We start from the raw sequence: 144,179 nt of genomic DNA, 5'->3' as shown, positions 1-144,179 counted from the left end.
TGACTCTAGCCCTCAACATAACCTTAACCCTAGGTCAAATACTCACCCTAACCGTCTCTCTAACCCTAGCCCTAAACATAACCCTAACCCTAGGTCCAGTCCTAACCCTAACCGTCTTTGTGACCATAGCCCTCAACATAACCCTAACCCTAGGTCCAATCCTAACCCTAACCGTCTCTCTAACCCTAGCCCTCTACATAACCCTCACCCTAGGTCCAATCCTAACCCTAACCGTCTCTCTAACCCTAGCCCTCAACATAACCCTTACCCTAGGTCCAATCCTAACCCTAACCGTCTCTCTAACCCTAGCCCTCAACATAACCCTAACCCTCGGTCCAATCCTAACCCTAACCGTCTCTGGGACCCTAGCCCTCAACATTACCCTAACCCTAGTTCCAATCCTAACCCTAACCGTCGCTCTAACCCTAGCCCTCAACATAACCCTAACCCTAGGTCCAATCTTCACCCTAACCGTCTGTCTAACCCTAGCACTCAACCTAACCCTAACCCTAGGTCCAATCCTAGCCCTAACCGTCTCTCTAACCCTAGCCCTCAACATAACCTTAACCTTAGGTCCAATCCTAACCCTAACCGTCTCTCTAACCCTAGCCCTCAACATAACCCTAACCCTAGGTTCAATCCTCACCCTAACCGTCTCTCTAATCCTAGCCCTCAACATAACCCTAACCCTAGGTCCAATCCTAACCCTACCTGTCTCTCTAACCCTAGCCCTCAACATAACCCTAACCCTAGGTCCAATCCTAACCCTAACCGTCTCTGTGACCCTAGCCCACAACATAACCCTAACCCTAGGTCCAATCCTAACCCTAACCGTCTCTCTAACCCTAGCCCTCAACATAACCCTAACCCTTGGTCCAATATTCACCCTAAAAGTCTGTCTAACGCTAGCCCTCAACATAACCCTAACCCTAGGTCCAATCCTAACCCTAACCATCTCTCTAACCCTAGTACTCAACCTAACCATAAACCAAGGTCCAATCCTAACCCTAACCGTCTCTCTAACCCTAGCCCTCAACATAACCCTAACCCTAGGTCCAATCCTAACCCTAACCGTCTCTCTAACCCTAGCCCTCAACATAACCCTAACCCTAGGTGCAATCTTCACCCTAACAGTCTGTCTAAACCTAGCCCTCAACCTAACCCTAACCCTAGGTCCAAACCTAGCCCTAACCGTCTCTCTAACCCTAGCCCATAACATAACCTTAACCCTAGGTCCAATCCTAACCCTAACCGTCTCTCTAGCCCTAGCCCTCAAGATAACCCTAACCCTAGGTCCAATCCTGACCCTAACCGTCTCTGTGACCCTAGCCCTCAACATAACCCTAACCCTAGGTCCAATCCTAACCCTAACCGTCTCTCTAACCCTAACCCTCAACATAACCCTAACCCTAGGTCCAATCTTCACCCTAATCATCTGTCTAATCCTAGCCCTCAACATAACCTTAACCCTAGGTCCAATCCTAACCCTAACCGTCTCTCTAACCCTAGCCCTCAACATAACCCTAATCCTAGGTCCAATCCTAACCCTAACCGTCTCTTTGACCCTAGCCCTCAACATAACCCTAACCCTAGGTCCAATCCTAACCCTAACCGTCTCTCTAACCGTAGCCGTCAACATAACCCTAACCCTAGGTCCAATATTCACCCTAACCGTCTATCTAAACCTAGCCCTCAGCCTAACCCTAACCCTAGGTCCAAACCTAGCCCTAACCCTCTCTCTAACCCTAGCCCTCAACATAACCCTAATCCTAGGTCCAACCTAACCTTAACCGTCTCTCTAACCCTAGCCCTCAACATAACCTTAACCCTAGGTCCAATCCTAACCCTAGCCGTCTCTCTAACCCTAGCCCTCAACATAACCCTAACCCTAGGTCCAATCCTAACCCTAACCGTCTCTCTAACCCTAGCCCTCAACATAACCCTAACCCTAGGTCCAATCCTAACCCTAACCGCCTCTCTAACCCTAGCCCTCAACATAACCCTAACCCTAGGTGAAATCCTAACCCTAACCGTCTCTCTAACCCTGGCGCTCAACATAACCCTAACCCTAGGTCCAATCCTAACCCTAACCGTCTCTGTGACCCTAGCCCACAACATAACCCTAACCCTAGGTCCAATCCTAACCCTAACCGTCTGTCTAACCCTAGCCCTCAACATAACCCTAACCCTTGGTCCAATATTCACCCTAAAAGTCTGTCTAACGCTAGCCCTCAACCTAACCCTAACCCTAGGTCCAATCCTAACCCTAACCATCTCTCTAACCCTAGTACTCAACCTAACCATAAACCAAGGTCCAATCCTAACCCTAACCGTCTCTCTAATCCTAGCCCTCAACGTAACCCTAACCCTAGGTCCAATCCTAACCCTAACCGTCTCTCTAATCCTAGCCCTCAACATAACCCTAACCCTAGGTCCAATCCTAACCCTAACCGTCTCTCTAATCCTAGCCCTCAACGTAACCCTAACCCTAGGTCCAATCCTAACCCTAACCGTCTCTCTAACCCTAGCCCTCAACGTAACCCTAACCCTAGGTCCAATCCTAACCCTAACCGTCTCTCTAATCCTAGCCCTCAACGTAACCCTAACCCTAGGTCCAATCCTAACCCTAACCGTCTCTCTAACTCTAGCCCTCAAGGTAACCCTAACCCTAGGTCCAATCCTAACCCTAACCGTCTCTGTGACCATAGCCCTCAACATAACCCTAACCCTAGGTCCAATCCTAAACCTAACCGTCTCTCTAACCCTAGCCCAAAACATAACCCTAACCCTAGGTCCAATCTTCACCCTATCCGTCTGTCTAACCCTAGCCCTCAACCTAACCCTAACACTAGGTCCAATACTAGCCCTAACCATCTCTCTAACCCTAGCCCTCAACATAACCTTAACCCTAGGTCCAATCCTAATCCTAACCGTCTCTCTAACCCTAGCCCTCAACATAACCCTAACCCTAGGTCCAATCCTAACCCTAACCGTCTCTCTAACCCTAGCCCTCAATATAACCCTAACCCTAGGTCCAATCCTCACCCTAACCGTCTCTCTAACCCTAGCCCTCAACATAACACTTACCCTAGGTCCAATCTTAACCCTAACAGTCTCTCTAACCCTAGCCCTCAACATAACCCTAACCCTAGGTCCAATCCTAACCCTAACCGTCTCTCTAACCCTAGCCCTCAACATAACCCTAACCCTAGGTCCAATCCTAACCCTAACCTTCTCTGTGACCCTAGCACTCAACATAACCTTAACCCTAGGTCCAATCCTCACCCTAACCGACTCTCTAACCCTAGCCCTCAACGTAACCCTAACCCTAGGTCCAATCCTAACCCTAATCGTCTCTCTAACCCTAGCCCTCAACGTAACCCTAACCCTAGGTCCAATCCTAACCCTAACCGTCTCTGTGACCATAGCCCTCAACATAACCCTAACCCTAGGTCCAATCCTAAACCTAACCGTCTCTCTAACCCTAGCCCTCAACATAACCCTAACCCTAGGTCCAATCTTCACCCTAACCGTCTGTCTAACCCTAGCCCTCAACCTAACCATAACCCTAGGTCCAATCCTAGCCCTAACCGTCTCTCTAACCCTAACCCTCAACATAACCCTAACCCTAGGTCCAATCCTAACCCTAACCATCTCTCTAACCCTAGCCCTCAACATAAACCTAACCCTAGGTCCAATCCTAACCGTCTCTCTAACCCTAGCCCTCAATATAACCCTAACCCTAGGTCCATTCCTCACCCTAACCGTCTCTCTAACCCTAGCCCTCAACATAACACTAACCCTAGGTCCAATCCTAACCCTAACCGTCTCTCTAACCCTAGCCCTCAACATAACGCTAACCCTAGGTCCAATCCTAACCCTAACCGTCTCTCTAACCCTAGCCCTCAACATAACCCAAACCCTAGGTCCAATCCTAACCCTAACCGTCTCTCTAAAGGTAGCCCTCAACATAACCCTAACCCTAGGTCCAATCCTAACCCTAACCTTCTCTGTGACCCTGGCCCTCATCATAACCTTAACCCTAGGTCAAATCCTCACCCTAACCGTCTCTCTAACCCTAGCCCTCAACATAACCCTAACCCTAGGTCCAATCCTAACCCTAACCTTCTCTGTGACCCTGGCCCTCATCGTAACCTTAACCCTAGGTCAAATCCTCACCCTAACCGTCTCTCTAACCCTAGCCCTCAACATAACCCTAACCCTAGGTCCAATCCTAACCCTAACCTTCTCTGTGACCCTAGCCCTCAACATAACCTTAACCCTAGGTCCAATCCTCACCCTAACCGTCTCTCTAACCCTAGCCCTCAACATAGCCCTAACCCTAGGTCCAATCCTAACCCTAATCGTCTCTCTAACCCTAGCCCTCAACATAACCCTAACCCTAGGTCCAATCCTAACCCTAACCGTCTCTGTGACCATAGCCCTCTATATAACACTAACACTAGGTCCAATCCTAACCCTAACCGTCTCTCTAAACCTAGCCCTCAACATAACCCTAACCCTAGGTCCAATCCTAAACCTAACCGTCTCTCTAACCCTAGCCCTCAACATAACACTAACCCTAGGTCCAATCTTCACCCTAACCGTCTGTCTACCCTAGCCCTAACCTAACCCTAAACCTAGGTCCAATCCTAGCCCTAACCGTCTCTCTAACCCTAGCCCTCAACATAACCCTAACCCTAGTTCCAATCCTAACCCTAACCGTCTCTCTAACCCTAGCCCTCAACATAACCCTAACCCTAGGTCCAATCCTAACCCTAACCGTCTCTCTAACCCTAGCCCTCAATATAACCCTAACCCTAGGTCCAATCCTCACCCTAACCGTCTCTCTAACCCTAGCCCTCAACATAACACTAACCCTAGATCCAATCCTAACTCTAACCGTCTCTCTAACACTAGCCCTCAACATAACCCTAACCCTAGGTCCAATCCTAACCCTAACCGTCTCTCTAACCCTAGCCCTCAACATAACCCTAACCCTAGGTCCAATCCTAACCCTAACCTTCTCTGTGACTTTAGCCCTCAACATAACCTTAACCCTAGGTCAAATACTCACCCTAACCGTCTCTCTAACCCTAGCCCTAAACATAACCCTAACCCTAGGTCCAATCCTAACCCTAACCGTCTCTGTGACCATAGCCCTCAACATAACCCTAACCCTAGGTCCAATCCTAAACCTAACCGTCTCTCTAACCCTAGCCCTCAACATAACCCTAACCCTAGGTCCAATCTTCACCCTAACCGTCTGTCTAACCCTAGCCCTCAACCTAACCCTAACCCTAGGTCCAATCCTAGCCCTAACCGTCTCTCTAACCCTAGCCCTCAACATAACCCTCACCCTAGGTCCAATCCTAACCCTAACCGTCTCTCTAACCCTAGCCCTCAACATAACCCTAACCCTAGGTCCAATCCTAACCCTAACCGTCTCTCTAACCCTAGCCCTCAACATAACCCTAACCCTAGGTCCAATCCTAACCCTAACCGTCTCTGTGACCCTAGCCCTCAACATTACCCTAACCCTAGTTCCAATCCTAACCCTAACCGTCGCTCTAACCCTAGCCCTCAACATAACCCTAACCCTAGGTCCAATCTTCACCCTAACCGTCTGTCTAACCCTAGCACTCAACCTAACCCTAACCCTAGGTCCAATCCTAGCCCTAACCGTCTCTCTAACCCTAGCCCTCAACATAACCTTAACCTTAGGTCCAATCCTAACCCTAACCGTCTCTCTAACCCTAGCCCTCAACATAACCCTAACCCTAGGTCCAATCCTCACCCTAACCGTCTCTCTAATCCTAGCCCTCAACATAACCCTAACCCTAGGTCCAATCCTAACCCTACCCGTCTCTCTAACCCTAGCCCTCAACATAACCCTAACCCTAGGTCAAATCCTAACCCTAACCGTCTCTCTAACCCTGGCGCTCAACATAACCCTAACCCTAGGTCCAATCCTAACCCTAACCGTCTCTGTGACCCTAGCCCACAACATAACCCTAACCCTAGGTCCAATCCTAACCCTAACCGTCTCTCTAACCCTAGCCCTCAACATAACCCTAACCCTTGGTCCAATATTCACCCTAAAAGTCTGTCTAACGCTAGCCCTCAACCTAACCCTAACCCTAGGTCCAATCCTAACCCTAACCATCTCTCTAACCCTAGTACTCAACCTAACCATAAACCAAGGTCCAATCCTAACCCTAACCGTCTCTCTAACCCTAGCCCTCAACATAACCCTAACCCTAGGTCCAATCCTAACCCTAACCGTCTCTCTAACCCTAGCCCTCAACATAACCCTAACCCTAGGTGCAATCTTCACCCTAACAGTCTGTCTAACCCTAGACCTCAACCTAACCCTAACCCTAGGTCGAAACCTAGCCCTAACCGTCTCTCTAACCCTAGCCCATAACATAACCTTAACCCTAGGTCCAATCCTAACCCTAACCGTCTCTCTAGCCCTAGCCCTCAACATAACCCTAACCCTAGGTCCAATCCTAACCCTAACCGTCTCTGTTACCCTAGACCTCAACATAACCCTAACCCTAGGTCCAATCCTAACCCTAACCGTCTCTCTAACCCTAACCCTCAACATAACCCTAACCCTAGGTCCAATATTCACCCTAACCATCTGTCTAATCCTAGCCCTCAACATAACCTTAACCCTAGGTCCAATCCTAACCCTAACCGTCTCTTTGACCCTAGCCCTCAACATAACCCTAACCCTAGGTCCAATCCTAACCCTAACCGTCTCTCTAACCGTAGCCGTCAACATAACCCTAACCCTAGGTCCAATATTCACCCTAACCGTCTATCTAAACCTAGCCCTCAGCCTAACCCTAACCCTAGGTCCAAACCTAGCCCTAACCCTCTCTCTAACCCTAGCCCTCAACATAACCCTAATCCTAGGTCCAACCTAACCTTAACCGTCTCTCTAACCCTAGCCCTCAACATAACCTTAACCCTAGGTCCAATCCTAACCCTAACCGTCTCTCTAACCCTAGCCCTCAACATAACCCTAACCCTAGGTCCAATCCTAACCCTAACCGTCTCTCTAACCCTGGCGCTCAACATAACCCTAACCCTAGGTCCAATCCTAACCCTAACCGTCTCTGTGACCCTAGCCCACAACATAACCCTAACCCTAGGTCCAATCCTAACCCTAACTGTCTCTCTAACCCTAGCCCTCAACATAACCCTAACCCTTGGTCCAATATTCACCCTAAAAGTCTGTCTAACGCTAGCCCTCAACCTAACCCTAACCCTAGGTCCAATCCTAACCCTAACCATCTCTCTAACCCTAGTACTCAACCTAACCATAAACCAAGGTCCAATCCTAACCCTAACCGTCTCTCTAACCCTAGCCCTCAACATAACCGTAACCCTAGGTCCAATCCTAACCCTAACCGTCTCTCTAACCCTAGCCCTCAACATAACCCTAACCCTAGGTGCAATCTTCACCCTAACAGTCTGTCTAACCCTAGCCCTCAACCTAATCCTAACCCTAGGTCCAAACCTAGCCCTAACCGTCTCTCTAACCCTAGCCCATAACATAACCTTAACCCTAGGTCCAATCCTAACCCTAACTGTCTCTCTAAGCCTAGCTCTCAACATAACCCTAACCCTAGGTCCAATCCTCACCATAACCGTCTGTCTAACCCTAGCCCTCAACATAACCCTAACCCTAGGTCCAATCCTCACCCTAACCGTCTCTCTAAACCTAGCCCTCAACATAACCCTAACCCTAGGTCCAATCCTAACCCTAACCGTCTCTCTAATCTTAGCGCTCAACGTAACCCTAACCCTAGGTCCAATCCTAACCCTAACCGTCTCTCTAACCCCAGCCCTCAACGTAACCCTAACCCTAGGTCCAATCCTAACCCTAACCGTCTCTCTAAACCTAGCCCTCAACATAACCCAAACCCTAGGTCCAATCCTAACCCTAACCTTCTCTATGACCGTAGCCCTCAACATAACCTTAACCCTAGGTCCAATCCTCACCCTAACCGTCTCTCTAACCCTAGCCCTCAACATAACCCTAACCCTAGGTCCAATCTTAACCCTAATCTTCTCTCTAACCCTAGCCCTCAACATAACCCTAACCCTAGGTCCAATCCTAACCCTAACCGTCTCTGTGACCATAGCCCTCAACATAACCCTAACCCTAGGTCCAATCCTAAACCTAACCGTCTCTCTAACCCTAGCCCTCAACATAACCCTAACCCTAGGTCCAATCTTCACCCTATCCGTCTGTCTAACCCTAGCCCTCAACCTAACCCTAAGCCTAGGTCCAATACTAGCCCTAACCATCTCTCTAACCCTAGCCCTCAACATAACCTTAACCCTAGGTCCAATCCTAATCCTAACCGTCTCTCTAACCCTAGCCCTCAACATAACCCTAACCCTAGGTCCAATCCTAACCCTAACCGTCTCTCTAATCCTAGCCCTCAATATAACCCTAACCCTAGGTCCAATCCTCACCCTAACCGTCTCTCTAACCCTAGCCCTCAACATAACACTTACCCTAGGTCCAATCCTAACCCTAACAGTCTCTCTAACCCTAGCCCTCAACATAACCGTAACCCTAGGTCCAATCCTAACCCTAACCGTCTCTCTAACCCTAGCCCTCAACATAACCCTAACCCTAGGTCCAATCCTAACCCTAACCGTCTCTCTAAACCTAGCCCTCAACATAACCCTAACCCTAGGTCCAATCCTAACCCTAACCTTCTCTGTGACCCTAGCCATCAACATAACCTTAACCCTAGGTCCAATCCTCACCCTAACCGTCTCTCTAACCCTAGCCCACAACATAACCCTAACCCTAGGTCCAATCCTAACCCTAATCGTCTCTCTAACCCTAGCCCTCAACATAACCCTAACCCTAGGTCCAATCCTAACCCTAACCGTCTCTGTGACCATAGCCCTCAACATAACCCTAACCCTAGGTCCAATCCTAAACCTAACCGTCTCTCTAACCCTAGCCCTCAACATAACCCTAACCCTAGGTCCAATCCTAACCGTCTCTCTAACCCTAGCCCTCAATATAACCCTAACCCTAGGTCCATTCCTCACCCTAACCGTCTCTCTAACCCTAGCCCTCAACATAACACTAACCCTAGGTCCAATCCTAACCCTAACCGTCTCTCTAACCTAGCCCTCAACATAACCCTAACCCTAGGTCCAATCCTAACCCTAACCGTCTCTCTAACCCTAGCCCTCAAAATAACCCAAACCCTAGGTCCAATCCTAACCCTAACCGTCTCTCTAAACGTAGCCCTCAACATAACCCTAACCCTAGGTCCAATCCTAACCCTAACCTTCTCTGTGTCCCTGGCCCTCATCATAACCTTAACCCTAGGTCAAATCCTCACCCTAACCGTCTCTCTAACCCTAGCCCTCAACATAACCCTAACCCTAGGTCCAATCCTAACCCTAACCTTCTCTGTGACCCTGGCCCTCATCATAACCTTAACCCTAGGTCAAATCCTCACCCTAACCGTCTCTCTAACCCTAGCCCTCAACATAACCCTAACCCTAGGTCCAATCCTAACCCTAACCTCCTCTCTAACCCTAGCCCTCAACATAACCCTAACCCTAGGTCCAATCCTAACCCTAACCGTCTCTCTAACCCTAGCCCACAACATAACCCTAACCCTAGGTTCAATCCTAACCCTAACCTCCTCTCTAACCCTAGCCCTCAACATAACCGTAACCCTAGGTCCAATCCTAACCCTAACCTCCTCTCTAACCCTAGCCCTCAACATAACCCTAACCCTAGGTCCAATCCTAACCCTAACCGTCTCTCTAACCCTAGCCCACAACATAACCCTAACCCTAGGTTCAATCCTAACCCTAACCGTCTCTCTAACCCTAACCTTCAACATAACCTTAACCTTAGGTCCAATCCTAACCCTAACCGTCTCTCTAAACCTAGCCCTCAACATAACCCTAATCCTAGGTCCAATCCTAACCCTAACCGTCTCTCTAACCCTAGCCCTCAAAATAACCCTAACCCTAGGTCCAATCCTAACCCTAACCGCCTCTCTAACCCTACCCCTCAACAGAACCCTAACCCTAGGTCCAATCCTAACCCTAACCGTCTCTCTAACCCTAGCCCTCAACATAACCTTAACCTTATGTCCAATCCTAACCCTAACCGTCTCTCTAACCCTAGCCCTCAGCATAACCCTAACCCTAAGCCCAATCCTAACCCTAACCGTCTCTATAACCCTAGCCCTCAACATAACCCTAACCCTAGGTCCAATCCTAACCCTAACCGCCTCTCTAACCCTAGCCCTCAACATAACCCTAACCCTAGGTCCAATCCTAACCCTAACCGTCTCTCTAACCCTAGCCCACAACATAACCCTAACCCTAGGTTCAATCCTAACCCTAACCGTCTCTCTAACCCTAACCTTCAACATAACCTTAACCTTAGGTCCAATCCTAACCCTAACCGTCTCTCTAAACCTAGCCCTCAACATAACCCTAATCCTAGGTCCAATCCTAACCCTAACCGTCTCTCTAACCCTAGCCCTCAAAATAACCCTAACCCTAGGTCCAATCCTAACCCTAACCGCCTCTCTAACCCTAGCCCTCAACATAACCCTAACCCTAGGCCAATCCTAACCCTAACCGTCTCTCTAACCCTAGCCCTCAACATAACCCTAACCCTAGGTCCAATCCTAACCCTAACCTCCTCTCTAACCCTAGCCCTCAACATAACCCTAACCCTAGGTCCAATCCTAACCCTAACCGTCTCTCTAACCCTAGCCCACAACATAACCCTAACCCTAGGTTCAATCCTAACCCTAACCGTCTCTCTAACCCTAACCTTCAACATAACCTTAACCTTAGGTCCAATCCTAACCCTAACCGTTTCTCTAAACCTAGCCCTCAACATAACCCTAATCCTAGGTCCAATCCTAACCCTAACCGTCTCTCTAACCCTAGCCCTCAAAATAACCCTAACCCTAGGTCCAATCCTAACCCTAACCGCCTCTCTAACCCTAGCCCTCAACATAACCCTAACCCTAGATCCAATCCTAACCCTAACCGTCTCTCTAACCCTAGCCCTCAACAGAACCCTAACCCTAGGTCCAATCCTAACCCTAACCGTCTCTCTAACCCTAGCCCTCAACATAACCTTAACCTTAGGTCCAATCCTAACCCTAACCGTCTCTCTAACCCTAGCCCTCAGCATAACCCTAACCCTAAGTCCAATCCTAACCCTAACCGTCTCTCTAACCCTAGCCCTCAACATAACCCTAACCCTAGGTCCAATCCTAACCCTAACCGCCTCTCTAACCCTAGCCCTCAACATAACCCTAACCCTAGGTCCAATCCTAACCCTAACCGTCTCTCTAACCCTAGCCCACAACATAACCCTAACCCTAGGTTCAATCCTAACCCTAACCGTCTCTCTAACCCTAACCTTCAACATAACCTTAACCTTAGGTCCAATCCTAACCCTAACCGTCTCTCTAAACCTAGCCCTCAACATAACCCTAATCCTAGGTCCAATCCTAACCCTAACCGTCTCTCTAACCCTAGCCCTCAAAATAACCCTAACCCTAGGTCCAATCCTAACCCTAACCGCCTCTCTAACCCTAGCCCTCAAAATAACCCTAACCCTAGGTCCAATCCTAACCCTAACCGTCTCTCTAACCCTAGCCCTCAACATAACCCTAACCCTAGGTCCAATCCTCACCCTAACCGTCTCTCTAACCCTAGCCCTCAGCATAACCCTAACCCTAGGTCCAATCCTCACCCTAACCGTCTCTCTAACCCTAGCCCTCAACATAACCCTAACCCTAGGTCCAATCCTAATCCTAACTGTCTCTCTGACCCTAGCCCTCAACATAACCCTAACCCTAGGTCCAATCCTAACCCTAATCGTCTCTCTAACCCTAGCCCTCAACAAAACCCTAACCCTAGGTCCAAACCTCACCCTCACCGTCTCTCTAACATTAGTCCTCAACATAACCCTAACCCTAGGTCCAATCCTAACCCTAACCGTCTCTCTAAACGTAGCCCTCAACATAACCCTAACCCTAGGTCCAATCCTAACCCTAACCTTCTCTGTGACCCTGGCCCTCATCATAACCTTAACCCTAGGTCAAATCCTCACCCTAACCGTCTCTCTAACCCTAGCCCTCAACATAACCCTAACCCTAGGTCCAATCCTAACCCTAACCGTCTCTCTAACCCTAGCCCTCAACATAACCCTAACCCTAGGTCCAATCCTAAACCTAACCGTCTCTCTAACCCTAGCCCTCAACCTAACCCTAACCCTAGGTCCAATCCTAGCCCTAACCGTCTCTCTAACCCTAGCCCTCAACATAACCCTAACCCTAGGTCCAATCCTAACCCTAACCGTCTCTCTAACCCTAGCCCTCAACATAACCCTAACCCTAGGTCCAATCTTCACCCTAACCGTCTGTCTAACCCTAGCCCTCAACCTAACCCTAACCCTAGGGCCAATCCTAACCCTAACCGTCTCTCTAACCCTAGCCCTCAACATAACCCTAACCCTAGGTCCAATCCTAACCCTAACCGTCTCTCTAACCCTAGCCCTCAACATAACCCAAACCCTAGGTCCAATCCTAACCCTAACCGTCTCTCTAAACGTAGCCCTCAACATAACCCTAACCCTAGGTCCAATCCTAACCCTAACCTTCTCTGTGACCCTGGCCCTCATCATAACCTTAACCCTAGGTCAAATCCTCACCCTAACCGTCTCTCTAACCCTAGCCCTCAACATAACCCTAACCCTAGGTCCAATCCTAACCCTAACCGTCTCTCTAACCCTAGCCCTCAACATAACCCTAACCCTAGGTCCAATCCTAACCCTAACCGTCTCTCTAACCCGAGCCCTCAACATAACCTTAACCTTAGGTCCAATCCTAACCCTAACCGTCTCTCTAACCCTAGCCCTCAGCATAACCCTAACCCTAGGTCCAATCCTAACCCTAACCGTCTCTCTAAGCCTAGCCCTCAACATAACCCTAACCCTAGGTCCAATCCTCACCCTAACCGTTTCTCTAACCCTAGCCCTCAGCATAACCCTAACCCTAGGTCCAATCCTCACCCTAACCGTCTCCTTAACCCTAGCCCTCAAAATAACCCTAACCCTAGGTCCAATCCTAATCCTAACTGTCTCTCTGACCCTAGCCCTCAACATAACCCTAACCCTAGGTCCAATTATAACCCTAATCGTCTCTCTAACCCTAGCCCTCAACAAAACCTTAACCCTAGGTCCAAACCTCACCCTAATCGTCTCTCTAAAATTAGTCCTCAACATAACCCTAATCCTAGGTCCAACCTAACCCTAACCGTCTCTCTAACCCTAGCCCTCAACATAACTTTAACCCTAGGTCCAATCCTAACCCTAACCGTCTCTCTATTCCTAGCCCTCAACATAACCCTAACCCTAGGTCCAATCCTAACCCTAACCGTCTCTCTAACCCTAGCCCTCAACATAACCCTAACCCTAGGTCCAATCCTAACCCTAACCGTCTCTCTAACCCTAGCCCTCAACATAACCCTAACCCTAGGTCCAATCCTAACCCTAACCGCCTCTCTAACCCTAGCCCTCAACATAACCCTAACCCTAGGTCCAATCCTAACCCTAACCGTCTCTCTAACCCTAGCCCTCAACATTACCCTAACCCTAGGTCCAATCCTAACCCTAACCGCCTCTCTAACCCTAGCCTTCAACATAACCCTAACCCTAGGTCCAATCCTAACCCTAACCGTCTCTCTAATCCTAGCCCACAACATAACCCTAACCCTAGGTTCAATCCTAACCCTAACCGTCTCTCTAACCCTAACCTTCAACATAACCTTAACCTTAGGTCCAATCCTAACCCTAACCGTCTCTCTAACCCTAGCTCTCAACATAACCCAAACCCTAGGTCCAATCCTAACCCTAACCGTCTCTCTAAACGTAGCCCTCAACATAACCCTAACCCTAGGTCCAATCCTAAACCTAACCGTCTCTCTAACCCTAGCCCTCAACATAACCCTAACCCTAGGTCCAATCTTCACCCTATCCGTCTGTCTAACCCTAGCCCTCAACCTAACCCTAACCCTAGGTCCAATACTAGCCCTAACCATCTCTCTAACCCTAGCCCTCAACATAACCTTAACCCTAGGTCCAATCCTAATCCTAACCGTCTCTCTAACCCTAGCCCTCAAAATAACCCTAACCCTAGGTCCAATCCTAACCCTAACCGCCTCTCTAACCCTAGCCCTCAACATAACCCTAACCCTAGGCCAATCCTAACCCTAACCGTCTCTCTAACCCTAGCCCTCAACATAACCATAACCCTAGGTCCAATCCTAACCCTAACCTCCTCTCTAACCCTAGCCCTCAACATAACCCTAACCCTAGGTCCAATCCTAACCCTAACCGTCTCTCTAACCCTAGCCCACAACATAACCCTAACCCTAGGTTCAATCCTAACCCTAACCGTCTCTCTAACCCTAACCTTCAACATAACCTTAACCTTAGGTCCAATCCTAACCCTAACCGTCTCTCTAAACCTAGCCCTCAACATAACCCTAATCCTAGGTCCAATCCTAACCCTAACCGTCTCTCTAACCCTAGCCCTCAAAATAACCCTAACCCTAGGTCCAATCCTAACCCTAACCGCCTCTCTAACCCTAGCCCTCAACATAACCCTAACCCTAGATCCAATCCTAACCCTAACCGTCTCTCTAACCCTAGCCCTCAACAGAACCCTAACCCTAGGTCCAATCCTAACCCTAACCGTCTCTCTAACCCTAGCCCTCAACATAACCTTAACCTTAGGTCCAATCCTAACCCTAACCGTCTCTCTAACCCTAGCCCTCAGCATAACCCTAACCCTAAGTCCAATCCTAACCCTAACCGTCTCTCTAACCCTAGCCCTCAACATAACCCTAACCCTAGGTCCAATCCTAACCCTAACCGCCTCTCTAACCCTAGCCCTCAACATAACCCTAACCCTAGGTCCAATCCTAACCCTAACCGTCTCTCTAACCCTAGCCCACAACATAACCCTAACCCTAGGTTCAATCCTAACCCTAACCGTCTCTCTAACCCTAACCTTCAACATAACCTTAACCTTAGGTCCAATCCTAACCCTAACCGTCTCTCTAAACCTAGCCCTCAACATAACCCTAATCCTAGGTCCAATCCTAACCCTAACCGTCTCTCTAACCCTAGCCCTCAAAATAACCCTAACCCTAGGTCCAATCCTAACCCTAACCGCCTCTCTAACCCTAGCCCTCAAAATAACCCTAACCCTAGGTCCAATCCTAACCCTAACCGTCTCTCTAACCCTAGCCCTCAACATAACCCTAACCCTAGGTCCAATCCTCACCCTAACCGTCTCTCTAACCCTAGCCCTCAGCATAACCCTAACCCTAGGTCCAATCCTCACCCTAACCGTCTCTCTAACCCTAGCCCTCAACATAACCCTAACCCTAGGTCCAATCCTAATCCTAACTGTCTCTCTGACCCTAGCCCTCAACATAACCCTAACCCTAGGTCCAATCCTAACCCTAATCGTCTCTCTAACCCTAGCCCTCAACAAAACCCTAACCCTAGGTCCAAACCTCACCCTCACCGTCTCTCTAACATTAGTCCTCAACATAACCCTAACCCTAGGTCCAATCCTAACCCTAACCGTCTCTCTAAACGTAGCCCTCAACATAACCCTAACCCTAGGTCCAATCCTAACCCTAACCTTCTCTGTGACCCTGGCCCTCATCATAACCTTAACCCTAGGTCAAATCCTCACCCTAACCGTCTCTCTAACCCTAGCCCTCAACATAACCCTAACCCTAGGTCCAATCCTAACCCTAACCGTCTCTCTAACCCTAGCCCTCAACATAACCCTAACCCTAGGTCCAATCCTAAACCTAACCGTCTCTCTAACCCTAGCCCTCAACCTAACCCTAACCCTAGGTCCAATCCTAGCCCTAACCGTCTCTCTAACCCTAGCCCTCAACATAACCCTAACCCTAGGTCCAATCCTAACCCTAACCGTCTCTCTAACCCTAGCCCTCAACATAACCTTAACCCTAGGTCCAATCTTCACCCTAACCGTCTGTCTAACCCTAGCCCTCAACCTAACCCTAACCCTAGGGCCAATCCTAACCCTAACCGTCTCTCTAACCCTAGCCCTCAACATAACCCTAACCCTAGGTCCAATCCTAACCCTAACCGTCTCTCTAACCCTAGCCCTCAACATAACCCAAACCCTAGGTCCAATCCTAACCCTAACCGTCTCTCTAAACGTAGCCCTCAACATAACCCTAACCCTAGGTCCAATCCTAACCCTAACCTTCTCTGTGACCCTGGCCCTCATCATAACCTTAACCCTAGGTCAAATCCTCACCCTAACCGTCTCTCTAACCCTAGCCCTCAACATAACCCTAACCCTAGGTCCAATCCTAACCCTAACCGTCTCTCTAACCCTAGCCCTCAACATAACCCTAACCCTAGGTCCAATCCTAACCCTAACCGTCTCTCTAACCCGAGCCCTCAACATAACCTTAACCTTAGGTCCAATCCTAACCCTAACCGTCTCTCTAACCCTAGCCCTCAGCATAACCCTAACCCTAGGTCCAATCCTAACCCTAACCGTCTCTCTAAGCCTAGCCCTCAACATAACCCTAACCCTAGGTCCAATCCTCACCCTAACCGTTTCTCTAACCCTAGCCCTCAGCATAACCCTAACCCTAGGTCCAATCCTCACCCTAACCGTCTCCTTAACCCTAGCCCTCAAAATAACCCTAACCCTAGGTCCAATCCTAATCCTAACTGTCTCTCTGACCCTAGCCCTCAACATAACCCTAACCCTAGGTCCAATTATAACCCTAATCGTCTCTCTAACCCTAGCCCTCAACAAAACCTTAACCCTAGGTCCAAACCTCACCCTAATCGTCTCTCTAAAATTAGTCCTCAACGTAACCCTAATCCTAGGTCCAACCTAACCCTAACCGTCTCTCTAACCCTAGCCCTCAACATAACTTTAACCCTAGGTCCAATCCTAACCCTAACGGTCTCTCTATTCCTAGCCCTCAACATAACCCTAACCCTAGGTCCAATCCTAACCCTAACCGTCTCTCTAACCCTAGCCCTCAACATAACCCTAACCCTAGGTCCAATCCTAACCCTAACCGTCTCTCTAACCCTAGCCCTCAACATAACCCTAACCCTAGGTCCAATCCTAACCCTAACCGCCTCTCTAACCCTAGCCCTCAACATAACCCTAACCCTAGGTCCAATCCTAACCCTAACCGTCTCTCTAACCCTAGCCCTCAACATTACCCTAACCCTAGGTCCAATCCTAACCCTAACCGCCTCTCTAACCCTAGCCTTCAACATAACCCTAACCCTAGGTCCAATCCTAACCCTAACCGTCTCTCTAATCCTAGCCCACAACATAACCCTAACCCTAGGTTCAATCCTAACCCTAACCGTCTCTCTAACCCTAACCTTCAACATAACCTTAACCTTAGGTCCAATCCTAACCCTAACCGTCTCTCTAACCCTAGCTCTCAACATAACCCAAACCCTAGGTCCAATCCTAACCCTAACCGTCTCTCTAAACGTAGCCCTCAACATAACCCTAACCCTAGGTCCAATCCTAAACCTAACCGTCTCTCTAACCCTAGCCCTCAACATAACCCTAACCCTAGGTCCAATCTTCACCCTATCCGTCTGTCTAACCCTAGCCCTCAACCTAACCCTAACCCTAGGTCCAATACTAGCCCTAACCATCTCTCTAACCCTAGCCCTCAACATAACCTTAACCCTAGGTCCAATCCTAATCCTAACCGTCTCTCTAACCCTAGCCCTCAACATAACCCTAACCCTAGGTCCAATCCTAACCCTAACCGTCTCTCTAAACCTAGCCCTCAATATAACCCTAACCCTAGGTCCAATCCTCACCCTAACCGTCTCTCTAACCCTAGCCCTCAACATAACACTTACCCTAGGTCCAATCCTAACCCTAACAGTCTCTCTAACCCTAGCCCTCAACATAACCGTAACCCTAGGTCCAATCCTAACCCTAACCGTCTCTCTAACCCTAGCCCTCAACATAACCCTAACCCTAGGTCCAATCCTAACCCTAACCGTCTCTCTAAACCTAGCCCTCAACATAACCCTAACCCTAGGTCCAATCCTAACCCTAACCTTCTCTGTGACCCTAGCCATCAACATAACCTTAACCCTAGGTCCAATCCTCACCCTAACCGTCTCTCTAACCCTAGCCCACAACATAACCCTAACCCTAGGTCCAATCCTAACCCTAATCGTCTCTCTAACCCTAGCCCTCAACATAACCCTAACCCTAGGTCCAATCCTAACCCTAACCGTCTCTGTGACCATAGCCCTCAACATAACCCTAACCCTAGGTCCAATCCTAAACCTAACCGTCTCTCTAACCCTAGCCCTCAACATAACCCTAACCCTAGGTCCAATCCTAACCGTCTCTCTAACCCTAGCCCTCAATATAACCCTAACCCTAGGTCCATTCCTCACCCTAACCGTCTCTCTAACCCTAGCCCTCAACATAACACTAACCCTAGGTCCAATCCTAACCCTAACCGTCTCTCTAACCCTAGCCCTCAACATAACCCTAACCCTAGGTCCAATCCTAACCCTAACCGTCTCTCTAACCCTAGCCCTCAAAATAACCCAAACCCTAGGTCCAATCCTAACCCTAACCGTCTCTCTAAACGTAGCCCTCAACATAACCCTAACCCTAGGTCCAATCCTAACCCTAACCTTCTCTGTGTCCCTGGCCCTCATCATAACCTTAACCCTAGGTCAAATCCTCACCCTAACCGTCTCTCTAACCCTAGCACTCAACATAACCCTAACCCTAGGTCCAATCCTAACCCTAACCTTCTCTGTGACCCTGGCCCTCATCATAACCTTAACCCTAGGTCAAATCCTCACCCTAACCGTCTCTCTAACCCTAGCCCTCAACATAACCCTAACCCTAGGTCCAATCCTAACCCTAACCTCCTCTCTAACCCTAGCCCTCAACATAACCCTAACCCTAGGTCCAATCCTAACCCTAACCGTCTCTCTAACCCTAGCCCACAACATAACCCTAACCCTAGGTTCAATCCTAACCCTAACCTCCTCTCTAACCCTAGCCCTCAACATAACCCTAACCCTAGGTCCAATCCTAACCCTAACCTCCTCTCTAACCCTAGCCCTCAACATAACCCTAACCCTAGGTCCAATCCTAACCCTAACCGTCTCTCTAACCCTAGCCCACAACATAACCCTAACCCTAGGTTCAATCCTAACCCTAACCGTCTCTCTAACCCTAACCTTCAACATAACCTTAACCTTAGGTCCAATCCTAACCCTAACCGTCTCTCTAAACCTAGCCCTCAACATAACCCTAATCCTAGGTCCAATCCTAACCCTAACCGTCTCTCTAACCCTAGCCCTCAAAATAACCCTAACCCTAGGTCCAATCCTAACCCTAACCGCCTCTCTAACCCTAGCCCTCAACATAACCCTAACCCTAGGTCCAATCCTAACCCTAACCGTCTCTCTAACCCTAGCCCTCAACAGAACCCTAACCCTAGGTCCAATCCTAACCCTAACCGTCTCTCTAACCCTAGCCCTCAACATAACCTTAACCTTAGGTCCAATCCTAACCCTAACCGTCTCTCTAACCCTAGCCCTCAGAATAACCCTAACCCTAAGCCCAATCCTAACCCTAACCGTCTCTATAACCCTAGCCCTCAACATAACCCTAACCCTAGGTCCAATCCTAACCCTAACCGCCTCTCTAACCCTAGCCCTCAACATAACCCTAACCCTAGGTCCAATCCTAACCCTAACCGTCTCTCTAACCCTAGCCCACAACATAACCCTAACCCTAGGTTCAATCCTAACCCTAACCGTCTCTCTAACCCTAACCTTCAACATAACCTTAACCTTAGGTCCAATCCTAACACTAACCGTCTCTCTAAACCTAGCCCTCAACATAACCCTAATCCTAGGTCCAATCCTAACCCTAACCGTGTCTCTAACCCTAGCCCTCAAAATAACCCTAACCCTAGGTCCAATCCTAACCCTAACCGCCTCTCTAACCCTAGCCCTCAACATAACCCTAACCCTAGGTCCAATCCTAACCCTAACCGTCTCTCTAACCCTAGCCCTCAACATAACCCTAACCCTAGGTCCAATCCTAACCCTAACCTCCTCTCTAACCCTAGCCCTCAACATAACCCTAACCCTAGGTCCAATCCTAACTCTAACCGTCTCTCTAACCCTAGCCCACAACATAACCCTAACCCTAGGTTCAATCCTAACCCTAACCGTCTCTCTAACCCTAACCTTCAACATAACCTTAACCTTAGGTCCAATCCTAACCCTAACCGTCTCTCTAAACCTAGCCCTCAACATAACCCTAATCCTAGGTCCAATCCTAACCCTAACCGTCTCTCTAACCCTAGCCCTCAAAATAACCCTAACCCTAGGTCCAATCCTAACCCTAACAGCCTCTCTAACCCTAGCCCTCAACATAACCCTAACCCTAGGTCCAATCCTAACCCTAACCTTCTCTGTGACCCTAGCCATCAACATAACCTTAACCCTAGGTCCAATCCTCACCCTAACCGTCTCTCTAACCCTAGCCCACAACATAACCCTAACCCTAGGTCCAATCCTAACCCTAATCGTCTCTCTAACCCTAGCCCTCAACATAACCCTAACCCTAGGTACAATCCTAACCCTAACCGTCTCTGTGACCATAGCCCTCAACATAACCCTAACCCTAGGTCCAATCCTAAACCTAACCGTCTCTCTAACCCTAGCCCTCAACATAACCCTAACCCTAGGTCCAATCCTAACCGTCTCTCTAACCCTAGCCCTCAATATAACCCTAACCCTAGGTCCATTCCTCACCCTAACCGTCTCTCTAACCCTAGCCCTCAACATAACACTAACCCTAGGTCCAATCCTAACCCTAACCGTCTCTCTAACCCTAGCCCTCAACATAACCCTAACCCTAGGTCCAATCCTAACCCTAACCGTCTCTCTAACCCTAGCCCTCAAAATAACCCAAACCCTAGGTCCAATCCTAACCCTAACCGTCTCTCTAAACGTAGCCCTCAACATAACCCTAACCCTAGGTCCAATCCTAACCCTAACCTTCTCTGTGTCCCTGGCCCTCATCATAACCTTAACCCTAGGTCAAATCCTCACCCTAACCGTCTCTCTAACCCTAGCACTCAAGATAACCCTAACCCTAGGTCCAATCCTAACCCTAACCTTCTCTGTGACCCTGGCCCTCATCATAACCTTAACCCTAGGTCAAATCCTCACCCTAACCGTCTCTCTAACCCTAGCCCTCAATATAACCCTAACCCTAGGTCCAATCCTAACCCTAACCTCCTCTCTAACCCTAGCCCTCAACATAACCCTAACCCTAGGTCCAATCCTAACCCTAACCGTCTCTCTAACCCTAGCCCACAACATAACCCTAACCCTAGGTTCAATCCTAACCCTAACCTCCTCTCTAACCCTAGCCCTCAACATAACCCTAACCCTAGGTCCAATCCTAACCCTAACCTCCTCTCTAACCCTAGCCCTCAACATAACCCTAACCCTAGGTCCAATCCTAACCCTAACCGTCTCTCTAACCCTAGCCCACAACATAACCCTAACCCTAGGTTCAATCCTAACCCTAACCGTCTCTCTAACCCTAACCTTCAACATAACCTTAACCTTAGGTCCAATCCTAACCCTAACCGTCTCTCTAAACCTAGCCCTCAACATAACCCTAATCCTAGGTCCAATCCTAACCCTAACCGTCTCTCTAACCCTAGCCCTCAAAATAACCCTAACCCTAGGTCCAATCCTAACCCTAACCGCCTCTCTAACCCTAGCCCTCAACATAACCCTACCCTAGGTCCAATCCTAACCCTAACCGTCTCTCTAACCCTAGCCCTCAACAGAACCCTAACCCTAGGTCCAATCCTAACCCTAACCGTCTCTCTAACCCTAGCCCTCAACATAACCTTAACCTTAGGTCCAATCCTAACCCTAACCGTCTCTCTAACCCTAGCCCTCAGAATAACCCTAACCCTAAGCCCAATCCTAACCCTAACCGTCTCTATAACCCTAGCCCTCAACATAACCCTAACCCTAGGTCCAATCCTAACCCTAACCGCCTCTCTAACCCTAGCCCTCAACATAACCCTAACCCTAGGTCCAATCCTAACCCTAACCGTCTCTCTAACCCTAGCCCACAACATAACCCTAACCCTAGGTTCAATCCTAACCCTAACCGTCTCTCTAACCCTAACCTTCAACATAACCTTAACCTTAGGTCCAATCCTAACCCTAACCGTCTCTCTAAACCTAGCCCTCAACATAACCCTAATCCTAGGTCCAATCCTAACCCTAACCGTGTCTCTAACCCTAGCCCTCAAAATAACCCTAACCCTAGGTCCAATCCTAACCCTAACCGCCTCTCTAACCCTAGCCCTCAACATAACCCTAACCCTAGGTCCAATCCTAACCCTAACCGTCTCTCTAACCCTAGCCCTCAACATAACCCTAACCCTAGGTCCAATCCTAACCCTAACCTCCTCTCTAACCCTAGCCCTCAACATAACCCTAACCCTAGGTCCAATCCTAACTCTAACCGTCTCTCTAACCCTAGCCCACAACATAACCCTAACCCTAGGTTCAATCCTAACCCTAACCGTCTCTCTAACCCTAACCTTCAACATAACCTTAACCTTAGGTCCAATCCTAACCCTAACCGTCTCTCTAAACCTAGCCCTCAACATAACCCTAATCCTAGGTCCAATCCTACCCTAACCGTCTCTCTAACCCTAGCCCTCAAAATAACCCTAACCCTAGGTCCAATCCTAACCCTAACAGCCTCTCTAACCCTAGCCCTCAACATAACCCTAACCCTAGGTCCAATCCTAACCCTAACCGTCTCTCTAACCCTAGCCCTCAACAGAACCCTAACCCTAGGTCCAATCCTAACCCTAACCGTCTCTCTAACCCTAGCCCTCAACATAACCTTAACCTTAGGTCCAATCCTAACCCTAACCGTCTCTCTAACCCTAGCCCTCAGCATAACCCTAACCCTAAGTCCAATCCTAACCCTAACCGTCTCTCTAACCCTAGCCCTCAACATAACCCTAACCCTAGGTCCAATTATAACCCTAACCGCCTCTCTAACCCTAGCCCTCAACATAACCCTAACCCTAGGTCCAATCCTAACCCTAACCGTCTCTCTAACCCTAGCCCACAACATAACCCTAACCCTAGGTTCAATCCTAACCCTAACCGTCTCTCTAACCCTAACCTTCAACATAACCTTAACCTTAGGTCCAATCCTAACCCTAACCGTCTCTCTAAACCTAGCCCTCAACATAACCCTAATCCTAGGTCCAATCCTAACCCTAACCGTCTCTCTAACCCTAGCCCTCAAAATAACCCTAACCCTAGGTCCAATCCTAACCCTAACCGCCTCTCTAACCCTAGCCCTCAAAATAACCCTAACCCTAGGTCCAATCCTAACCCTAACCGTCTCTCTAACCCTAGCCCTCAACATAACCCTAACCCTAGGTCCAATCCTCACCCTAACCGTCTCTCTAACCCTAGCCCTCAGCATAACCCTAACCCTAGGTCCAATCCTCACCCTAACCGTCTCTCTAACCCTAGCCCTCAACATAACCCTAACCCTAGGTCCAATCCTAATCCTAACTGTCTCTCTGACCCTAGCCCTCAACATAACCCTAACCCTAGGTCCAATCCTAACCCTAATCGTCTCTCTAACCCTAGCCCTCAACAAAACCCTAACCCTAGGTCCAAACCTCACCCTCACCGTCTCTCTAACATTAGTCCTCAACATAACCCTAACCCTAGGTCCAAGCCTAACCCTAACCGTCTCTCTAAACGTAGCCCTCAACATAACCCTAACCCTAGGTCCAATCCTAACCCTAACCTTCTCTGTGACCCTGGCCCTCATCATAACCTTAACCCTAGGTCAAATCCTCACCCTAACCGTCTCTCTAACCCTAGCCCTCAACATAACCCTAACCCTAGGTCCAATCCTAACCCTAACCGTCTCTCTAACCCTAGCCCTCAACATAACCCTAACCCTAGGTCCAATCCTAAACCTAACCGTCTCTCTAACCCTAGCCCTCAACCTAACCCTAACCCTAGGTCCAATCCTAACCCTAACCGCCTCTCTAACCCTAGCCCTCAACATAACCCTAACCCTAGGTCCAATCCTAACCCTAACCGTCTCTCTAATCCTAGCCCACAACATAACCCTAACCCTAGGTTCAATCCTAACCCTAACCGTCTCTCTAACCCTAACCTTCAACATAACCTTAACCTTAGGTCCAATCCTAACCCTAACCGTCTCTCTAACCCTAGCTCTCAACATAACCCAAACCCTAGGTCCAATCCTAACCCTAACCGTCTCTCTAAACGTAGCCCTCAACATAACCCTAACCCTAGGTCCAATCCTAACCCTAACCTTCTCTGTGACCCTGGCCCTCATCATAACCTTAACCCTAGGTCAAATCCTCACCCTAACCGTCTCTCTAACCCTAGCCCTCAACATAACCCTAACCCTAGGTCCAATCCTAACCCTAACCGTCTCTCTAACCCTAGCCCTCAACATAACCGTAACCCTAGGTCCAATCCTAAACCTAACCGTCTCTCTAACCCTAGCCCTCAACATAACCCTAACCCTAGGTCCAATCCTAACCCTAACCGTCTCTCTAACCCTAGCCCTCAACATAACCCTAACCCTAGGTCCAATCCTCACCCTACCGTCTCTCTAACCCTAGCCCTCAACATAACCCTAACCCTAGGTCCAATCCTCACCCTAACCGTCTCTCTAATCCTAGCCCTCAACATAACCCTAACCCTAGGTGCAATCTTCACCCTAACCGTCTGTCTAACCCTTGCCCTCAACCTAACCCTAACCCTAGGTCCAAACCTAGCCATAACCGTCTCTCTAACCCTAGCCCTTAACATAACCTTAACCCTAGGTCCAATCCTAACCCTAACCGTCTCTCTAACCCTAGCCCTCAACATAAACCTAACCCTAGGTCCAATCTTAACCCTAACCGTCTCTCTAACCCTAGCCCTTCACATAACCTTAACCCTAGGTCCAATCCTAACCCTAACCGTCTCTCTAAGCCTAGCCCTCAACATAACCCTTACCCTAGGTCCAATCCTCACCCTAACCGTCTCTCTAACCCTAGCCCTCAACATAAACCTAACCCTAGGTCCAATCCTAACCCTAACCGTCTCTCTAACCCTAGCCCTCAACGTATCCCTAACCCTAGGTCCAACCCTCACCCTTACCGTCTCTCTAAACCTAGCCCTCAACATAACCCTAACCCTAGGTCCAATACTAACACTAACCGTCTCTCTAACCCTAGCCCTCAACATAACCCTAACCCTAGGTCCAATCCTAACCCTAACCGCCTCTCTAATCCTAGCCCTCCACATAATCCTAACCCTGGGTCCAATCCTAACCCTAACCGTCTCTCTAACCCTAGCCCTCAACATAACCCTAACCCTAGGTCCAATACTAACCCTAACCGTCTCTCTAACCGTAGCCCTCAACATAACCTTAACATTAGGTCCAATCCTAACCCTAACCGTCTCTCTAACCCTAGCCCTAAACATAACCCTAACCCTAGGTACAATCCTAAACCAAACCGTCTCTCTAACCCTAGCCCTCAACATAACCCTTACCCTAGGTCCAATCCTCACCCTAACCATCTCTCTAACCCTAGCCCTCAACATAACCCTAACCTTAGGACCAATCCTAACCCTAACCGTCTATCTAACCCTAGCCCTCAACATAACCCAAACCCTAGGTCCAATCCTAACCCTAACCGTCTCTCTAACCCTAGCCCTCAACATAACCCTAACCCTAGGTCCAATCCTAACCCTAACCGTGTCTCTAACCCTAGCCCTCAACATAACCCTAACCCTAGGTCCAATCCTAACCTTATCCGCCTCTCTAACCCTAGCCCTCAACATAACCCTAACCCTAGGTCCAATCCTAACCCTAACCGTCTCTCTAACCCTAGCCCTCAACATAACACTAACCCTAGGTCCAATCCTAACCCTAACCGTCTCTCTAACCCTAGCCCTCAACATAACCCTAACCCTAGGTGCAATCTTCACCCTAACCGTCTGTCTAACCCTTGCCCTCAACCTAACCCTAACCCTAGGTCCAAACCTAGCCATAACCGTCTCTCTAACCCTAGCCCTTAACATAACCTTAACCCTAGGTCCAATCCTAACCCTAACCGTCTCTCTAACCCTAGCCCTCAACATAAACCTAACCCTAGGTCCAATCCTAACCCTAACCGTCTCTCTAACCCTAGCCCTCAACATAACCCTAACCCTAGGTCCAATCCTCACCCTAACCGTCTCTCTAACCCTAGCCCTCAACATAACCCTAACCCTAGGTCCAATCCTAACCCTAACCGTCTCTCTAACCCTAGCCCTCAACATAACCCTAACCCTAGGTGCAATCTTCACCCAAACCGTCTGTCTAACCCTAGCCCTCAGCCTAACCCTAACCCTAGGTCCAAACCTAGCCCTAACCGTCTCTCTAACCCTAGCCCTTCACATAACCTTAACCCTAGGTCCAATCCTAACCCTAACCGTCTCTCTAAGCCTAGCCCTCAACATAACCCTTACCATAGGTCCAATCCTCACCCTAACCGTCTCTCTAACCCTAGCCCTCAACATAACCCTATCCCTAGGTACAATCTTCACCCTAACCGTCTCTCTAACCCTAGCCCTCAACATAACCCTAACCCTAGTTCCAATCCTAACCCTAACCGTCTCTCTAACCCTAGCCCTCAACATAAACCTAACCCTAGGTCCAATCCTAACCCTAACCGTCTCTCTAACCCTAGCCCTCAACGTAACCCTAACCCTAGGTCCAATCCTCACCCTTACCGTCTCTCTAAACCTAGCCCTCAACATAACCCTAACCCTAGGTCCAATACTAACACTAACCGTCTCTCTAACCCTAGCCCTCAACATAACACTAACCCTAGGTCCAATCCTAACCCTAACCGCCTCTCTAAACCTAGCCCTCCACATAATCCTAACCCTGGGTCCAATCCTAACCCTAACCGTCTCTCTAACCCTAGCCCTCAACATAACCCTAACCCTAGGTACAATACTAACCCTAACCGTCTCTCTAACCGTAGCCCTCAACATAACCTTAACATTAGGTCCAATCCTAACCCTAACCGTCTCTCTAACCCTAGCCCTAAACATAACCCTAACCCTAGGTCCAATCCTAAACCAAACCGTCTCTCTAACCCTAGCCCTCAACATAACCCTTACCCTAGGTCCAATCCTCACCCTAACCATCTCTCTAACCCTAGCCCTCAACCTAACCCTAACCCTAGGTCCAATCCTAACCCTAACCGTCTATCTAACCCTAGCCCTCAACATAACCCTAACCCTAGGTCCAATCCTAACCCTAACCGTCTCTCTAACCCTAGCCCTCAACATAACCCTAACCCTAGGTCCAATCCTAACCCTAACCGTCTCTCTAACCCTAACCTTCAACATAACCTTAACCTTAGGTCCAATCCTAACCCTAACCGTCTCTCTAACCCTAGCTCTCAACATAACCCTAACCCTAGGTCCAATCCTAACCCTAACCGTCTCTCTAACCCTAGCCCTCAACATAACCCTAACCCTAGGTCCAATCCTAACCCTAACCTTCTCTGTGACCCTGGCCCTCATCATAACCTTAACCCTAGGTCAAATCCTCACCCTAACCGTCTCTCTAACCCTAGCCCTCAACATAACCCTAACCCTAGGTCCAATCCTAACCCTAACCGTCTCTCTAACCCTAGCCCTCAACATAACCGTAACCCTAGGTCCAATCCTAAACCTAACCGTCTCTCTAACCCTAGCCCTCAACATAACCCTAACCCTAGGTCCAATCCTAACCCTAACCGTCTCTCTAACCCTAGCCCTCAACATAACCCTAACCCTAGGTCCAATCCTCACCCTACCGTCTCTCTAACCCTAGCCCTCAACATAACCCTAACCCTAGGTCCAATCCTCACCCTAACCGTCTCTCTAATCCTAGCCCTCAACATAACCCTAACCCTAGGTGCAATCTTCACCCTAACCGTCTGTCTAACCCTTGCCCTCAACCTAACCCTAACCCTAGGTCCAAACCTAGCCATAACCGTCTCTCTAACCCTAGCCCTTAACATAACCTTAACCCTAGGTCCAATCCTAACCCTAACCGTCTCTCTAACCCTAGCCCTCAACATAAACCTAACCCTAGGTCCAATCTTAACCCTAACCGTCTCTCTAACCCTAGCCCTTCACATAACCTTAACCCTAGGTCCAATCCTAACCCTAACCGTCTCTCTAAGCCTAGCCCTCAACATAACCCTTACCCTAGGTCCAATCCTCACCCTAACCGTCTCTCTAACCCTAGCCCTCAACATAAACCTAACCCTAGGTCCAATCCTAACCCTAACCGTCTCTCTAACCCTAGCCCTCAACGTATCCCTAACCCTAGGTCCAATCCTCACCCTTACCGTCTCTCTAAACCTAGCCCTCAACATAACCCTAACCCTAGGTCCAATACTAACACTAACCGTCTCTCTAACCCTAGCCCTCAACATAACCCTAACCCTAGGTCCAATCCTAACCCTAACCGCCTCTCTAATCCTAGCCCTCCACATAATCCTAACCCTGGGTCCAATCCTAACCCTAACCGTCTCTCTAACCCTAGCCCTCAACATAACCCTAACCCTAGGTCCAATACTAACCCTAACCGTCTCTCTAACCGTAGCCCTCAACATAACCTTAACATTAGGTCCAATCCTAACCCTAACCGTCTCTCTAACCCTAGCCCTAAACATAACCCTAACCCTAGGTACAATCCTAAACCAAACCGTCTCTCTAACCCTAGCCCTCAACATAACCCTTACCCTAGGTCCAATCCTCACCCTAACCATCTCTCTAACCCTAGCCCTCAACATAACCCTAACCTTAGGACCAATCCTAACCCTAACCGTCTATCTAACCCTAGCCCTCAACATAACCCAAACCCTAGGTCCAATCCTAACCCTAACCGTCTCTCTAACCCTAGCCCTCAACATAACCCTAACCCTAGGTCCAATCCTAACCCTAACCGTGTCTCTAACCCTAGCCCTCAACATAACCCTAACCCTAGGTCCAATCCTAACCTTATCCGCCTCTCTAACCCTAGCCCTCAACATAACCCTAACCCTAGGTCCAATCCTAACCCTAACCGTCTCTCTAACCCTAGCCCTCAACATAACACTAACCCTAGGTCCAATCCTAACCCTAACCGTCTCTCTAACCCTAGCCCTCAACATAACCCTAACCCTAGGTGCAATCTTCACCCTAACAGTCTGTCTAACCCTTGCCCTCAACCTAACCCTAACCCTAGGTCCAAACCTAGCCATAACCGTCTCTCTAACCCTAGCCCTTAACATAACCTTAACCCTAGGTCCAATCCTAACCCTAACCGTCTCTCTAACCCTAGCCCTCAACATAAACCTAACCCTAGGTCCAATCCTAACCCTAACCGTCTCTCTAACCCTAGCCCTCAACATAACCCTAACCCTAGGTCCAATCCTCACCCTAACCGTCTCTCTAACCCTAGCCCTCAACATAACCCTAACCCTAGGTCCAATCCTAACCCTAACCGTCTCTCTAACCCTAGCCCTCAACATAACCCTAACCCTAGGTGCAATCTTCACCCTAACCGTCTGTCTAACCCTAGCCCTCAGCCTAACCCTAACCCTAGGTCCAAACCTAGCCCTAACCGTCTCTCTAACCCTAGCCCTTCACATAACCTTAACCCTAGGTCCAATCCTAACCCTAACCGTCTCTCTAAGCCTAGCCCTCAACATAACCCTTACCATAGGTCCAATCCTCACCCTAACCGTCTCTCTAACCCTAGCCCTCAACATAACCCTATCCCTAGGTACAATCTTCACCCTAACCGTCTCTCTAACCCTAGCCCTCAACATAACCCTAACCCTAGTTCCAATCCTAACCCTAACCGTCTCTCTAACCCTAGCCCTCAACATAAACCTAACCCTAGGTCCAATCCTAACCCTAACCGTCTCTCTAACCCTAGCCCTCAACGTAACCCTAACCCTAGGTCCAATCCTCACCCTTACCGTCTCTCTAAACCTAGCCCTCAACATAACCCTAACCCTAGGTCCAATACTAACACTAACCGTCTCTCTAACCCTAGCCCTCAACATAACACTAACCCTAGGTCCAATCCTAACCCTAACCGCCTCTCTAAACCTAGCCCTCCACATAATCCTAACCCTGGGTCCAATCCTAACCCTAACCGTCTCTCTAACCCTAGCCCTCAACATAACCCTAACCCTAGGTACAATACTAACCCTAACCGTCTCTCTAACCGTAGCCCTCAACATAACCTTAACATTAGGTCCAATCCTAACCCTAACCGTCTCTCTAACCCTAGCCCTAAACATAACCCTAACCCTAGGTCCAATCCTAAACCAAACCGTCTCTCTAACCCTAGCCCTCAACATAACCCTTACCCTAGGTCCAATCCTCACCCTAACCATCTCTCTAACCCTAGCCCTCAACATAACCCTAACCTTAGGACCAATCCTAACCCTAACCGTCTATCTAACCCTAGCCCTCAACATAACCCTAACCCTAGGTCCAATCCTAACCCTAACCGTCTCTCTAACCCTAGCCCTCAACATAACCCTAACCCTAGGTCCAATCCTAACCCTAACCGTCTCTCTAACCCTAGCCCTCAACATAACCCTAACCCTAGGTCCAATCCTAACCCTATCCGCCTCTCTAACCCTAGCCCTCAACATAACCCTAACCCTAGGTCCAATCCTAACCCTAACCGTCTCTCTAACCCTAGCCCTCAACATAACCCTAACCCTAGGTCCAATCCTAACCCTAACCGTCTCTCTAACCCTAGCCCTCAACATAACCCTAACCCTAGGTGCAATCTTCACCCTAACCGTCTGTCTAACCCTAGCCCTCAGCCTAACACTAACCCTAGGTCAAAACCTAGCCCTAACCGTCTCTCTAACCCTAGCCCTTCACATAACCTTAACCCTAGGTCCAATCCTAACCCTAACCGTCTCTCTAACCCTAGCCCTCAACATAACCCTAACCCTAGGTCCAATCCTCACCCTAACCGTCTCTCTAACCCTAGCCATCAACATAACCCTAACCCTAGGTCCAATCCTCACCCTACCGTCTCTCTAACCCTAGCCCTCAACATAACCCTAACCCTAGGTCCAATCCTCACCCTAACCGTCTCTCTAAACCTAGCCCTCAACATAACCCTAACCCTAGGTCCAATCCTAATCCTAACCGTCTCTCTGACCCTAGCCCTCAACATAACCCTAACCCTAGGTCCAATCCTAACCCTAACCGTCTCTCTAACCCTAGCCCTCAACATAACCCTAACCCTAGGTCCAAACCTCACCCTAACCGTCTCTCTAACGCTAATCCTCAACATAACCCTAATCCTAGGTCCAACCTAACCCTAACCGTCTCTCTAACCCTAGCCCTCAACATAACCTTAACCCTAGGTCCAATCCTAAACCTAACCGTCTCTCTAACCCTAGCCCTCAACATAACCCTAACCCTAGGTCCAATCCTAACCCTAACCGTCTCTCTAACCCTAGCCATCAACATAACCCTAACCCTAGGTCCAATCCTAACCCTAACCGTCTCTCTAACCCTAGCCCTCAACATAACACTAACCCTAAGTCCAATCCTAACCCTAACCGTCTCTCTAACCCTAGCCCTCAACATAACCCTAACCCTAGGTGCAATCTTCACCCTAACCGTCTGTCTAACCCTTGCCCTCAACCTAACCCTAACCCTAGGTCCAAACCTAGCCATAACCGTCTCTCTAACCCTAGCCCTTAACATAACCTTAACCCTAGGTCCAATCCTAACCCTAACCGTCTCTCTAACCCTAGCCCTCAACATAACCTTAACCTTAGGTCCAATCCTAACCCTTACCGTCTCTCTAACCCTAGCCCTCAACATAACCTTAACCTTAGGTCCAATCCTAACCCTTACCGTCTCTCTAACCCTAGTCCTCAACATAACCCTAACCCTAGGTCCAATCCTAACCCTAACCGTCTCTCTAACCCTAGCCCTCAACATAACCCTAACCCTAGGTCCTATCCTAACCCTATCCGCCTCTCTAACCCTAGCCCTCAACATAACCCTAACCCTAGGTCCAATCCTAACCCTAACCGTCTCTCTAACCCTAGCCCTCAACATAACCCTAACCCTAGGTCCAATCCTAACCCTAACCGTCTCTCTAACCCTAGCCCTCAACATAACCCTAACCCTAGGTGCAATCTTCACCCTAACAGTCTGTCTAACCCTAGCCCTCAGCCTAACCCTAACCCTAGGTCCAAACCTAGCCCTAACCGTCTCTCTAACCCTAGCCCTTCACATAACCTTAACCCTAGGTCCAATCCTAACCCTAACCGTCTCTCTAACCCTAGCCCTCAACATAACCCTAACCCTAGGTCCAATCCTAACCCTAACCGTCTCTCTAACCCTAGCCCTCAACATAACCCTAACCCTAGGTCCAATCCTCACCCTACCGTCTCTCTAACCCTAGCCCTCAACATAACCCTAACCCTAGGTCCAATCCTCACCCTAACCGTCTCTCTAACCCTAGCCCTCAACATAACCCTAACCCTAGGTCCAATCCTAATCCTAACCGTCTCTCTGACCCTAGCCCTCAACATAACCCTAACCCTAGGTCCAATCCTAACCCTAACCGTCTCTCTAACCCTAGCCCTCAACATAACCCTAACCCTAGGTCCAAACCTCACCCTAACCGTCTCTCTAACGCTAATCCTCAACATAACCCTAATCCTAGGTCCAACCTAACCCTAACGGTCTCTCTAACCCTAGCCCTCAACATAACCTTAACCCTAGGTCCAATCCTAAACCTAACCGTCTCTCTAACCCTAGCCCTCAACATAACCCTAACCCTATGTCCAATCCTAGCCATAACCGTCTCTCTAACCCTAGCCCTTAACATAACCTTAACCCTAGGTCCAATCCTAACCCTAACGGTCTCTCTAACCCTAGCCCTCAACATAAACCTATCCCTAGGTCCAATCCTAACCCTAACCGTCTCTCTAACCCTAGCCCTCAACATAACCCTAACCCTAGGTCCAATCCTCACCCTAACCGTCTCTCTAACCCTAGCCCTCAACATAACCCTAACCCTAGGTCCAATCCTAACCCTAACCGTCTCTCTAACCCTAGCCCTCAACATAACCCTAACCCTAGGTGCAATCTTCACCCTAACCGTCTGTCTAACCCTAGCCCTCAGCCTAACCCTAACCCTAGGTCCAAACCTAGCCCTAACCGTCTCTCTAACCCTAGCCCTTCACATAACCTTAACCCTAGGTCCAATCCTAACCCTAACCTTCTCTCTAAGCCTAGCCCTCAACATAACCCTTACCCTAGGTCCAATCCTCACCCTAACCGTCTCTCTAACCCTAGCCCTCAACATAACCCTAACCCTAGGTACAATCTTCACCCTAACCGTCTCTCTAACCCTAGCCCTCAACATAACCCTAACCCTAGGTCCAATCCTAACCCTAACCGTCTCTCTAACCCTAGCCCTCAACATAAACCTAACCCTAGGTCCAATCCTAACCCTAACCGTCTCTCTAACCCTAGCCCTCAACGTAACCCTAAACCTAGGTCCAATCCTCACCCTTACCGTCTCTCTAAACCTAGCCCTCAACATAACCCTAACCCTAGGTCCAATACTAACACTAACCGTCTCTCTAACCCTAGCCCTCAACATAACCCTAACCCTAGGTCCAATCCTAACCCTAACCGTCTCTCTAACCCTAGCCCTCAACATAACCCTAACCCTAGGTCCAAACCTCACCCTAACCGTCTCTCTAACGCTAATCCTCAACATAACCCTAATCCTAGGTCCAACCTAACCCTAACCGTCTCTCTAACCCTAGCCCTCAACATAACCTTAACCCTAGGTCCAATCCTAAACCTAACCGTCTCTCTAACCCTAGCCCTCAACATAACCCTAACCCTAGGTCCAATCCTAACCCTAACCGTCTCTCTAACCCTAGCCATCAACATAACCCTAACCCTAGGTCCAATCCTAACCCTAACCGTCTCTCTAACCCTAGCCCTCAACATAACACTAACCCTAGGTCCAATCCTAACCCTAACCGTCTCTCTAACCCTAGCCCTCAACATAACCTTAACCTTAGGTCCAATCCTAACCCTAACCGTCTCTCTAACCCTAGCCCTCAAAATAACCCTAACCCTAGGTCCAATCCTAACCCTAACCGCCTCTCTAACCCTAGCCCTCAAAATAACCCTAACCCTAGGTCCAATCCTAACCCTAACCGCCTCTCTAACCCTAGCCCTCAACATAACCCTACCCTAGGTCCAATCCTAACCCTAACCGTCTCTCTAACCCTAGCCCTCAACAGAACCCTAACCCTAGGTCCAATCCTAACCCTAACCGTCTCTCTAACCCTAGCCCTCAACATAACCTTAACCTTAGGTCCAATCCTAACCCTAACCGTCTCTCTAACCCTAGCCCTCAGAATAACCCTAACCCTAAGCCCAATCCTAACCCTAACCGTCTCTATAACCCTAGCCCTCAACATAACCCTAACCCTAGGTCCAATCCTAACCCTAACCGCCTCTCTAACCCTAGCCCTCAACATAACCTTAACCTTAGGTCCAATCCTAACCCTAACCGTCTCTCTAAACCTAGCCCTCAACATAACCCTAATCCTAGGTCCAATCCTAACCCTAACCGTGTCTCTAACCCTAGCCCTCAAAATAACCCTAACCCTAGGTCCAATCCTAACCCTAACCGCCTCTCTAACCCTAGCCCTCAACATAACCCTAACCCTAGGTCCAATCCTAACCCTAACCGTCTCTCTAACCCTAGCCCTCAACATAACCCTAACCCTAGGTCCAATCCTAACCCTAACCTCCTCTCTAACCCTAGCCCTCAACATAACCCTAACCCTAGGTCCAATCCTAACTCTAACCGTCTCTCTAACCCTAGCCCACAACATAACCCTAACCCTAGGTTCAATCCTAACCCTAACCGTCTCTCTAACCCTAACCTTCAACATAACCTTAACCTTAGGTCCAATCCTAACCCTAACCGTCTCTCTAAACCTAGCCCTCAACATAACCCTAATCCTAGGTCCAATCCTACCCTAACCGTCTCTCTAACCCTAGCCCTCAAAATAACCCTAACCCTAGGTCCAATCCTAACCCTAACAGCCTCTCTAACCCTAGCCCTCAACATAACCCTAACCCTAGGTCCAATCCTAACCCTAACCGTCTCTCTAACCCTAGCCCTCAACAGAACCCTAACCCTAGGTCCAATCCTAACCCTAACCGTCTCTCTAACCCTAGCCCTCAACATAACCTTAACCTTAGGTCCAATCCTAACCCTAACCGTCTCTCTAACCCTAGCCCTCAGCATAACCCTAACCCTAAGTCCAATCCTAACCCTAACCGTCTCTCTAACCCTAGCCCTCAACATAACCCTAACCCTAGGTCCAATTATAACCCTAACCGCCTCTCTAACCCTAGCCCTCAACATAACCCTAACCCTAGGTCCAATCCTAACCCTAACCGTCTCTCTAACCCTAGCCCACAACATAACCCTAACCCTAGGTTCAATCCTAACCCTAACCGTCTCTCTAACCCTAACCTTCAACATAACCTTAACCTTAGGTCCAATCCTAACCCTAACCGTCTCTCTAAACCTAGCCCTCAACATAACCCTAATCCTAGGTCCAATCCTAACCCTAACCGTCTCTCTAACCCTAGCCCTCAAAATAACCCTAACCCTAGGTCCAATCCTAACCCTAACCGCCTCTCTAACCCTAGCCCTCAAAATAACCCTAACCCTAGGTCCAATCCTAACCCTAACCGTCTCTCTAACCCTAGCCCTCAACATAACCCTAACCCTAGGTCCAATCCTCACCCTAACCGTCTCTCTAACCCTAGCCCTCAGCATAACCCTAACCCTAGGTCCAATCCTCACCCTAACCGTCTCTCTAACCCTAGCCCTCAACATAACCCTAACCCTAGGTCCAATCCTAATCCTAACTGTCTCTCTGACCCTAGCCCTCAACATAACCCTAACCCTAGGTCCAATCCTAACCCTAATCGTCTCTCTAACCCTAGCCCTCAACAAAACCCTAACCCTAGGTCCAAACCTCACCCTCACCGTCTCTCTAACATTAGTCCTCAACATAACCCTAACCCTAGGTCCAATCCTAACCCTAACCGTCTCTCTAAACGTAGCCCTCAACATAACCCTAACCCTAGGTCCAATCCTAACCCTAACCTTCTCTGTGACCCTGGCCCTCATCATAACCTTAACCCTAGGTCAAATCCTCACCCTAACCGTCTCTCTAACCCTAGCCCTCAACATAACCCTAACCCTAGGTCCAATCCTAACCCTAACCGTCTCTCTAACCCTAGCCCTCAACATAACCCTAACCCTAGGTCCAATCCTAAACCTAACCGTCTCTCTAACCCTAGCCCTCAACCTAACCCTAACCCTAGGTCCAATCCTAACCCTAACCGCCTCTCTAACCCTAGCCCTCAACATAACCCTAACCCTAGGTCCAATCCTAACCCTAACCGTCTCTCTAATCCTAGCCCACAACATAACCCTAACCCTAGGTTCAATCCTAACCCTAACCGTCTCTCTAACCCTAACCTTCAACATAACCTTAACCTTAGGTCCAATCCTAACCCTAACCGTCTCTCTAACCCTAGCTCTCAACATAACCCAAACCCTAGGTCCAATCCTAACCCTAACCGTCTCTCTAAACGTAGCCCTCAACATAACCCTAACCCTAGGTCCAATCCTAACCCTAACCTTCTCTGTGACCCTGGCCCTCATCATAACCTTAACCCTAGGTCAAATCCTCACCCTAACCGTCTCTCTAACCCTAGCCCTCAACATAACCCTAACCCTAGGTCCAATCCTAACCCTAACCGTCTCTCTAACCCTAGCCCTCAACATAACCGTAACCCTAGGTCCAATCCTAAACCTAACCGTCTCTCTAACCCTAGCCCTCAACATAACCCTAACCCTAGGTCCAATCCTAACCCTAACCGTCTCTCTAACCCTAGCCCTCAACATAACCCTAACCCTAGGTCCAATCCTCACCCTACCGTCTCTCTAACCCTAGCCCTCAACATAACCCTAACCCTAGGTCCAATCCTCACCCTAACCGTCTCTCTAATCCTAGCCCTCAACATAACCCTAACCCTAGGTGCAATCTTCACCCTAACCGTCTGTCTAACCCTTGCCCTCAACCTAACCCTAACCCTAGGTCCAAACCTAGCCATAACCGTCTCTCTAACCCTAGCCCTTAACATAACCTTAACCCTAGGTCCAATCCTAACCCTAACCGTCTCTCTAACCCTAGCCCTCAACATAAACCTAACCCTAGGTCCAATCTTAACCCTAACCGTCTCTCTAACCCTAGCCCTTCACATAACCTTAACCCTAGGTTCAATCCTAACCCTAACCGTCTCTCTAAGCCTAGCCCTCAACATAACCCTTACCCTAGGTCCAATCCTCACCCTAACCGTCTCTCTAACCCTAGCCCTCAACATAAACCTAACCCTAGGTCCAATCCTAACCCTAACCGTCTCTCTAACCCTAGCCCTCAACGTATCCCTAACCCTAGGTCCAATCCTCACCCTTACCGTCTCTCTAAACCTAGCCCTCAACATAACCCTAACCCTAGGTCCAATACTAACACTAACCGTCTCTCTAACCCTAGCCCTCAACATAACCCTAACCCTAGGTCCAATCCTAACCCTAACCGCCTCTCTAATCCTAGCCCTCCACATAATCCTAACCCTGGGTCCAATCCTAACCCTAACCGTCTCTCTAACCCTAGCCCTCAACATAACCCTAACCCTAGGTCCAATACTAACCCTAACCGTCTCTCTAACCGTAGCCCTCAACATAACCTTAACATTAGGTCCAATCCTAACCCTAACCGTCTCTCTAACCCTAGCCCTAAACATAACCCTAACCCTAGGTACAATCCTAAACCAAACCGTCTCTCTAACCCTAGCCCTCAACATAACCCTTACCCTAGGTCCAATCCTCACCCTAACCATCTCTCTAACCCTAGCCCTCAACATAACCCTAACCTTAGGACCAATCCTAACCCTAACCGTCTATCTAACCCTAGCCCTCAACATAACCCAAACCCTAGGTCCAATCCTAACCCTAACCGTCTCTCTAACCCTAGCCCTCAACATAACCCTAACCCTAGGTCCAATCCTAACCCTAACCGTGTCTCTAACCCTAGCCCTCAACATAACCCTAACCCTAGGTCCAATCCTAACCTTATCCGCCTCTCTAACCCTAGCCCTCAACATAACCCTAACCCTAGGTCCAATCCTAACCCTAACCGTCTCTCTAACCCTAGCCCTCAACATAACACTAACCCTAGGTCCAATCCTAACCCTAACCGTCTCTCTAACCCTAGCCCTCAACATAACCCTAACCCTAGGTGCAATCTTCACCCTAACCGTCTGTCTAACCCTTGCCCTCAACCTAACCCTAACCCTAGGTCCAAACCTAGCCATAACCGTCTCTCTAACCCTATCCCTTAACATAACCTTAACCCTAGGTCCAATCCTAACCCTAACCGTCTCTCTAACCCTAGCCCTCAACATAAACCTAACCCTAGGTCCAATCCTAACCCTAACCGTCTCTCTAACCCTAGCCCTCAACATAACCCTAACCCTAGGTCCAATCCTCACCCTAACCGTCTCTCTAACCCTAGCCCTCAACATAACCCTAACCCTAGGTCCAATCCTAACCCTAACCGTCTCTCTAACCCTAGCCCTCAACATAACCCTAACCCTAGGTGCAATCTTCACCCTAACCGTCTGTCTAACCCTAGCCCTCAGCCTAACCCTAACCCTAGGTCCAAACCTAGCCCTAACCGTCTCTCTAACCCTAGCCCTTCACATAACCTTAACCCTAGGTCCAATCCTAACCCTAACCGTCTCTCTAAGCCTAGCCCTCAACATAACCCTTACCATAGGTCCAATCCTCACCCTAACCGTCTCTCTAACCCTAGCCCTCAACATAACCCTATCCCTAGGTACAATCTTCACCCTAACCGTCTCTCTAACCCTAGCCCTCAACATAACCCTAACCCTAGTTCCAATCCTAACCCTAACCGTCTCTCTAACCCTAGCCCTCAACATAAACCTAACCCTAGGTCCAATCCTAACCCTAACCGTCTCTCTAACCCTAGCCCTCAACGTAACCCTAACCCTAGGTCCAATCCTCACCCTTACCGTCTCTCTAAACCTAGCCCTCAACATAACCCTAACCCTAGGTCCAATACTAACACTAACCGTCTCTCTAACCCTAGCCCTCAACATAACACTAACCCTAGGTCCAATCCTAACCCTAACCGCCTCTCTAAACCTAGCCCTCCACATAATCCTAACCCTGGGTCCAATCCTAACCCTAACCGTCTCTCTAACCCTAGCCCTCAACATAACCCTAACCCTAGGTACAATACTAACCCTAACCGTCTCTCTAACCGTAGCCCTCAACATAACCTTAACATTAGGTCCAATCCTAACCCTAACCGTCTCTCTAACCCTAGCCCTAAACATAACCCTAACCCTAGGTCCAATCCTAAACCAAACCGTCTCTCTAACCCTAGCCCTCAACATAACCCTTACCCTAGGTCCAATCCTCACCCTAACCATCTCTCTAACCCTAGCCCTCAACATAACCCTAACCTTAGGACCAATCCTAACCCTAACCGTCTATCTAACCCTAGCCCTCAACATAACCCTAACCCTAGGTCCAATCCTAACCCTAACCGTCTCTCTAACCCTAGCCCTCAACATAACCCTAACCCTAGGTCCAATCCTAACCCTAACCGTCTCTCTAACCCTAGCCCTCAACATAACCCTAACCCTAGGTCCAATCCTAACCCTATCCGCCTCTCTAACCCTAGCCCTCAACATAACCCTAACCCTAGGTCCAATCCTAACCCTAACCGTCTCTCTAACCCTAGCCCTCAACATAACCCTAACCCTAGGTCCAATCCTAACCCTAACCGTCTCTCTAACCCTAGCCCTCAACATAACCCTAACCCTAGGTGCAATCTTCACCCTAACCGTCTGTCTAACCCTAGCCCTCAGCCTAACACTAACCCTAGGTCAAAACCTAGCCCTAACCGTCTCTCTAACCCTAGCCCTTCACATAACCTTAACCCTAGGTCCAATCCTAACCCTAACCGTCTCTCTAACCCTAGCCCTCAACATAACCCTAACCCTAGGTCCAATCCTCACCCTAACCGTCTCTCTAACCCTAGCCATCAACATAACCCTAACCCTAGGTCCAATCCTCACCCTACCGTCTCTCTAACCCTAGCCCTCAACATAACCCTAACCCTAGGTCCAATCCTCACCCTAACCGTCTCTCTAAACCTAGCCCTCAACATAACCCTAACCCTAGGTCCAATCCTAATCCTAACCGTCTCTCTGACCCTAGCCCTCAACATAACCCTAACCCTAGGTCCAATCCTAACCCTAACCGTCTCTCTAACCCTAGCCCTCAACATAACCCTAACCCTAGGTCCAAACCTCACCCTAACCGTCTCTCTAACGCTAATCCTCAACATAACCCTAATCCTAGGTCCAACCTAACCCTAACCGTCTCTCTAACCCTAGCCCTCAACATAACCTTAACCCTAGGTCCAATCCTAAACCTAACCGTCTCTCTAACCCTAGCCCTCAACATAACCCTAACCCTAGGTCCAATCCTAACCCTAACCGTCTCTCTAACCCTAGCCATCAACATAACCCTAACCCTAGGTCCAATCCTAACCCTAACCGTCTCTCTAACCCTAGCCCTCAACATAACACTAACCCTAAGTCCAATCCTAACCCTAACCGTCTCTCTAACCCTAGCCCTCAACATAACCCTAACCCTAGGTGCAATCTTCACCCTAACCGTCTGTCTAACCCTTGCCCTCAACCTAACCCTAACCCTAGGTCCAAACCTAGCCATAACCGTCTCTCTAACCCTAGCCCTTAACATAACCTTAACCCTAGGTCCAATCCTAACCCTAACCGTCTCTCTAACCCTAGCCCTCAACATAACCTTAACCTTAGGTCCAATCCTAACCCTTACCGTCTCTCTAACCCTAGCCCTCAACATAACCTTAACCTTAGGTCCAATCCTAACCCTTACCGTCTCTCTAACCCTAGTCCTCAACATAACCCTAACCCTAGGTCCAATCCTAACCCTAACCGTCTCTCTAACCCTAGCCCTCAACATAACCCTAACCCTAGGTCCTATCCTAACCCTATCCGCCTCTCTAACCCTAGCCCTCAACATAACCCTAACCCTAGGTCCAATCCTAACCCTAACCGTCTCTCTAACCCTAGCCCTCAACATAACCCTAACCCTAGGTCCAATCCTAACCCTAACCGTCTCTCTAACCCTAGCCCTCAACATAACCCTAACCCTAGGTGCAATCTTCACCCTAACAGTCTGTCTAACCCTAGCCCTCAGCCTAACCCTAACCCTAGGTCCAAACCTAGCCCTAACCGTCTCTCTAACCCTAGCCCTTCACATAACCTTAACCCTAGGTCCAATCCTAACCCTAACCGTCTCTCTAACCCTAGCCCTCAACATAACCCTAACCCTAGGTCCAATCCTAACCCTAACCGTCTCTCTAACCCTAGCCCTCAACATAACCCTAACCCTAGGTCCAATCCTCACCCTACCGTCTCTCTAACCCTAGCCCTCAACAGAACCCTAACCCTAGGTCCAATCCTCACCCTAACCGTCTCTCTAACCCTAGCCCTCAACATAACCCTAACCCTAGGTCCAATCCTAATCCTAACCGTCTCTCTGACCCTAGCCCTCAACATAACCCTAACCCTAGGTCCAATCCTAACCCTAACAGTCTCTCTAACCCTAGCCCTCAACATAACCCTAACCCTAGGTCCAAACCTCACCCTAACCGTCTCTCTAACGCTAATCCTCAACATAACCCTAATCCTAGGTCCAACCTAACCCTAACGGTCTCTCTAACCCTAGCCCTCAACATAACCTTAACCCTAGGTCCAATCCTAAACCTAACCGTCTCTCTAACCCTAGCCCTCAACATAACCCTAACCCTATGTCCAATCCTAGCCATAACCGTCTCTCTAACCCTAGCCCTTAACATAACCTTAACCCTAGGTCCAATCCTAACCCTAACGGTCTCTCTAACCCTAGCCCTCAACATAAACCTATCCCTAGGTCCAATCCTAACCCTAACCGTCTCTCTAACCCTAGCCCTCAACATAACCCTAACCCTAGGTCCAATCCTCACCCTAACCGTCTCTCTAACCCTAGCCCTCAACATAACCCTAACCCTAGGTCCAATCCTAACCCTAACCGTCTCTCTAACCCTAGCCCTCAACATAACCCTAACCCTAGGTGCAATCTTCACCCTAACCGTCTGTCTAACCCTAGCCCTCAGCCTAACCCTAACCCTAGGTCCAAACCTAGCCCTAACCGTCTCTCTAACCCTAGCCCTTCACATAACCTTAACCCTAGGTCCAATCCTAACCCTAACCTTCTCTCTAAGCCTAGCCCTCAACATAACCCTTACCCTAGGTCCAATCCTCACCCTAACCGTCTCTCTAACCCTAGCCCTCAACATAACCCTAACCCTAGGTACAATCTTCACCCTAACCGTCTCTCTAACCCTAGCCCTCAACATAACCCTAACCCTAGGTCCAATCCTAACCCTAACCGTCTCTCTAACCCTAGCCCTCAACATAAACCTAACCCTAGGTCCAATCCTAACCCTAACCGTCTCTCTAACCCTAGCCCTCAACGTAACCCTAAACCTAGGTCCAATCCTCACCCTTACCGTCTCTCTAAACCTAGCCCTCAACATAACCCTAACCCTAGGTCCAATACTAACACTAACCGTCTCTCTAACCCTAGCCCTCAACATAACCCTAACCCTAGGTCCAATCCTAACCCTAACCGTCTCTCTAACCCTAGCCCTCAACATAACCCTAACCCTAGGTCCAAACCTCACCCTAACCGTCTCTCTAACGCTAATCCTCAACATAACCCTAATCCTAGGTCCAACCTAACCCTAACCGTCTCTCTAACCCTAGCCCTCAACATAACCTTAACCCTAGGTCCAATCCTAAACCTAACCGTCTCTCTAACCCTAGCCCTCAACATAACCCTAACCCTAGGTCCAATCCTAACCCTAACCGTCTCTCTAACCCTAGCCATCAACATAACCCTAACCCTAGGTCCAATCCTAACCCTAACCGTCTCTCTAACCCTAGCCCTCAACATAACACTAACCCTAGGTCCAATCCTAACCCTAACCGTCTCTCTAACCCTAGCCCTCAACATAACCCTAACCCTAGGTGCAATCTTCACCCTAACCGTCTGTCTAACCCTTGCCCTCAACCTAACCCTAACCCTAGGTCCAAACCTAGCCATAACCGTCTCTCTAACCCTAGCCCTTAACATAACCTTAACCCTAGGTCCAATCCTAACCCTAACCGTCTCTCTAACCCTAGCCCTCAACATAACCTTAACCTTAGGTCCAATCCTAACCCTTACCGTCTCTCTAACCCTAGCCCTCAACATAACCTTAACCTTAGGTCCAATCCTAACCCTTACCGTCTCTCTAACCCTAGTCCTCAACATAACCCTAACCCTAGGTCCAATCCTAACCCTAACCGTCTCTCTAACCCTAGCCCTCAACATAACCCTAACCCTAGGTCCAATCCTAACCCTATCCGCCTCTCTAACCCTAGCCCTCAACATAACCCTAACCTTAGGTCCAATCCTAACCCTAACCGTCTCTCTAACCCTAGCCCTCAACATAACCCTAACCCTAGGTCCAATCCTAACCCTAACCGTCTCTCTAACCCTAGCCCTCAACATAACCCTAACCCTAGGTGCAATCTTCACCCTAACCGTGTGTCTAACCCTAGCCCTCAACCTAACCCTAACCCTAGGTACCAAACCTAGCCCTAACCGTCTCTCTAACCCTAGCCCTCAACATAACCCTAACCCTAGGTCCAATCCTAACCCTAACCGTCTCTCAAACCCTAGCCCTCAACATAACCCTAACCCTAGGTCCAATCCTCACCCTACCGTCTCTCTAACCCTAGCCCTCAACATAACCCTAACCCTAGGTCCAATCGTCACCCTAACCGTCTCTCTAACCCTAGCCCTCAACATAACCCTAACCCTAGGTCCAATCCTAATCCTAACCGTCTCTCTGACCCTAGCCCTCAACATAACCCTAACCCTAGGTCCAATCCTAACCCTAACCGTCTCTCTAACCCTAGCCCTCAACATAACCCTAACCCTAGGTCCAAACCTCACCCTAACCGTCTCTCTAACGCTAATCCTCAACATAACCCTAATCCTAGGTCCAACCTAACCCTAACCGTCTCTCTAACCCTAGCCCTCAACATAACCTTAACCCTAGGTCCAATCATAAACCTAACCGTCTCTCTAACCCTAGCCCTCAACATAACCCTAACCCTAGGTCCAATCCTAACCCTAACCGTCTCTCTAACCCTAGCCATCAACATAACCCTAACCCTAGGTCCAATCCTAACCCTAACCGTCTCTCTAACCCTAGCCCTCAACATAACACTAACCCTAGGTCCAATCCTAACCCTAACCGTCTCTCTAACCCTAGCCCTCAACATAACCCTAACCCTAGGTACAATCTTCACCCTAACCGTCTGTCTAACCCTTGCCCTCAACCTAACCCTAACCCTAGGTCCAAACCTAGCCATAACCGTCTCTCTAACCCTAGCCCTTAACATAACCTTAACCCTAGGTCCAATCCTAACCCTAACCGTCTCTCTAACCCTAGCCCTCAACATAAACCTAACCCTAGGTCCAATCCTAACCCTAACCGTCTCTCTAACCCTAGCCCTCAACATAACCCTAACCCTAGGTCCAATCCTCACCCTAACCGTCTCTCTAACCCTAGCCCTCAACATAACCCTAACCCTAGGTCCAATCCTAACCCTAACCGTCTCTCTAACCCTAGCCCTCAACATAACCCTAACCCTAGGTGCAATCTTCGCCCTAACCGTCTGTCTAACCCTAGCCCTCAGCCTAACCCTAACCCTAGGTCCAAACCTAGCCCTAACCGTCTCTCTAACCCAAGCCCTTCACATAACCTTAACCCTAGGTCCAATCCTAACCCTAACCTTCTCTCTAAGCCTAGCCCTCAACATAACCCTTACCCTAGGTCCAATCCTCACCCTAACCGTCTCTCTAACCCTAGCCCTCAACATAACCCTAACCCTAGGTACAATCTTCACCCTAACCGTCTCTCTAACCCTAGCCCTTCACATAACCTTAACTCTAGGTCCAATCCTAACCCTAACCGTCTCTCTAACCCTAGCCCTCAACATAACCCTAACCCTAGGTCCAATCCTAACCCTAACCGTCTCTCTAACCCTAGCCCTCAACATAACCCTAACCCTAGGTCCAATCCTCACCCTACCGTCTCTCTAACCCTAGCCCTCAACATAACCCTAACCCTAGGTCCAATCCTCACCCTAACCGTCTCTCTAACCCTAGCCCTCAACATAACCCTAACCCTAGGTCCAATCCTAACCCTAACCGTCTCTCTAACCCTAGCCCTCAACATAACCCTAACCCTAGGTGCAATCTTCACACTAACCGTCTGTCTAACCCTAGCCCTCAGCCTAACACTAACCCTAGGTCAAAACCTAGCCCTAACCGTCTCTCTTACCCTAGCCCTTCACATAACCTTAACCCTAGGTCCAATCCTAATCCTAACCGTCTCTCTAACCCTAGCCCTCAACATAACCCTAACCCTAGGTCCAATCCTAACCCTAACCGTCTCTCTAACCCTAGCCCTCAACATAACCCTAACCCTAGGTCCAATCCTCACCCTACCGTCTCTCTAACCCTAGCCCTCAACATAACCCTAACCCTAGGTCCAATCCTCACCCTAACCGTCTCTCTAACCCTAGCCCTCAACATAACCCTAACCCTAGGTCCAATCCTAACCCTAACCGTCTCTCTAACCCTAGCCCTCAACATAACCCTAACCCTAGGTGCAATCTTCACACTAACCGTCTGTCTAACCCTAGCCCTCAGCCTAACACTAACCCTAGGTCAAAACCTAGCCCTAACCGTCTCTCTTACCCTAGCCCTTCACATAACCTTAACCCTAGGTCCAATCCTAATCCTAACCGTCTCTCTAACCCTAGCCCTCAACATAACCCTAACCCTAGGTCCAATCCTAATCCTAACCGTCTCTCTAACCCTAGCCCTCAACATAACCCTAAACCTAGGTCCAAACCTCACCCTAACCGTCTCTCTAACGCTAATCCTCAACATAACCCTAACCCTAGATCCAATCCTCACCCTAACCGTCTCTCTAACCCTAGCCCTCAACATAACCCTAACCCTAGGTCCAATCCTAACCCTAACCGTCTCTCTAACCCTAGCCCTCAACATAACCCTAACCCTAGGTCCAATCCTAACCCTATCCGCCTCTCTAACCCTAGCCCTCAACATAACCCTAACCCTAGGTCCAATCCTAACCCTAACCGTCTCTCTAACCCTAGCCCTCAACATAAACCTAACCCTAGGTCCAATCCTAACCCTAACCGTCTCTCTAACCCTAGCCCTCAACATAACCCTAACCCTAGGTCCAATCCTAACCCTATCCGCCTCTCTAACCCTAGCCCTCAACATAACCCTAACCCTAGGTCCAATCCTAATCCTAACCGTCTCTCTAACCCCAGCCCTCAACATAACCCTAACCCTAGGTCCAATCCTAACCCTAACCGTCTCTCTAACCCTAGCCCTCAACATAACCCTAACCCTAGGTGCAATCTTCACCCTAACCGTCTGTCTAACCCTAGCCCTCAGCCTAACCCTAACCCTAGGTCAAAACCTAGCCCTAACCGTCTCTCTAACCCTAGCCCTTCACATAACCTTAACCCTAGGTCCAATCCTAACCCTAACCGTCTCTCTAACCCTAGCCCTCAACATAACCCTAACCCTAGGTCCAATCCTAACCCTAACCGTCTCTCTAACCCTAGCCCTCAACATAACCCTAACCCTAGGTCCAATCCTCACCCTACCGTCTCTCTAACCCTAGCCCTCAACATAACCCTAACCCTAGGTCCAATCCTCACCCTAACCGTCTCTCTAACCCTAGCCCTCAACATAACCCTAACCCTAGGTCCAATCCTAACCCTAACCGTCTCTCTAACCCTAGCCCTCAACATAACCCTAACCCTAGGTGCAATCTTCACCCTAACCGTCTGTCTAACCCTAGCCCTCAGCCTAACACTAACCCTAGGTCAAAACCTAGCCCTAACCGTCTCTCTAACCCTAGCCCTTCACATAACCTTAACCCTAGGTCCAATCCTAACCCTAACCGTCTCTCTAACCCTAGCCCTCAACATAACCCTAACCCTAGGTCCAATCCTCACCCTACCGTCTCTCTAACCCTAGCCCTCAACATAACCCTAACCCTAGGTCCAATCCTCACCCTAACCGTCTCTCTAACCCTAGCCCTCAACATAACCCTAACCCTAGGTCCAATCCTAACCCTAACCGTCTCTCTAACCCTAGCCCTCAACATAACCCTAACCCTAGGTCCAATCCTAACCCTATCCGCCTCTCTAACCCTAGCCCTCAACATAACCCTAACCCTAGGTCCAATCCTAACCCTAACCGTCTCTCTAACCCTAGCCCTCAACATAACCCTAACCCTAGGTCCAATCCTAACCCTATCCGCCTCTCTAACCCTAGCCCTCAACATAACCCTAACCCTAGGTCCAATCCTAACCCTAACCGTCTCTCTAACCCCAGCCCTCAACATAACCCTAACCCTAGGTCCAATCCTAACCCTAACCGTCTCTCTAACCCTAGCCCTCAACATAACCCTAACCCTAGGTGCAATCTTCACCCTAACCGTCTGTCTAACCCTAGCCCTCAGCCTAACCCTAACCCTAGGTCAAAACCTAGCCCTAACCGTCTCTCTAACCCTAGCCCTTCACATAACCTTAACCCTAGGTCCAATCCTAACCCTAACCGTCTCTCTAACCCTAGCCCTCAACATAACCCTAACCCTAGGTCCAATCCTAACCCTAACCGTCTCTCTAACCCTAGCCCTCAACATAACCCTAACCCTAGGTCCAATCCTCACCCTACCGTCTCTCTAACCCTAGCCCTCAACATAACCCTAACCCTAGGTCCAATCCTCACCCTAACCGTCTCTCTAACCCTAGCCCTCAACATAACCCTAACCCTAGGTCCAATCCTAACCCTAACCGTCTCTCTAACCCTAGCCCTCAACATAACCCTAACCCTAGGTGCAATCTTCACCCTAACCGTCTGTCTAACCCTAGCCCTCAGCCTAACACTAACCCTAGGTCAAAACCTAGCCCTAACCATCTCTCTAACCCTAGCCCTTCACATAACCTTAACCCTAGGTCCAATCCTAACCCTAACCGTCTCTCTAACCCTAGCCCTCAACATAACCCTAACCCTAGGTCCAATCCTCACCCTACCGTCTCTCTAACCCTAGCCCTCAACATAACCCTAACCCTAGGTCCAATCCTCACCCTAACCGTCTCTCTAACCCTAGCCCTCAACATAACCCTAACCCTAGGTCCAATCCTAACCCTAACCGTCTCTCTAACCCTAGCCCTCAACATAACCCTAACCCTAGGTCCAATCCTAACCCTATCCGCCTCTCTAACCCTAGCCCTCAACATAACCCTAACCCTAGGTCCAATCCTAACCCTAACCGTCTCTCTAACCCTAGCCCTCAACATAACCCTAACCCTAGGTCCAATCCTAACCCTAACCGTCTCTATAACCCTAGCCCTCAACATAACCCTAACCCTAGGTGCAATCTTCACCCTAACCGTCTGTCTAACCCTAGCCCTCAGCCTAACCCTAACCCTAGGTCAAAACCTAGCCCTAACCGTCTCTCTAACCCTAGCCCTTCACATAACCTTAACCCTAGGTCCAATCCTAACCCTGACCGTCTCTCTAACCCTAGCCCTCAACATAACCCTAACCCTAGGTCCAATCCTAACCCTAACCGTCTCTCTAACCCTAGCCCTCAACATAACCCTAACCCTAGGTCCAATCCTCACCCTACCGTCTCTCTAACCCTAGCCCTCAACATAACCCTAACCCTAGGTCCAATCCTCACCCTAACCGTCTCTCTAACCCTAGCCCTCAACATAACCCTAACCCTAGGTCCAATCCTAATCCTAACCGTCTCTCTAACCCTAGCCCTCAACATAACCCTAACCCTAGGTCCAAACCTCACCCTAACCGTCTCTCTAACGCTAATCCTCAACATAACCCTAATCCTAGGTCCAACCTAACCCTAACCGTCTCTCTAACCCTAGCCCTCAAAATAACCTTAACCCTAGGTCCAATCCTAAACCTAATCCTCTCTCTAACCCTAGCCTTCAACATAACCCTAACCCTAGGTCCAATCCTCACCCTAACCGTCTCTCTAACCCTAGCCCTCAACATAACCCTAACCCTAGGTCCAATCCTAGCCCTAACCGTCTCTCTAACCCTAGCCCTCAACATAACCCTAACCCTAGGTGCAATCTTCACCCTAACCGTCTCTCTAACCCTAGCCCTCAACATAAACCTAACCCTAGGTCCAATCCTAACCCTAACCGTCTCTCTAACCCTAGCCCTCAACTTAACCCTAACCCTAGGTCCAATCCTCACCCTTACCGTCTCTCTAAACCTAGCCCTCAACATAACCCTAACCCTAGGTCCAATACTAACACTAACCGTCTCTCTAACCCTAGCCCTCAACATAACCCTAACCCTAGGTCCAATCCTAACGCTAACCGCCTCTCTAATCCTAGCCCTCCACATAATCCTAACCCTGGGTCCAATCCAAACCCTAACCGTCTCTCTAACCCTAGCCCTCAACATAAACCTAACCCTAGGTCCAATCCTAACCCTAACCGTCTCTCTAACCCTAGCCCTCAACGTAACCTTAACCCTAGGTCCAGTCCTCACCCTTACCGTCTCTCTAAACCTAGCCCTCAACATAACCCTAACCCTAGGTCCAATACTAACATTAACCGTCTCTCTAACCCTAGCCCTCAACATAACCCTAACCCTAGGTCCAATCCTAACCCTAACCGCCTCTCTAATCCTAGCCCTCCACATAATCCTAACCCTAGGTCCAATCCTAACCCTAACCGTCTCTCTAACCCTAGCCCTCAACATAACCCTAACCCTAGGTCCAATACTAACCCTAACCGTCTCTCTAACCGTAGCCCTCAACATAACCTTAACATTAGGTCCAATCCTAACCCTAACCATGTCTCTAACCCTAGCCCTAAACATAACCCTAACCCTAGGTCCAATCCTAAACCAAACCGTCTCTCTAACCCTAGCCCTCAACATAACCCTTACCCTAGGTCCAATCCTCACCCTAACCATCTCTCTAACCCTAGCCCTCAACATAACCCTAACCTTAGGACCAATCCTAACCCTAACCGTCTATCTAACCCTAGCCCTCAACATAACCCTAACCCTAGGTCCAATCCTAACCCTAACCGTCTCTCTAACCCTAGCCCTCAACATAACCCTAACCCTAGGTCCAATCCTAACCCTATCCGCCTCTCTAACCCTAGCCCTCAACATAACCCTAACCCTAGGTCCAATCCTCACCCTAACCGTCTCTCTAACCCTAGCCCTCAACATAACCCTAACCCTAGGTCCAATCCTAACCCTAACCGTCTCTCTAACCCTAGCCCTCAACATAACCCTAACCCTAGGTCCAATCCTAACCCTATCCGCCTCTCTAACCCTAGCCCTCAACATAACCCTAACCCTAGGTCCAATCCTAACCCTAACCGTCTCTCTAACCCTAGCCCTCAACATAACCCTAACCCTAGGTCCAATCCTAACCCTAACCGTCTCTCTAACCCTAGCCCTCAACATAACCCTAACCCTAGGTGCAATCTTCACCCTAACCGTCTGTCTAACCCTAGCCCTCAGCCTAACCCTAACCCTAGGTCAAAACCTAGCCCTAACCGTCTCTCTAACCCTAGCCCTTCACATAACCTTAACCCTAGGTCCAATCCTAACCCTAACCGTCTCTCTAACCCTAGACCTCAACATAACCCTAACCCTAGGTCCAATCCTAACCCTAACCGTCTCTCTAACCCTAGCCCTCAACATAACCCTAACCCTAGGTCCAATCCTCACCCTACCGTCTCTCTAACCCTAGCCCTCAACATAACCCTAACCCTAGGTCCCATCCTCACCCTAACCGTCTCTCTAACCCTAGCCCTCAACATAACCCTAACCCTAGGTCCAATCCTAATCCTAACCGTCTCTCTAACCCTAGCCCTCAACATAACGCTAACCCTAGGTCCAAACCTCACCCTAACCGTCTCTCTAACGCTAATCCTCAACATAACCCTAATCCTAGGTCCAACCTAACCCTAACCGTCTCTGTAACCCTAGCCCTCAACATAACCTTAACCCTAGGTCCAATCCTAAACCTAATCGTCTCTCTAACCCTAGCCCTCAACATAACCCTAACCCTAGGTCCAATCCTAACCCTAACCGTCTCTCTAACCCTAGCCATCAACATAACCCTAACCCTAGGTCCAATCCTAACCCTAACCGTCTCTCTAACCCTAGCCCTCAACATAACACTAACCCTAGGTCCAATCCTAACCCTAACCGTCTCTCTAACCCTAGCCCTCAACATAACCCTAACCCTAGGTCCAATCCTAACCCTAACCGTCTCTCTAACCCTAGCCCTCAACATAACCTTAACCTTAGGTCCAATCCTAACCCTTACCGTCTCTCTAACCCTAGCCCTCAACATAACCTTAACCTTAGGTCCAATCCTAACCCTAACCGTCTCTCTAACCCTAGCCCTCAACATAACCCTAACCCTAGGTCCAATCCTAACCCTAACTGTCTCTCTAACCCTAGCCCTCAACATAACCCTAACCCTAGGTCCAATCCTAACCCTAACCGTCTCTCTAAACCTAGCCCTCAACATAACCCTAACCCTAGGTCCAATCCTCACCCTACCGTCTCTCTAACCCTAGCCCTCAACATAACCCTAACCCTAGGTCCAATCCTCACCCTAACCGTCTCTCTAACCCTAGCCCTCAACATAACCCTAACCCTAGGTCCAATCCTAATCCTAACCGTCTCTCTGACCCTAGCCCTCAACATAACCCTAACCCTAGGTCCAATCCTAACCCTAACCGTCTCTCTAACCCTAGCCCTCAACATAACCCTAACCCTAGGTCCAAACCTCACCCTAACCGTCTCTCTAACGCTAATCCTCAACATAACCCTAATCCTAGGTCCAACCTAACCCTAACCGTCTCTCTAACCCTAGCCCTCAACATAACCTTAACCCTAGGTCCAATCCTAAACCTAACCGTCTCTCTAACCCTAGCCCTCAACATAACCCTAACCCTAGGTCCAATCCTAACCCTAACCGTCTCTCTAACCCTAGCCATCAACATAACCCTAACCCTAGGTCCAATCCTAACCCTAACCGTCTTTCTAACCCTAGCCCTCAACATAACCCTAACCCTAGGTCCAATTCTCACCCTAACCGTCTCTCTAACCCTAGCCCTCAACATAACCCTAACCCTAGGTCCAATCCTAACCCTAACCGTCTCTCTAACCCTAGCCCTCAACATAACCCTAACCCTAGGTGCAATCTTCACCCTAACCGTCTGTCTAACCCTAGCCCTCAGCCTAACCCTAACCCTAGGTCCAAACCTAGCCCTAACCGTCTCTCTAACCCTAGCCCTTCACATAACCTTAACCCTAGGTCCAATCCTAACCCTAACCGTCTCTCTAAGCCTAGCCCTCAACATAACCCTTACCCTAGGTCCAATCCTCACCCTAACCGTCTCTCTAACCCTAGCCCTCAACATAACCCTAACCCTAGGTACAATCTTCACCCTAACCGTCTCTCTAACCCTAGCCCTCAACATAACCCTAAACCTAGGTCCAATCCTAACCCTAACCGTCTCTCTAACCCTAGCCCTCAACATAACCCTAACCCTAGGTCCAATCCTAACCCTAACCGTCTCTCTAACCCTAGCCCTCAACATAACCCTAACCCTAGGTGCAATCTTCACCCTAACCGTCTGTCTAACCCTAGCCCTCAGCCTAACTCTAACCCTAGGTCCAAACCTAGCCCTAACCGTCTCTCTAACCCTAGCCCTTCACATAACCTTAACCCTAGGTCCAATCCTAACCCTAACCGTCTCTCTAACCCTAGCCCTCAACATAACCCTAACCCTAGGTCCAATCCTAACCCTAACCGTCTCTCTAACCCTAGCCCTCAACATAACCCTAACCCTAGGTCCAATCCTCACCCTACCGTCTCTCTAACCCTAGCCATCAACATAACCCTAACCCTAGGTCCAATCCTAACCCTAACCGTCTCTCTAACCCTAGCCCTCAACATAACACTAACCCTAGGTCCAATCCTAACCCTAACCGTCTCTCTAACCCTAGCCCTCAACATAACCCTAACCCTAGGTGCAATTTTCACCCTAACCGTCTGTCTAACCCTTGCCCTCAACCTAACCCTAACCCTAGGTCCAAACCTAGCCATAACCGTCTCTCTAACCCTAGCCCTTAACATAACCTTAACCCTAGTTCCAATCCTAACCCTAACCGTCTCTCTAACCCTAGCCCTCAACATAAACCTAACCCTAGGTCCAATCCTAACCCTAACCGTCTCTCTAACCCTAGCCCTCAACATAACCCTAACCCTAGGTCCAATCCTCACCCTAACCGTCTCTCTAACCCTAGCCCTCAACATAACCCTAACCCTAGGTCCAATCCTAACCCTAACCGTCTCTCTAACCCTAGCCCTCAACATAACCCTAACCCTAGGTGCAATCTTCACCCTAACCGTCTGTCTAACCCTAGCCCTCAGCCTAACCCTAACCCTAGGTCCAAACCTAGCCCTAACCGTCTCTCTAACCCTAGCCCTTCACATAACCTTAACCCTAGGTCCAATCCTAACCCTAACCGTCTCTCTAAGCCTAGCCCTCAACATAACCCTTACCCTAGGTCCAATCCTCACCCTAACCGTCTCTCTAACCCTAGCCCTCAACATAACCCTAACCCTAGGTACAATCTTCACCCTAACCGTCTCTCTAACCCTAGCCCTCAACATAACCCTAACCCTAGGTCCAATCCTAACCCTAACCGTCTCTCTAACCCTAGCCCTCAACATAAACCTAACCCTAGGTCCAATCCTAACCCTAACCGTCTCTCTAACCCTAGCCCTCAACGTAACCCTAACCCTACGTCCAATCCTCACCCTTACCGTCTCTCTAAACCTAGCCCTCAACATAACCCTAACCCTAGGTCCAATACTAACACTAACCGTCTCTCTAACCCTAGCCCTCAACATAACCCTAACCCTAGGTCCAATCCTAACCCTAACCGCCTCTCTAATCCTAGCCCTCCACATAATCCTAACCCTGGGTCCAATCCTAACCCTAACCGTCTCTCTAACCCTAGCCCTCAACATAACCCTAACCCTAGGTCCAATACTAACCCTAACCGTCTCTCTAACCGTAGCCCTCAACATAACCTTAACATTAGGTCCAATCCTAACCCTAACCGTCTCTCTAACCCTATCCCTAAACATAACCCTAACCCTAGGTCCAATCCTAAACCAAAACGTCTCTCTAACCCTAGCCCTCAACATAACCCTTACCCTAGGTCCAATCCTCACCCTAACCATCTCTAACCCTAGCCCTCAACATAACCCTAACCTTAGGACCAATCCTAACCCTAACCGTCTATCTAACCCTAGCCCTCAACATAACCCTAACCCTAGGTCCAATCCTAACCCTAACCGTCTCTCTAACCCTAGCCCTCAACATAACCCTAACCCTAGGTCCAATCCTAACCCTAACCGTCTCTCTAACCCTAGCCCTCAACATAACCCTAACCCTAGGTCCAATCCTAACCCTAACCGTCTCTCTAACCCTAGCCCTCAACATAACCCTAACCCTAGGTCCAATCCTAACCCTAACCGTCTCTCTAACCCTAGCCCTCAACATAACCCTAACCCTAGGTCCAATCCTAACCCTATCCGCCTCTCTAACTCTAGCCCTCAACATAACCCTAACCCTAGGTCCAATCCTAACCCTAACCGTCTCTCTAACCCTAGCCCTCAACATAACCCTAACCCTAGTCCTATCCTAACCCTAACCGTCTCTTTGACCCTAGCCCCCACATAACCCTAACCCTAGGTCCAATCCTAACCCTAACCGTCTCTCTAACCGTAGCCCTCAACATAACCCTAACCCTAGGTCCAATATTCACCCTAACCGTCTGTCTAAACCTAGCCCTCAGCCTAACCCTAACCCTAGGTCCAAACCTAGCCCTAACCCTCTCTCTAACCCTAGCCCTCAACCTAACCCTAATCCTAGGTCCAACATAACCCTAACCGTCTCTCTAACCCTAGCCCTCAACATAACCTTAACCCTAGGTTCAATCCTAACCCTAACCGTCTCTCTAACCCTAACGCTCAACATAACCCTAACCCTAGGTCCAATCCTAACCCTAACCGTCTCTGTGACCCTAGCCCACAACATAGCCCTAACCCTAGGTCCAATCCTAACCCTAACCGTCTCTCTAACCCTAGCCCTCAACCTAACCCTAACCCTAGGTCCAATCCTAACCCTAACCATCTCTCTAACCCTAGAACTCAACCTAACCATAAACCAAGGTCCAATCCTAACCCTAACCGTCTCTCTAATCCTAGCCCTCAACATAACCCTAACCCTAGGTCCAATCCTAACCCTAACCGTCTCTCTAACCCTAGCCCTCAACATAACCCTAACCCAGGTCCAATTCTAACCCTAACCGTCTCTCTAACCCTAGCCCTCAACATAACCCTAACCCTAGGTCCAATCCTAACCCTAACCGTCTCTCTAACCCTAGCCATCAACATAACCCTAACCCTAGGTCCAATCCTAACCCTAACCGTCTCTCTAACCCTAGCCCTCAACATAACCCTAACCCTAGGTCCAATTCTCACCCTAACCGTCTCTCTAACCCTAGCCCTCAACATAACCCTAACCCTAGGTCCAATCCTAACCCTAACCGTCTCTCTAACCCTAGCCCTCAACATAACCCTAACCCTAGGTGCAATCTTCACCCTAACCGTCTGTCTAACCCTAGCCCTCAGCCTAACCCTAACCCTAGGTCCAAACCTAGCCCTAACCGTCTCTCTAACCCTAGCCCTTCACATAACCTTAACCCTAGGTCCAATCCTAACCCTAACCGTCTCTCTAAGCCTAGCCCTCAACATAACCCTTACCCTAGGTCCAATCCTCACCCTAACCGTCTCTCTAACCCTAGCCCTCAACATAACCCTAACCCTAGGTACAATCTTCACCCTAACCGTCTCTCTAACCCTAGCCCTCAACATAACCCTAACCCTAGGTCCAATCCTAACCCTAACCGTCTCTCTAACCCTAGCCCTCAACATAACCCTAACCCTAGGTCCAATCCTAACCCTAACCGTCTCTCTAACCCTAGCCCTCAACATAACCCTAACCCTAGGTGCAATCTTCACCCTAACCGTCTGTCTAACCCTAGCCCTCAGCCTAACTCTAACCCTAGGTCCAAACCTAGCCCTAACCGTCTCTCTAACCCTAGCCCTTCACATAACCTTAACCCTAGGTCCAATCCTAACCCTAACCGTCTCTCTAACCCTAGCCCTCAACATAACCCTAACCCTAGGTCCAATCCTAACCCTAACCGTCTCTCTAACCCTAGCCCTCAACATAACCCTAACCCTAGGTCCAATCCTCACCCTACCGTCTCTCTAACCCTAGCCATCAACATAACCCTAACCCTAGGTCCAATCCTAACCCTAACCGTCTCTCTAACCCTAGCCCTCAACATAACACTAACCCTAGGTCCAATCCTAACCCTAACCATCTCTCTAACCCTAGCCCTCAACATAACCCTAACCCTAGGTGCAATTTTCACCCTAACCGTCTGTCTAACCCTTGCCCTCAACCTAACCCTAACCCTAGGTCCAAACCCAGCCATAACCGTCTCTCTAACCCTAGCCCTTAACATAACCTTAACCCTAGTTCCAATCCTAACCCTAACCGTCTCTCTAACCCTAGCCCTCAACATAAACCTAACCCTAGGTCCAATCCTAACCCTAACCGTCTCTCTAACCCTAGCCCTCAACATAACCCTAACCCTAGGTCCAATCCTCACCCTAACCGTCTCTCTAACCCTAGCCCTCAACATAACCCTAACCCTAGGTCCAATCCTAACCCTAACCGTCTCTCTAACCCTAGCCCTCAACATAACCCTAACCCTAGGTGCAATCTTCACCCTAACCGTCTGTCTAACCCTAGCCCTCAGCCTAACCCTAACCCTAGGTCCAAACCTAGCCCTAACCGTCTCTCTAACCCTAGCCCTTCACATAACCTTAACCCTAGGTCCAATCCTAACCCTAACCGTCTCTCTAAGCCTAGCCCTCAACATAACCCTTACCCTAGGTCCAATCCTCACCCTAACCGTCTCTCTAACCCTAGCCCTCAACATAACCCTAACCCTAGGTACAATCTTCACCCTAACCGTCTCTCTAACCCTAGCCCTCAACATAACCCTAACCCTAGGTCCAATCCTAACCCTAACCGTCTCTCTAACCCTAGCCCTCAACATAAACCTAACCCTAGGTCCAATCCTAACCCTAACCGTCTCTCTAACCCTAGCCCTCAACGTAACCCTAACCCTACGTCCAATCCTCACCCTTACCGTCTCTCTAAACCTAGCCCTCAACATAACCCTAACCCTAGGTCCAATACTAACACTAACCGTCTCTCTAACCCTAGCCCTCAACATAACCCTAACCCTAGGTCCAATCCTAACCCTAACCGCCTCTCTAATCCTAGCCCTCCACATAATCCTAACCCTGGGTCCAATCCTAACCCTAACCGTCTCTCTAACCCTAGCCCTCAACATAACCCTAACCCTAGGTCCAATACTAACCCTAACCGTCTCTCTAACCGTAGCCCTCAACATAACCTTAACATTAGGTCCAATCCTAACCCTAACCGTCTCTCTAACCCTATCCCTAAACATAACCCTAACCCTAGGTCCAATCCTAAACCAAAACGTCTCTCTAACCCTAGCCCTCAACATAACCCTTACCCTAGGTCCAATCCTCACCCTAACCATCTCTAACCCTAGCCCTCAACATAACCCTAACCTTAGGACCAATCCTAACCCTAACCGTCTATCTAACCCTAGCCCTCAACATAACCCTAACCCTAGGTCCAATCCTAACCCTAACCGTCTCTCTAACCCTAGCCCTCAACATAACCCTAACCCTAGGTCCAATCCTAACCCTAACCGTCTCTCTAACCCTAGCCCTCAACATAACCCTAACCCTAGGTCCAATCCTAACCCTATCCGCCTCTCTAACTCTAGCCCTCAACATAACCCTAACCCTAGGTCCAATCCTAACCCTAACCGTCTCTCTAACCCTAGCCCTCAACATAACCCTAACCCTAGTCCTATCCTAACCCTAACCGTCTCTTTGACCCTAGCCCCCACATAACCCTAACCCTAGGTCCAATCCTAACCCTAACCGTCTCTCTAACCGTAGCCCTCAACATAACCCTAACCCTAGGTCCAATATTCACCCTAACCGTCTGTCTAAACCTAGCCCTCAGCCTAACCCTAACCCTAGGTCCAAACCTAGCCCTAACCCTCTCTCTAACCCTAGCCCTCAACCTAACCCTAATCCTAGGTCCAACCTAACCCTAACCGTCTCTCTAACCCTAGCCCTCAACATAACCTTAACCCTAGGTTCAATCCTAACCCTAACCGTCTCTCTAACCCTAACGCTCAACATAACCCTAACCCTAGGTCCAATCCTAACCCTAACCGTCTCTGTGACCCTAGCCCACAACATAGCCCTAACCCTAGGTCCAATCCTAACCCTAACCGTCTCTCTAACCCTAGCCCTCAACCTAACCCTAACCCTAGGTCCAATCCTAACCCTAACCATCTCTCTAACCCTAGAACTCAACCTAACCATAAACCAAGGTCCAATCCTAACCCTAACCGTCTCTCTAATCCTAGCCCTCAACATAACCCTAACCCTAGGTCCAATCCTAACCCTAACCGTCTCTCTAACCCTAGCCCTCAACATAACCCTAACCCAGGTCCAATTCTAACCCTAACCGTCTCTCTAACCCTAGCCCTCAACATAACCCTAACCCTAGGTGCAATCTTCACCCTAACCGTCTGTCTAACCCTAGCCCTCAACCTAACCCTAACCCTAGGTCCAAACCTAGCCCTAACTGTCTCTCTAACCCTAGCCCTCAACATAACCCTAACCCTAGGTCCAATCCTAACCCTAACCGTCTCTCTAACCGTAGCCCTCAACATAACCCTAACCCTAGGTCCAATATTCACCCTAACCTTCTGTCTAAACCTAGCCCTCAGCCTAACCCTAACCCTAGGTCCAAACCTAGCCCTAACCCTCTCTCTAACCTTAGCCCTCAACATAACCCTAATCCTAGGTCCAACCTAACCCTAACCCTCTCTCTAACCCTAGCCCTCAACATAACCTTAACCCTAGGTCCAATCCTAACCCTAACCATCTCTCTAACCCTAGCACTCAACATAACCCTAACCCTAGGTCCAATCCTAACCCTAACCGTCTCTCTAACCCTAGCCCTCAACATAACCCTAACCCTAGGTCCAATCCTAACCCTAACCGCCTCTCTAACCCTAGCCCTCAACATAACCCTAACCCTAGGTCCAATCCTAACCCTAACCGTCTCTCTAACCCTAACGCTCAACATAACCCTAACCCTAGGTCCAATCCTAACCCTAACCGTCTCTGTGACCCTAGCCCACAACATAACCCTAACCCTAGGTCCAATCCTAACCCTAACCGTCTCTCTAACCCTAGCCCTCAACATAACCCTAACCCTTGGTCCAATATTCACCCTAAAAGTCTGTCTAACCCTAGCCCTCAACCTAACCCTAACCCTAGGTACAATCCTAACCCTAACCATCTCTCTAACCCTAGTACTCAACCTAACCATAAACCAAGGTCCAATCCTAACCCTAACCGTCTCTCTAATCCTAGCCCTCAACATAACCCTAACCCTAGGTCCAATCCTAACCCTAACCGTCTCTCTAACCCTAGCCCTCAACATAACCCTAACCCTAGGTGCAATCTTCACCCTAACCGTCTGTCTAACCCTAGCCCTCAACCTAACCCTAACCCTAGGTCCAAACCTAGCCCTAACCGTCTCTCTAACCCTATCCCTTAACATAACCTTAACCCTAGGTCCAATCCTAACCCTAACCGTCTGTCTAACCGTAGCCCTCAACATAACCCTAACCCTAGGTCCAATCATCACCCTAACCGTCTGTCTAACCGTAGCCCTCAACATAACCCTAAACCTAGGTCCAATCCTCACCCTAACCGTCTCTCTAACCCTAGCCCTCAACATAACCCTAACCCTAGTTCCAATCCTAACCCTAATCGTCTCTCTAACCCTAGCCCTCAACGTAACCCTAACCCTAGGTCCAATCCTCACCCTTACCGTCTCTCTAAACCTAGCCCTCAACATAACCCTAACCCTAGGTCCAATACTAACCCTAACCGTCTCTCTAACCCTAGCCCTCAACATAACCCTAACCCTAGGTCCAATCCTAACCCTAACCGCCTCTCTAACCCTAGCCCTCAACATAACCCTAACCCTAGGTCTAATCCTAACCCTAACCGTCTCTGTAACCCTAGCCCTCAACATAACCCTAACCCTAGGTCCAATCCTAACCCTAACCGTCTCTCTAACCCTAACGCTCAACATAACCCTAACCCTAGGTCCAATCCTAACCCTAACCGTCTCTGTGACCCTAGCCCACAACATAACCCTAACCCTAGGTCCAATCCTAACCCTAACCGTCTCTCTAACCCTAGCCCTCAACATAACCCTAACCCTTGGTCCAATATTCACCCTAAAAGTCTGTCTAACCCTAGCCCTCAACCTAACCCTAACCCTAGGTACAATCCTAACCCTAACCATCTCTCTAACCCTAGTACTCAACCTAACCATAAACCAAGGTCCAATCCTAACCCTAACCGTCTCTCTAATCCTAGCCCTCAACATAACCCTAACCCTAGGTCCAATCCTAACCCTAACCGTCTCTCTAACCCTAGCCCTCAACATAACCCTAACCCTAGGTGCAATCTTCACCCTAACCGTCTGTCTAACCCTAGCCCTCAACCTAACCCTAACCCTAGGTCCAAACCTAGCCCTAACCGTCTCTCTAACCCTATCCCTTAACATAACCTTAACCCTAGGTCCAATCCTAACCCTAACCGTCTGTCTAACCGTAGCCCTCAACATAACCCTAACCCTAGGTCCAATCATCACCCTAACCGTCTGTCTAACCGTAGCCCTCAACATAACCCTAAACCTAGGTCCAATCCTCACCCTAACCGTCTCTCTAACCCTAGCCCTCAACATAACCCTAACCCTAGTTCCAATCCTAACCCTAATCGTCTCTCTAACCCTAGCCCTCAACGTAACCCTAACCCTAGGTCCAATCCTCACCCTTACCGTCTCTCTAAACCTAGCCCTCAACATAACCCTAACCCTAGGTCCAATACTAACCCTAACCGTCTCTCTAACCCTAGCCCTCAACATAACCCTAACCCTAGGTCCAATCCTAACCCTAACCGCCTCTCTAACCCTAGCCCTCAACATAACCCTAACCCTAGGTCTAATCCTAACCCTAACCGTCTCTGTAACCCTAGCCCTCAACATAACCCTAACCCTAGGTCCAATCCTAACCCTAACCGTCTCTCTAAACCTAGCACTCAACATAACCCTAACCCTAGGTCCAATCCTAACCCTAACCTTCTCTGTGACCCTAGCCCTCAACATAACCTTAACCCTAGGTCAAATCCTCACCCTAACCGTCTCTCTAACCCTAGCCCTCAACGTAACCCTAACCCTAGGTCCAATCCTAACCCTAATCGTCTCTCTAACCCTAGCCCTCAACATAACCCTAACCCTAGGTCCAATCCTAACCCTCACCGTCTCTGTGACCATAGCCCTCAACATAACCCTAACCTTAGGTCCATCCTAAACCTAACCGTCTCTCTAACCCTAGCCCTCAACATAACCCTTACCCTAGGTCCAATCCTCACCCTAACCATCTCTCTAACCCTAGCCCTCAACATAACCCTAACCTTAGGACCAATCCTAACCCTAACCGTCTATCTAACCCTAGCCCTAAACATAACCCTAACCCTAGGTCCAATCCTAACCCTAACCGTCTCTCTAACCCTAGCCCTCATCATAACCCTAACCCTAGGTCCAATCCTAACCCTAACCGTCTCTCTAACCCTAGCCCTCAACATAACCCTAACCCTAGGTCCAATCCTAACCCTATCCGCCTCTCTAACCCTAGCCCTCAACATAACCCTAACCCTAGGTCCAATCCTCACCCTAACCGTCTCTCTAACCCTAGCCCTCAACATAACCCTAACCCTAGGTCCAATCCTAACCCTAACCGTCTCTCTAACCCTAGCCCTCAACATAACCCTAACCCTAGGTCCAATCCTAACCCTATCCGCCTCTCTAACCCTAGCCCTCAACATAACCCTAACCCTAGGTCCAATCCTAACCCTAACCGTCTCTCTAACCCTAGCCCTCAACATAACCCTAACCCTAGGTCCAATCCTAACCCTAACCGTCTCTCTAACCCTAGCCCTCAACATAACCCTAAGCCTAGGTGCAATCTTCACCCTAACCGTCTGTCTAACCCTAGCCCTCAGCCTAACCCTAACCCTAGGTCAAAACCTAGCCCTAACCGTCTCTCTAACCCTAGCCCTTCACATAACCTTAACCCTAGGTCCAATCCTAACCCTAACCGTCTCTCTAACCCTAGCCCTCAACATAACCCTAACCCTAGGTCCAATCCTAACCCTAACCGTCTCTCTAACCCTAGCCCTCAACATAACCCTAACCCTAGGTCCAATCCTCACCCTACCGTCTCTCTAACCCTAGCCCTCAACATAACCCTAACCCTAGGTCCCATCCTCACCCTAACCGTCTCTCTAACCCTAGCCCTCAACATAACCATAACCCTAGGTCCAATCCTAATCCTAACCGTCTCTCTAACCCTAGCCCTCAACATAACCCTAACCCTAGGTCCAAACCTCACCCTAACCGTCTCTCTAACGCTAATCCTCAACATAACCCTAATCCTAGGTCCAACCTAACCCTAACCGTCTCTGTAACCCTAGCCCTCAACATAACCTTAACCCTAGGTCCAATTCTAAACCTAATCGTCTCTCTAACCCTAGCCCTCAACATAACCCTAACCCTAGGTCCAATCCTAACCCTAACCGTCTCTCTAACCCTAGCCATCAACATAACCCTAACCCTAGGTCCAATCCTAACCCTAACCGTCTCTCTAAACCTAGCCCTCAACATAACACTAACCCTAGGTCCAATCCTAACCCTAACCGTCTCTCTAACCCTAGCCCTCAACATAACCCTAACCCTAGGTGCAATCTTCACCCTAACCGTCTGTCTAACCCTTGCCCTCAACCTAACCCTAACCCTAGGTCCAATCCTAGCCATAACCGTCTCTCTAACCCTAGCCCTTAACATAACCTTAACCCTAGGTCCAATCCTAACCCTAACCGTCTCTCTAACCCTAGCCCTCAACATAACCTTAACCTTAGGTCCAATCCTAACCCTTACCGTCTCTCTAACCCTAGCCCTCAACATAACCTTAACCTTAGGTCCAATCCTAACCCTTACCGTCTCTCTAACCCTAGTCCTCAACATAACCCTAACCCTAGGTCCAATCCTAACCCTAACCGTCTCTCTAACCCTAGCCCTCAACATAACCCTAACCCTAGGTCCAATCCTAACCCTATCCGCCTCTCTAACCCTAGCCCTCAACATAACCCTAACCCTAGGTCCAATCCTAACCCTAACGGTCTCTCTAACCCTAGCCCTCAACATAACCCTAACCCTAGGTCCAATCCTAACCCTAACCGTCTCTCTAACCCTAGCCCTCAACATAACCCTAACCCTAGGTCCAATCCTCACCCTACCGTCTCTCTAACCCTAGCCCTCAACATAACCCTAACCCTAGGTCCAATCCTCACCCTAACCGTCTCTCTAACCCTAGCCCTCAACATAACCCTAACCCTAGGTCCAATCCTAATCCTAACCGTCTCTCTGACCCTAGCCCTCAACATAACCCTAACCCTAGGTCCAATCCTAACCCTAACCGTCTCTCTAACCCTAGCCCTCAACATAACCCTAACCCTAGGTCCAAACCTCACCCTAACCGTCTCTCTAACGCTAATCCTCAACATAACCCTAATCCTAGGTCCAACCTAACCCTAACCGTCTCTCTAACCCTAGCCCTCAACATAACCTTAACCCTAGGTCCAATCCTAAACCTAACCGTCTCTCTAACCCTAGCCCTCAACATAACCCTAACCCTAGGTCCAATCCTAACCCTAACCGTCTCTCTAACCCTAGCCATCAACATAACCCTAACCCTAGGTCCAATCCTAACCCTAACCGTCTCTCTAACCCTAGCCCTCAACATAACACTAACCCTAGGTCCAATCCTAACCCTAACCGTCTCTCTAACCCTAGCCCTCAACATAACCCTAACCCTAGGTGCAATCTTCACCCTAACCGTCTGTCTAACCCTAGCCCTCAGCCTAACCCTAACCCTAGGTCCAAACCTAGCCCTAACCGTCTCTCTAACCCTAGCCCTTCACATAACCTTAACCCTAGGTCCAATCCTAACCCTAACCGTCTCTCTAAGCCTAGCCCTCAACATAACCCTTACCCTAGGTCCAATCCTCACCCTAACCGTCTCTCTAACCCTAGCCCTCAACATAACCCTAACCCTAGGTACAATCTTCACCCTAACCGTCTCTCTAACCCTAGCCCTCAACATAACCCTAACCCTAGGTCCAATCCTAACCCTAACCGTCTCTCTAACCCTAGCCCTCAACATAACCCTAACCCTAGGTCCAATCCTAACCCTAACCGTCTCTCTAACCCTAGCCCTCAACATAACCCTAACCCTAGGTGCAATCTTCACCCTAACCGTCTGTCTAACCCTAGCCCTCAGCCTAACTCTAACCCTAGGTCCAAACCTAGCCCTAACCGTCTCTCTAACCCTAGCCCTTCACATAACCTTAACCCTAGGTCCAATCCTAACCCTAACCGTCTCTCTAACCCTAGCCCTCAACATAACCCTAACCCTAGGTCCAATCCTAACCCTAACCGTCTCTCTAACCCTAGCCCTCAACATAACCCTAACCCTAGGTCCAATCCTCACCCTACCGTCTCTCTAACCCTAGCCCTCAACATAACCCTAACCCTAGGTCCCATCCTCACCCTAACCGTCTCTCTAACCCTAGCCCTCAACATAACCATAACCCTAGGTCCAATCCTAATCCTAACCGTCTCTCTAACCCTAGCCCTCAACATAACCCTAACCCTAGGTCCAAACCTCACCCTAACCGTCTCTCTAACGCTAATCCTCAACATAACCCTAATCCTAGGTCCAACCTAACCCTAACCGTCTCTGTAACCCTAGCCCTCAACATAACCTTAACCCTAGGTCCAATTCTAAACCTAATCGTCTCTCTAACCCTAGCCCTCAACATAACCCTAACCCTAGGTCCAATCCTAACCCTAACCGTCTCTCTAACCCTAGCCATCAACATAACCCTAACCCTAGGTCCAATCCTAACCCTAACCGTCTCTCTAAACCTAGCCCTCAACATAACACTAACCCTAGGTCCAATCCTAACCCTAACCGTCTCTCTAACCCTAGCCCTCAACATAACCCTAACCCTAGGTGCAATCTTCACCCTAACCGTCTGTCTAACCCTTGCCCTCAACCTAACCCTAACCCTAGGTCCAATCCTAGCCATAACCGTCTCTCTAACCCTAGCCCTTAACATAACCTTAACCCTAGGTCCAATCCTAACCCTAACCGTCTCTCTAACCCTAGCCCTCAACATAACCTTAACCTTAGGTCCAATCCTAACCCTTACCGTCTCTCTAACCCTAGCCCTCAACATAACCTTAACCTTAGGTCCAATCCTAACCCTTACCGTCTCTCTAACCCTAGTCCTCAACATAACCCTAACCCTAGGTCCAATCCTAACCCTAACCGTCTCTCTAACCCTAGCCCTCAACATAACCCTAACCCTAGGTCCAATCCTAACCCTATCCGCCTCTCTAACCCTAGCCCTCAACATAACCCTAACCCTAGGTCCAATCCTAACCCTAACGGTCTCTCTAACCCTAGCCCTCAACATAACCCTAACCCTAGGTCCAATCCTAACCCTAACCGTCTCTCTAACCCTAGCCCTCAACATAACCCTAACCCTAGGTCCAATCCTCACCCTACCGTCTCTCTAACCCTAGCCCTCAACATAACCCTAACCCTAGGTCCAATCCTAATCCTAACCGTCTCTCTGACCCTAGCCCTCAACATAACCCTAACCCTAAGTCCAATCCTAACCCTAACCGTCTCTCTAACCCTAGCCCTCAACATAACCCTAACCCTAGGTCCAAACCTCACCCTAACCGTCTCTCTAACGCTAATCCTCAACATAACCCTAATCCTAGGTCCAACCTAACCCTAACCGTCTCTCTAACCCTAGCCCTCAACATAACCTTAACCCTAGGTCCAATCCTAAACCTAACCGTCTCTCTAACCCTAGCCCTTCACATAACCTTAACCCTAGGTCCAATCCTAACCCTAACCGTCTCTCTAAGCCTAGCGCTCAACATAACCCTTACCCTAGGTCCAATCCTCACCCTAACCGTCTCTCTAACCCTAGCCCTCAACATAACCCTAACCCTAGGTACAATCTTCACCCTAACCGTCTCTCTAACCCTAGCCCTCAACATAACCCTAACCCTAGGTCCAATCCTAACCCTAACCGTCTCTCTAACCCTAGCCCTCAACATAACCCTAACCCTAGGTCCAATCCTAACCCTAACCGTCTCTCTAACCCTAGCCCTCAACATAACCCTAACCCTAGGTGCAATCTTCACCCTAACCGTCTGTCTAACCCTAGCCCTCAGCCTAACTCTAACCCTAGGTCCAAACCTAGCCCTAACCGTCTCTCTAACCCTAGCCCTCAACATAACCCTAACCCTAGGTCCAATCCTAATCCTAACCGTCTCTCTGACCCTAGCCCTCAACATAACCCTAACCCTAGGTCCAATCCTAACCCTAACCGTCTCTCTAACCCTAGCCCTCAACATAACCCTAACCCTAGGTCCAAACCTCACCCTAACCGTCTCTCTAACGCTAATCCTCAACATAACCCTAATCCTAGGTCCAACCTAACCCTAACCGTCTCTCTAACCCTAGCCCTCAACATAACCTTAACCCTAGGTCCAATCCTAAACCTAACCGTCTCTCTAACCCTAGCCCTTCACATAACCTTAACCCTAGGTCCAATCCTAACCCTAACCGTCTCTCTAAGCCTAGCCCTCAACATAACCCTTACCCTAGGTCCAATCCTCACCCTAACCGTCTCTCTAACCCTAGCCCTCAACATAACCCTAACCCTAGGTACAATCTTCACCCTAACCGTCTCTCTAACCCTAGCCCTCAACATAACCCTAACCCTAGGTCCAATCCTAACCCTAACCGTCTCTCTAACCCTAGCCCTCAACATAACCCTAACCCTAGGTCCAATCCTAACCCTAACCGTCTCTCTAACCCTAGCCCTCAACATAACCCTAACCCTAGGTGCAATCTTCACCCTAACCGTCTGTCTAACCCTAGCCCTCAGCCTAACTCTAACCCTAGGTCCAAACCTAGCCCTAACCGTCTCTCTAACCCTAGCCCTTCACATAACCTTAACCCTAGGTCCAATCCTAACCCTAACCGTCTCTCTAACCCTAGCCCTCAACATATCCCTAACCCTAGGTCCAATCCTAACCCTAACCGTCTCTCTAACCCTAGCCCTCAACATAACCCTAACCCTAGGTCCAATCCTCACCCTACCGTCTCTCTAACCCTAGCCATCAACATAACCCTAACCCTAGGTCCAATCCTAACCCTAACCGTCTCTCTAACCCTAGCCCTCAACATAACCCTAACCCTAGGTCCAATCCTAACCCTAACCGTCTCTCTAACCCTAGCCCTCAACATAACCCTAACCCTAGGTGCAATCTTCACCCTAACCGTCTGTCTAACCCTAGCCCTCAGCCTAACCCTAACCCTAGGTCCAAACCTAGCCCTAACCGTCTCTCTAACCCTAGCCCTTCACATAACCTTAACCCTAGGTAAAATCCTAACCCTAACCGTCTCTCTAAGCCTAGCCCTCAACATAACCCTTACCCTAGGTCCAATCCTCACCCTAACCGTCTCTCTAACCCTAGCCCTCAACATAACCCTAACCCTAGGTACAATCTTCACCCTAACCGTCTCTCTAACCCTAGCCCTCAACATAACCCTAACCCTAGGTCCAATCCTAACCCTAACCGTCTCTCTAACCCTAGCCCTCAACATAAACCTAACCCTAGGTCCAATCCTAACCCTAACCGTCTCTCTAACCCTAGCCCTCAACGTAACCCTAACCCTAGGTCCAATCCTCACCCTTACCGTCTCTCTAAACCTAGCCCTCAACATAACCCTAACCCTAGGTCCAATACTAACACTAACCGTCTCTCTAACCCTAGCCCTCAACATAACCCTAACCCTAGGTCCAATCCTAACCCTAACCGCCTCTCTAATCCTAGCCCTCCACATAATCCTAACCCTGGGTCCAATCCTAACCCTAACCGTCTCTCTAACCCTAGCCCTCAACATAACCCTAACCCTAGGTCCAATACTAACCCTAACCGTCTCTCTAACCGTAGCCCTCAACATAACCTTAACATTAGGTCCAATCCTAACCCTAACCGTCTCTCTAACCCTATCCCTAAACATAACCCTAACCCTAGGTCCAATCCTAAACCAAAACGTCTCTCTAACCCTAGCCCTCAACATAACCCTTACCCTAGGTCCAATCCTCACCCTAACCATCTCTCTAACCCTAGCCCTCAACATAACCCTAACCTTAGGACCAATCCTAACCCTAACCGTCTATCTAACCCTAGCCCTCAACATAACCCTAACCCTAGGTCCAATCCTAACCCTAACCGTCTCTCTAACCCTAGCCCTCAACATAACCCTAACCTTAGGACCAATCCTAACCCTAACCGTCTATCTAACCCTAGCCCTCAACATAACCCTTACCCTAGGTCCAATCCTCACCCTAACCATCTCTCTAACCCTAGCCCTCAACATAACCCTAACCCTAGGTCCAATCCTAACCCTAACCGTCTCTCTAACCCTAGCCCTCAACATAACCCTAACCCTAGGTCCAATCCTAACCCTATCCGCCTCTCTAACCCTAGCCCTCAACATAACCCTAACCCTAGGTCCAATCCTAACCCTAACCGTCTCTCTAACCCTAGCCCTCAACATAACCCTAACCCTAGTCCTATCCTAACCCTAACCGTCTCTTTGACCCTAGCCCCCACATAACCCTAACCCTAGGTCCAATCCTAACCCTAACCGTCTTTCTAACCGTAGCCCTCAACATAACCCTAACCCTAGGTCCAATATTCACCCTAACCGTCTGTCTAAACCTAGCCCTCAGCCTAACCCTAACCCTAGGTCCAAACCTAGCCCTAACCCTCTCTCTAACCCTAGCCCTCAACCTAACCCTAATCCTAGGTCCAACCTAACCCTAACCGTCTTCCTAACCCTAGCCCTCAACATAACCTTAACCCTAGGTTCAATCCTAACCCTAACCGTCTCTCCAACCCTAGCACTCAACATAACCCTAACCCTAGGTCCAATCCTAACCCTAACAGTCTCTCTAACCCTAGCCCTCAACATAACCCTAACCCTAGGTCCAATCCTAACCCTAACCGCCTCTCTAACCGTAGCCCTCAATATAACCCTAACCCTAGGTCCAATCCTAACCCTAACCGTCTCTCTAACCCTAACGCTCAACATAACCCTAACCCTAGGTCCAATCCTAACCCTAACCGTCTCTGTGACCCTAGCCCACAACATAGCCCTAACCCTAGGTCCAATCCTAACCCTAACCGTCTCTCTAACCCTAGCCCTCAACATAACCCTAATCCTAGGTCCAATCCTAACCCTAACCGTCTCTCTAACCCTAGCCCTCAACATAACCCTAACCCTAGGTCCAATCCTCACCCTACCGTCTCTCTAACCCTAGCCATCAACATAACCCTAACCCTAGGTCCAATCCTAACCCTAACCGTCTCTCTAACCCTAGCCCTCAACATAACCCTAACCCTAGGTCCAATCCTAACCCTAACCGTCTCTCTAACCCTAGCCCTCAACATAACCCTAACCCTAGGTGCAATCTTCACCCTAACCGTCTGTCTAACCCTAGCCCTCAGCCTAACCCTAACCCTAGGTCCAAACCTAGCCCTAACCGTCTCTCTAACCCTAGCCCTTCACATAACCTTAACCCTAGGTCCAATCCTAACCCTAACCGTCTCTCTAAGCCTAGCCCTCAACATAACCCTTACCCTAGGTCCAATCCTCACCCTAACCGTCTCTCTAACCCTAGCCCTCAACATAACCCTAACCCTAGGTACAATCTTCACCCTAACCGTCTCTCTAACCCTAGCCCTCAACATAACCCTAACCCTAGGTCCAATCCTAACCCTAACCGTCTCTCTAACCCTAGCCCTCAACATAAACCTAACCCTAGGTCCAATCCTAACCCTAACCGTCTCTCTAACCCTAGCCCTCAACGTAACCCTAACCCTAGGTCCAATCCTCACCCTTACCGTCTCTCTAAACCTAGCCCTCAACATAACCCTAACCCTAGGTCCAATACTAACACTAACCGTCTCTCTAACCCTAGCCCTCAACATAACCCTAACCCTAGGTCCAATCCTAACCCTAACCGCCTCTCTAATCCTAGCCCTCCACATAATCCTAACCCTGGGTCCAATCCTAACCCTAACCGTCTCTCTAACCCTAGCCCTCAACATAACCCTAACCCTAGGTCCAATACTAACCCTAACCGTCTCTCTAACCGTAGCCCTCAACATAACCTTAACATTAGGTCCAATCCTAACCCTAACCGTCTCTCTAACCCTATCCCTAAACATAACCCTAACCCTAGGTCCAATCCTAACCCTAACCGTCTCTCTAACCCTAGCCCTCAACATAACCCTAACCTTAGGACCAATCCTAACCCTAACCGTCTATCTAACCCTAGCCCTCAACATAACCCTTACCCTAGGTCCAATCCTCACCCTAACCATCTCTCTAACCCTAGCCCTCAACATAACCCTAACCCTAGGTCCAATCCTAACCCTAACCGTCTCTCTAACCCTAGCCCTCAACATAACCCTAACCCTAGGTCCAATCCTAACCCTATCCGCCTCTCTAACCCTAGCCCTCAACATAACCCTAACCCTAGGTCCAATCCTAACCCTAACCGTCTCTCTAACCCTAGCCCTCAACATAACCCTAACCCTAGTCCTATCCTAACCCTAACCGTCTCTTTGACCCTAGCCCCCACATAACCCTAACCCTAGGTCCAATCCTAACCCTAACCGTCTCTCTAACCGTAGCCCTCAACATAACCCTAACCCTAGGTCCAATATTCACCCTAACCGTCTGTCTAAACCTAGCCCTCAGCCTAACCCTAACCCTAGGTCCAAACCTAGCCCTAACCCTCTCTCTAACCCTAGCCCTCAACCTAACCCTAATCCTAGGTCCAACCTAACCCTAACCGTCTTCCTAACCCTAGCCCTCAACATAACCTTAACCCTAGGTTCAATCCTAACCCTAACCGTCTCTCCAACCCTAGCACTCAACATAACCCTAACCCTAGGTCCAATCCTAACCCTAACAGTCTCTCTAACCCTAGCCCTCAACATAACCCTAACCCTAGGTCCAATCCTAACCCTAACCGCCTCTCTAACCGTAGCCCTCAATATAACCCTAACCCTAGGTCCAATCCTAACCCTAACCGTCTCTCTAACCCTAACGCTCAACATAACCCTAACCCTAGGTCCAATCCTAACCCTAACCGTCTCTGTGACCCTAGCCCACAACATAGCCCTAACCCTAGGTCCAATCCTAACCCTAACCGTCTCTCTAACCCTAGCCCTCAACCTAACCCTAACCCTAGGTCCAATCCTAACCCTAACCATCTCTCTAACCCTAGAACTCAACCTAACCATAAACCAAGGTCCAATCCTAACCCTAACCTTCTCTCTAATCCTAGCCCTCAACATAACCCTAACCCTAGGTCCAATCCTAACCCTAACCGTCTCTCTAACCCTAGCCCTCAACATAACCCTAATCCAGGTCCAATTCTAACCCTAACCGTCTCTCTAACCCTAGCCCTCAACATAACCCTAACCCTAGGTGCAATCTTCACCCTAACCGTCTGTCTAACCCTAGCCCTCAACCTAACCCTAACCCTAGGTCCAAACCTAGCCCTAACCGTCTCTCTAACCCTAGCCCTCAACATAACCCTAACCCTAGGTCCAATCCTAACCCTAACCGTCTCTCTAACCGTAGCCCTCAACATAACCCTAACCCTAGGTCCAATATTCACCCTAACCTTCTGTCTAAACCTAGCCCTCAGCCTAACCCTAACCCTAGGTCCAAACCTAGCCCTAACCCTCTCTCTAACCTTAGCCCTCAACATAACCCTAATCCTAGGTCCAACCTAACCCTAACCGTCTCTCTAACCCTAGCCCTCAACATAACCTTAACCCTAGGTCCAATCCTAACCCTAACCATCTCTCTAACCCTTGCACTCAACATAACCCTAACCCTAGGTCCAATCCTAACCCTAACCGTCTCTCTAACCCTAGCCCTCAACATAACCCTAACCCTAGGTCCAATCCTAACCCTAACCGCCTCTCTAACCCTAGCCCTCAACATAACCCTAACCCTAGGTCCAATCCTAACCCTAACCGTCTCTCTAACCCTAACGCTCAACATAACCCTAACCCTAGGTCCAATCCTAACCCTAACCGTCTCTGTGACCCTAGCCCACAACATAACCCTAACCCTAGGTCCAATCCTAACCCTAACCGTCTCTCTAACCCTAGCCCTCAACATAACCCTAACCCTTGGTCCAATATTCACCATAAAAGTCTGTCTAACCCTAGCCCTCAACCTAACCCTAACCCTAGGTCCAATCCTAACCCTAACCATCTCTCTAACCCTAGTACTCAACCTAACCATAAACCAAGGTCCAATCCTAACCCTAACCGTCTCTCTAATCCTAGCCCTCAACATAACCCTAACCCTAGGTCCAATCCTAACCCTAACCGTCTCTCTAACCCTAGCCCTCAACATAACCCTAACCCTAGGTGCAATCTTCACCCTAACCGTCTGTCTAACCCTAGCCCTCAACCTAACCCTAACCCTAGGTCCAAACCTAGCCCTAACCGTCTCTCTAACCCTATCCCTTAACATAACCTTAACCCTAGGTCCAATCCTAACCCTAACCGTCTGTCTAACCGTAGCCCTCAACATAACCCTAACCCTAGGTCCAATCCTCACCTAACCGTCTGTCTAACCGTAGCCCTCAACATAACCCTAAACCTAGGTCCAATCCTCACCCTAACCGTCTCTCTAACCCTAGCCCTCAACATAACCCTAACCCTAGTTCCAATCCTAACCCTAATCGTCTCTCTAACCCTAGCCCTCAACGTAACCCTAACCCTAGGTCCAATCCTCACCCTTACCGTCTCTCTAAACCTAGCCCTCAACATAACCCTAACCCTAGGTCCAATACTAACCCTAACCGTCTCTCTAACCCTAGCCCTCAACATAACCCTAACCCTAGGTCCAATCCTAACCCTAACCGCCTCTCTAACCCTAGCCCTCAACATAACCCTAACCCTAGGTCTAATCCTAACCCTAACCGTCTCTGTAACCCTAGCCCTCAACATAACCCTAACCCTAGGTCCAATCCTAACCCTAACCGTCTCTCTAAACCTAGCACTCAACATAACACTAACCCTAGGTCCAATCCTAACCCTAACCTTCTCTGTGACCCTAGCCCTCAACATAACCTTAACCCTAGGTCAAATCCTCACCCTAACCGTCTCTCTAACCCTAGCCCTCAACGTAACCCTAACCCTAGGTCCAATCCTAACCCTAATCGTCTCTCTAACCCTAGCCCTCAACATAACCCTAACCCTAGGTCCAATCCTAACCCTCACCGTCTCTGTGACCATAGCCCTCAACATAACCCTAACCTTAGGTCCATCCTAAACCTAACCGTCTCTCTAACCCTAGACCTCAACATAACCCTAACCCTAGGTCCAATCTTCACCCTAACCGTCTGCCTAACCCTAGACCTCAACCTAACCCTAACCCTAGGTCCAATCCTAGCCCTAACCGTCTCTCTAACCCTAGCCCTCAACATAACCCTAACCCTAGGTCCAATCCAAACCCTAACCGTCTCTGTGACCCTAGCCCACAACATAACCCTAACCCTAGGTCCGATCCTAACCCTAATCGTCTCTCTAACCCTAGCCCTCAACATAACCCTAACCCTAGGTCCAATATTCATCCTAAAATTCTGTCTAACCCTAGCCCTCAACCTAACCCTAACCCTAGGTCCAATCCTAACCCTAACCATCTCTCTAACCCTAGTACTCAACCTAACAATAAACCAAGGTCCAATGCTAACCCTAACCGTCTCTCCAACTCTAGCCCTCAACATAACCCTAACCCTAGGTCCAATCCTCACCCTAACCGTCTCTCTAACCCTAGCCCTCAACATAACCCTAACCCTAGGTTCAATCCTAATCCTAACCGTCTCTCTAACCCTAGCCCTCAACATAACCCTAACCCTAGGTCCAATCCTAACCCTAACCGTCTCTCTAACCATAGCCCTCAACATAACCCTAACCCTAGGGCCAATCCTAACCCTAACCGTCTCTCCAACCCTATCCCTCAACATAACCCTAACCCTAGGTGCAATCTTCACCCTAACCGTCTGTCTAAACCTAGCCCTCAACCTAACCCTAACCCTAGGTCCAAAACTAGCCCTAACCGTCTCTCTAACCCTAGCCCTTAACATAACATTAACCCTAGGTCCAATGCTAACCCTAACCGTCTCTCTAAGCCTAGCTCTCAACATAACCCTAACCCTAGGTCCAATCCTCACCCTTACCGTCTCTCTAAACCTAGCCCTCAACATAACAATAACCCTAGGTCCAATCCTAACCCTAACCGTCTCTCTAACCCTAGCCCTCAACATAACCCTAACCCTAGGTCCAATCCTAACCCTAACCGCCTCTCTAACCCTAGCCCTCAACATAACCCTAACCCTAGGTCCAAACCTAACCCTAACCGTCTCTCTAACGCTAGCCCTCAACATAATCCTAACCCTAGGACCAATCCTAACCCAAAATTCTCTCTAACCCTAGCCCTCAACATAACCCTAACCCTAGGTCCAATCTTCACCCTAACCATCTGTCAAACCCTAGCCCTCAACCTAACCCTAACCCTAGGTCCAATACTAGCCCTAACCGTCTCTATAACCCTAGCCCTCAACATAACCGTAACCCTAGGTCCAACCCTAACCCTAACCGTCTCTCTAACCCTAGCCCTCAACATAACCCTAACCCTAGGTCCAATCCTAACCCTAACCGTCTCTTTGACCCTAGCCCTCAACATAACCCTAACCCTAGGTCCAATCCTAACCCTAACCCTCTCTCTAACCGTAGCCCTCAATATAACCCTAACCCTAGGTCCAATATTCACCCTAACCGTCTGCCTAAACCTAGCCCTCAGCCTAACCCTAACCCTAGGTCGAAACCTAGCCCTAACCCTCTCTCTAACCCTAGCACTCAACATAACCCTAACCCTAGGTCCAATCCTAACCCTAACCGTCTCTCTAACCCTAGCCCTCTACCTAACCCTAACCCTAGGTCCAATCCTAACCCTAACCGTCTCTCTAACCCTAGCCCTCAACATAACCCTATCCCTAGGTCCAAACCTAACCCTAACCGTCTCTCTAACCCTAGCCCTCTACATAACCCTAACCCTAGGTCCAATCCTAACCCTAACCGTCTCTCTAACCCTAGCCCTCAACAAAAACCTAACCCTAGGTCCAATCCTCACCCTTACCGTCTCTCTAACACTAGCCCTCAACATAACCCTAACCCTTGGTCCAATATTCACCCTAAAAGTCTGTCTAACCCTAGCCCTCAATCTAACCCTAACCCTAGGTCCAATCATAACCCTAACCATCTCTCTAACCCTAGTACCCAACCTAACCATAAACCAAGGTCCAATCATAACCCTAACCGTCTCTCTAATCCTAGCCCTCAACATAACCCTAACCCTATGTCCAATCGTAACCCTAACCGTCTCTCTAACCCTAGCCCTCAACATAACCCTAACCCTAGGTCCAATCCTAACCCTAACCGTCTCTCTAACCCTAGCCCTTAACATAACCTTAACCCTAGGTCCAATCCTAACCCTAACCGTCTCTCTAAGCCTAGCCCTCAACATAACCCTAACCCTAGGTCCAATTCTCACCCTAACCGTCTGTCTAACCCTAGCCCTCAACATAACCCTAACCCTAGGTCCAATCCTCACCCTAACCGTCTCTGTAACCCTAGCCCTCAACATAACCCTTACCCTAGGTCCAATCCTAACCCTAACCGTCTCTCTAACCCTAGCCCTCAACATAACCCTAACCCTAGGTCCAATCCTAACCCTAACCGTCTCTCTAAACCTAGCCCTCAACGTAACCCTAACCCTAGGTCCAATCCTCACCCTTACCGTCTCTCTAAACCTAGCCCTCAACATAAACCTGACCCTAGGTCCAATACTAACCCTAACCGTCTCTCTAACCCTAGCCCTCAACATAACCTTAACCCCAGGTCCAATCCTAACCCTAACCGTCTCTCTAACCCTAGCCCTCAACATAACCCTAACCCTAGGTCCAATCCTAATCCTAACCGTCTCTCTGACCCTAGCCCTCAACATAACCCTAACCCTAGGTCCAATCCTCACCCTAACCGTCTCTCTAACCCTAGCCCTCAACATAACCCTAACCCTAGGTCCAATCCTAATCCTAACCGTCTCTCTGAACCTAGCCCTCAACATACCCCTAACCCTAGGTCCAATCCTAACCCTAACCGTCTCTCTAACCCTAGCCCTCAAAATAACCCTAACCCTAGGTCCAAACCTCACCCTAACCGTCTCCTTTACCCTAGTCCTCAACATAAACCTAATCCTAGGTCCAACCTAACCCTAACCGTCTCTCTAACCCTATCCCTCAACATAACCTTAACCCTAGGTCCAATCCTAACCCTAACCGTCTCTCTAACCCTAGCCCTCAACATAACCCTAACCCTAGGACCAATCCTAACCATAACCGTCTCTCTAACCATAGCCCTCAACATAACCGTAACCCTAGGACCAATCCTAACCATAACCGTCTCTCTAACCCTAGCCCTCAACATAACCCTAACCCTAGGTCCAATCCTAACCCTAACCGTCTCTCTAACCCTAGCCCTCAACATAACCCTAACCCTAGGTCCAATCCTAACCCTAACCGTCTCTCTAACCCTAGCCCTCAACATAACCCTAACCCTAGGTCCAAACCTCACCCTAACCGTCTCTCTAACCCTAGTCCTCAACATAACCCTAATCCTAGATCCAACCTAACCCTAACCGTCTCTCTAACCCTAGCCCTCAACATAACCTTAACCCTAGGTCCAATCCTAACCCTAACCGTCTCTCTAACCCTAGCCCTCAACATAACCCTAACCCTAGGTCCAATCCTAACCCTAACCGTCTCTCTAACCCTAGCCCTCAACATAACCCTAACCCTAGGTCCAATCCTAACACTAACCGTCTCTCTAACCGTAGCCCTCAACATAACCCTAACCCTAGGTCCAATCCTAACCCTAACCGTCTCTCTAACCCTAGCCCTCAACATAACCCTAACCCTAGGTCCAATCCTCACCCTTACCGTCTCTCTAACCCTAGCCCTCAACATAACCCTAACCCTTGGTCCAATATTCACCCTAAAAGTCTGTCTAACCCTAGCCCTCAACCTAACCCTAACCCTAGGTCCAATCCTAACCCTAACCATCTCTCTAACCCTAGTACTCAACCTAACCATAAACCAAGGTCCAATCCTAACCCTAACCGTCTCTCTAATCCTAGCCCTCAACATAACCCTAACCCTAGGTCCAATCGTAACCCTAACCGTCTCTCTAACCCTAGCCCTCAACATAACCCTAACCCTAGGTCCAATCCTAACCCTAACCGTCTCTCTAACCCTAGCCCTTAAAATAACCTTAACCCTAGGTCCAATCCTAACCCTAACCGTCTCTCTAACCCTAGCCCTCAACATAACCCTAACCCTAGGTCCAATACTAACCCTAACCGTCTCTCTAACCCTAGCCCTCAACATAACCTTAACCCTAGGTCCAATCCTAACCCTAACCGCCTCTCTAAACCTAGCCCTCAACATAACCCTAACCCTAGGTCCAATCCTAACCCTAACCGTCTCTGTAACCCTAGCCCTCAACATAACCCTAACCCTAGGTCCAATCCTAACCCTAACCGTCTCTCTAACCCTAGCCCTCAACATAACCTTAACCTTAGGTCCAATCCTAACCCTAACCGTCTCTCTAACCCTAGCCCTCAACATAACCCTAACCCTAGGTCCAATCCTAACCCTAACCGTCTCTCTAACCCTAGCCCTCAACGTAACCTTAACCTTAGGTCCAATCCTAACCCTAACCGTCTCTCTAACCCTAGCCCTCAACATAACCCTAACCCTAGGTCCTATTCTAACCCTAACCGTCTCTCTAACCCTAGCCCTCAACATAACCCTAACCCTAGGTCCAATCCTCACCCTAACCGTCTCTCTAAGCCTAGCCCTCAACATAATCCTAACCCTAGGTCCAATCCTCACCCTAACCGTCTCTTTAACCCTAGCCCTCAACATAACCCTAACCCTAGGTCCAATCCTAATCCTAACCGTCTCTCTGACCCTAGCCCTCAACATAACCCTAACCCTAGGTCCAATCCTCACCCTAACCGTCTCTCTAACCCTACCCTCAACATAACCCTAACCCTAGGTGGAATCCTAATCCTAACCGTCTCTCTGAACCTAGCCCTCAACATACCCCTAACCCTAGGTCCAATCCTAACCCTAACCGTCTCTCTAACCCTAGCCCTCAACATAACCCTAACCCTAGGTCCAATCCTAACCCTAACCGTCTCTCTAACCCTAGCCCTCAACATAACCCTAACCCTAGGTGCAATCTTCACCCTAACCGTCTGTCTAACCCTAGCCCTCAACCTAACCCTAACCCTAGGTCCAAACCTAGCCCTAACCGTCTCTCTAACCCTAGCCCTTAACATAACGTTAACCCTAGGTCCAATCCTAACCCTAACCGTCTCTCTAAGTCTAGCCCTCAACATAACCCTAACCCTAGGTCCAAACCTAGCCCTAACCGTCTCTCTAACCCTAGCCCTCAACATAACCCTAATTCTAAGTCCAACCATAACCCTAACCGTCACTCTAACCCAAGCCCTCAACATAACCCTAACCCTAGGTCCAATCCTAACCCTAACCGTCTCTCTAACCCTAGCCCTCAACATAACCCTAACCCTAGGTCGAATCCTAACCCTAACCGTCTCTCTAACCCTAGCCCTCAACATAACCCTAACCCTAGGTGCAATCTTCACCCTAACCGTCTGTCTAACCCTAGCCCTCAACATAACCCTAACCCTAGGTCCAAACCTCACCCTAACCGTCTCTCTAACCCTAGTCCTCAACATAAACCTAATCCTAGGTCCAACCTAACCCTAACCGTCTCTCTAACCCTATCCCTCAACATAACCTTAACCCTAGGTCCAATCCTAACCCTAACCGTCTCTCTAACCCTAGCCCTCAACATAACCCTAACCCTGGGTCCAATCCTAACCCTAACCGTCTCTCTAACCCTAGTCCTCAACATAACCCTAACCCTGGGTCCAATCCTAACCCTAACCGTCTCTCTAACCCTAGCCCTCAACATAACCCTAACAATAGGTCGAATCCTAACCCTAACCGTCTCTCTAACCCTAGCCCTCAACATAACCCTAACCCTAGGTGCAATCTTCACCCTAACCGTCTGTCTAACCCTAGCCCTCAACCTAACCCTAACCCTAGGTCCAAACCTAGCCCTAACCGTCTCTCTAAACCTAGCCCTTAACATAACGTTAACCCTAGGTCCAATCCTAACCCTAACCGTCTCTCTAAGTCTAGCCCTCAACATAACCCTAACCCTAGGTCCAATCCTCACCCTAACCATCTCTCTAACCCTAGCCCTCAACATAACCCTAACCCTAGGTCCAATCCTCACCCTAACCGTCTCTCTAACCCTAGCCCTGAACATAACCTTAACCCTAGGTCCAATCCTAACCCTAACCGTCTCTCTAACCCTAGCCCTCAACATAACCCTAACCCTAGGTCCAATCCTAACCCTAACCGTCACTCTAACCCAGCCCTCAACATAACCCTAACCCTAGGTCCAATCCTAACCCTAACCGTCTCTCTAACCCTAGCCCTCAACATAACCCTAACCCTAGGTCCAATCCTAACCCTAACCGTCTCTCTAACCCTAGCCCTCAACATAACCCTAACCCTAAGTCCAACCATAACCCTAACCGTCACTCTAACCCTAGCCCTCAACATAACCCTAACCCTAGGTCCAATCCTAACCCTAACCGTCTCTCTAACCCTAGCCCTCAACATAACCCTAACCCTAGGTCCAATCCTAACCCTAACCGTCTCTCTAACCCTAGCCCTCAACATAACCCTAACCCTAGGTGCAATCTTCACCCTAACCGTCTGTCTAACCCTAGCCCTCAACCTAACCCTAACCCAAGGTCCAAACCTAGCCCTAACCGTCTCTCTAACCCTAGCCCTTAACATAACCTTAACCCTAGGTCCAATTCTAACCCTAACCGGATCTCTAATCCTAGCCCTCAACCTAACCCTAACCCTAGGTCCAATCCTCACCCTAACCGTCTGTCTAACCCTAGCCCTCAACATAACCCTAACCCTAGGTCCAATCCTAACCCTAACCGTCTCTCTAAACCTAGCCCTCAACGTAACCCTAACCCTAGGTCCAATCCTCACCCTTACCGTCTCTCTAAACCTAGCCCTCAACATAACCCTAACCCTAGGTCCAATCCTAACCCTAACCGTCTCTCTAAACCTAGCCCTCAACGTAACCCTAACCCTAGGTCCAATCCTCACCCTTACCGTCTCTCTAAACCTAGCCCTCAACATAACCCTAACCCTAGGTCCAATATTAACCCAAACCGTCTCTCTAACCCTAGCCCTCAACATAACCCTAACCCTAGGTCCAATCCTAAACCTAACCGCCTCTCTAAACCTAGCCCTCAACATAACCCTAACCCTAGGTCCAATCCTAACCCTAACCGTCTCTGTAACCCTAGCCCTCAACATAACCCTAACCCTAGGTCCAATCCTAACCCTAACCGTCTCTCTAACCCTAGCCCGCAACATAACCTTAACCTTAGGTCCAATCCTAACCCTAACCGTCTCTCTAACCCTAGCCCTCAACATAACCCTAACCCTAAGTCCAACCATAACCCTAACCGTCACTCTAACCCTAGCCCTCAACATAACCCTAACCCTAGGTCCAATCCTAACCCTAACCGTCTCTCTAACCCTAGCCCTCAACATAACCCTAACCCTAGGTCCAATCCTAACCCTAACCGTCTCTCTAACCCTAGCCCTCAACATAACCCTAACCCTAGGTGCAATCTTCACCCTAACCGTCTGTCTAACCCTAGCCCTCAACCTAACCCTAACCCAAGGTCCAAACCTAGCCCTAACCGTCTCTCTAACCCTAGCCCGTAACATAACCTTAACCCTAGGTCCAATTCTAACCCTAACCGGATCTCTAATCCTAGCCCTCAACCTAACCCTAACCCTAGGTCCAATCCTCACCCTAACCGTCTGTCTAACCGTAGCCCTCAACATAACCCTAACCCTAGGTCCAATCCTAACCCTAACCGTCTCTCTAAACCTAGCCCTCAACGTAACCCTAACCCTAGGTCCAATCCTCACCCTTACCGTCTCTCTAAACCTAGCCCTCAACATAACCCTAACCCTAGGTCCAATCCTAACCCTAACCGTCTCTCTAAACCTAGCCCTCAACGTAACCCTAACCCTAGGTCCAATCCTCACCCTTACCGTCTCTCTAAACCTAGCCCTCAACATAACCCTAACCCTAGGTCCAATATTAACCCAAACCGTCTCTCTAACCCTAGCCCTCAACATAACCCTAACCCTAGGTCCAATCCTAAACCTAACCGCCTCTCTAAACCTAGCCCTCAACATAACCCTAACCCTAGGTCCAATCCTAACCCTAACCGTCTCTGTAACCCTAGCCCTCAACATAACCCTAACCCTAGGTCCAATCCTAACCCTAACCGTCTCTCTAACCCTAGCCCGCAACATAACCTTAACCTTAGGTCCAATCCTAACCCTAACCGTCTCTCTAACCCTAGCCCTCAACATAACCCTAACCCTAGGTCCAATCCTAACCCTAACCGTCTCTCTAACCCTAGCCCTCAACATAACCCTAACCCTAGGTCCAATCCTAACCCTAACCGTCTCTCTAACCCTAGCCCTCAACATAACCCTAATTCTAAGTCCAACCATAACCCTAACCGTCACTCTAACCCAAGCCCTCAACATAACCCTAACCCTAGGTCCAATCCTAACCCTAACCGTCTCTCTAACCCTAGCCCTCAACATAATCCTAACCGTAGGTCCAATCCTAACCCTAACCGTCTCTCTAAACCTAGCCCTCAACGTAACCCTAACCCTAGGTCCAATCCTCACCCTAACCGTTTCTCTAACCCTAGCCCTCAACATAACCCTAATCCTAGGTCCAATCCTAACCCTAACCGTCTCTCTAACCCTAGCCCTCAACATAACCCTAACCCTAGGTCCAATCCTAACACTAACCGTCTCTCTAACCGTAGCCCTCAACATAACCCTAACCCTAGGTCCAATCCTAACCCTAACCCTCTCTCTAACCCTAGCCCTCAACATAACCCTAACCCTAGGTGCAATCTTCACCCTAACCGTCTGTCTAACCCTAGCCCTCAACCTAACCCTAACCCTAGGTCCAAACCTAGCCCTAACCGTCTCTCTAACCCTAGCCCTTAACATAACCTTAAACCTAGGTCCAATTCTAACCCTAACCGGATCTCTAATCCTAGCCCTCAACCTAACCCTAACCCTAGGTCCAATCCTCACCCTAACCGTCTGTCTAACCCTAGCCCTCAACATAACCCTAACCCTAGGTCCAATCCTCACCCTAACCGTCTCTCTAACCGTAGCCCTCAACATAACCCTAACCCTAGGTCCAATCCTAACCCTAACCGTCTCTCTAACCCTAGCCCTCAACATAACCCTAACCCTAGGTCCAATCCTAACCCTAACCGTTTCTCTAAACCTAGCCCTCAACGTAACCCTAACCCTAGGTCCAATCCTCACCCTTACCGTCTCTCTAAACCTAGCCCTCAACATCACCCTAACCCTAGGTCCAATATTAACCCTAACCGTCTCTCTAACCCTAGCCCTCAACATAACCCTAACCCTAGGTCCAATCCTAAACCTAACCGCCTCCCTAACCCTAGCCCTCAACATAACCCTAACCCTAGGTCCAATCCTAACCCTAACCGTCTCTGTAACCCTAGCCCTCAACATAACCCTAACCCTAGGTCCAATCCTAACCCTAACCGTCTCTCTAACCCTAGCCCGCAACATAACCTTAACCTTAGGTCCAATCCTAACCCTAACCGTCTCTCTAACCCTAGCCCTCAACATAACCCTAACCCTAGGTCCAATCCTAACCCTAACCGTCTCTCTAACCCTAGCCCTCAACATAACCCTAACCCTAGGTGCAATCTTCACCCTAACCGTCTGTCTAACCCTAGCCCTCAACCTAACCCTAACCCTAGGTCCAAACCTAACCCTAACCGTCTCTCTAACTCTAGCCCTTCACATAACCCTAACCCTAGGTCCAATCCTCACCCTTACCGTCTCTCTAAACCTAGCCCTCAACATAACCCTAACCCTAGGTCCAAACCTAGCCCTAACCGTCTCTCTAACCCTAGCCCTCAACATAACCCTAATTCTAAGTCCAACCATAACCCTAACCGTCACTCTAACCCAAGCCCTCAACATAACCCTAACCCTAGGTCCAATCCTAACCCTAACCGTCTCTCTAACCCTAGCCCTCAACATAACCCTAACCCTAGGTCGAATCCTAACCCTAACCGTCTCTCTAACCCTAGCCCTCAACATAACCCTAACCCTAGGTGCAATCTTCACCCTAACCGTCTGTCTAACCCTAGCCCTCAACATAACCCTAACCCTAGGTCCAAACCTCACCCTAACCGTCTCTCTAACCCTAGTCCTCAACATAAACCTAATCCTAGGTCCAACCTAACCCTAACCGTCTCTCTAACCCTATCCCTCAACATAACCTTAACCCTAGGTCCAATCCTAACCCTAACCGTCTCTCTAACCCTAGCCCTCAACATAACCCTAACCCTGGGTCCAATCCTAACCCTAACCGTCTCTCTAACCCTAGTCCTCAACATAACCCTAACCCTGGGTCCAATCCTAACTCTAACCGTCTCTCTAACCCTAGCCCTCAACATAACCCTAACAATAGGTCGAATCCTAACCCTAACCGTCTCTCTAACCCTAGCCCTCAACATAACCCTAACCCTAGGTGCAATCTTCACCCTAACCGTCTGTCTAACCCTAGCCCTCAACCTAACCCTAACCCTAGGTCCAAACCTAGCCCTAACCGTCTCTCTAAACCTAGCCCTTAACATAACGTTAACCCTAGGTCCAATCCTAACCCTAACCGTCTCTCTAAGTCTAGCCCTCAACATAACCCTAACCCTAGGTCCAATCCTCACCCTAACCATCTCTCTAACCCTAGCCCTCAACATAACCCTAACCCTAGGTCCAATCCTCACCCTAACCGTCTCTCTAACCCTAGCCCTGAACATAACCTTAACCCTAGGTCCAATCCTAACCCTAACCGTCTCTCTAACCCTAGCCCTCAACATAACCCTAACCCTAGGTCCAATCCTAACCCTAACCGTCACTCTAACCCAGCCCTCAACATAACCCTAACCCTAGGTCCAATCCTAACCCTAACCGTCTCTCTAACCCTAGCCCTCAACATAACCCTAACCCTAGGTCCAATCCTAACCCTAACCGTCTCTCTAACCCTAGCCCTCAACATAACCCTAACCCTAAGTCCAACCATAACCCTAACCGTCACTCTAACCCTAGCCCTCAACATAATCCTAACCCTAGGTCCAATCCTAACCCTAACCGTCTCTCTAACCCTAGCCCTCAACATAACCCTAACCCTAGGTCCAATCCTAACCCTAACCGTCTCTCTAACCCTAGCCCTCAACATAACCCTAACCCTAGGTGCAATCTTCACCCTAACCGTCTGTCTAACCCTAGCCCTCAACCTAACCCTAACCCAAGGTCCAAACCTAGCCCTAACCGTCTCTCTAACCCTAGCCCTTAACATAACCTTAACCCTAGGTCCAATTCTAACCCTAACCGGATCTCTAATCCTAGCCCTCAACCTAACCCTAACCCTAGGTCCAATCCTCACCCTAACCGTCTGTCTAACCCTAGCCCTCAACATAACCCTAACCCTAGGTCCAATCCTCACCCTAACCGTCTCTCTAACCGTAGCCCTCAACATAACCCTAACCCTAGGTCCAATCCTAACCCTAACCGTCTCTCTAACCCTAGCCCTCAACATAACCCTAACCCTAGGTCCAATCCTAACCCTAACCGTCTCTCTAAACCTAGCCCTCAACGTAACCCTAACCCTAGGTCCAATCCTCACCCTTACCGTCTCTCTAAACCTAGCCCTCAACATAACCCTAACCCTAGGTCCAATATTAACCCAAACCGTCTCTCTAACCCTAGCCCTCAACATAACCCTAACCCTAGGTCCAATCCTAAACCTAACCGCCTCTCTAAACCTAGCCCTCAACATAACCCTAACCCTAGGTCCAATCCTAACCCTAACCGTCTCTGTAACCCTAGCCCTCAACATAACCCTAACCCTAGGTCCAATCCTAACCCTAACCGTCTCTCTAACCCTAGCCCGCAACATAACCTTAACCTTAGGTCCAATCCTAACCCTAACCGTCTCTCTAACCCTAGCCCTCAACATAACCCTAACCCTAGGTCCAATCCTAACCCTAACCGTCTCTCTAACCCTAGCCCTCAACATAACCCTAACCCTAGGTCCAATCCTAACCCTAACCGTCTCTCTAACCCTAGCCCTCAACATAACCCTAATTCTAAGTCCAACCATAACCCTAACCGTCACTCTAACCCAAGCCCTCAACATAACCCTAACCCTAGGTCCAATCCTAACCCTAACCGTCTCTCTAACCCTAGCCCTCAACATAATCCTAACCGTAGGTCCAATCCTAACCCTAACCGTCTCTCTAAACCTAGCCCTCAACGTAACCCTAACCCTAGGTCCAATCCTCACCCTAACCGTTTCTCTAACCCTAGCCCTCAACATAACCCTAATCCTAGGTCCAATCCTAACCCTAACCGTCTCTCTAACCCTAGCCCTCAACATAACCCTAACCCTAGGTCCAATCCTAACACTAACCGTCTCTCTAACCGTAGCCCTCAACATAACCCTAACCCTAGGTCCAATCCTAACCCTAACCCTCTCTCTAACCCTAGCCCTCAACATAACCCTAACCCTAGGTGCAATCTTCACCCTAACCGTCTGTCTAACCCTAGCCCTCAACCTAACCCTAACCCTAGGTCCAAACCTAGCCCTAACCGTCTCTCTAACCCTAGCCCTTAACATAACCTTAACCCTCGGTCCAATCCTAACCCTAACCGTCTCTCTAAGCCTAGCCCTCAACATAACACTAAACCTAGGTCCAATCCTCACCCGAACCGTCTCTCTAACCCTAGTCCTCAACATAACCCTAACCCTAGGTCCAATCCTAACCCTAACCGTCTCTCTAACCCTAGCCCTCAACATAACCCTAACCCTAGGTCCAAACCTAACCCTAACCGTCTCTCTAACCCTAGCCCTCTACATAACCCTAACCCTAAGTCCAATCCTAACCCTAACCGTCTCTCTAATCCTAGCCCTCACATAACCCTAACCCTAGGTCCAATCCTCACCCTTACCGTCTCTCTAAACCTAGCCCTCAACATAACCCTAACCCTAGGTCCAATACTAACCCTAACCGTCTCTCTAACCCTAGCCCTCAACATAACCCTAACCCTAGGTCCAATCCTAACCCTAACGGCCTCTCTAACCCTAGCCCTCAACATAACCCTAACCCTAGGTCCAATCCTAACCCTAACCGTCTCTCTAACCGTAGCCCTCAACATAACCCTAACCCTGGTCCAATCCTAACCCTCACCTTCTCTCTAACCCTAGCCCTCAACATAACCCTAACCCTAGGTCCATTCCTAACCCTAACCGTCTCTCTAACCCTAGCCCTCAACATAACCCTAACCCTAGGTGCAATCTTCACCCTAATCGTCTCTCTAACCCTAGCCTTCAACATAACCTTAACCCTAGGTCCAATCCTAACCCTAACCGTCTCTCTAACCGTAGCCCTCAACATAACCCTAACCCTAGGTCCATTCCTAACCCTAACCGTCACTCTAACCCTAGGCCTCAACATAACCCTAACCCTAGGTCCAATCCTAACCCTAACCGTCTCTCTAACCCTAGCCCTCAACATAACCCTAACCCTAAGTCCAACCATTACCCTAACCATCACTCTAATCCTAGCCCTAAACATAACCCTAACCCTAGGTCCAATCCTAACCCTAACCGTCTCTCTAGCCCTAGCCCTCAACATAAGCCTAACCCTAGGTCGAATCCTAACCCTAACCGTCTCTGTGACCCTAGCCCTCAACATAACCCTAACTCTAGGTCCCATCCTAACCCTAACCGTCTCTCTAACCCAAACCCTCAACATAACCCTAACCCTAGGTCCAATATTCACCCTAACCGTCTGTCTAAACCTAGCCCTCAGCCTAACCCTAACCCTAGGTCCAAAACTAGCCCTAACCCTCTCTCTAACCCTAGCCCTCAACATAACCCTAATCGTAGGTCCAAACTAACCCTAACCGTCTCTCTAACCCTAGCCCTCAACATAACCTTAACGCTAGGTTCAATCCTAACCCTAACCGTCTCTCTAACCCTAGCACTCAACATAACCCTAACCGTAGGTCCAATCCTAACCCTAACCGTCTCTCTAACCCTAGCCCTCTACATAACCCTAACCCTAGGTCCAATCCTAACCCTAACCGTCTCTCTAACCCTAGCCCTCAACATAACCCTAACCCTAGGTCCAAACCTAACCCTAACCGTCTCTCTAACCCTAGCCCTCTACATAACCCTAACCCTAGGTCCAATCCTAACCCTAACCGTCTCTCTAACCCTAGCCCTCAACATAACCCTAACCCTAGGTGCAATCTTCACCCTAACCGTCTGTCTAACCCTAGCCCTCAACCTAACCCTAACCCTAGGTCCAAACCTAGCCCTAACCGTCTCTCTAAACCTAGCCCTTAACATAACGTTAACCCTAGGTCCAATCCTAACCCTAACCGTCTCTCTAAGTCTAGCCCTCAACATAACCCTAACCCTAGGTCCAATCCTCACCCTAACCATCTCTCTAAACCTAGCCCTCAACATAACCCTAACCCTAGGTCCAATCCTCACCCTAACCGTCTCTCTAACCCTAGCCCTGAACATAACCTTAACCCTAGGTCCAATCCTAACCCTAACCGTCTCTCTAACCCTAGCCCTCAACATAACCCTAACCCTAGGTCCAATCCTAACCCTAACCGTCACTCTAACCCAGCCCTCAACATAACCCTAACCCTAGGTCCAATCCTAACCCTAACCGTCTCTCTAACCCTAGCCCTCAACATAACCCTAACCCTAGGTCCAATCCTAACCCTAACCGTCTCTCTAACCCTAGCCCTCAACATAACCCTAACCCTAAGTCCAACCATAACCCTAACCGTCACTCTAACCCTAGCCCTCAACATAACCCTAACCCTAGGTCCAATCCTAACCCTAACCGTCTCTCTAACCCTAGCCCTCAACATAACCCTAACCCTAGGTCCAATCCTAACCCTAACCGTCTCTCTAACCCTAGCCCTCAACATAACCCTAACCCTAGGTGCAATCTTCACCCTAACCGTCTGTCTAACCCTAGCCCTCAACCTAACCCTAACCCAAGGTCCAAACCTAGCCCTAACCGTCTCTCTAACCCTAGCCCTTAACATAACCTTAACCCTAGGTCCAATTCTAACCCTAACCGGATCTCTAATCCTAGCCCTCAACCTAACCCTAACCCTAGGTCCAATCCTCACCCTAACCGTCTGTCTAACCCTAGCCCTCAACATAACCCTAACCCTAGGTCCAATCCTCACCCTAACCGTCTCTCTAACCGTAGCCCTCAACATAACCCTAACCCTAGGTCCAATCCTAACCCTAACCGTCTCTCTAACCCTAGCCCTCAACATAACCCTAACCCTAGGTCCAATCCTAACCCTAACCGTCTCTCTAAACCTAGCCCTCAACGTAACCCTAACCCTAGGTCCAATCCTCACCCTTACCGTCTCTCTAAACCTAGCCCTCAACATAACCCTAACCCTAGGTCCAATATTAACCCAAACCGTCTCTCTAATCCTAGCCCTCAACATAACCCTAACCCTAGGTCCAATCCTAAACCTAACCGCCTCTCTAAACCTAGCCCTCAACATAACCCTAACCCTAGGTCCAATCCTAACCCTAACCGTCTCTGTAACCCTAGCCCTCAACATAACCCTAACCCTAGGTCCAATCCTAACCCTAACCGTCTCTCTAACCCTAGCCCGCAACATAACCTTAACCTTAGGTCCAATCCTAACCCTAACCGTCTCTCTAACCCTAGCCCTCAACATAACCCTAACCCTAGGTCCAATCCTAACCCTAACCGTCTCTCTAACCCTAGCCCTCAACATAACCCTAACCCTAGGTCCAATCCTAACCCTAACCGTCTCTCTAACCCTAGCCCTCAACATAACCCTAATTCTAAGTCCAACCATAACCCTAACCGTCACTCTAACCCAAGCCCTCAACATAACCCTAACCCTAGGTCCAATCCTAACCCTAACCGTCTCTCTAACCCTAGCCCTCAACATAATCCTAACCGTAGGTCCAATCCTAACCCTAACCGTCTCTCTAAACCTAGCCCTCAACGTAACCCTAACCCTAGGTCCAATCCTCACCCTAACCGTTTCTCTAACCCTAGCCCTCAACATAACCCTAATCCTAGGTCCAATCCTAACCCTAACCGTCTCTCTAACCCTAGCCCTCAACATAACCCTAACCCTAGGTCCAATCCTAACACTAACCGTCTCTCTAACCGTAGCCCTCAACATAACCCTAACCCTAGGTCCAATCCTAACCCTAACCCTCTCTCTAACCCTAGCCCTCAACATAACCCTAACCCTAGGTGCAATCTTCACCCTAACCGTCTGTCTAACCCTAGCCCTCAACCTAACCCTAACCCTAGGTCCAAACCTAGCCCTAACCGTCTCTCTAACCCTAGCCCTTAACATAACCTTAACCCTCGGTCCAATCCTAACCCTAACCGTCTCTCTAAGCCTAGCCCTCAACATAACACTAAACCTAGGTCCAATCCTCACCCGAACCGTCTCTCTAACCCTAGTCCTCAACATAACCCTAACCCTAGGTCCAATCCTAACCCTAACCGTCTCTCTAACCCTAGCCCTCAACATAACCCTAACCCTAGGTCCAAACCTAACCCTAACCGTCTCTCTAACCCTAGCCCTCTACATAACCCTAACCCTAAGTCCAATCCTAACCCTAACCGTCTCTCTAACCCTAGCCCTCACATAACCCTAACCCTAGGTCCAATCCTCACCCTTACCGTCTCTCTAAACCTAGCCCTCAACATAACCCTAACCCTAGGTCCAATACTAACCCTAACCGTCTCTCTAACCCTAGCCCTCAACATAACCCTAACCCTAGGTCCAATCCTAACCCTAACGGCCTCTCTAACCCTAGCCCTCAACATAACCCTAACCCTAGGTCCAATCCTAACCCTAACCGTCTCTCTAACCGTAGCCCTCAACATAACCCTAACCCTGGTCCAATCCTAACCCTCACCTTCTCTCTAACCCTAGCCCTCAACATAACCCTAACCCTAGGTCCATTCCTAACCCTAACCGTCTCTCTAACCCTAGCCCTCAACATAACCCTAACCCTAGGTGCAATCTTCACCCTAATCGTCTCTCTAACCCTAGCCTTCAACATAACCTTAACCCTAGGTCCAATCCTAACCCTAACCGTCTCTCTAACCGTAGCCCTCAACATAACCCTAACCCTAGGTCCATTCCTAACCCTAACCGTCACTCTAACCCTAGGCCTCAACATAACCCTAACCCTAGGTCCAATCCTAACCCTAACCGTCTCTCTAACCCTAGCCCTCAACATAACCCTAACCCTAAGTCCAACCATTACCCTAACCATCACTCTAATCCTAGCCCTAAACATAACCCTAACCCTAGGTCCAATCCTAACCCTAACCGTCTCTCTAGCCCTAGCCCTCAACATAAGCCTAACCCTAGGTCGAATCCTAACCCTAACCGTCTCTGTGACCCTAGCCCTCAACATAACCCTAACTCTAGGTCCCATCCTAACCCTAACCGTCTCTCTAACCCAAACCCTCAACATAACCCTAACCCTAGGTCCAATATTCACCCTAACCGTCTGTCTAAACCTAGCCCTCAGCCTAACCCTAACCCTAGGTCCAAAACTAGCCCTAACCCTCTCTCTAACCCTAGCCCTCAACATAACCCTAATCGTAGGTCCAAACTAACCCTAACCGTCTCTCTAACCCTAGCCCTCAACATAACCTTAACGCTAGGTTCAATCCTAACCCTAACCGTCTCTCTAACCCTAGCACTCAACATAACCCTAACCGTAGGTCCAATCCTAACCCTAACCGTCTCTCTAACCCTAGCCCTCTACATAACCATAACCCTAGGTCCAATCCTAACCCTAACCGTCTCTCTAACCCTAGCCCTCAACATAACCCTAACCCTAGGTCCAAACCTAACCCTAACCGTCTCTCTAACCCTAGCCCTCTACATAACCCTAACCCTAGGTCCAATCCTAACCCTAACCGTCTCTCTAACCCTAGCCCTCAACATAACCCTAACCCTAGGTCCAATCCTCACCCTTACCGTCTCTCTAACCCTAGCCCTCAACATAACCCTAACCCTTGGTCCAATATTCACCCTAAAAGTCTGTCTAACCCTAGCCCTCAACCTAACCCTAACCCTAGGTCCAATCCTAACCCTAACCATCTCTCTAACCCTAGTACTCAACCTAACCATAAATCAAGGTCCAATCCTAACCCTAACCGTCTCTCTAATCCTAGCCCTCAACATAACCCTAACCCTAGGTCCAATCGTAACCCTAACCGTCTCTCTAACCCTAGCCCTCAACATAACCCTAACCCTAGGTCCAATCCTAACCCTAACCGTCTCTCTAACCCTAGCCCTTAAAATAACCCTAACCCTAGGTCCAATTCTCACCCTAACCGTCTGTCTAACCTTGGCCCTCAACATAACCCTAACCCTAGGTCCAATCCTCACCCTAACCGTCTCTCTAACCCTAGTCCTCAACATAACCCTAACCCTAGGTCCAATCCTAACCCTAACCGTCTCTCTAACCCTAGCCCTCAACATAACCCTAACCCTAGGTCCAATCCTAACCCTAACCGTCTCTCTAAACCTAGCCCTCAACGTAACCCTAACCCTAGGTCCAATCCTCACCCTTACCGTCTCTCTAAACCTAGCCCTCAACATAACCCTAACCCTAGGTCCAATACTAACCCTAACCGTCTCTCTAACCCTAGCCCTCAACATAACCCTAACCCTAGGTCCAATCCTAACCCTAACCGCCTCTCTAACCCTAGCCCTCAACATAACCCTAACCCTAGGTCCAATCCTAACCCTAACCGTCTCTGTAACCCTAGCCCTCAACATAACCCTAACCCTAGGTCCAATCCTAACCCTAACCATCTCTCTAACCCTAGCCCTCAACATAACCTTAACCTTAGGTCCAATCCTAACCCTAACCGTCTCTCTAACCCTAGCCCTCAACATAACCCTAACCCTAGGTCCAATCCTAACCCTAACCGTCTCTCTAAACCTAGCCCTCAACATAACCCTAACCCTAGGTCCAATCCTAACCCTAACCGTCTCTCTAACCCTAGCCCTCAACGTAACCTTAACCTTAGGTCCAATCCTAACCCTAACCGTCTCTCTAACCCTAGCCCTCAACGTAACCTTAACCTTAGGTCCAATCCTAACCCTAACCGTCTCTCTAACCCTAGCCCTCAACACAACCTTAACCCTAGGTCCAATCCTAACCCTAACCGTCTCTCTAACCCTAGCCCTCAACATAACCCTAACCCTAGGTCCAATCCTAACCCTAACCGTCTCTCTAACCCTAGCCCTCAACATAACCCTAACCCTAGGTCCAATCCTAACCCTAACCGTCTCTCTAACCCTAGCCCTCAACATAACCCTAACAATAGGACCAATGCTAACCCTAACCGTCTCTCTAACCCTAGCCCTCAACATAACCCTAACCCTAGGTGCAATCTTCACCCTAACCGTCTGTCTAACCCTAGTCCTCAACCTAACCCTAACCTTAGGTCCAAACCTAGCCCTAACTGTCTCTCTAACCCTAGCCCTTAACATAACCTTAACCCTAGGTCCAATCCTAACCCTAAACGCCTCTCTAACCCTAGCCCTCAACATAACCCTAACCCTAGGTCCAATCCTAACCCTAACCGTCTCTGTAACCCTAGCCCTCAACATAACCCTAACCCTAGGTCCAATCCTAACCCTAACCGTCTCTCTAACCCTAGCCCTCAACATAACCCTAACCCTAGGTGCAATCTTCACCCTAACCGTCTGTCGAACCCTAGCCCTCAACCTAACCCTAACCCTAGGTCCAAACCTACCCCTAACCGTCTCTCTAACCCTAGCCCTTAACATAACCTTAACCCTAGGTCCAATCCTAACCCTAACCGTCTCTCTAAGCCTATCCCTCAACATAACCCTAACCCTAGGTCCAATCCTAACCCTAACCGTCTCTCTAACCCTAGCCCTCAACATAACCCTAACCCTAGGTGCAATCTTCACCCTAACCGTCTGTCTAACCCTAGCTCTCAACCTAACCCTAACCCTAGGTCCAAACCTAGCCCTAACCGTCTCTCTAACCCTAGCCCTTAACATAACCTTAACCCTCGGTCCAATCCTAACCCTAACCGTCTCTCTAAACCTAGCCCTCAACGTAACCCTAACCCTAGGTCCAATCCTCACCCTTACCGTCTCTCTAAACCTAGCCCTCAACATAACCCTAACCCTAGGTCCAATATTAACCCTAACCGTCTCTCTAACCCTAGCCCTCAACATAACCCTAACCCTAGGTCCAATCCTAAACCTAACCGCCTCTCTAACCCTAGCCCTCAACATAACCCTAACCCTAGGTCCAATCCTAACCCTAACCGTCTCTGTAACCCTAGCCCTCAACATAACCCTAACCCTAGGTCCAATCCTAACCCTAACCGTCTCTCTAACCCTAGCCCGCAACATAACCTTAACCTTAGGTCCAATACTAACCCTAACCGTCTCTCTAACCCTAGCCCTGAACATAACCCTAACCCTAGGTCCAATCCTAACCCTAACCGTCTCTCTAACCCTAGCCCTCAACATAACCCTAACCCTAGGTTCAAGCCTAAGCCTAACCGTCTCTCTAACCCTAGCCCTCAACATAACCCTAATTCTAAGTCCAACCATAACCCTAACCGTCACTCTAACCCAAGCCCTCAACATAACCCTAACCCTAGGTCCAATCCTAACCCTAACCGTCTCTCTAACCCTAGCCCTCAACATAACCCTAACCCTAGGTCCAATCCTAACCCTAACCGTCTCTCTAACCCTAGCCCTCAACATAACCCTAACCCTAGGTGCAATCTTCACCCTAACCGTCTGTCTAACCCTAGCCTTCAACCTAACCCTAACCCTAGGTCCAAACCTAGCCCTAACCGTCTCTCTAACCCTAGCCCTTAACATAACCTTAACCCTAGGTCCAATCCTAACCCTAACCGTCTCTCTAAGCCAGCCCTCAACATAACCCTAACCCTAGGTCCAATCCTCACCCTAACCGTCTGTCTAACCCTAGCCCTCAACATAACACTAACCCTAGGTCCAATCCTAACCCTAACCGTCTCTCTAACCCTAGCCCTCAACATAACCCTAACCCTAGGTCCAATCCTAACCCTAACCGTCTCTCTAACCCTAGCCCTCAACATAACCCTAACCCTAGGTCCAATCCTAACACTAAACGTCTCTCTAACCGTAGCCCTCAACATAACCCTAACCCTAGGTTCAATCCTAACCCTAACCCTCTCTCTAACCCTAGCCCTCAACATAACCCTAACCCTAGGTTCAATCTTCACCCTAACCGTCTGTCTAACCCTAGCCCTCAACCTAACCCTAACCCTAGGTCCAAACCTAGCCCTAACCGTCTCTCTAACCCTAGCCCTTAACATAACCTTAACCCTCGGTCCAATCCTAACCCTAACCGTCTCTCTAAGCCTAGCCCTCAACATAACCCTAAACCTAGGTCCAATCCTCACCCTAACCGTCTCTCTAACCCTAGGCCTCAACATAACCCTAACCCTAGGTCCAATCATAACCCTAACCGTCTCTCTAACCCTAGCCCTCAACATAACCCTAACCGTAGGTCCAAACCTAACCCTAACCGTCTCTCTAACCCTAGCCTTCTACATAACCCTAACCCTAGGTCCAATCCTAACCCTAACCGTCTCTCTAACCCTAGCCCTCACATAACCCTAACCCTAGGTCCAATCCTCACCCTTACCGTCTCTCTAAACCTAGCCCTCAACATAACCCTAACCCTAGGTCCAATACTAACCCTAACCGTCTCTCTAACCCTAGCCCTCAACATAACCCTAACCCTAGGTCCAATCCTAACACTAACGGCCTCTCTAACCCTAGCCCTCAACATAACCCTAACCCTAGGTCCAATCCTAACCCTAACCGTCTCTCTAACCGTAGCCCTCAACTGAACCCTAACCCTGGTCCAATCCTAACCCTCACCTTCTCTCTAACCCTAGCCCTCAACATAACCCTAACCCTAGGTCCATTCCTAACCCTAACCGTCTCTCTAACCCTAGCCCTCAACATAACCCTAACCCTAGGTGCAATCTTCACCCTAATCGTCTCTCTAATCCTAGCCTTCAACATAACCTTAACCCTAGGTCCAATCCTAACCCTAACCGTCTCTCTAACCCTAGCCCTCAACATAACCCTAACCCTAGGTCCAATCCTAACCCTAACCGTCACTCTAACCCTAGCCCTCAACATAACCCTAACCCTAGGTCCAATCCTAACCCTAACCGTCTCTCTAACACTAGCCCTCAACATAACCCTAACCCTAAGTCCAACCATTACCCTAACCATCACTCTAATCCTAGCCCTAAACATAACCCTAACCCTAGGTCCAATCCTAACCCTAACCGTCTCTCTAGCCCTAGCCCTCAACATAAGCCTAACCCTAGGTCCAATCCTAACCCTAACCGTCTCTGTGACCCTAGCCCTCAACATAACCCTAACTCTAGGTCCCATCCTAACCCTAACCGTCTCTCTAACCCAAACCCTCAACATAACCCTAACCCTAGGTCCAATATTCACCATAACCGTCTGTCTAAACCTAGCCCTCAGCCTAACCCTAACCCTAGGTCCAAACCTAGCCCTAACCCTCTCTCTAACCCTAGCCCTCAACATAACCCTAATCGTAGGGCCAAACTAACCCTAACCGTCTCTCTAACCCTAGCCCTCAACATAACCTTAACCCTAGGTTTAATCCTAACCCTAACCGTCTCTCTAACCCTAGCACTGAACATAACCCTAACCCTAGGTCCAATCCTAACCCTAACCATCTCTCTAATCCTAGCCCTCTACATAACCCTAACCCTAGGTCCAATCCTAACCCTAACCGTCTCTCTAACCCTAGCCCTCAACATAACCCTAACCCTAGGTCCAAACCTCACCCTAACAGTCTCTCTATCCCTAGTCCTCAACATAACCCTAATCCTAGGTCCAACCTAACCCTAACCGTCTCTCTAACCCTACCCCTCAACATAACCGTAACCCTAGGTCCAATCCTAACCCTAACCGTCTCTCTAACCCTAGCCCTCAAGATAATCCTAACCCTAGGTCCAATCCTAACCCTAACCGTCTCTCTAACCCTAGCCCTCAACATAACCCTAACAATAGGACCAATCCTAACCCTAACCGTCTCTCTAACCCTAGCCCTCAACATAACCCTAACCCTAGGTGCAATATTCACCCTAACCGTCTGTCTAACCCTAGTCCTCAACCTAACCCTAACCCTAGGTCCAAACCTACCCTTAACCGTCTCTCTAACCCCTGCCCTTAACATAACCTTAACCCTAGGTCCAATCCTAACTCTAAACGCCTCTCTAACCCTAGCCCTCAACATAACCCTAACCCTAGGTCCAATCCTAACCCTAACCGTCTCTCTAACCCTAGCCCTCAACATAACCCTTACCCTAGGTCCAATCCTCACCCTAACCGTCTCTCTAACCCTAGCCCTCAACATAACCCTAAACTTAGGACCAATCCTAACCCTAACCGTCTATCTAACCCTATCCCTCAACATAACCCTAACCCTAGGTCCAATCCTAACCCTAACCGTCTCTCTAACCCTAGCCCTCAACATAACCCTAACCCTAGGTCCAATCCTAACCCTAACCGTATCTCTAACCCTAGCCCTCAACATAACCCTAACCCTAGGTCCAATCCTAACCCTAACCGCCTCTCTAACCCTAGCCCTCAACATAACCCTAACCCTAGGTCCAATCCTAACCCTAACCGTCTCTCTAACCCTAGCCCTCAACATAACCCTAACCCAAGGTCCAATCCTAACCCTAACCGTCTCTCTAATCCTAGCCCTCAACATAACCTTAACCTTAGGTCCAATCCTAACCCTAACCGTCTCTCTAACCCTAGCCCTCAACATAACCCTAACCCTAGGTCCAATCCTAACCCTAACCGTCTCTCTAACCCTAGCCCTCAACATAACCCTAACCCTAGGTCCAATCCTCACCCTAACCGTCTCTCTAAACCTAGCCCTCAACATAACCCTAACCCTAGGTCCAATCCTAACCCTAACCGTCTCTCTAACCCTAGCCCTCAACATAACCCTAACCCTAGGTGCAATCTTCACCCTAACCGTCTGTCTAACCCTAGCCCTCAACCTAACCCTAACCCTAGGTCCAAACCTAGCCCTAACCGTCTCTCTAACCCGAGCCCTTAACAAAACCTTAACCCTAGGTCCAATCCTAACCCTAACCGTCTCTCTAACCCTAGCCCTCAACATAACCCTAACCCTAGGTCCAATCCTCACCCTAACCGTCTCTCTAACCCTAGCCCTCAACATAACCCTAACCCTAGGTCCAATCCTAACCCTAACCGTCTCTCTAACCCTAGCCCTCAACGTAACCCTAACCCTAGGTCCAAACCACACCCTTACCGTCTCTCTAAACCTAGCCCTCAACATAACCCTAACCCTAGGTCCAATAATAACCCTAACCGTCTCTCTAACCCTAGCCCTCAACATAACCCTAACCCTAGGTCCAATACTAACCCTAACCGTCTCTCTAACCCTAGCCCTCAACATAACCCTAACCCTAGGTCCAATCCTAACCCTAACCGTCTCTCTAACCCTAGCCCTCAACATAACCCTAACCTTAGGACCAATCCTAACCCTAAACGTCTATCTAACCCTAGCCCTCAACATAACCCTGACCCTAGGTCCAATCCTAACCCTAACCGTCTCTCTAACCCTAGCCCTCAACCTAACCCTAACCCTAGGTCCAAACCTACCCCTAACCGTCTCTGTAACCCTAGCCCTTAACATAACCTTAACCCTAGGTCCAATCCTAACCCTAACCGTCTCTCTAAGCCTAGCCCTCAACATAACCCTAAGCCTAGGTCCAATCCTAACCCTAACCGTCTCTCTAACCCTAGCCCTCAACATAACCCTAACCCTAGGTGCAATCTTCACCCTAACCGTCTGTCTAACCCTAGCCCTCAACCTAACCCTAACCCTAGGTCCAAACCTAGCCCTAACCGTCTCTCTAACCCTAGCCCTTAACAAAACCTTAACCCTAGGTCCAATCCTAACCCTAACCGTCTCTCTAACCCTAGCCCTCAACATAACCCTAACCCTAGGTCCAATCCTAACCCTAACCGTCTCTCTAACCCTAGCCCTCAACGTAACCCTAACCCTAGGTCCAAACCACACCCTTACCGTCTCTCTAAACCTAGCCCTCAACATAACCCTAACCCTAGGTCCAATAATAACCCTAACCGTCTCTCTAACCCTAGCCCTCAACATAACCCTAACCCTAGGTCCAATACTAACCCTAACCGTCTCTCTAACCCTAGCCCTCAACATAACCCTAACCCTAGGTCCAATCCTAACCCTAACCGTCTCTCTAACCCTAGCCCTCAACATAACCCTAACCTTAGGACCAATCCTAACCCTAACCGTCCATCTAACCCTAGCCCTCAACATAACCCTGACCCTAGGTCCAATCCTAACCCTAACCGTCTCTCTAACCCTAGCCCTCAACATAACCCTAACCCTAGGTCCAATCCTAACCCTAAACGCCTCTCTAACCCTAGCCCTCAACATAACCCTAACCCTAGGTCCAATCCTAACCCTAACCGTCTCTCTAACCCTAGCCCTCAACATAACCCTTTCCCTAGGTCCAAACCTCACCCTAACCGTCTCTCTAACCGTAGCCCTCAACATAATCCTAATCCTAGGTCCAACCTAACCCTAACCGTCTCTCTAACCCTAGCCCTCAACATAACCTTAACCCTAGGTCCAATCCTAACCCTAACCGTCTCTCTAACCCGAGCCCTCAACATAACCCTAACCCTAGGTCCCATCCTACCCCTAACCGTCTCTCTAACCCTAGCCCTCAACATAACCCTAACCCTAGGTCCAATCCTAACCCTAACCGTCTCTCTAACCCTAGCCGTCAACATAACCCTAACCCTAGGTCCAATCCTAACCCTAACCGTCTCTCTAACCCTGCCCTCAACATAACCCTAACCCTAGGTGCAATCTTCACCCTAACCGTCTGTCTAACCCTAGCCCTCAACCTAACCCTAACCCTAGGCCCAACCTACCCCTAACCGCCTCTCTAACCCTAGCCCTTAACAAAACCTTAACCCTAGGTCCAATCCTAACCCTAACCGTCTCTCTAACCCTAGCCCTCAACATAACCCTAACCCTAGGTCCAATCCTCACCCTAACGGTCTCTCTAACCCTAGCTCTCAACATAACCCTAACCCTAGGTCCAATCCTAACCCTAACCGTCTCTCTAACCCTAGCCCTCAACGTAACCCTAACCCTAGGTCCAAACCACACCCTTACCGTCTCTCTAAACCTAGCCCTCAACATAACCCTAACCCTAGGTCCAATCCTAACCCTAACCGTCTCTCTAACCCTAGCCCTCAACATAACCCTTTCCCTAGGTCCAAACCTCACCCTAACCGTCTCTCTAACCCTAGCCCGCAACATAATCCTAATCCTAGGTCCAACCTAACCCTAACCGTCTCTCTAACCCTAGCCCTCAACATAACCTTAACCCTAGGTCCAATCCTAACCCTAACCGTCTCTCTAACCCGAGCCCTCAACATAACCCTAACCCTAGGTCCCATCCTACCCCTAACCGTCTCTCTAACCCTAGCCCTCAACATAACCCTAACCCTAGGTCCAATCGTAACCCTAACCGTCTCTCTAACCCTAGCCCTCAACATAACCCTAACCCTAGGTGCAATCTTCACCCTAACGGTCTGTCTAACCCTATCCCTCAACCTAACCCTAACCCTAGGCCCAAACCTACCCCTAACCGTCTCTCTAACCCTAGCCCTTAACATAACCTTAAACCTAGGTCCAATCCTAACCCTAACCGTCTCTCTAAGCCTAGCCCTCAACATAACCTTAACCCTAGGTCCAATCCTAACCCTAACCGTCTCTCTAACCCTAGCCCTCAACCTAACCCTAACCCTAGGTCCAATCCTCACCCTAACCGTCTCTCTAACCCTAGCCCTCAACGTAACCCTAACCCTAGGTCCAAACCACACCCTAACCGTCTCTCTAAACCTAGCCCTCAACATAACCCTATCCCTAGGTCCAAACCTAACCCTAACCGTCTCTCTAACCCTAGCCCTCAACATAACCCTAACCCTAGGTCCAATCCTAACCCTAACCGCCTCTCTAACCCTAGCCCTCAACATAACCCTAACCCTAGGTCCAATCCTAACCCTAACCGTCTCTCTAACCCTAGCCCTCAACATAACCCTAATCCTAGGTCCAATCCTAACCCTAACCGTCTCTCTAACCCTAGCCCTCAACATAACCCTAACCCTAGGTGCAATCTTCACCCTAACCGTCTGTCTAACCCTAGCCCTCAACCTAACCCTAACCCTAGGTCCAAACCTAGCCCTAACCGTCTCTCTAACCCTAGCCCTTAACAAAACCTTAACCCTAGGTCCAATCCTAACCCTAACCGTCTCTCTAACCCTAGCCCTCAACATAACCCTAACCCTAGGTCCAATCCTCACCCTAACCGTCTCTCTAACCCTAGCCCTCAACATAACCCTAACCCTAGGTCCAATCCTAACCCTAACCGTCTCTCTAACCCTAGCCCTCAACGTAACCCTAACCCTAGGTCCAAACCACACCCTTACCGTCTCTCTAAACCTAGCCCTCAGCATAACCCTAACCCTAGGTCCAATAATAACCCTAACCGTCTCTCTAACCCTAGCCCTCAACATAACCCTAACCCTAGGTCCAATACTAACCCTAACCGTCTCTCTAACCCTAGCCCTCAACATAACCCTAACCCTAGGTCCAATCCTAACCCTAACCGTCTCTCTAACCCTAGCCCTCAACATAACCCTTTCCCTAGATCCAAACCTCACCCTAACCGTCTCTCTAACCCTAGCCCTCAACATAATCCTAATCCTAGGTCCAACCTAACCCTAACCGTCTCTCTAACCCTAGCCCTCAACATAACCTTAACCCTAGGTCCAATCCTAACCCTAACCGTCTCTCTAACCCGAGCCCTCAACATAACCCTAACCCTAGGTCCCATCCTACCCCTAACCGTGTCTCTAACCCTAGCCCTCAACATAACCCTAACCCTAGGTCCAATCCTAACCCTAACCGTCTCTCTAACCCTGGCCCTCAACATAACCCTAACCCTACGTGCAATCTTCACCCTAACCGTCTGTCGAACCCTAGCCCTCAACCTAACCCTAACCCTAGGTCCAAACCTACCCCTAACCGTCTCTGTAACCCTAGCCCTTAACATAACCTTAACCCTAGGTCCAATCCTAACCCTAACCGTCTCTCTAAGCCTAGCCCTCAACATAACCCTAAGCCTAGGTCCAATCCTAACCCTAACCGTCTCTCTAACCCTAGCCCTCAACATAACCCTAACCCTAGGTGCAATCTTCACCCTAACCGTCTGTCTAACCCTAGCCCTCAACCTAACCCTAACCCTAGGTCCAAACCTAGCCCTAACCGTCTCTCTAACCCTAGCCCTTAACAAAACCTTAACCCTAGGTCCAATCCTAACCCTAACCGTCTCTCTAACTCTAGCCCTCAACATAACCCTAACCCTAGGTCCAATCCTAACCCTAACCGTCTCTCTAACCCTAGCCCTCAACGTAACCCTAACCCTAGGTCCAAACCACACCCTTACCGTCTCTCTAAACCTAGCCCTCAACATAACCCTAACCCTAGGTCCAATAATAACCCTAACCGTCTCTCTAACCCTAGCCCTCAACATAACCCTAACCCTAGGTCCAATACTAACCCTAACCGTCTCTCTAACCCTAGCCCTCAACATAACCCTAACCCTAGGTCCAATCCTAACCCTAACCGTCTCTCTAACCCTAGCCCTCAACATAACCCTAACCTTAGGACCAATCCTAACCCTAACCGTCCATCTAACCCTAGCCCTCAACATAACCCTGACCCTAGGTCCAATCCTAACCCTAACCGTCTCTCTAACCCTAGCCCTCAACATAACCCTAACCCTAGGTCCAATCCTAACCCTAAACGCCTCTCTAACCCTAGCCCTCAACATAACCCTAACCCTAGGTCCAATCCTAACCCTAACCGTCTCTCTAACCCTAGCCCTCAACATAACCCTTTCCCTAGGTCCAAACCTCACCCTAACCGTCTCTCTAACCGTAGCCCTCAACATAATCCTAATCCTAGGTCCAACCTAACCCTAACCGTCTCTCTAACCCTAGCCCTCAACATAACCTTAACCCTAGGTCCAATCCTAACCCTAACCGTCTCTCTAACCCGAGCCCTCAACATAACCCTAACCCTAGGTCCCATCCTACCCCTAACCGTCTCTCTAACCCTAGCCCTCAACATAACCCTAACCCTAGGTCCAATCCTAACCCTAACCGTCTCTCTAACCCTAGCCGTCAACATAACCCTAACCCTAGGTCCAATCCTAACCCTAACCGTCTCTCTAACCCTGCCCTCAACATAACCCTAACCCTAGGTGCAATCTTCACCCTAACCGTCTGTCTAACCCTAGCCCTCAACCTAACCCTAACCCTAGGCCCAACCTACCCCTAACCGCCTCTCTAACCCTAGCCCTTAACAAAACCTTAACCCTAGGTCCAATCCTAACCCTAACCGTCTCTCTAACCCTAGCCCTCAACATAACCCTAACCCTAGGTCCAATCCTCACCCTAACGGTCTCTCTAACCCTAGCTCTCAACATAACCCTAACCCTAGGTCCAATCCTAACCCTAACCGTCTCTCTAACCCTAGCCCTCAACGTAACCCTAACCCTAGGTCCAAACCACACCCTTACCGTCTCTCTAAACCTAGCCCTCAACATAACCCTAACCCTAGGTCCAATCCTAACCCTAACCGTCTCTCTAACCCTAGCCCTCAACATAACCCTTTCCCTAGGTCCAAACCTCACCCTAACCGTCTCTCTAACCCTAGCCCGCAACATAATCCTAATCCTAGGTCCAACCTAACCCTAACCGTCTCTCTAACCCTAGCCCTCAACATAACCTTAACCCTAGGTCCAATCCTAACCCTAACCGTCTCTCTAACCCGAGCCCTCAACATAACCCTAACCCTAGGTCCCATCCTACCCCTAACCGTCTCTCTAACCCTAGCCCTCAACATAACCCTAACCCTAGGTCCAATCCTAACCCTAACCGTCTCTCTAACCCTAGCCCTCAACATAACCCTAACCCTAGGTGCAATCTTCACCCTAACGGTCTGTCTAACCCTATCCCTCAACCTAACCCTAACCCTAGGCCCAAACCTACCCCTAACCGTCTCTCTAACCCTAGCCCTTAACATAACCTTAAACCTAGGTCCAATCCTAACCCTAACCGTCTCTCTAAGCCTAGCCCTCAACATAACCTTAACCCTAGGTCCAATCCTAACCCTAACCGTCTCTCTAACCCTAGCCCTCAACCTAACCCTAACCCTAGGTCCAATCCTCACCCTAACCGTCTCTCTAACCCTAGCCCTCAACGTAACCCTAACCCTAGGTCCAAACCACACCCTAACCGTCTCTCTAAACCTAGCCCTCAACATAACCCTATCCCTAGGTCCAAACCTAACCCTAACCGTCTCTCTAACCCTAGCCCTCAACATAACCCTAACCCTAGGTCCAATCCTAACCCTAACCGCCTCTCTAACCCTAGCCCTCAACATAACCCTAACCCTAGGTCCAATCCTAACCCTAACCGTCTCTCTAACCCTAGCCCTCAACATAACCCTAATCCTAGGTCCAATCCTAACCCTAACCGTCTCTCTAACCCTAGCCCTCAACATAACCCTAACCCTAGGTGCAATCTTCACCCTAACCGTCTGTCTAACCCTAGCCCTCAACCTAACCCTAACCCTAGGTCCAAACCTAGCCCTAACCGTCTCTCTAACCCTAGCCCTTAACAAAACCTTAACCCTAGGTCCAATCCTAACCCTAACCGTCTCTCTAACCCTAGCCCTCAACATAACCCTAACCCTAGGTCCAATCCTCACCCTAACCGTCTCTCTAACCCTAGCCCTCAACATAACCCTAACCCTAGGTCCAATCCTAACCCTAACCGTCTCTCTAACCCTAGCCCTCAACGTAACCCTAACCCTAGGTCCAAACCACACCCTTACCGTCTCTCTAAACCTAGCCCTCAGCATAACCCTAACCCTAGGTCCAATAATAACCCTAACCGTCTCTCTAACCCTAGCCCTCAACATAACCCTAACCCTAGGTCCAATACTAACCCTAACCGTCTCTCTAACCCTAGCCCTCAACATAACCCTAACCCTAGGTCCAATCCTAACCCTAACCGTCTCTCTAACCCTAGCCCTCAACATAACCCTAACCTTAGGACCAATCCTAACCCTAACCGTCTATCTAACCCTAGCCCTCAACATAACCCTGACCCTAGGTCCAATCCTAACCCTAACCGTCTCTCTAACCCTAGCCCTCAACATAACCCTAACCCTAGGTCCAATCCTAACCCTAAACGCCTCTCTAACCCTAGCCCTCAACATAACCCTAACCCTAGGTCCAATCCTAACCCTAACCGTCTCTCTAACCCTAGCCCTCAACATAACCCTTTCCCTAGGTCCAAACCTCACCCTAACCGTCTCTCTAACCGTAGCCCTCAACATAATCCTAATCCTAGGTCCAACCTAACCCTAACCGTCTCTCTAACCCTAGCCCTCAACATAACCTTAACCCTAGGTCCAATCCTAACCCTAACCGTCTCTCTAACCCGAGCCCTCAACATAACCCTAACCCTAGGTCCCATCCTACCCCTAACCGTCTCTCTAACCCTAGCCCTCAACATAACCCTAACCCTAGGTCCAATCCTAACCCTAACCGTCTCTCTAACCCTAGCCCTCAACATAACCCTAACCCTAGGTCCAATCCTAACCCTAACCGTCTCTCTAACCCTGCCCTCAACATAACCCTAACCCTAGGTGCAATCTTCACCCTAATGGTCTGTCTAACCCTATCCCTCAACCTAACCCTAACCCTAGGCCCAAACCTACCCCTAACCGCCTCTCTAACCCTAGCCCTTAACAAAACCTTAACCCTAGGTCCAATCCTAACCCTAACCGTCTCTCTAACCCTAGCCCTCAACATAACCCTAACCCTAGGTCCAATCCTCACCCTAACGGTCTCTCTAACCCTAGCTCTCAACATAACCCTAACCCTAGGTCCAATCCTAACCCTAACCGTCTCTCTAACCCTAGCCCTCAACGTAACCCTAACCCTAGGTCCAAACCACACCCTTACCGTCTCTCTAAACCTAGCCCTCAACATAACCCTATCCCTAGGTCCAAACCTAACCCTAACCGTCTCTCTAACCCTAGCCCTCAACATAACCCTAACCCTAGGTCCAATCCTAACCCTAACCGCCTCTCTAACCCTAGCCCTCAACATAACCCTAACCCTAGGTCCAATCCTAACCCTAACCGTCTCTCTAACCCTAGCCCTCAACATAACCCTAATCCTAGGTCCAATCCTAACCCTAACCGTCTCTCTAACCCTAGCCCTCAACATAACCCTAACCCTAGGTGCAATCTTCACCCTGACCGTCTGTCTAACCCTAGCCCTCAACCTAACCCTAACCCTAGGTCCAAACCTAGCCCTAACCGTCTCTCTAACCCTAGCCCTTAACAAAACCTTAACCCTAGGTCCAATCCTAACCCTAACCGTCTCTCTAACCCTAGCCCTCAACATAACCCTAACCCTAGGTCCAATCCTCACCCTAACCGTCTCTCTAACCCTAGCCCTCAACATAACCCTAACCCTAGGTCCAATCCTAACCCTAACCGTCTCTCTAACCCTAGCCCTCAACGTAACCCTAACCCTAGGTCCAAACCACACCCTTACCGTCTCTCTAAACCTAGCCCTCAACATAACCCTAACCCTAGGTCCAATAATAACCCTAACCGTCTCTCTAACCCTAGCCCTCAACATAACCCTAACCCTAGGTCCAATACTAACCCTAACCGTCTCTCTAACCCTAGCCCTCAACATAACCCTAACCCTAGGTCCAATCCTAACCCTAACCGTCTCTCTAACCCTAGCCCTCAACATAACCCTAACCTTAGGACCAATCCTAACCCTAACCGTCTATCTAACCCTAGCCCTCAACATAACCCTGACCCTAGGTCCAATCCTAACCCTAACCGTCTCTCTAACCCTAGCCCTCAACATAACCCTAACCCTAGGTCCAATCCTAACCCTAAACGCCTCTCTAACCCTAGCCCTCAACATAACCCTAACCCTAGGTCCAATCCTAACCCTAACCGTCTCTCTAACCCTAGCCCTCAACATAACCCTTTCCCTAGGTCCAAACCTCACCCTAACCGTCTCTCTAACCGTAGCCCTCAACATAATCCTAATCCTAGGTCCAACCTAACCCTAACCGTCTCTCTAACCCTAGCCCTCAACATAACCTTAACCCTAGGTCCAATCCTAACCCTAACCGTCTCTCTAACCCGAGCCCTCAACATAACCCTAACCCTAGGTCCCATCCTACCCCTAACCGTCTCTCTAACCCTAGCCCTCAACATAACCCTAACCCTAGGTCCAATCCTAACCCTAACAGTCTCTCTAACCCTAGCCCTCAACATAACCCTAACCCTAGGTCCAATCCTAACCCTAACCGTCTCTCTAACCCTGCCCTCAACATAACCCTAACCCTAGGTGCAATCTTCACCCTAATGGTCTGTCTAACCCTATCCCTCAACCTAACCCTAACCCTAGGCCCAAACCTACCCCTAACCGCCTCTCTAACCCTAGCCCTTAACAAAACCTTAACCCTAGGTCCAATCCTAACCCTAACCGTCTCTCTAACCCTAGCCCTCAACATAACCCTAACCCTAGGTCCAATCCTCACCCTAACGGTCTCTCTAACCCTAGCTCTCAACATAACCCTAACCCTAGGTCCAATCCTAACCCTAACCGTCTCTCTAACCCTAGCCCTCAACGTAACCCTAACCCTAGGTCCAAACCACACCCTTACCGTCTCTCTAAACCTAGCCCTCAACATAACCCTAACCCTAGGTCCAATACTAACCCTAACCGTCTCTCTAACCGTAGCCCTCAACATAACCCTAACCCTAGGTCCAATACTAACCCTAACCGTCTCTCTAACCCTAGCCCTCAACATAACCCTAACCCTAGGTCCAATCCTAACCCTAACCGTCTCTCTAACCCTAGCCCTCAACATAACCCTAACCTTAGGACCAATCCTAACCCTAACCGTCTATCTAACCCTAGCCCTCAACATAACCCTGACCCTAGGTCCAATCCTAACCCTAACCGTCTCTCTAACCCTAGCCCTCAACATAACCCTAACCCTAGGTCCAATCCTAACCCTAAACGCCTCTCTAACCCTAGCCCTCAACATAACCCTAACCCTAGGTCCAATCCTAACCCTAACCGTCTCTCTAACCCTAGCCCTCAACATAACCCTTTCCCTAGGTCCAAACCTCACCCTAACCGTCTCTCTAACCCTAGCCCGCAACATAATCCTAATCCTAGGTCAAACCTAACCCTAACCGTCTCTCTAACCCTAGCCCTCAACATAACCTTAACCCTAGGTCCAATCCTAACCCTAACCGTCTCTCTAACCCGAGCCCTCAACATAACCCTAACCCTAGGTCCCATCCTACCCCTAACCGTCTCTCTAACCCTAGCCCTCAACATAACCCTAACCCTAGGTCCAATCCTAACCCTAACCGTCTCTCTAACCCTAGCCCTCAACATAACCCTAACCCTAGGTGCAATCTTCACCCTAACGGTCTGTCTAACCCTATCCCTCAACCTAACCCTAACCCTAGGCCCAAACCTACCCCTAACCGTCTCTCTAACCCTAGCCCTTAACATAACCTTAAACCTAGGTCCAATCCTAACCCTAACCGTCTCTCTAAGCCTAGCCCTCAACATAACCTTAACCCTAGGTCCAATCCTAACCCTAACCGTCTCTCTAACCCTAGCCCTCAACCTAACCCTAACCCTAGGTCCAATCCTCACCCTAACCGTCTCTCTAACCCTAGCCCTCAACGTAACCCTAACCCTAGGTCCAAACCACACCCTAACCGTCTCTCTAAACCTAGCCCTCAACATAACCCTATCCCTAGTTCCAAACCTAACCCTAACCGTCTCTCTAAACCTAGCCCTCAACATAACCCTAACCCTAGGTCCAATCCTAACCCTAACCGCCTCTCTAACCCTAGCCCTCAACATAACCCTAACCCTAGGTCCAATCCTAACCCTAACCGTCTCTCTAACCCTAGCCCTCAACATAACCCTAATCCTAGGTCCAATACTAACCCTAACCGTCTCGCTAACCCTAGCCCTCAACATAACCCTAACCCTAGGTCCAATCCTAACCCTAACCGTCTCTCTAACCCTAGCCCTCAACATAACCCTAACCTTAGGACCAATCCTAACCCTAACCGTCTATCTAACCCTAGCCCTCAACATAACCCTGACCCTAGGTCCAATCCTAACCCTAACCGTCTCTCTAACCCTAGCCCTCAACATAACCCTAACCCTAGGTCCAATCCTAACCCTAAACGCCTCTCTAACCCTAGCCCTCAACATAACCCTAACCATAGGTCCAATCCTAACCCTAACCGTCTCTCTAACCCTAACCCTCAACATAACCCTAACCCTAGGTCCCATCCTAACCCTAAACGCCTCTCTAACCCTAGCCCTCAACATAACCCTAACCCTAGGTCCAATCCTAACCCTAACCGTCTCTCTAACCGTAGCCCTCAACATAACCGTAACCCTAGGTCCAATCCTAACCCTAACCGTCTCTCTAACCCTAGCCCTCAACATAACCCTAACCCTAGGTGCAATCTTCACCAAAAGGTCTGTCTAACCCTAGCCCTCAACCTAACCCTAACCCTAGGCCCAAACCTACCCCTAACCGTCTCTCTAACCCTAGCCCTTAACATAACCTTAACCCTAGGTCCAATCCTAACCCTAACCGTCTCTCTAAGCCTAGCCCTCAACATAACCCTAACCCTAGGTCCAATCCTAACCCTAACCGTCGCTCTAACCCTAGCCCTCAACATAACCCTAACCCTAGGTGCAATCTTCACCCTAACCGTCTGTCTAACCCTAGCCCTCAACCTAACCCTAATCCTAGGTCCAACCTAACCCTAACCGTCTCTCTAACCCTAGCCCTCAACATAACCTTAACCCTAGGTCCAATCCTAACCCTAACCGTCTCTCTAACCCGAGCCCTCAACATAACCCTAACCCTAGGTCCCATCCTACCCCTAACCGTCTCTCTAACCCTAGCCCTCAACATAACCCTAACCCTAGGTCCAATCCTAACCCTAACCGTCTCTCTAACCCTGGCCCTCAACATAACCCTAACCCTACGTGCAATCTTCACCCTAACCGTCTGTCGAACCCTAGCCCTCAACCTAACCCTAACCCTAGGTCCAAACCTACCCCTAACCGTCTCTCTAACCCTAGCCCTTAACATAACATTAACCCTAGGTCCAATCCTAACCCTAACCGTCTCTCTAAGCCTAGCCCTCAACATAACCCTAAGCCTAGGTCCAATCCTAACCCTAACCGTCTCTCTAACCCTAACCCTCAACATAACCCTAACCCTAGGTGCAATCTTCACCCTAACCGTCTGTCTAACCCTAGCCCTCAACCTAACCCTAACCCTAGGTCCAAACCTAGCCCTTACCGTCTCTCTAACCCTAGCCCTTAACAAAACCTTAACCCTAGGTCCAATCCTAACCCTAACCGTCTCTCTAACCCTAGCCCTCAACATAACCCTAACCCTAGGTCCAATCCTCACCCTAACCGTCTCTCTAACCCTAGCCCTCAACATAACCCTAACCCTAGGTCCAATCCTAACCCTAACCGTCTCTCTAACCCTAGCCCTCAACGTAACCCTAACCCTAGGTCCAAACCACACCCTTACCGTCTCTCTAAACCTAGCCCTCAACATAACCCTAACCCTAGGTCCAATAATAACCCTAACCGTCTCTCTAACCCTAGCCCTCAACATAACCCTAACCCTAGGTCCAATACTAACCCTAACCGTCTCTCTAACCCTAGCCCTCAACATAACCCTAACCCTAGGTCCAATCCTAACCCTAACCGTCTCTAACCCTAGCCCTCAACATAACCCTAACCTTAGGACCAATCCTAACCCTAACCGTCTATCTAACCCTAGCCCTCAACATAACCCTGACCCTAGGTCCAATCCTAACCCTAACCGTCTCTCTAACCCTAGCCCTCAACATAACCCTAACCCTAGGTCCAATCCTAACCCTAAACGCCTCTCTAACCCTAGCCCTCAACAAAACCCTAACCCTAGGTCCAATCCTAACCCTAACCGTCTCTCTAACCCTAGCCCTCAACATAACCCTTTCCCTAGGTCCAAACCTCACCCTAACCGTCTCTCTAACCCTAGCCCTCAACATAATCCTAATCCTAGGTCCAACCTAACCCTAACCGTCTCTCTAACCCTAGCCCTCAACATAACCTTAACCCTAGGTCCAATCCTAACCCTAACCGTCTCTCTAACCATAGCCCTCAACATAACCCTAACCCTAGGTCCCATCCTACCCCTAACCGTCTCTCTAACCCTAGCCCTCAACATAACCCTAACCCTAGGTCCAATCCTAACCCTAACCGTCTCTCTAACCCTAGCCCTCAACATAACCCTAACCCTAGGTCCAATCCTAACCCTAACCGTCTCTCTAACCCTGCCCTCAACATAACCCTAACCCTAGGTGCAATCTTCACACTAATGGTCTGTCTAACCCTATCCCTCAACCTAACCCTAACCCTAAATCCAATCCTAACCCTAACCGTCTCTCTAACCCTAGCCCTCAACATAACCCTAACCCTAGGTCCAAACCTCACCCTAACCGTCTCTCTAAACCTAGTCCTCAACATAACCCTAATCGTAGGTCCAACCTAACCCTAACCGTCTCTCTCACCCTAGCCCTCAACATAACCTTAACCCTAGGTCCAATCCTAACCCTAACCGTCTCTCTAACCCTAGCCCTCAACATAACCCTAACCCTAGGTGCAATCTTCACTCTAACCGTCTGTCTAACCCTAGCCCTCAACCTAACCCTAACCCTAGGTCCAAAACTAGCCCTAACCGTCTGTCTAACCCTAGCCCTCAACCTAACCCTAACCCTAGGTCCAAACCTAGCCCTAACCGTCTCTCTAACCCTAGCCCTTAACATAACATTAACCCTAGGTCCAATCCTAACCCTAACCGTCTCTCTAAGCCTAGCCCTCAACATAACCCTAACCCTAGGTCCAATCCTCACCCTAACCGTCTCTCTAACCCTAACCCTCAACATAACCCTAACCCTAGGTCCAAACCTAACCCTAACCGTCTCTCTAACCCTAGCCCTCAACATAACCCTAACCCTAGGTCCAATCCTAACCCTAACCGTCTCTCTAACCCTAGCCCTCAACATAACCCTAACCCTAGGTCCAATCCTCACCCTTACCGTCTCTCTAAACCTAGCCCTAAACATAACCCTAACCCTAGGTCCAATACTAACCCTAACCGTCTCTCTAACCCTAGCCCTCAACATAACCCTAACCCTAGGTCCAATCCTAATCCTAACCATCTCTCTGAACCTAGCCCTCAACATACCCCTAACCCTAGGTCCAATCCTAACCCTAACCGTCTCTCTAACCCTAGCCCTCAACATAACCCTAACCCTAGGTCCAATCCTAATCCTAACCGTCTCTCTATCCCTAGCCCTCAACATAACCCTAACCCTAGGTCCAATCCTAACCCTAACCGTCTCTCTAACCCTAGCCCTCAACATAACCCTAACCCTAGGTCCAAACCTCACCCTAACCGTCTCTCTAACCCTAGTCCTCAACATAACCCTAATCCTAGATCCAACCTAACCCTAACCGTCTCTCTAACCCTAGGCCTCAACATAACCTTAACCCTAGGTCCAATCCTAACCCTAACGGTCTCTCTAACCCTAGCCCTCAACATAACCCTAACCCTAGGTCCAATCCTAACCCTAACCGTCTCTCTACCCCTAGCCCTCAACATAACCCTAACCCTAGGTCCAATCCTAACACTAACCGTCTCTCTAACCATAGCCCTCAACATAACCCTAACCCTAGGTCCAATCCTAACCCTAACCGTCTCTCTAACCCTAGCCCTCAACATAACCCTAACCCTAGGTGCAATCTTCACCCTAACCGTCTGTCTAACCCTAGCCCTCAACCTAACCCTAACCCTAGGTCCAAACCTAGCCCTAACCGTCTCTCTAACCCTAGCCCTCAACATAACCCTAACCCTAGGTCCAATCCTAACCCTAACCGTCTCTCTAACCCTAGCCCTGAACGTAACCCTAACCCTAGGTCCAATCCTCACCCTAACCGTCTCTCTAACCCTAGCCCTCAACATAACCCTAACCCTAGGTCCAATCCTAACCCTAACCGTCTCTCTAACCCTAGCCCTCAACATAACCCTATCCCTAGGTCCAAACCTAACCCTAACCGTCTCTCTAACCCTAGCCCTCTACATAACCCTAACCCTAGGTCCAATCCTAACCCTAACCGTCTCTCTAACCCTAGCCCTCAACATAAAACTAACCCTAGGTCCAATCCTCACCCTTACCGTCTCTCTAACCCTAGCCCTCAACATAACCCTAACCCTTGGTCCAATATTCACCCTAAAAGTCTGTCTAACCCTAGCCCTCAACCTAACCCTAACCCTAGGTCCAATCCTAACCCTAACCATCTCTCTAACCCTAGTACTCAACCTAACCATAAACCAAGGTCCAATCCTAACCCTAACCGTCTCTCTAATCCTAGCCCTCAACATAACCCTAACCCTATGTCCAATCGTAACCCTAACCGTCTCTATAACCCTAGCCGTCAACATAACCCTAACCCTAGGTCCAATCCTAACCCTAACCGTCTCTCTAACCCTAGCCCTTAACATAACCTTAACCCTAGGTCCAATCCTAACCCTAATCGTCTATCTAAGCCTAGCCCTCAACATAACCCTAACCCTAGGTCCAATTCTCACCCTAACCGTCTGTCTAACCCTAGCCCTCAACATAACCCTAACCCTAGGTCCAATCCTCACCCTAACCGTCTCTGTAACACCAGCCCTCAACATAACCCTTACCCTAGGTCCAATCCTAACCCTAACCGTCTCTCTAACCCTAGCCCTCAACATAACCCTAACCCTAGGTCCAATCCTAACCCTAACCGTCTCTCTAAACCTAGCCCTCAACGTAACCCTAACCCTAGGTCCAATACTCACCCTTACCGTCACTCTAAACCTAGCCCTCAACATAACCCTAACCCTAGGTCCAATACTAACCCTAACCGTCTCTCTAACCCTAGCCCTCAACATAACCCTAACCCTAGGTGCAATCTTCACCCTAACCGTCTGTCTAATCCTAGCCCTCAACCTAACCCTAACGCTAGGTCCAAACCTAGCCCTAACCGTTTCTCTAACCCTAGCCCTTAACATAACTTTAACCCTAGGTCCAATCCTAACCCTAACCGTCTCTCTAAGCCTAGCCCTCAACATAACCCTAACCCTAGGTTCAATCCTCACCCTAACCGTCTCTCTAACCATAGCCCTCAACATAACCCTAACCCTAGGTCCAATCCTAACCCTAAACCTCTCTCTAACCCTAGCCCTCAACATAACCCTAACCCTAGGTCCAATCCTAACCCTAACCGTCTCTCTAACCCTAGCCCTCAACATAACCCTAACCCTAGGTGCAATCTTCACCCTAACCGTCTGTCTAATCCTAGCCCTCAACCTAACCCTAACGCTAGGTCCAAACCTAGCCCTAACCGTTTCTCTACCCCTAGCCCTTAACATAACTTTAACCCTAGGTCCAATCCTAACCCTAACCGTCTCTCTAAGCCTAGCCCTCAACATAACCCTAACCCTAGGTTCAATCCTCACCCTAACCGTCTCTCTAACCATAGCCCTCAACATAACCCTAACCCTAGGTCCAATCCTAACCCTAACCGTCTCTCTAACCCTAGCCCTCAACATAACCCTAACCCTAGGTCCAATCCTAACCCTAACCGCCTCTCTAACCCTAGTCCTCAACATAATCCTAACCCTAGGTCCAATCCTAACCCTAACCGTCTCTGTAACCCTAGCCCTCAACATAACCCTAACCCTAGGTCCAATCCTAACCCTAACCGTCTCTCTAAACCTAGCCCTCAACATAACCCTAACCCTAGGTCCAATTCTAACCCTAACCTTCTCTGTGACCCTAGCCCTCAACATAACCTTAACCTAGGTCAAATCCTCACCCTAACCGTCTCTCTAACCCTAGCCCTCAACATAACCCTAACCCTAGGTCCAATCCTAACCCTAATCGTCTCTCTAACCCTAGCCCTCAACATAACCCTAACCCTAGGTCCAATCCTAACCCTAACCGTCTCTGTGACCATAGCCCTCAACATAAACCTAACCCTTGGTCCAATCCTAAACCTAACCGTCTCTCTAACCCTAGCCCTCAACATAACCCTAACCCTAGGTCCAATCTTCACCCTAACCGTCTGTCTAACCCTAGCCCTCAACCTAACCCTAACCCTAGGTCCAATCCTAGCCCTAACCGTCTCTCTAACCCTAGCCCTCAACATAACCCTAACCCTAGGTCCAATCCTAACCCTAACCGTCTCTTTAACCCTATCCCTCAACATAACCCTAACCCTAGGTCCAATCCTAACCCTAACCGTCTCTCTAACCCTAGCCCTCAAAATAACCCTAACCCTAGGTCCAATCCTAACCCTAACCGTCTCTGTGACCCTAGCCCTCAAGATAACCCTAACCCTAGTTCCAATCCTAACCCTAACCGACTCTCTAACCCTAGCCCTCAACATAACCCTAACCCTAGGTCCAATCTTCACCCTCACCGTCTGTCTAACCCTAGCCCTAAACCTAACCCTAACCCTAGGTCCAATCCTAGCCCTTACCGTCTCTCTAACCCTAGCCCTCAACATAACCTTAACCTTAGGTCCAATCCTAACCCTAACCGTCTCTCTAACCCTAGCCCTCAACATAACCCTAACCCTAGGTCCAATCCTCACCCTAACCGTCTCTCTAACCCTAGCCCTCAACATAACCCTAACCCTAGGTCCAATCCTAACCCTAATCGTCTCTCTAAACCTAGCCCTCAACGTAACCCTAACCCTAGTTCCAATCCTAACCCTAACCGTCTCTCTAACCCTAGCCCTCAACATAACCCTAACCCTAGGTCCAATCCTAACCCTAACCGTCTCTCTAACCCTAGCCCTCAACATAACCCTAACCCTAGGTCCAATCCTAATCCTAACCGTCTCTCTAACCCTAGCCCTCAACATAACCCTAACCCTAGGTCCAATCCTAACCCTAACCGTCTCTCTAACCCTAGCCCTCAACATAACCCTAACCCTAGGTCCAAACCTCACCCTAACCGTCTCTCTTACCCTAGTCCTCAACATAACCCTAATCCTAGGTCCAACCTAACCCTAACCGTCTCTCTAACCGTAGACCTCAACATAACCTTAACCCTAGGTCCAATCCTAACCCTAACCGTCTCTCTAACCCTAGCCCTCAACATAACCCTATCCCTAGGTCCAATACTAACCCTAACCGTCTCTCTAACCCTAGCCCTCAACATAACCCTAACCCTAGGTCCAATCCTAACCCTAACCGCCTCTCTAACCCCAGCCCTCAACATAACCCAAACCCTAGGTCCAATCCTAACCCTAACCGTCACTCTAACCCTAGCCCTCAACATAACCCCAACCCTAGGTCCAATCCTAACCCTAACCATCTCTCTAACCCTAGCCCTCAACAAAACCCTAACCCTAAGTCCAACCATAACCCTAACCGTCACTCTAATCCTAGCCCTAAACATAACCCTAATCCTAGGTCCAATCCTAACCCTAACCGTCTCTCTAGCCCTAGCCCTCAACATAAGCCTAACCCTAGGTCCAATCTTAACCCTAACCGTCTCTGTGACCCTAGGCCTCAACATAACCCTAACTCTAGGTCCAATCCTAACCCTAACCGTCTCTCTAACCCAAACCCTCAACATAACCCTAACCCTAGGTCCAATCTTGACCCTAACCATCTGTCAAACCCTAGCCCTCAACCTAACCCTAACCCTAGGTCCAATACTAGCCCTAACCGTCTCTCTAACCCTAGCCCTCAACATAACCCTAACCCTAGGTCCAACCCTAACCCTAACCGTCTCTCTAATCCTAGCCCTCAACATAACCCTAACCCTAGGTCCAATCCTAACCCTAACCGTCTCTTTGACCCTAGCCCTCAACATAACCCTAACCCTAGGTCCAATCCTAACCCTAACCCTCTCTCTAACCGTAGCCCTCAATATAACCCTAACCCTAGGTCCAATATTCACCCTAACCGTCTGCCTATACCTAGTCCTCAGCCTAACCCTAACCCTAGGTCGAAACCTAGCCCTAACCCTCTCTCTAACCCTAGCCCTCAACATAACCCTAATCCTAGGTCCAACCTAACACTAACCATCTCTCTAACCCTAGCCCTCAACATAACCTTAACCGTAGGTTCAATCCTAACCTTAACCGTCTCTCTAACCCTAGCACTCAACATAACCCTAACCCTAGGTCCAATCCTAACCCTAACCGTCTCTCTAACCCTAGCCCTCTACCTAACCCTAACCCTAGGTCCAATCCTAACCCTAACCGTCTCTCTAACCCTAGTCCTCAACATAACCCTATCCCTAGGTCCAAACCTAACCCTAACCGTCTCTCTAACCCTAGCCCTCTACATAACCCTAACCCTAGGTCCAATCCTAACCCTAACCGTCTCTCTAACCCTAGCCCTCAACAAAAACCTAACCCTAGGTCCAATCCTCACCCTTACCGTCTCTCTAACCCTAGCCCTCAACATAACCCTAACCCTTGGTCCAATATTCACCCTAAAAGTCTGTCTAACCCTAGCCCTCAATCTAACCCTAACCCTAGGTCCAATCCTAACCCTAACCATCTCTCTAACCCTAGTACCCAACCTAACCATAAACCAAGGTCCAATCATAACCCTAACCGTCTCTCTAATCCTAGCCCTCAACATAACCCTAACCCTATGTCCAATCGTAACCCTAACCGTCTCTCTAACCCTAGCCCTCAACATAACCCTAACCCTAGGTCCAATCCTAACCCTAACCGTCTCTCTAACCCTAGCCCTTAACATAACCTTAACCCTAGGTCCAATCCTAACCCTAACCGTCTCTCTAAGCCTAGCCCTCAACATAACCCTAACCCTAGGTCCAATTCTCACCCTAACCGTCTGTCTAACCCTAGCCCTCAACATAACCCTAACCCTAGGTCCAATCCTCACCCTAACCGTCTCTGTAACCCTAGCCCTCAACATAACCCTTACCCTAGGTCCAATCCTAACCCTAACCGTCTCTCTAACCCTAGCCCTCAACATAACCCTAACCCTAGGTCCAATCCTAACCCTAACCGTCTCTCTAAACCTAGCCCTGAACGTAACCCTAACCCTAGGTCCAATCCTCACCCTTACCGTCTCTCTAAACCTAGCCCTCAACATAACCCTGACCCTAGGTCCAATACTAACCCTAACCGTCTCTCTAACCCTAGCCCTCAACATAACCCTAACCCCAGGTCCAATCCTAACCCTAACCGTCTCTCTAACCCTAGCCCTCAACATAACCCTAACCCTAGGTCCAATCCTAATCCTAACCGTCTCTCTGACCCTAGCCCTCAACATAACCCTAACCCTAGGTCCAATCCTCACCCTAACCGTCTCTCTAACCCTAGCCCTCAACATAACCCTAACCCTAGGTCCAATCCTAATCCTAACCGTCTCTCTGAACCTAGCCCTCAACATACCCCTAACCCTAGGTCCAATCCTAACCCTAACCGTCTCTCTAACCCTAGCCCTCAACATAACCCTAACCCTAGGTCCAAACCTCACCCTAACCGTCTCTCTTACCCTAGTCCTCAACATAAACCTAATCCTAGGTCCAACCTAACCCTAACCGTCTCTCTAACCCTATCCCTCAACATAACCTTAACCCTAGGTCCAATCCTAACCCTAACCGTCTCTCTAACCCTAGCCCTCAACATAACCCTAACCCTAGGACCAATCCTAACCATAACCGTCTCTCTAACCATAGCCCTCAACATAACCCTAACCCTAGGACCAATCCTAACCATAACCGTCTCTCTAACCCTAGCCCTCAACATAACCCTAACCCTAGGTCCAATCCTAACCCTAACCGTCTCTCTAACCCTAGCCCTCAACATAACCCTAACCCTAGGTCCAATCCTAACCCTAACCGTCTCTCTAACCCTAGCCCTCAACATAACCCTAACCCTAGGTCCAAACCTCACCCTAACCGTCTCTCTAACCCTAGTCCTCAACATAACCCTAATCCTAGATCCAACCTAACCCTAACCGTCTCTCTAACCCTAGCCCTCAACATAACCTTAACCCTAGGTCCAATCCTAACCCTAACCGTCTCTCTAACCCTAGCCCTCAACATAACCCTAACCCTAGGTCCAATCCTAACCCTAACCGTCTCTCTAACCCTAGCCCTCAACATAACCCTAACCCTAGGTCCAATCCTAACACTAACCGTCTCTCTAACCGTAGCCCTCAACATAACCCTAACCCTAGGTCCAATCCTAACCCTAACCGTCTCTCTAACCCTAGCCCTCAACATAACCCTAACCCTAGGTCCAATCCTCACCCTTACCGTCTCTCTAACCCTAGCCCTCAACATAACCCTAACCCTTGGTCCAATATTCACCCTAAAAGTCTGTCTAACCCTAGCCCTCAACCTAACCCCAACCCTAGGTCCAATCCTAACCCTAACCGTCTCTCTAATCCTAGCCCTCAACATAACCCTAACCCTAGTTCCAATCGTAACCCTAACCGTCTCTCTAACCCTAGCCCTCAACATAACCCTAACCCTAGGTCCAATCCTAACCCTAACCGTCTCTCTAACCCTAGCCCTTAAAATAACCTTAACCCTAGGTCCAATCCTAACCCTAACCGTCTCTCTAACCCTAGCCCTCAACATAACCCTAACCCTAGGTCCAATACTAACCCTAACCGTCTCTCTAACCCTAGCCCTCAACATAACCCTAACCCTAGGTCCAATCCTAACCCTAACCGCCTCTCTAAACCTAGCCCTCAACATAACCCTAACCCTAGGTCCAATCCTAACCCTAACCGTCTCTGTAACCCTAGCCCTCAACATAACCCTAACCCTAGGTCCAATCCTAACCCTAACCGTCTCTCTAACCCTAGCCCTCAACATAACCTTAACCTTAGGTCCAATCCTAACCCTAACCGTCTCTCTAACCCTAGCCCTCAACATAACCCTAACCCTAGGTCCAATCCTAACCCTAACCGTCTCTCTAACCCTAGCCCTCAACGTAACCTTAACCTTAGGTCCAATCCTAACCCTAACCGTCTCTCTAACCCTAGCCCTCAACATAACCCTAACCCTAGGTCCTATTCTAACCCTAACCGTCTCTCTAACCCTAGCCCTCAACATAACCCTAACCCTAGGTCCAATCCTCACCCTAACCGTCTCTCTAAGCCTAGCCCTCAACATAATCCTAACCCTAGGTCCAATCCTCACCCTAACCGTCTCTTTAACCCTAGCCCTCAACATAACCCTAACCCTAGGTCCAATCCTAATCCTAACCGTCTCTCTGACCCTAGCCCTCAACATAACCCTAACCCTAGGTCCAATCCTCACCCTAACCGTCTCTCTAACCCTACCCTCAACATAACCCTAACCCTAGGTGGAATCCTAATCCTAACCGTCTCTCTGAACCTAGCCCTCAACATACCCCTAACCCTAGGTCCAATCCTAACACTAACCGTCTCTCTAACCCTAGCCCTCAACATAACCCTAACCCTAGGTCCAAACCTCACCCTAACCGTCTCTCTAACCCTATCCCTCAACATAACCTTAACCCTAGGTCCAATCCTAACCCTAACCGTCTCTCTAACCCTAGCCCTCAACATAACCCTAACCCTGGGTCCAATCCTAACCCTAACCGTCTCTCTAACCCTAGCCCTCAACATAACCCTAACCCTGGGTCCAATCCTAACCCTAACCGTCTCTCTAACCCTAGCCCTCAACATAACCCTAACAATAGGTCGAATCCTAACCCTAACCGTCTCTCTAACCCTAGCCCTCAACATAACCCTAACCCTAGGTGCAATCTTCACACTAACCGTCTGTCTAACCCTAGCCCTCAACCTAACCCTAACCCTAGGTCCAAACCTAGCCCTAACCGTCTCTCTAACCCTAGCCCTTAACATAACGTTAACCCTAGGTCCAATCCTAACCCTAACCGTCTCTCTAAGTCTAGCCCTCAACATAACCCTAACCCTAGGTCCAATCCTCACCCTAACCATCTCTCTAACCCTAGCCCTCAACATAACCCTAACCCTAGGTCCAATCCTCACCCTAACCGTCTCTCTAACCCTAGCCCTCAACATAACCTTAACCCTAGGTCCAATCCTAACCCTAACCGTCTCTCTAACCCTAGCCCTCAACATAACCCTAACCCTAGGTCCAATCCTAACCCTAACCGTCACTCTAACCCAGCCCTCAACATAACCCTAACCCTAGGTCCAATCCTAACCCTAACCGTCTCTCTAACCCTAGCCCTCAACATAACCCTAACCCTAGGTCCAATCCTAACCCTAACCGTCTCTCTAACCCTAGCCCTCAACATAACCCTAACCCTAAGTCCAACCATAACCCTAACCGTCACTCTAACCCTAGCCCTCAACATAACCCTAACCCTAGGTCCAATCCTAACCCTAACCGTCTCTCTAACCCTAGCCCTCAACATAACCCTAAACCTAGGTCCAATCCTAACCCTAACCGTCTCTCTAACCCTAGCCCTCAACATAACCCAAACCCTAGGTGCAATCTTCACCCTAACCGTCTGTCTAACCCTAGCCCTCAACCTAACCCTTACCCTAGGTCCAAACCTACCCCTAACCGTCTCTCTAACCCTAGCCCTTAACATAACCTTAACCCTAGGTCCAATTCTAACCCTAACCGGATCTCTAATCCTAGCCCTCAACCTAACCCTAACCCTAGGTCCAATCCTCACCCTAACCGTCTGTCTAACCCTAGCCCTCAACATAACCCTAACCCTAGGTCCAATCCTCACCCTAACCGTCTCTCTAACCGTAGCCCTCAACATAACCCTAACCCTAGGTCCAATCCTAACCCTAACCGTCTCTCTAACCCTAGCCCTCAACATAACCCTAACCCTAGGTCAAATCCTAACCCTAACCGTCTCTCTAACCCTAGCCCTCAACATAACCCTAATTCTAAGTCCAACCATAACCCTAACCGTCACTCTAACCCAAGCCCTCAACATAACCCTAACCCTAGGTCCAATCCTAACCCTAACCGTCTCTCTAACCCTAGCCCTCAACATAACCCTAACCCTAGGTCGAATCCTAACCCTAACCGTCTCTCTAACCCTAGCCCTCAACATAACCCTAACCCTAGGTGCAATCTTCACCCTAACCGTCTGTCTAACCCTAGCCCTCAACATAAACCTAACCCTAGGTCCAAACCTCACCCTAACCGTCTCTCTAACCCTAGTCCTCAACATAAACCTAATCCTAGGTCCAACCTAACCCTAACCGTCTCTCTAACCCTATCCCTCAACATAACCTTAACCCTAGGTCCAATCCTAACCCTAACCGTCTCTCTAACCCTAGCCCTCAACATAACCCTAACCCTGGGTCCAATCCTAACCCTAACCGTCTCTCTAACCCTAGCCCTCAACATAACCCTAACAATAGGTCGAATCCTAACCCTAACCGTCTCTCTAACCCTAGCCCTCAACATAACCTTAACACTAGGTCCAATCCTAACCCTAATCGTCTCTCTAACCCTAGCCCTCAACATAACCTTAACACTAGGTCCAATCCTAACCCTAATCGTCTCTCTAACCCTAGCCCTCAACATAACCCTAACCCTAGGTCCAATCCTAACCCTAACCGTCTCTGTGACCATAGCCCTCAACATAAACCTAACCCTTGGTCCAATCCTAAACCTAACCGTCTCTCTAACCCTAGCCCTCAACATAACCCTAACCCTAGGTCCAATCTTCACCCTAACCGTCTGTCTAACCCTAGCCCTCAACCTAACCCTAACCCTAGGTCCAATCCTAGCCCTAACCGTCTCTCTAACCCTAGCCCTCAACATAACCCTAACCCTAGGTCCAATCCTAACCCTAACCGTCTCTTTAACCCTATCCCTCAACATAACCCTAACCCTAGGTCCAATCCTAACCCTAACCGTCTCTCTAACACTAGCCCTCAAAATAACCCTAACCCTAGGTCCAATCCTAACCCTAACCGTATTTGTGACCCTAGCCCTCAAGATAACCCTAACCCTAGTTCCAATCCTAACCCTAACCGTCTCTCTAACCCTAGCCCACAACATAACCCTAACCCTAGGTCCAATCCTAACCCTAACCGTCTCTCTAACCCTAGCCCTCAACATAACCCTAACCCTAGGTCCAATCCTAATCCTAACCGTCTCTCTAACCCTAGCCCTCAACATAACCCTAACCCTAGGTCCAATCCTAACCCTAACCGTCTCTCTAACCCTAGCCCTCAACATAACCCTCACCCTAGGTCCAAACCTCACCCTAACCGTCTCTCTAACCCTAGTCCTCAACATAACCCTAATCCTAGGTCCAACCTAACCCTAACCGTCTCTCTAACCGTAGACCTCAACATAACCTTAACCCTAGGTCCAATCCTAACCCTAACCGTCTCTCTAACCCTAGCCCTCAACATAACCCTATCCCTAGGTCCAATACTAACCCTAACCGTCTCTCTAACCCTAGCCCTCAACATAACCCTAACCCTAGGTCCAATCCTAACCCTAACCGCCTCTCTAACCCCAGCCCTCAACATAACCCAAACCCTAGGTCCAATCCTAACCCTAACCGTCACTCTAACCCTAGCCCTCAACATAACCCCAACCCTAGGTCCAATCCTAACCCTAACCATCTCTCTAACCCTAGCCCTCAACAAAACCCTAACCCTAAGTCCAACCATAACCCTAACCGTCACTCTAATCCTAGCCCTAAACATAACCCTAATCCTAGGTCCAATCCTAACCCTAACCGTCTCTCTAGCCCTAGTCCTCAACATAAGCCTAACCCTAGGTCCAATCTTAACCCTAACCGTCTCTGTGACCCTAGCCCTCAACATAACCCTAACTCTAGGTCCAATCCTAACCCTAACCGTCTCTCTAACCCAAACCCTCAACATAACCCTAACCCTAGGTCCAATCTTCACCCTAACCATCTGTCAAACCCTAGCCCTCAACCTAACCCTAACCCTAGGTCCAATACTAGCCCTAACCGTCTCTCTAACCCTAGCCCTCAACATAACCCTAACCCTAGGTCCAACCCTAACCCTAACCGTCTCTCTAACCCTAGCCCTCAACATAACCCTAACCCTAGGTCCAATCCTAACCCTAACCATCTCTTTGACCCTAGCCCTCAACATAACCCTAACCCTAGGTCCAATCCTAACCCTAACCCTCTCTCTAACCGTAGCCCTCAATATAACCCTAACCCTAGGTCCAATATTCACCCTAACCGTCTGCCTAAACCTAGCCCTCAGCCTAACCCTAACCCTAGGTCGAAACCTAGCCCTAACCCTCTCTCTAACCCTAGCCCTCAACATAACCCTAATCCTAGGTCCAACCTAAACCTAACCATCTCTCTAACCCTAGCCCTCAACATAACCTTAACCCTAGGTTCAATCCTAACCTTAACCGTCTCTCTAACCCTAGCACTCAACATAACCCTAACCCTAGGTCCAATCCTAACCCTAACCGTCTCTCTAACCCTAGCCCTCTACCTAACCCTAACCCTAGGTCCAATCCTAACCCTAACCGTCTCTCTAACCCTAGCCCTCAACATAACCCTATCCCTAGGTCCAAACCTAACCCTAACCGTCTCTCTAACCCTAGCCCTCTACATAACCCTAACCCTAGGTCCAATCCTAACCCTAACCGTCTCTCTAACCCTAGCCCTCAACAAAAACCTAACCCCAGGTCCAATCCTCACCCTTACCGTCTCTCTAACCCTAGCCCTCAACATAACCCTAACCCTTGGTCCAATATTCACCCTAAAAGTCTGTCTAACCCTAGCCCTCAATCTAACCCTAACCCTAGGTCCAATCCTAACCCTAACCATCTCTCTAACCCTAGTACCCAACCTAACCATAAACCAAGGTCCAATCATAACCCTAACCGTCTCTCTAATCCTAGCCCTCAACATAACCCTAACCCTATGTCCAATCGTAACCCTAACCGTCTCTCTAACCCTAGCCCTCAACATAACCCTAACCCTAGGTCCAATCCTAACCCTAACCGTCTCTCTAACCCTAGCCCTTAACATAACCTTAACCCTAGGTCCAATCCTAACCCTAACCGTCTCTCTAAGCCTAGCCCTCAACATAACCCTAACCCTAGGTCCAATTCTCACCCTAACCGTCTGTCTAACCCTAGCCCTCAACATAACCCTAACCCTAGGTCCAATCCTCACCCTAACCGTCTCTGTAACCCTAGCCCTCAACATAACCCTTACCCCAGGTCCAATCCTAACCCTAACCGTCTCTCTAACCCTAGCCCTCAACATAACCCTAACTCTAGGTCCAATCCTAACCCTAACCGTCTCTCTAAACCTAGCCCTGAACGTAACCCTAACCCTAGGTCCAATCCTCACCCTTACCGTCTCTCTAAACCTAGCCCTCAACATAACCCTGACCCTAGGTCCAATACTAACCCTAACCGTCTCTCTAACCCTAGCCCTCAACATAACCCTAACCCCAGGTCCAATCCTAACCCTAACCGTCTCTCTAACCCTAGCCCTCAACATAACCCTAACCCTAGGTCCAATCCTAATCCTAACCGTCTCTCTGACCCTAGCCCTCAACATAACCCTAACCCTAGGTCCAATCCTCACCCTAACCGTCTCTCTAACCTTAGCCCTCAACATAACCCTAACCCTAGGTCCAATCCTAATCCTAACCGTCTCTCTGAACCTAGCCCTCAACATACCCCTAACCCTAGGTCCAATCCTAACCCTAACCGTCTCTCTAACCCTAGCCCTCAACATAACCCTAACCCTAGGTCCAAACCTCACCCTAACCGTCTCTCTTACCCTAGTCCTCAACATAAACCTAATCCTAGGTCCAACCTAACCCTAACCGTCTCTCTAACCCTATCCCTCAACATGACCTTAACCCTAGGTCCAATCCTAACCCTAACCGTCTCTCTAACCCTAGCCCTCAACATAACCCTAACCCTAGGACCAATCCTAACCATAACCGTCTCTCTAACCATAGCCCTCAACATAACCCTAACCCTAGGACCAATCCTAACCATAACCGTCTCTCTAACCCTAGCCCTCAACATAACCCTAACCCTAGGTCCAATCCTAACCCTAACCGTCTCTCTAACCCTAGCCCTCAACATAACCCTAACCCTAGGTCCAATCCTAACCCTAACCGTCTCTCTAACCCTAGCCCTCAACATAACCCTAACCCTAGGTCCAAACCTCACCCTAACCGTCTCTCTAACGCTAGTCCTCAACATAACCCTAATCCTAGATCCAACCTAACCCTAACCGTCTCTCTAACCCTAGCCCTCAACATAACCTTAACCCTAGGTCCAATCCTAACCCTAACCGTCTCTCTAACCCTAGCCCTCAACATAACCCTAACCCTGGGTCCAATCCTAACCCTAACCGTCTCTCTAACCCTAGCCCTCAACATAACCCTAACAATAGGTCGAATCCTAACCCTAACCGTCTCTCTAACCCTAGCCCTCAACATAACCCTAACCCTAGGTGAAATCTTCACACTAACCGTCTGTCTAACCCTAGCCCTCAACCTAACCCTAACCCTAGGTCCAAACCTAGCCCTAACCGTCTCTCTAACCCTAGCCCTTAACATAACGTTAACCCTAGGTCCAATCCTAACCCTAACCGTCTCTCTAAGTCTAGCCCTCAACATAACCCTAACCCTAGGTCCAATCCTCACCCTAACCATCTCTCTAACCCTAGCCCTCAACATAACCCTAACCCTAGGTCCAATCCTCACCCTAACCGTCTCTCTAACCCTAGCCCTCAACATAACCTTAACCCTAGGTCCAATCCTAACCCTAACCGTCTCCAACCCTAGCCCTCAACATAACCCTAACCCTAGGTCCAATCCTAACCCTAACCGTCACTCTAACCCAGCCCTCAACATAACCCTAACCCTAGGTCCAATCCTAACCCTAACCGTCTCTCTAACCCTAGCCCTCAACATAACCCTAACCCTAGGTCCAATCCTAACCCTAACCGTCTCTCTAACCCTAGCCCTCAACATAACCCTAACCCTAAGTCCAACCATAACCCTAACCGTCACTCTAACCCTAGCCCTCAACATAACCCTAACCCTAGGTCCAATCCTAACCCTAACCGTCTCTCTAACCCTAGCCCTCAACATAACCCTAAACCTAGGTCCAATCCTAACCCTAACCGTCTCTCTAACCCTAGCCCTCAACATAACCCAAACCCTAGGTGCAATCTTCACCCTAACCGTCTGTCTAACCCTAGCCCTCAACCTAACCCTTACCCTAGGTCCAAACCTACCCCTAACCGTCTCTCTAACCCTAGCCCTTAACATAACCTTAACCCTAGGTCCAATTCTAACCCTAACCGGATCTCTAATCCTAGCCCTCAACCTAACCCTAACCCTAGGTCCAATCCTCACCCTAACCGTCTGTCTAACCCTAGCCCTCAACATAACCCTAACCCTAGGTCCAATCCTCACCCTAACCGTCTCTCTAACCGTAGCCCTCAACATAACCCTAACCCTAGGTCCAATCCTAACCCTAACCGTCTCTCTAACCCTAGCCCTCAACATAACCCTAACCCTAGGTCAAATCCTAACCCTAACCGTCTCTCTAAACCTAGCCCTCAACGTAACCCTAACCCTAGGTCCAATCATCACCCTTACCGTCTCTCTAAACCTAGCCCTCAACATAACCATAACCCTAGGTCCAATATTAACCCTAACCGTCTCTCTAACCCTAGCCCTCAACATAACCCTAACCCTAAGTCCAATCCTAAACCTAACCGCCTCTCTAACCCTAGCCCTCAACATAACCCTAACCCTAGGTCCAATCCTAACCCTAACCGTCTCTGTAACCCTAGCCCTCAACATAACCCTAACCCTAGGTCCAATGCTAACCCTAACCGTCTCTCTAACCCTAGCCCGCAACATAACCTTGACCTTAGGTCCAATCCTAACCCTAACCGTCTCTCTAACCCTAGCCCTCAACATAACCCTAACCGTAGGTCCAATCCTAACCCTAACCGTCTCTCTAACCCTAGCCCTCAACATAACCCTAACCCTAGGTCCAATCCTAACCCTAACCGTCTCTCTAACCCTAGCCCTCAACATAACCCTAATTCTAAGTCCAACCATAACCCTAACCGTCACTCTAACCCAAGCCCTCAACATAACCCTAACCCTAGGTCCAATCCTAACCCTAACCGTCTCTCTAACCCTAGCCCTCAACATAACCCTAATTCTAAGTCCAACCATAACCCTAACCGTCACTCTAACCCAAGCCCTCAACATAACCCTAACCCTAGGTCCAATCCTAACCCTAACCGTCTCTCTAACCCTAGCCCTCAACATAACCCTAACCCTAGGTCGAATCCTAACCCTAACCGTCTCTCTAACCCTAGCCCTCAACATAACCCTAACCCTAGGTGCAATCTTCACCCTAACCGTCTGTCTAACCCTAGCCCTCAACATAAACCTAACCCTAGGTCCAAACCTCACCCTAACCGTCTCTCTAACCCTAGTCCTCAACATAAACCTAATCCTAGGTCCAACCTAACCCTAACTGTCTCTCTAACCCTATCCCTCAACATAACCTTAACCCTAGGTCCAATCCTAACCCTAACCGTCTCTCTAACCCTAGCCCTCAACATAACCCTAACCCTGGGTCCAATCCTAACCCTAACCGTCTCTCTAACCCTAGCCCTCAACATAACCCTAACCCTGGGTCCAATCCTAACCCTAACCGTCTCTCTAACCCTAGCCCTCAACATAACCCTAACAATAGGTCGAATCCTAACCCTAACCGTCTCTCTAACCCTAGCCCTCAACATAACCCTAACCCTAGGTGCAATCTTCACCCTAACCGTCTGTCTAACCCTAGCCCTCAACCTAACCCTAACCCTAGGTCCAAACCTAGCCCTAACCGTCTCTCTAACCCTAGCCCTTAACATAACGTTAACCCTAGGTCCAATCCTAACCCTAACCGTCTCTCTAAGTCTAGCCCTCAACATAACCTTATCCCTAGGTCCAATCCTCACCCTAACCATCTCTCTAACCCTAGCCCTCAACATAACCCTAACCCTAGGTCCAATCCTCACCCTAACCGTCTCTCTAACCCTAGCCCTCAACATAACCTTAACACTAGGTCCAATCCTAACCCTAACAGTCTCTCTAACCCTAGCCCTCAACATAACCCTAACCCTAGGTCCAATCCTAACCCTAACCGTCACTCTAACCCAGCCCTCAACATAACCCTAACCCTAGGTCCAATCCTAACCCTAACCGTCTCTCTAACCCTAGCCCTCAACATAACCCTAACCCTAGGTCCAATCCTAACCCTAACCGTCTCTCTAACCCTAGCCCTCAACATAACCCTAACCCTAAGTCCAACCATAACCCTAACCGTCACTCTAACCCTAGCCCTCAACATAACCCTAACCCTAGGTCCAATCCTAACCCTAACCGTCTCTCTAACCCTAGCCCTCAACATAACCCTAACCCTAGGTCCAATCCTAACCCTAACCGTCTCTCTAACCCTAGCCCTCAACATAACCCTAACCCTAGGTGCAATCTTCACCCTAACCGTCTGTCTAACCCTAGCCCTCAACCTAACCCTAACCCTAGGTCCAAACCTAGCCCTAACCGTCTCTCTAACCCTAGCCCTTAACATAACCTTAACCCTAGGTCCAATTCTAACCCTAACCGGATCTCTAATCCTAGCCCTCAACCTAACCCTAACCCTAGGTCCAATCCTCACCCTAACCGTCTGTCTAACCCTAGCCCTCAACATAACCCTAACCCTAGGTCCAATCCTCACCCTAACCGTCTCTCTAACCGTAGCAATCAACATAACCCTAACCCTAGGTCCAATCCTAACCCTAACCGTCTCTCTAACCCTAGCCCTCAACATAACCCTAACCCTAGGTCCAATCCTAACCCTAACCGTCTCTCTAAACCTAGCCCTCAACGTAACCCTAACCCTAGGTCCAATCCTCACCCTTACCGTCTCTCTAAACCTAGCCCTCAACATAACCCTAACCCTAGGTCCAATATTAACCCTAACCGTCTCTCTAACCCTAGCCCTCAACATAACCCTAACCCTAGGTCCAATCCTAAACCTAACCGCCTCTCTAACCCTAGCCCTCAACATAACCCTAACCCTAGGTCCAATCCTAACCCTAACCGTCTCTGTAACCCTAGCCCTCAACATAACCCTAACCCTAGGTCCAATCCTAACCCTAACCGTCTCTCTAACCCTAGCCCGCAACATAACCTTAACCTTAGGTCCAATCCTAACCCTAACCGTCTCTCTAACCCTAGCCCTCAACATAACCCTAACCCTAGGTCCAATCCTAACCCTAACCGTCTCTCTAACCCTAGCCCTCAACATAACCCTAACCCTAGGTGCAATCTTCACCCTAACCGTCTGTCTAACCCTAGCCCTCAACCTAACCCTAACCCTAGGTCCAAACCTAGCCCTAACCGTCTCTCTAACCCTAGCCCTTAACATAACGTTAACCCTAGGTCCAATCCTAACCCTAACCGTCTCTCTAAGTCTAGCCCTCAACATAACCCTAACCCTAGGTCCAAACCTAGCCCTAACCGTCTCTCTAACCCTAGCCCTCAACATAACCCTAATTCTAAGTCCAACCATAACCCTAACCGTCACTCTAACCCAAGCCCTCAACATAACCCTAACCCTAGGTCCAATCCTAACCCTAACCGTCTCTCTAACCCTAGCCCTCAACATAACCCTAACCCTAGGTCGAATCCTAACCCTAACCGTCTCTCTAACCCTAGCCCTCAACATAACCCTAACCCTAGGTGCAATCTTCACCCTAACCGTCTGTCTAACCCTAGCCCTCAACATAACCCTAACCCTAGGTCCAAACCTCACCCTAACCATCTCTCTAACCCTAGTCCTCAACATAACCTTAACCCTAGGTCCAATCCTAACCCTAACCGTCTCTCTAACCCTATCCCTCAACATAACCTTAACCCTAGGTCCAATCCTAACCCTAACCGTCTCTCTAACCCTAGCCCTCAACATAACCCTAACCCTGGGTCCAATCCTAACCCTAACCGTCTCTCTAACCCTAGTCCTCAACATAACCCTAACCCTGGGTCCAATCCTAACCCTAACCGTCTCTCTAACCCTAGCCCTCAACATAACCCTAACAATAGGTCGAATCCTAACCCTAACCGTCTCTCTAACCCTAGCCCTCAACATAACCCTAACCCTAGGTGCAATTTTCACCCTAACCGTCTGTCTAACCCTAGCCCTCAACCTAACCCTAACCCTAGGTCCAAACCTAGCCCTAACCGTCTCTCTAACCCTAGCCCTTAACATAACGTTAACCCTAGGTCCAATCCTAACCCTAACCGTCTCTCTAAGTCTAGCCCTCAACATAACCCTAACCCTAGGTCCAATCCTCACCCTAACCATCTCTCTAACCCTAGCCCTCAACATAACCCTAACCCTAGGTCCAATCCTCAACCTAACCGTCTCTCTAACCCTAGCCCTGAACATAACCTTAACCCTAGGTCCAATCCTAACCCTAACCGTCTCTCTAACCCTAGCCCTCAACATAACCCTAACCCTAGGTCCAATCCTAACCCTAACCGTCACTCTAACCCAGCCCTCAACATAACCCTAACCCTAGGTCCAATCCTAACCCTAACAGTCTCTCTAACCCTAGCCCTCAACATAACCCTAACCCTAGGTCCAATCCTAACCCTAACCGTCTCTCTAACACTAGCCCTCAACATAACCCTAACCCTAAGTCCAACCATAACCCTAACCGGATCTCTAATCCTAGCCCTCAACCTAACCCTAACCCTAGGTCCAATCCTAACCCTAACCGTCTCTCTAACCCTAGCCCTCAACATAACCCTAATTCTAAGTCCAACCATAACCCTAACCGTCACTCTAACCCAAGCCCTCAACATAACCCTAACCCTAGGTCCAATCCTAACCCTAACCGTCTCTCTAACCCTAGCCCTCAACATAACCCTAACCCTAGGTCCAATCCTAACCCTAACCGTCTCTCTAAACCTAGCCCTCAACGTAACCCTAACCCTAGGTCCAATCCTCACCCTAACCATCTCATTAACCCTAGCCCTCAACATAACCCTAACCCTAGGTCCAATCCTAACCCTAACCGTCTCTCTAACCCTAGCCCTCAACATAACCCTAACCCTAGGTCCAATCCTAACCCTAACGGCCTCTCTAACCCTAGCCCTCAACATAACCCTAACCCTAGGTCCAATCCTAACCCTAACCATCTCTCTAACCGTAGCCCTCAACATAACCCTAACCCTGGTCCAATCCTAACCCTCACCTTCTCTCTAACCCTAGCCCTCAACATAACCCTAACCCTAGGTCCATTCCTAACCCTAACCGTCTCTCTAACCCTAGCCCTCAACATAACCCTAACCCTAGGTGCAATCTTCACCCTAATCGTCTCTCTAACCCTAGCCTTCAACATAACCTTAACCCTAGGTCCAATCCTAACCCTAACCGTCTCTCTAACCCTAGCCCTCAACATAACCCTAACCCTAGGTCCATTCCTAACCCTAACCGTCACTCTAACCCTAGCCCTCAACATAACCCTAACCCTAGGTCCAATCCTAACCCTAACCGTCTCTCTAACCCTAGCCCTCAACATAACCCTAACCCTAAGTCCAACCATTACCCTAACCATCACTCTAATCCTAGCCCTAAACATAACCCTAACCCTAGGTCCAATCCTAACCCTAACCGTCTCTCTAGCCCTAGCCCTCAACATAAGCCTAACCCTAGGTCGAATCCTAACCCTAACCGTCTCTGTGACCCTAGCCCTCAACATAACCCTAACTCTAGGTCCCATCCTAACCCTAACCGTCTCTCTAACCCAAACCCTCAACATAACCCTAACCCTAGGTCCAATATTCACCCTAACCGTCTGTCTAAACCTAGCCCTCATCCTAACCCTAACCCTAGGTCCAAAACTAGCCCTAACCCTCTCTCTAACCCTAGCCCTCAACATAACCCTAATCGTAGGTCCAAACTAACCCTAACCGTCTCTCTAACCCTAGCCCTCAACATAACCTTAACCCTAGGTTCAATCCTAACCCTAACCGTCTCTCTAACCCTAGCACTCAACATAACCCTAAGCGTAGGTCCAATCCTAACCCTAACCGTCTCTCTAACCCTAGCAATCTACATAACCCTAACCCTAGGTCCAATCCTAACCCTAACCGTCTCTCTAACCCTAGCCATCAACATAACCCTAACCCTAGGTCCAAACCTAACCCTAACCGTCTCTCTAACCCTAGCCCTCTACATAACCCTAACCCTAGGTCCAATCCTAACCCTAACCGTCTCTCTAACCCTAGCCCTCAACATAACCCTAACCCTAGGTCCAATCCTCACCCTTACCGTCTCTCTAACCCTAGCCCTCAACATAACCCTAACCCTTGGTCCAATATTCACCCTAAAAGTCTGTCTAACCCTAGCCCTCAACCTAACCCTAACCCTAGGTCCAATCCTAACCCTAACCATCTCTCTAACCCTAGTACTCAACCTAACCATAAATCAAGGTCCAATCCTAACCCTAACCGTCTCTCTAATCCTAGCCCTCAACATAACCCTAACCCTAGGTCCAATCGTAACCCTAACCGTCTCTCTAACCCTAGCCCTCAACATAACCCGAACCCTAGGTCCAATCCTAACCCTAACCGTCTCTCTAACCCTAGCCCTTAAAATAACCTTAACCCTAGGTCCAATCCTAACCCTAACCGTCTCTCTAAGCATAGCCCTCAACATAACCCTAACCCTAGGTCCAATTCTCACCCTAACCGTCTGTCTAACCTTGGCCCTCAACATAACCCTAACCCTAGGTCCAATCCTCACCCTAACCGTCTCTCTAACCCTAGTCCTCAACATAACCCTAACCCTAGGTCCAATCCTAACCCTAACCGTCTCTCTAACCCTAGCCCTCAACATAACCCTAACCCTAGGTCCAATCCTAACCCTAACCATCTCTCTAAACCTAGCCCTCAACGTAACCCTAACCCTAGGTCCAATCCTCACCCTTACCGTCTCTCTAAACCTAGCCCTCAACATAACCCTAACCCTAGGTCCAATACTAACCCTAACCGTCTCTCTAACCCTAGCCCTCAACATAACCCTAACCCTAGGTCCAATCCTAACCCTAACCGCCTCTCTAACCCTAGCCCTCAACATAACCCTAACCCTAGGTCCAATCCTAACCCTAACCGTCTCTGTAACCCTAGCCCTCAACATAACCCTAACCCTAGGTCCAATCCTAACCCTAACCGTCTCTCTAACCCTAGCCCTCAACATAACCTTAACCTTAGGTCCAATCCTAACCCTAACCGTCTCTCTAACCCTAGCCCTCAACATAACCCTAACCCTAGGTCCAATCCTAACCCTAACCGTCTCTCTAAACCTAGCCCTCAACATAACCCTAACCCTAGGTCCAATCCTAACCCTAACCGTCTCTCTAACCCTAGCCCTCAACGTAACCTTAACCTTAGGTCCAATCCTAACCCTAACCGTCTCTCTAACCCTAGCCCTCAACGTAACCTTAACCTTAGGTCCAATCCTAACCCTAACCGTCTCTCTAACCCTAGCCCTCAACACAACCTTAACCCTAGGTCCAATCCTAACCCTAACCGTCTCTCTAACCCTAGCCCTCAACATAACCCTAACCCTAGGTCCAATCCTAACCCTAACCGTCTCTCTAACCCTAGCCCTCAACATAACCCTAACCCTAGGTCCAATCCTAACCCTAACCGTCTCTCTAACCCTAGCCCTCAACATAACCCTAACAATAGGACCAATCCTAACCCTAACCGTCTCTCTAACCCTAGCCCTCAACATAACCCTAACCCTAGGTGCAATCTTCACCCTAACCGTCTGTCTAACCCTAGTCCTCAACCTAACCCTAACCTTAGGTCCAAACCTAGCCCTAACCGTCTCTCTAACCCTAGCCCTCAACATAACCCTAACCCTAGGTCCAATCCTCACCCTAACCGTCTCTCTAACCCTAGCCCTCAACATAACCCTAACCTTAGGACCAATCCTAACCCTAACCGTCTATCTAAAGCTATCCCTCAACATAACCCTAACCCTAGGTCCAATCCTAACCCTAACCGTCTCTCTAACCCTAGCCCTCAACATAACCCTAACCCTAGGTCCAATCCTATCCCTAACCGTCTCTCTAACCCTAGCTCTCAACATAACCCTAACCCTAGGTCCAATCCTAACCCTAACCGCCTCTCTAACCCTAGCCCTCAACATAACCCTAACCCTAGGTCCAATCCTAACCCTAACCGTCTCTCTAACCCTAGCCCACAACATAACCCTAACCCTAGGTCCAATCCTAACCCTAACCGTCTCTCTAATCCTAGCCCTCAACATAACCCTAACCCTAGGTCCAATCCTAACCCTAACCGTCTCTCTAACCCTAGCCCTCAACATAACCCTAACCCTAGGTCCAATCCTCACCCTAACCGTCTCTCTAACCCTAGCCCTCAACATAACACTAACCCGAGGTAAAATCCTAATCCTAACCGTCTCTCTGACCCTAGCCCTCAACATAACCCTAACCCTAGGTCCAATCCTAACCCTAACCGTCTCTCTAACCCTAGCCCTCAACATAACCCTAACCCTAGGTCCAATCCTAACCCTAACCGTCTCTAACCCTAGCCCTCAACATAACCCTAACCCTAGGTCCAAACCTCACCCTAACAGTCTCTCTATCCCTAGTCCTCAACATAACCCTAATCCTAGGTCCAACCTAACCCTAACCGTCTCTCTAACCCTACCCCTCAACATAACCTTAACCCTAGGTCCATTCCTAACCCTAACCGTCTCTCTAACCCTAGCCCTCAAGATAATCCTAACCCTAGGTCCAATCCTAACCCCAACCGTCTCTCTAACCCTAGCCCTCAACATAACCCTAACCCTAGGTCCAATCCTAACCCTAACCGTCTCTCTAACCCTAGCCATCAACATAACCCTAACAATAGGACCAATCCTAACCCTAACCGTCTCTCTAACCTTAGCCCTCAACATAACCCTAACCCTAGGTGCAATCTTCACCCTAACTGTCTGTCTAACCCTAGTCCTCAACCTAACCCTAACCGTAGGTCCAAACCTACCCCTAACCGTCTCTCTAACCCTAGCCCTTAACATAACCTTAACCCTAGGTCCAATCCTAACCCTAAACGCCTCTCTAACCCTAGCCCTCAACATAACCCTAACCCTAGGTCCAATCCTAACCCTAACCGTCTCTCTAACCCTAGCCCTCAACATAACCCTTACCCTAGGTCCAATCCTCACCCTAACCGTCTCTCTAACCCTAGCCCTCAACATAACCCTAACCTTAGGACCAAGCCTAACCCTAACCGTCTATCTAACCCTATCCCTCAACATAACCCTAACCCTAGGTCCAATCCTAACCCTAACCGTATCTCTAACCCTAGCCCTCAACATAACCCTAACCCTAGGTCTAATCCTAACCCTAACCGCCTCTCTAACCCTAGCCCTCAACATAACCCTAACCCTAGGTACAATCCTAACCCTAACCGTCTCTCTAACCCTAGCCCTCAACATAACCCTAACCCTAGGTCCAATCCTAACCCTAAACGGCTCTCTAATCCTAGCCCTCAACATAACCTTAACCTTAGGTCCAATCCTAACCCTAACCGTCTCTCTAACCCTAGCCCTCAACATAACCCTAACCCTAGGTCCAATCCTAACCCTAACCGTCTCTCTAACCCTAGCCCTCAACATAACCCTAATTCTAAGTCCAACCATAACCCTAACCGTCACTCTAACCCAAGCCCTCAACATAACCCTAACCCTAGGTCCAATCCTAACCCTAACCGTCTCTCTAACCCTAGCCCTCAACATAACCCTAATTCTAAGTCCAACCATAACCCTAACCGTCACTCTAACCCAAGCCCTCAACATAACCCTAACCCTAGGTCCAATCCTAACCCTAACCGTCTCTCTAACCCTAGCCCTCAACATAACCCTAACCCTAGGTCGAATCCTAACCCTAACCGTCTCTCTAACCCTAGCCCTCAACATAACCCTAACCCTAGGTGCAATCTTCACCCTAACCGTCTGTCTAACCCTAGCCCTCAACATAAACCTAACCCTAGGTCCAAACCTCACCCTAACCGTCTCTCTAACCCTAGTCCTCAACATAAACCTAATCCTAGGTCCAACCTAACCCTAACTGTCTCTCTAACCCTATCCCTCAACATAACCTTAACCCTAGGTCCAATCCTAACCCTAACCGTCTCTCTAACCCTAGCCCTCAACATAACCCTAACCCTGGGTCCAATCCTAACCCTAACCGTCTCTCTAACCCTAGCCCTCAACATAACCCTAACCCTGGGTCCAATCCTAACCCTAACCGTCTCTCTAACCCTAGCCCTCAACATAACCCTAACAATAGGTCGAATCCTAACCCTAACCGTCTCTCTAACCCTAGCCCTCAACATAACCCTAACCCTAGGTGCAATCTTCACCCTAACCGTCTGTCTAACCCTAGCCCTCAACCTAACCCTAACCCTAGGTCCAAACCTAGCCCTAACCGTCTCTCTAACCCTAGCCCTTAACATAACGTTAACCCTAGGTCCAATCCTAACCCTAACCGTCTCTCTAAGTCTAGCCCTCAACATAACCTTATCCCTAGGTCCAATCCTCACCCTAACCATCTCTCTAACCCTAGCCCTCAACATAACCCTAACCCTAGGTCCAATCCTCACCCTAACCGTCTCTCTAACCCTAGCCCTCAACATAACCTTAACACTAGGTCCAATCCTAACCCTAACAGTCTCTCTAACCCTAGCCCTCAACATAACCCTAACCCTAGGTCCAATCCTAACCCTAACCGTCACTCTAACCCAGCCCTCAACATAACCCTAACCCTAGGTCCAATCCTAACCCTAACCGTCTCTCTAACCCTAGCCCTCAACATAACCCTAACCCTAGGTCCAATCCTAACCCTAACCGTCTCTCTAACCCTAGCCCTCAACATAACCCTAACCCTAAATCCAACCATAACCCTAACCGTCACTCTAACCCTAGCCCTCAACATAACCCTAACCCTAGATCCAATCCTAACCCTAACCGTCTCTCTAACCCTAGCCCTCAACATAACCCTAACCCTAGGTCCAATCCTAACCCTAACCGTCTCTCTAACCCTAGCCCTCAACATAACCCTAACCCTAGGTGCAATCTTCACCCTAACCGTCTGTCTAACCCTAGCCCTCAACCTAACCCTAACCCTAGGTCCAAACCTAGCCCTAACCGTCTCTCTAACCCTAGCCCTTAACATAACCTTAACCCTAGGTCCAATTCTAACCCTAACCGGATCTCTAATCCTAGCCCTCAACCTAACCCTAACCCTAGGTCCAATCCTCACCCTAACCGTCTGTCTAACCCTAGCCCTCAACATAACCCTAACCCTAGGTCCAATCCTCACCCTAACCGTCTCTCTAACCGTAGCAATCAACATAACCCTAACCCTAGGTCCAATCCTAACCCTAACCGTCTCTCTAACCCTAGCCCTCAACATAACCCTAACCCTAGGTCCAATCCTAACCCTAACCGTCTCTCTAAACCTAGCCCTCAACGTAACCCTAACCCTAGGTCCAATCCTCACCCTTACCGTCTCTCTAAACCTAGCCCTCAACATAACCCTAACCCTAGGTCCAATATTAACCCTAACCGTCTCTCTAACCCTAGCCCTCAACATAACCCTAACCCTAGGTCCAATCCTAAACCTAACCGCCTCTCTAACCCTAGCCCTCAACATAACCCTAACCCTAGGTCCAATCCTAACCCTAACCGTCTCTGTAACCCTAGCCCTCAACATAACCCTAACCCTAGGTCCAATCCTAACCCTAACCGTCTCTCTAACCCTAGCCCGCAACATAACCTTAACCTTAGGTCCAATCCTAACCCTAACCGTCTCTCTAACCCTAGCCCTCAACATAACCCTAACCCTAGGTCCAATCCTAACCCTAACCGTCTCTCTAACCCTAGCCCTCAACATAACCCTAACCCTAGGTGCAATCTTCACCCTAACCGTCTGTCTAACCCTAGCCCTCAACCTAACCCTAACCCTAGGTCCAAACCTAGCCCTAACCGTCTCTCTAACCCTAGCCCTTAACATAACGTTAACCCTAGGTCCAATCCTAACCCTAACCGTCTCTCTAAGTCTAGCCCTCAACATAACCCTAACCCTAGGTCCAAACCTAGCCCTAACCGTCTCTCTAACCCTAGCCCTCAACATAACCCTATTTCTAAGTCCAACCATAACCCTAACCGTCACTCTAACCCAAGCCCTCAACATAACCCTAACCCTAGGTCCAATCCTAACCCTAACCGTCTCTCTAACCCTAGCCCTCAACATAACCCTAACCCTAGGTCGAATCCTAACCCTAACCGTCTCTCTAACCCTAGCCCTCAACATAACCCTAACCCTAGGTGCAATCTTCACCCTAACCGTCTGTCTAACCCTAGCCCTCAACATAACCCTAACCCTAGGTCCAAACCTCACCCTAACCGTCTCTCTAACCCTAGTCCTCAACATAACCTTAACCCTAGGTCCAATCCTAACCCTAACCGTCTCTCTAACCCTATCCCTCAACATAACCTTAACCCTAGGTCCAATCCTAACCCTAACCGTCTCTCTAACCCTAGCCCTCAACATAACCCTAACCCTGGGTCCAATCCTAACCCTAACCGTCTCTCTAACCCTAGTCCTCAACATAACCCTAACCCTGGGTCCAATCCTAACCCTAACCGTCTCTCTAACCCTAGCCCTCAACATAACCCTAACAATAGGTCGAATCCTAACCCTAACCGTCTCTCTAACCCTAGCCCTCAACATAACCCTAACCCTAGGTGCAATTTTCACCCTAACCGTCTGTCTAACCCTAGCCCTCAACCTAACCCTAACCCTAGGTCCAAACCTAGCCCTAACCGTCTCTCTAACCCTAGCCCTTAACATAACGTTAACCCTAGGTCCAATCCTAACCCTAACCGTCTCTCTAAGTCTAGCCCTCAACATAACCCTAACCCTAGGTCCAATCCTCACCCTAACCATCTCTCTAACCCTAGCCCTCAACATAACCCTAACCCTAGGTCCAATCCTCAACCTAACCGTCTCTCTAACCCTAGCCCTGAACATAACCTTAACCCTAGGTCCAATCCTAACCCTAACCGTCTCTCTAACCCTAGCCCTCAACATAACCCTAACCCTAGGTCCAATCCTAACCCTAACCGTCACTCTAACCCAGCCCTCAACATAACCCTAACCCTAGGTCCAATCCTAACCCTAACAGTCTCTCTAACCCTAGCCCTCAACATAACCCTAACCCTAGGTCCAATCCTAACCCTAACCGTCTCTCTAACACTAGCCCTCAACATAACCCTAACCCTAAGTCCAACCATAACCCTAACCGGATCTCTAATCCTAGCCCTCAACCTAACCCTAACCCTAGGTCCAATCCTAACCCTAACCGTCTCTCTAACCCTAGCCCTCAACATAACCCTAATTCTAAGTCCAACCATAACCCTAACCGTCACTCTAACCCAAGCCCTCAACATAACCCTAACCCTAGGTCCAATCCTAACCCTAACCGTCTCTCTAACCCTAGCCCTCAACATAACCCTAACCCTAGGTCCAATCCTAACCCTAACCGTCTCTCTAAACCTAGCCCTCAACGTAACCCTAACCCTAGGTCCAATCCTCACCCTAACCATCTCATTAACCCTAGCCCTCAACATAACCCTAACCCTAGGTCCAATCCTAACCCTAACCGTCTCTCTAACCCTAGCCCTCAACATAACCGTAACCCTAGGTCCAATCCTAACCCTAACGGCCTCTCTAACCCTAGCCCTCAACATAACCCTAACCCTAGGTCCAATCCTAACCCTAACCATCTCTCTAACCGTAGCCCTCAACATAACCCTAACCCTGGTCCAATCCTAACCCTCACCTTCTCTCTAACCCTAGCCCTCAACATAACCCTAACCCTAGGTCCATTCCTAACCCTAACCGTCTCTCTAACCCTAGCCCTCAACATAACCCTAACCCTAGGTGCAATCTTCACCCTAATCGTCTCTCTAACCCTAGCCTTCAACATAACCTTAACCCTAGGTCCAATCCTAACCCTAACCGTCTCTCTAACCCTAGCCCTCAACATAACCCTAACCCTAGGTCCATTCCTAACCCTAACCGTCACTCTAACCCTAGCCCTCAACATAACCCTAACCCTAGGTCCAATCCTAACCCTAACCGTCTCTCTAACCCTAGCCCTCAACATAACCCTAACCCTAAGTCCAACCATTACCCTAACCATCACTCTAATCCTAGCCCTAAACATAACCCTAACCCTAGGTCCAATCCTAACCCTAACCGTCTCTCTAGCCCTAGCCCTCAACATAAGCCTAACCCTAGGTCGAATCCTAACCCTAACCGTCTCTGTGACCCTAGCCCTCAACATAACCCTAACTCTAGGTCCCATCCTAACCCTAACCGTCTCTCTAACCCAAACCCTCAACATAACCCTAACCCTAGGTCCAATATTCACCCTAACCGTCTGTCTAAACCTAGCCCTCATCCTAACCCTAACCCTAGGTCCAAAACTAGCCCTAACCCTCTCTCTAACCCTAGCCCTCAACATAACCCTAATCGTAGGTCCAAACTAACCCTAACCGTCTCTCTAACCCTAGCCCTCAACATAACCTTAACCCTAGGTTCAATCCTAACCCTAACCGTCTCTCTAACCCTAGCACTCAACATAACCCTAAGCGTAGGTCCAATCCTAACCCTAACCGTCTCTCTAACCCTAGCAATCTACATAACCCTAACCCTAGGTCCAATCCTAACCCTAACCGTCTCTCTAACCCTAGCCATCAACATAACCCTAACCCTAGGTCCAAACCTAACCCTAACCGTCTCTCTAACCCTAGCCCTCTACATAACCCTAACCCTAGGTCCAATCCTAACCCTAACCGTCTCTCTAACCCTAGCCCTCAACATAACCCTAACCCTAGGTCCAATCCTCACCCTTACCGTCTCTCTAACCCTAGCCCTCAACATAACCCTAACCCTTGGTCCAATATTCACCCTAAAAGTCTGTCTAACCCTAGCCCTCAACCTAACCCTAACCCTAGGTCCAATCCTAACCCTAACCATCTCTCTAACCCTAGTACTCAACCTAACCATAAATCAAGGTCCAATCCTAACCCTAACCGTCTCTCTAATCCTAGCCCTCAACATAACCCTAACCCTAGGTCCAATCGTAACCCTAACCGTCTCTCTAACCCTAGCCCTCAACATAACCCGAACCCTAGGTCCAATCCTAACCCTAACCGTCTCTCTAACCCTAGCCCTTAAAATAACCTTAACCCTAGGTCCAATCCTAACCCTAACCGTCTCTCTAAGCATAGCCCTCAACATAACCCTAACCCTAGGTCCAATTCTCACCCTAACCGTCTGTCTAACCTTGGCCCTCAACATAACCCTAACCCTAGGTCCAATCCTCACCCTAACCGTCTCTCTAACCCTAGTCCTCAACATAACCCTAACCCTAGGTCCAATCCTAACCCTAACCGTCTCTCTAACCCTAGCCCTCAACATAACCCTAACCCTAGGTCCAATCCTAACCCTAACCATCTCTCTAAACCTAGCCCTCAACGTAACCCTAACCCTAGGTCCAATCCTCACCCTTACCGTCTCTCTAAACCTAGCCCTCAACATAACCCTAACCCTAGGTCCAATACTAACCCTAACCGTCTCTCTAACCCTAGCCCTCAACATAACCCTAACCCTAGGTCCAATCCTAACCCTAACCGCCTCTCTAACCCTAGCCCTCAACATAACCCTAACCCTAGGTCCAATCCTAACCCTAACCGTCTCTGTAACCCTAGCCCTCAACATAACCCTAACCCTAGGTCCAATCCTAACCCT

This window comes from Miniopterus schreibersii (assembly GCF_964146895.1).
Source record: "Miniopterus schreibersii genome assembly, chromosome: 11".
Lineage (NCBI taxonomy): Eukaryota > Metazoa > Chordata > Mammalia > Chiroptera > Miniopteridae > Miniopterus > Miniopterus schreibersii.
This window is presented reverse-complemented; position numbering follows the sequence as displayed.